Here is a 144,179-nt window from a genome sequence, read left to right as displayed (position 1 = left end):
GCAGCTTCATGTGTGACACCTTGTTAAAGGCCTTCTGAAAATCCAAGTACACAACATGAATCAATTTGTCTATCCTGTTTGCCATTTCTTCAAAGAATTCCAACGGATTTGTCAGGCAAGATTTCCCCTTGAGGAAACCATGTTGACTACGGCGTACTTTATCATGTGTCTCCAAGTACCCCAAAACCACGTCCTTAACAATCAGCTCCAACATTTTCCCAACTTCTGAGATCAGACTAACTGGCCTATAATTTCCTTTCTTCTGTCTCTCTCCCTTCTTGAAAAATGGAGTGACACTTGCACTTTTCCATTCTTCTGGAACTATTCCAGAATCCAGTGATTCTTGAAGATGTATATTTAAAGATCACTAATGCCTCCACAATCTCTTCAGCCGCCTCTTTCAGAACCCTGGAGTGTACCCTGTCTGGTCCAGGTGACTTACCTACCCTCAGACCTTGTAGTTTCCCAAGAACCTTATCCCTAGCAATGTTAACTTCACACACTTCATAATTCCTGACACCCGGAATTTCCACCGCACTGCTAGTGTCTTTCACAGTGAAGACTGATGCAAAATATTTAATCAGTTTGTCCACCATTTCCTTGTCCCACCATTACTACCTCCCCAGCATCATTTTCCAGCAGTTCAATATCCACTCTCGCCTCTCTTTTATACTTTATGTAGCTGAAGAAACTTTTGATATCCTCTTTAATATTATTGGCTAGCTTACTTGTGTGTTCCATCTTTACATTCTTCATGACTTTTCTAGTTGCCTTCTGTTGGGTTTTAAAAGCTTCCCAATCTTCTAACTTCTCACTAATTTTTGCTCCATTATATGCCCTCTCTTTGGCTTTTATATTGGCTTTGACTTTTCTTGTCATCTTTCCTTTACAATACTTATTCCTCTTTGGGATATATATATCCTGTGCCTTCCAAATTGCTTTCAGAAATTCCAACTATTGCTGCTCTGCCATCATCCCTGCCAGTGTTCTGGTCAACTCCTCTCTCAAGCTTCTGTAATTCCCTTTACTCCACTATAATACTGATACAACTGACTTTAGCATCTCCTACTCAAATTTTAGGGGTGAATTTGATTATCATTGCCTCACTTTCAGCACCATCTCTCTGGTTCCCATCCTCCTGCCAAATTAGTTTAAACCCACCCGAACAATCAGAGCCAACCTGCCCACAAGGATATTGGTCCCCCCTCAGGTTCATGTGTAACCTGTCTCTTTTGTACGGGTTGTACCTTCCCCAGAAGAGATCTCAATAATCCATACATCTGAACCCCTGCCCTCTGCACCAGTTCATCAGCCACACATTCACCTGCCAAATCATCCTATTCTTACCCTCACTAACATGTAGCACAGGCAGCAATCCAGTGACTGCTACCCTGGATGTCCTGTTTCTCAACTTTCCACTGAGCTCCCTAAATCTCCCTTTAGGACCTCCTTATCTTGTCTATCTATATCCTTGCTGCCAATATGTACCAAGAGTTTAGGCTGCTTACCCTCACCTTTGAGAATGTCACAGACCCGATCGGAGACATCCCTGATCCTGGCACCAGGGAGGCAACATACCATTTTGATTTATTTCAATGGATCTGTCCTAGATCCAGCACATAAGTGTCATTACAAAGAATGGCAAGGCAGTGCCTCTACTTTCTTAGAAGTTTGTAAAGATTTGGCATGCCATCTAAAACTTTGACGAACTTCTATAGTTGCACGGTGAAAAGTATACTGACTGGTTGCACCATGGCCTGGTATGGAAACACCAATACTCTTAAATGGAGAAGCCTTCAAAAGGTAGTACATACATCTCAGACCATCACAGGTAAAGCTCTCCCCACCACTGAGCACATCTACAAGGAATGTTGTCGCAGGAAAGCAGCATCTATCATCAAAGTCTGCCACCATCCAGGCCATTATCGCTTTTTGCTGCTGCCATCAAAGAGGTGATACAGGAGCCTCAGGTCAGATACTACAGCTACAGGAACATTTATTACCCTATAACTATCAGGCTCCTGAACCAGAGCGGATAATGTCACTCACCTCAACTCTGAACTGACTCCTCAGCCTATTGATTTATTTTCAAGTACTCTACAACTCATGTTCTCAGTATTACTTATTTACTTTTTTTATTATTTGCTTTATTTTTCTTCTTTTGCAATTAGTTATTTGTCTTTGTTTATGTATAGTTTTTCATAAATTCTATTGTATTTATTTTCCTGTAAACACCTGCAAATATAAATTTCAAGGTAGGATATATGGTGACATATATGTACTTTGATAACAAATTTACCTTTGACTTTTGGCCTCCCCCCCCCCGTGCATAAACACGCCACTCAGTATTACTCCATAAGTAGAGACCTATCGCATTATTACCCCTGAACCACAGTGGATGACTTCACTCACTCCAACACTGAACTGATTCTACAACCTACAGTCTCGCTTTCAAGGATTCCATAATTCATGGTCTCAATATTATTTGATACTTATTTATCTATTATTCTTATTTTGTTCTTCTTTTATATTTGCTCAACTTGTCTTTTGCACACTGGTTGTTTGTTGTCTTTGTTTGTGAGTAGTTCTTCATCAATTCTATTGTTTTCTTTGTATTGACTGTGAATGACTGCCAGAAAACAAATCTTCAGGCAGTATATGGTGATGTATATGTACTTTGAACTTTGACTTCCTGTGTATTTTCTCTTCTGTCTGGGACTCATTAACTTCTGCCAATCGTTTCTCCTTACATATTTGTAGAAGCTTTGACCAGAAGCTGCATTACTGTAGAGGGTTTCACTCAATTGGACCATACTACATCATCTGAGAGGTTTCTGCAGTAAAACACTCATCACAAGTCATCCAGATAATGTTCTGCATGAAATGTCCTCAATGCTTCACAGGAGAGAGGAAATAGTGAATCCTGTCAGAGAGTGCCCTGAGCACACTGCCAAAATCATATGGCAGAATGCCATATCATTAGAATTCACAAATAAGCATTAAGGTCTTACTTAGATAATGGTGAGAAAGCCACTCCCCATTTTCCACAACTCCCTATTATACACTGCCTTTAAGGTGGCACCAATGAGAGTGACACCATCATCCATCTCCTTCTGAAATGCACATTTGCAGAGGTCTGGAAAGGGATGCAAAGGTCTTTATTGTCCCAAACAGCTGCATAACACTAAAGGACAGTAAGACAAACACCAGCTGCTGCTGCTGAAAGATTATCAACTCAGTGAAAGATGCCTTTGGGTCTGGCTGAAACCTGCTGCCTTTGCATTGCAAGGAAATGCCCTTGACTGAATGTCACAGACCATCTCATTCCCAAATACAAGATATTGCACTGAGAAATATGTTGAAATGTGTGCAGCTGCCATAGAGGGGCCAAGCAGAATACTAACAGCTTGGGGTCCTCCCATCATTGTAAATTAAGGGGCTGAAATCCTTTTGTTGATTGTATTGAAATGCCTGTAAGGGAAATAATGTCCTATTAAATAGTGTCAAATTAACATTGCATGTAAGTAGAGAAAACATCCTAAATGCCTTGTGCTGGACATAAAAAATATGTTGCACTATGAATGATAAATATTTCATTTATTGTATTATACATCTATAAATGTTATGAGCAAAAATATATTTTTGAGAAAAAGCAGGTGCAAGAATGGAGCTAATTTGAAATTCAATGTACAGTATTTCTATTGAGCACTATCGTCCATCCTCTGAAGCAACTTAGTGTGATGTATCTTAGCGAAAGCACCGACAGAGATTGTCTGCTGCATTTCCTTCGTTCACAATCCTATTTCTTTCTCATACAGCTCTTAACCAATTTGTAGGGCACGAATTTTTTTGCCCAAAAGCCGCACTGTGATACTCCAATGGAGTTTCAAGGCATCTCTTATGATCCCAACATGCAAGGAATAAGATACAATAAAACAAAACTTCATATATATGCCACGATGTATACTTGTACAGTGGACTAACGATAAGCTGTACATAAGTATCAAATAATCTTCACGGGAAATAGATCTTCAGGATTCTTAGATACAATCCAAAAAGGTTACTTTAATAATTGACGGTTAGTTGTTTCCTTCATCTATATAATTTTATAGTTCGAGGTTTTCGAGATTCCGTCTTTAAATCTTTACAATGGTTCTGGGATCCGAAATCTCAGATTCAGAATCGATGTTGCTACCACTGAACCAAAAGGCTAATACACAACGGTGCCTTATTAACTCAACAATAAAGTCTACTCTTTGTTAAAGGAAGACAAGGAAAGCGCGCAGTTTTTCATCCCATACCTCCATTTTTATGTAACCTACACTAAAATCTCGCAGCGTTGTGGATTTAGAAACATTTTCAATTTAGCAAGTTTTGTTCTGCAGCAAATACAGACGTAAAATTACAATGATTTAGAGCGAGAATTTAATTGCAAATAGACGGCGAAGTGTCAGTTCTTTTTGACATTCTTTAAAAATGAGTCAGAATACGTGATAGGGGTGTGAAGTAAATTCTGCAACAACTGCGGGCTCGGTCAAATTGCTTTTCTCATAGCTCGCATTCTGCAGTTTCGCTCATCCACGCCCATAATGCAGATAACTGCAGAGAGGGATTTCATTATTTAATATGTTCATACATTAAATCTACCTGTGGCACTTAAGCTTATTTTCCCTTTCATCCTTCAGCAAAGAAGTGATTCTCTTAACTACCTGAATTAGTAACTGATTAGTATCTTTCCTCAAGTTTTCATCCCTGAATCAACATAAAGAGGTTATACAGGATTACAATTATGTTCGAAGAGCAGGACTATAATGGGAAATAAAAAAAGATTCTACTCTAAATCTCACCATTTGTTCAAACGATACGCAAAGGAAGTACTCGCCCCCTTTTCTAGCACATTCTGCAGCAGATTTTTTTTTCCGCGCGGCACCTCCTTAGCGGGATTCGAACCGTTAAAAGCTGACGTGTTTCAGAATAGGGACACTTACCCAATCAAACTTTAGCTTACATCATCTCCCGCCTCGCATCTTCCTCGTAGCTAATAGCAAGAAAGAATCGCGCGTGGGCCCGCCTCCTCGAATATAAAAGTGACATAGCCGCCGCTAGCTCTCTCATTCGGTTACTTATATCGACTCGTTACTGTCGAGCAAAGTAACAAGTCACTTTTTTTTTGTAGGTTCATCTTCATAGCTAATATAATTTGAAAAATATGGTAAGTATTGCTTAAAATCTACTTTAGTTAAGACTAGATTTGTAGTCATACTACTGAAGTAATAATATTTGATTATCCAAATTCGATTATCAACATTGCACTAAATTTGGGGTTGAAATTTACCTACCTTGTATAAAAATATGATTGTAGTATTAAGTTTTAGCTGAAATTGATTATTATAATTGTTAAAAAACCTCTTACGCCAGCTATTTCGTTTCTTAATTCTTAAGACAATAATCTTGCCAAAATGCAGATGTGTTCTTTGTTTGCAATTATATCCTCGTGTGAAGTCTCCTTGGCCTCCCGCGTGGTATTACCGTATGTAATACCATGCAGGTAGCAGACATTGTGATGCTGGTTGGGAGGGTAGGAACACTCCCTTTTGAAAGGAAGCTAAACCCCTCTGGAAGTGAGTTTTTCCCCCCCTCAAATCTGGGCGGGATTCGCCAGCCGTACGTGTTTAGAACGCGCCAGAAACCTTACCAACGTTTACTTGCCTGAGCAAAAGCGCGGGAGTGGGTGACTATGTCGTGTAAAACCCCTCTTCGTCTGAAGTACCAAGTAGTTAGGAGGATGATGGCTGGACGTGATCGGAATTGTTTTCCACAGTCCGAATCCCCCTTTTGAAATCATCCCGCGTGTATGATTGCTGTTTATCGCCGTGGCGTGGTTAAATTTTGCTCTACCCTGGCGGCACAGTTCTCAATCGGCTTCAGCCGCACTGTTTCGCTCAGCACTATGGTGACTGTTGCATTTCCACCTAGCAAGTGTTTGCAGGAATCTTTTTTCTAGTTAGAAAAGACTAGCGGCAAAGAGCCTGGGTGTAAAATGGCGGATACCTCTGGCATATTGTTGCCGCATTGCGCAAAGGACTCTGGGCAAGGCAGTCTTTTCAGACACGAGTGCGTCGTTGGGAGGCGCTGTTGAACTACACCTCCCACCGTCCTTTGTTTCGACGCGTTTATTCCTGCGAGCGCGTGCATCGCCTTGCCCGTTCGTTAGTAAGGATGCGCTTATCCCAGTTTAAAATCACAGGGCGAAGAATTAGTTTTGATTTTCGGAATATGCAGATACTTTGTTTTTATTTTGAATTAAATGTTTGAATTTTACATTTTCCAAATTGGGCTGCTGAAATTGCAGCAAACGATTGTTTCCAGTCATGCACCGCTTGCAGCAGCTTAAATTGTTTATTGTTTGCTTTCCGTTTTTGTCCACAGCGTGAGTGTATCAGTATCCACGTTGGCCAGGCTGGTGTCCAGATTGGCAATGCCTGCTGGGAGCTGTACTGCTTGGAACATGGCATCCAGCCTGATGGCCAAATGCCCAGTGACAAGACCATTGGAGGTGGAGATGATTCCTTCAACACATTCTTCAGTGAGACAGGAGCAGGAAAGCATGTTCCCCGAGCTGTGTTTGTAGACCTGGAACCAACTGTGATAGGTAGGTGCCGCTTGCTTATTCCATCATTCCTATTCATTTAATAATAATAATGCGTGACTGAGATTGAAAAAAACCTTGCTTCCTCTGCAGATGAGGTTCGTACTGGTACTTACCGCCAGCTCTTCCATCCTGAGCAACTCATTACTGGGAAGGAAGATGCAGCCAATAACTATGCCCGTGGCCATTACACAATTGGCAAGGAGATCATTGACCTGGTTCTGGACAGAATCCGCAAATTGGTAGGTATTTGTGCTGATGTCTGGAAATGTGCTTGTGCTGGAGTGTATTTGGATGCAGATGACTAAATGTGCCCTTGTCTTCCACAGGCTGACCAATGCACAGGTCTCCAGGGCTTCCTGGTCTTCCACAGCTTCGGTGGTGGCACTGGCTCTGGCTTTACATCCTTGCTGATGGAGCGCCTGTCAGTTGACTATGGCAAGAAATCCAAGCTTGAATTCTCCATCTACCCAGCTCCCCAAGTGTCTACAGCAGTAGTAGAGCCCTACAATTCCATCCTAACCACCCACACCACCCTGGAGCACTCAGATTGTGCTTTCATGGTTGACAATGAAGCCATCTATGACATCTGCCGCAGAAACCTTGACATTGAGCGACCCACTTACACCAATCTGAACCGCCTCATTAGCCAGATAGTGTCCTCCATCACTGCCTCCCTCCGCTTTGATGGTGCCCTGAATGTTGATCTGACAGAGTTCCAGACCAACTTGGTGCCATATCCCCGTATCCACTTCCCATTGGCCACCTATGCCCCAGTTATTTCTGCTGAGAAAGCCTACCATGAGCAGCTTTCAGTATCTGAGATCACCAATGCTTGCTTTGAGCCAGCTAACCAGATGGTCAAATGTGACCCTCGCCATGGCAAGTACATGGCCTGCTGCCTCCTTTATCGTGGTGATGTTGTGCCAAAAGATGTCAATGCAGCCATTGCTACTATCAAAACCAAACGTAGCATCCAGTTTGTGGATTGGTGTCCAACTGGTTTCAAGGTTGGCATCAACTACCAGCCTCCCACTGTGGTCCCTGGAGGTGACCTGGCTAAAGTACAGCGAGCCGTGTGCATGCTGAGCAACACCACAGCTATTGCTGAAGCCTGGGCTCGCCTGGACCACAAGTTTGATCTGATGTATGCCAAGCGTGCCTTTGTTCATTGGTATGTTGGTGAGGGTATGGAGGAAGGAGAATTCTCAGAAGCTCGTGAAGATATGGCTGCTCTGGAGAAGGATTATGAAGAAGTGGGTGTTGATTCAGTGGAAGGAGAAGGGGAAGAGGAAGGGGAAGAATATTAACTTCACATTACTGTCAATTCACAAAAGCATGTTCTTAAGCTCTGGGCTTGGTTCATTCCAGTGTTTGGCTATTGAGTGATGTTACACAACCAGGTTGTTAGAAATGGTGCCATCTTGGTACTATACTGTAGAATACAGTGCCTTAAAAGTATTCGACTCCCAATCCTTTATTCACATTGAGTTTTACCACCAAGGATTTTTATCAATTTTACTAAGAATTATTTATGAATTGCATTCCTTTCACAGAGCCCAGAAAATCATGAAGTGAAAAGCTACAAATTCAAAAATGTTAGCTGTTCAAAAGTAGTTATCTGATTTGCTCAGTACTTAGCTGAACCAGCTCACAGCCAGTAGTCTTTGGGTAAGTCTCCATTAGCTTTGCACAATGTGATGGGGCAAGATTTACCCCTTTGCAAAATTGCACAAGGTGTGCCAGCTTAGTTGAGAAGTGTCAGTAGTTAGCAATCTTGTTCTTGCTAGAGGGTTCAGGTCAGGACTGAGTGGGTTACTGAATGATGGATTTTCTTCATTTGATCTCAGAATCAGGTTTGTAAACTTGGCATCAGTTCCGTGTAATACATAGTATAGAAGAAATAAAATATGAATAAGTGAATCAATTAAAGTGTATGTATAATTAATAGATTAAAAATCATGCAAAACAAATATACATTTTAAAATAAGGTAGTGTTCATGGGTTCAATGTGCATATAGGAATCAGATGGTAGAGGGGAAGAAGCTGTTTCTGAATCACTGAGTGTGTGCCTTTATGCTCCTGTATCTCCTACCTGATGGTAACAGTGAGAAAGACATGCCCTGGGTGCTGGGGGTCCTTAATAATGGATATTGCCTTTCTGAGACATCGCTCCTTGAAGATGACCTGGGTACTTTGTAGGCTAGTGACCCAGATGGAGCAGACTAAACTTATGACCCTGTGCAATAGCCCTAGACTCGCATATCAGAATCCTTTATTATCACTAAGTATGAGGACATGTACGGGGAATTTGATGCCGGTTTCCCTGAGCGCTTTGTACAGAATTAAAAGCAGACGAAAACAATAGTGCAAATAATCATAAACTATATACAATGAGGTCCACCTCATTGAATGTACAGGTGGACTTGATTTATAATAGACTAAAATTCAAGTGTTCATAAGACTGATGGCATACAGAAAGAAACTGTTCTTGTACCTATTTGTCCTGGCCTACAGTGATCTAAAGCGCCTACCAGAAGGAAGGAGTTGGAACAGGTGATGTCCAGGGTGTGATGGGTCTACAATAATGCTGCTTGCTCGCTTCCTGACTCTAGATGCATACAAGTCCTGGATCGAGGGCAGCTTCACACCAATAATCCTTTCTGCAGCCCTGACGGTTCTTTGGAGTCTATTCCTGTCTTGTTTGGTAGCTGATCCAAACCAGACAGTGATGGACGAACAGAGAACAGACTGGATTATTCCTGAATAGAATTGAATCAGCAGCTCCTGAGGCAGGTGGTACTTACTGAGTTGATGTAGGAAGTACAACCTCTGCTGAGCAAGAGTGTCCATGTTGGGTGTCCACTTCAGGTCCTGGGAGATTATGACGCCCAGAAATCTGAAGGTCTCCACAGCAGACACAATACTGTTGAGTATAGTGAGTGGGGAGAGTATTGGAGGGCTCCTTCTGAAGTCCACTGTCATCTCCACAGTCTTGAGCGTATTTAGCTAACCGATGGATCCTGTGAGGGGCAGTCATTAGTGTAAAGGGAGAAGAGCAGTGGGGAGAGCACACTTCCCTGGGGGGCACTGGGTGCTGGAGATGATGCTCCCCAGGCTCACTTGCTGCACCCTGTCAGTCAGGAGGCTTGTGATCCACTGACAAATGGAGGGGGAGACAGTAAGCTGGGTGAGTTTGGAGTGGAGGATTTCTGGGATGATGGTGTTACACTGAGCTGAAGTCAACAAACAGGACCCTCACAGAAGTTCCTGGGTTGTCGGTGTTGTAGAATGTAATGTAGTACCATGTTGACAGCATCATCCACTGACCTATTTACCCGATAAGCAAACTGCAGGGGGGCCTATGATGTCCTTCAGGTGAGCCAACACTAGTCTTTCAAAGGACTTTATGACCACAGATGTCAAAGCAACAGGCCTGTAGTCATTTAGTCCCTTAATAGTAGGTTTCAGAATGCTCTCATGGTACATGTTATATAAGTTTTTGTCATACCAAATCTCCAGACTCCTAATGAAGTATAGTCGCTGTCTTGCCTTTATCATCAGGTGCCATGCCCCAGTTTGAGCTTAGACTGCCATGGCCCCCACTCTCCTGTTTTGGGTCAAGTGGATCTATTCATTTCCCAGTTCTCTGGCTGCTGTCTCCGTCATTGGTCTTTGCCTTCCTCTTGCTTCCTTCCCTTCAATCTTTCGTGCATTCTAACACTTTCCTAATCGCATGCCCAAAGAAGTTGCATTGCCTTTTCATGATATTGTACATTTTCTTTGTGCTTGCTCTGTTCATGACATCCTTGTTAGATATTCATTATCCATGATAGTCTATGCATCCTCAAACCACATCCCTGCTGCTTCAATTTGTTTGTTACTAGATATTTGTCAGTTACTAGATATTGTCCAACATGCTGAGCCATATAACATACATAACTGTATATAATATAACATAACTGGATAAATGTAACATTTCAGTACTGAGGCAGGTTGTCATGTCTAGTTTAGTGTTGGTTAGTATACTCTTCATTCTTGTAAAGGTCTCTTTTGCTATCCCTATTCTTTTGATACCTGCCATTTGATGTTACCCAGCTTCCCAAGTAGCAAAAGTTCTGTACTTGTCTTCCCTGTTTGTTCTCAGCTTGCAGATAGGATTCTCCTTTTGGATATCACCATACATAGTCTTTTTGCAATTGATACACCCATTCTTGCACTTCCTTCAACTATATCAATTAAGTTTTGTAGTTTGTCCTCTGTACTTACAATTAAGTGTCATCTGCATATCAAAATTGATGTTCTCACTGCCAACTTTGATTCCCAAGATGTCTTTTTTTGTAATATTGCTTCACTGTCACATTAAACAAATCAGGGGAGAAAACACACCCTTGTCTAATGCCTCTCAATTTTTTGTAAACTGACTTGCTTTTCCCTCTATTACAGCAGCAGTTTGTTCCCAGTACAGATTTCTGATTAGGTGAAGGTCTTTCAAATCTAGATCTAGTTTCCTGTAATTCAAATAACTTACTGTACTTTATCAAATGCTTGTATCTTTTTGCAATTGAATAGCACATTTTGATAAGTACCCTTAATATCAATATCAATATCAAGTTTTTTGTACCTTTGTCTTTCACAAAACCACATTGCCTTTATAGCTGTGTTGAAGTTAGGCCATCAGAAATCTTGACTCCCAGGAATTTGAAACTGCTCAGTTCCCCAATTTCTGAACCCTCTGAGAATTGGTATGTGTTCCTTTGTCTTACAAGTGCAAGGTGATTGGTCACCACTAGTTGGTATATTTTAGATTCTCCTAACAATGGTTGTATCATCAGCAAATTTTTTAGATGGTATTGGAGTTGTGCTGAGCGGCAGCCATGGATATGGAGAGTAGAACAGTGGGCATCCATGAGATCCACTGATGTTGATTGTCAGTGAGGGGATATCACCAATCCATACAGATTGTGGTCTTTCAGTTAAGAAAGCAGAGGATCCAATTGCAGAGGGAGGCTCAGGGGCCCAGGTTCTGTAACTTGTCTATCAGGATTGTAGGAATAATGGTGTTAACAGCATCCAGAAGTAGGTGGTTGAGAGTCATTGAGATTGCATCTGCCTTTTGTCCTATTGTGGCGATAAGGAAATTGCAGTGGGTCCAGGTCCTTCCTGAGGCAGGAGTTCGGTCTAGTCATGACCAACCTCAAAGCATGTGACTGCTACTGTCATTAAGGCAGCTCGCATTATTCTTGAGCACTGGTATAATTGTTGCTGCCTTGAGGGGAGGGGGACTATCGCCCATAGCAGTGATGTTGAAAATGACCTTGAATACTCCACCTGTTGGTTAGTATGAGGTAAGGCTCTTTAAAGAAGCTGTCCCCTTTCAGAAGGACAAAGACCCAAAGTACACTGCCAGATGAACTTCCTAGTTTAAGCTTGCTGGCAGGGGCAAACTGATTTGCTCAAATCCTATTTCAATTTTGATTTGGAAAATGACTAAAATGTGAAATAGTTGGGGGGGGGCTGAATACTTTCTCAAGGCACTGTATGTAATGATCTTTATGGTTGTCTTTGATCTGTGATCATGTTTGCTTGTGTCTATGCATAACCATGTCTGATGCAATAAAGGAGCTTAAAAGAACTACCCAATTGATGTCTTGCTGTGTTTCTCACTGATTTTTGCCTTATTGTAGTTTTGGGTAGAAGTGAGATCTCAAATTTACTCTAGGTATTATGCATCAGTGATGTATAACTAATTGAATTTGGGCTGGGTAGACAGGGCATCATTATTTTTTTACTTGAAAGTAAACCTTTTGCTCCTGGACTATGATCATTTATAGTCCAAACTGATTTTAATATTCCTACTCTTCACCCACCTGGCATGTTTTCAGATATTACTAAGTGCAATGGCTTGATTTATAATTGATTATTTAAACCATTTGAGGACAAACTGGAAGTTCACCCATAATATGAACACTATGCCTAGATTTAATTTGGCAGGGGGAGTGGAGAAAGAAATGAACTTGTCTGCTGTAGGGGGGTGGGAGGAAGAGAAAATAAGATACTTGAGGATTCATGCAATAATAGGCAATAGAAGAGGTTACACTGCAACTATACATCTAGAAACAGCTGTTGACACATTCTCACACTGTACAGTAGAAGCTACAGCACAGAAATGGGGCCCTTCAGCCCATCTAATCTGCCTTGTTCCCACCCTGCTGCACTTGAACCATAGACCTCCATACTATCAAAACTCACAGTAATGCAATGAGGTCATTGAAACATACAGAACTCATACAAGACTAATAGATGGTAAATCTTTAAAACTGAATTGTGGATGCCCTGTTGCTGAAGATCAAGAAAAAACCTTAATTTTGATGGAAACAGTGACATATTAGATATGATCTAACTGAAAGGTAGAGAACACAAGTGAGGTGCAAATGGTTGCCCACTAATTCTACTAAAGAATAAAAATTAAAATCAACTTTATTTTTCTCATGTACATCAAAATAGTGAACCTATGTATTTATGGACAATAAGTTTCCCTTTTAAAAATAATTTTTATATAAACATTGATCTACATTCCCATGGACTATGGGTATCCAGCATGAAATGGCAATTTTTATTCAAACTAATGAATGTAAAAAGGCAGCTGAATTTTTTAAATGTTACACAGGTAAATGATATTATTGCAGGTTCAGTTGTGATAATTCACATGCTGGATCTAGTTAACCTGCCGTTGATATCTTTGCAACAGTGTACCTTTCATATTGAACTTTGCAATCTAAATCATATTAATTAAATGAGCAAAAGAACATAAAGTTGGAATAAGAAAACTGCATTTGATGGGAACATGGTCATGAGATCAAGCTGCACTGGGTATTGCAAAAATGCTGAATAACTCTTATTGGGGATTTTTGTTAGAGAATTATGAACTTTGAGAGCACCCAAATCCATCATCAACGGTCCCAAACCCAGCTGCAAAAGGAGAAAGGTTGGGCATAAGACTAGCAACCCATCAGAACCCATGCCAACAGAAGCTCCAAAGACCTCATCCCTGGGAGAGGAAGGATCTTCAAAAATGGGCTATACCTAGGGACTCTGGTGAGCTGCTGTTGGTTGCCTATGCCCCAAGTAGGGGTGATGCTTTAAGAAAAGCGCACTTGGTAGAGTAATATTTTTTCCAGTTTTCTTCCTCCCTCTCAGGTGCTTTTGCCATTATTCAGATTTTCTACAAGCCCAGTGCAATCAGATCTCTTGACCAATCACTGAGCCTGACCCTTGGTTAAGTATCAAAAGGGAATTACGCTGTGAAAGGAATCAGTCAAATTTCATCCAGGTTTCACTCCATGGAGTAAATGCATGTCTACACTCTGCAGCTGGGATCACTGGATTAATGATCACCAACTTATTGTGTCCTCAGGAGCACTGCTACCCATTTTCAGATTTACTCATTTAGTATAAACTTGGTGATCATCAGTGATGAAACTATCAGTGAAATGTTGTGATAAGTATTTTTGTTTTTGCATTAGCAACACAATTTGATCCAAATAAACAAACCTAAGTCTAGCATTAAGTTAGTCCCCACAACTCTTTTTACTTAGTTTTACAATTCAGGTTCTTTACTTGTACAGGCACTGTACAGTATACAGCCATTTGCAGAATAAGCAGCAATCTGGTGGAGGAACTCAATATGTCAAGCAGAATTTGGAGGAAAAGGAACTTTTCAGTTTGAAACATTCATTTCCCCCCCCCCCCCCACCGCAACAGAAGCTGCCAGACCCACTAACTTTCTCCAGCTGATGGTTTGTTGCTCCACTTTCGACCATCTGCAGTGTCTAATGTCTGTACTTGTTTGATAAGTTATGACAACTAATTTAGCCAGTGTGGCTCAACACAAGTCTGTTCATTTCAGTCTGGTGATACAATTTTAAAGTGTTGCCTTAGTTCAGGTTGCAGTTCCACTGCCTTGTGGGGTTCTGCATTTCTGGCTGCCATGAGTCATGCCAGTTTCCTGCTGAGTTCCTAGTCTTAATTCAAGTACTTTTTAAATGCAATGAGTATTTCAAAATTCAGCAAACCTTCCTGGCCCTATGTAGCAAATCCCTCCGACCAAAAAAGTTGGGGGGGGTGAAGAGTCCTTGGCTTCCCTACAATTAGAATCCACCACCACTTCCCTCTCTGCTCAGCGAAGTTGGTGTTCCCATTCACCCAGTCTAAGCCTTATAATTTTGTACACTTCCATAAGTCAACCATTGGCCAATGTTCCAGAGAAAACAATGCCAGGCTACCCAATCTTTCCTCATAGCCATAATTCTTCAGCCCTGGCAAGTTCCTCATAAATCCCCCATGCACAGTAACACTAATGTGTTTAAAGTACAGGCATTTATGACAATCAAAACCCAAATTTAAGAAAATAATAAATCAATATTTTATGGTTTTATCAAACCTGTCCACAACATAAATTATTGATATTAAAAATACTTAAATGTCATATTTAAATTCAGGACCTCTTTTCTGGATCTTCTAAGCAACCTTGTGTGGTGGTCAAATGGTTGACATATCTTTGGTGAGGACTTTATTATAGCAATTACAGTGCCGATAAAAAGTATTCAACCACACCCCCTCCCAGAAGATTTTATGTTTTATTGTTTAACATCATTGAATCGTGGTGGATTTAATTTGTCTTTTTTGACACTGATCAACAGTCAAAGTGAAAACAGATGTCTATAAAGTGATCTAAATTAATTACAAATATAAAACACAAAATACTTGATTGCATAAGTATTTACCACACCCCCCCCCCCCTTTAAAATGACACACCAAAGTCATATAATTGGTTAAGTGGAGATCTGGTTTTGGAGACCTGGGTTCAGTCAATGTGTTTCGGTTGACTGTAGTAAAAATACACCTGTATCTGGAAGGTCCAACTGCTGACGGATCAGTATCCTGGCAAAAAATTACACCATGAAGATGAAAGAACGCTCCAAGCAACTCTGTGAAAAGGTTATTTAAAATAACAAGTCAGGAGATGGATATAAGAAATTTTCCAAGTCACTGAATATCCCTTGTGAGTACAGTTAAGTCAATCATCAAGAAACAGAAAGAATATGGCACAGCTGTAAATCTGCCCTGAGTAGGCCATCCTCAAAAACTGAGTGAGTGTGCAAGAAGGAGACTAGTGAGGGAGGCCACCAAGAGACCTATGACAACTCTGGAGGAGTTACAAGCTTCAGTGGCTGAGATGGGAGAGACTGCACATACAACAACTAACCCAGGTGCCTTGCCAGTTGCAGCTTTAATGGGAGAGTGTCAATAAGAAAGCTACTGTCGATAAAACCTCACATGAAATCTTGGCTCAAGATTGCCAGAAGGCATGTGAGAGACTTAAGTCAGCTGGAAGAAGGTTATATGGTCTGATGAAACCAAAGTTGAACTTTTTGGTCATCAGACTAAATGCTATGTTTGGCATAATCCAAGCACAGCACATCATCAAAAACACACCATCCCTACCGTGAAGCATGGTGGTGGCTGCATCATGCTGTGGGGATGCTTCACTGCAGCAGGCCCTGGAAGGCTTGTGAAGGTAGAGGGTAAAATGAATGCAGCAAAATAAAGTGAAATGTTGGAGGAAAACAATTAAAACATAGAAAACTATTCTATGTTCTATGTTCTAAAACCTGATGCAGTCTGCAAGAGAACTGCAACTTGGGAAAAGATTTGTTGTTCAGCAAGACAATGACCGCAAGCATAAAGGCAAAGCTACACAGGAATAGCTAAAGAACAACAAAGTTAATGTCCTGGAGTTGGCAAGTCAGAGTCCAGACCTCAATCCAGTTAAGAATTTGTGGCTGGTCTTGAAAAGGACTGTTCACTCATGATCCCCATGCAATTTGACAGAGCTTGAGCAGTTTTGTAAAGCAGGATGGGGAACATTGCAGTGTCCAGGTGTGCAAAGCTGATAGAACCATGGAACCATAGAACATTACAGCACAGAAACAGGCCTTTTGGCCCTTCTTGGCTGTGCCGAACCATTTTCTGCCTAGTCCCACTGACCTGCACCTGGACCATATCCCTCCAAACCCCTCTCATCCATGTACCTGTCCAAGTTTTTCTTAAATGTTAAAAGTGAGCCTGCATTTACAATTTCATCTGGCAGCTCATTCCACACTCCCACCACTCTCTGAGTGAAGAAGCCCCCCAATGTTCCCTTTAAACTTTTCCCTCTTCACCCTTAACCCATGTCCTCTGGTTTTTTCTCCCCTAGCCTCAGTGGAAAAAGTCTGCTTACATTCACTCTATCTATACCCATCATCATTTTATATACCTCTATCAAATCTCCCCTCATTCTTCTACGCTCCAGGGAATTAAAGTCCTAACCTATTCAACCTTTCTCTGTAACTCAGTTTCTCAAGTCCCGGCAACATCCTTGTAAACCTTCTCTGCACTCTTTCAACCTTATTAATATCCTTCCTGTAATTCGGTGACCACAACTGCACACAATACTCCAAATTCGGCCTCACCAATGCCTTATACGACCTCACCATTACATTTCAACTCTTATACTCAATACTTTGATTTATAAAGGCCAATGTACCAAAAGCTCTCTTTACTACCCTATCTACCTGTGACACCACTTTTAGGGAATTTTGTGTCTGTATTCCCAGATCCCTCTGTTCTACTGCACTCCTCAGTGCCCTACCATTTACCTTGTATGTTCTACCTTGGTTTGTCCTTCCAAAGTGCAATACCTCACACTTGTCTGTATTAAACTCTATCTGCCATTTTTCAGCCCATTTTACCAGCTGGTCCAAATCCCTCTGCAAGCTTTGAAAACCTTCCTCACTGTCCACTACACCTCCAATCTTTGTATCATCAGCAAATTTGCTGATCCAATTTACCACATTATCATCCAGATCATTGATATAGATGACAAATAACAATGGACCCAGCACTGATCCCTGTGGCACACCACTAGTCACAGGCCTCCACTCAGAGTAGCAATCCTCCACTACCACTCTCTGGCTTCTCCCATTGAGCCAATGTCTAATCCAATTTACTACCTCACCACGTATAGCTAGCGACTGAATCTTCCTAACTAACCTCCCATGCGGGACCTTGTCAAAGGCCTTACTGAAGTCCATATAGACAACATCCACTGCCTTCCCTTCATCCACTTTCCTGGTAACCTCCTCGAAAAACTCTAATAGATTTGTTAAGCATGATCTACCATGCACAAAGCCATGTTGACTCTCCCTGATAAGTTCGTCCATCTAAATACCTGAAGATCCTATCTCTTAGTACTCCTTCCAATAATTTACCTACTACCAATGTCAAATTTACTGGCCTATAATTTCCCGGATTACTTTTAGAGCCTTTTTTAAACAACGGAACATGAGCTATCCTCCAATCCTCCGGCACCTCACCCGTAGATACCGACATTTTAAATATATCTGCCAGGGCCCCTGCAATTTCAACACTAGTCTCCTTCAAGGTCTGTGGGAATACCCTGTCAGGTTCTGGGGGTTTATCTACTCTGATTTGCCTCAAGATAGCAAGCACCTCCTCCTCTTTCATCTATATAGGTTCCACGACCTCACGACTTGTTTGCCTTATTTCCATTGACTCCATGCCAGTTTCTTTAGTAAATACAGACGCAAAAAAAAACCTATTTAAGATATCCCCCATTTCTTTTGGTTCCATACATAGCCGACCACTCTGATCTTCAAGAGGACCAATTTTATCCCCTACTATATTTTTGCTCTTAACATACCTGTAGAAGCTCTTTGGATTATCCTTCACCTTGACCGCCAAAGCAATCTCGTGCCTTCTTTTAGCCCTCCTGATTTCCTTCTTAAGTATTTTTTTGCACTTTTAATACTCCTCAAGCACCTTATTTGCTGCCTGTTTCCTATACATGTCATAAATCTCTCTCTTCTTCTTTATAAGAGTTCCAATATCCCTCGAAAACCAAGGTTCCTTATTCTTATTCACTTTGCCTTTAGTCCTGACAGGAACATGCAAACTCTGCACTCTCAAAATTTCTCCTTTGAAGGCCTCCCACTTACCAATCACATCCTTGCCAGAGAACAACCTGTCCCAATCCATGCTTTTTAGATCCTTTCTCATTTCTTCAAATTTGGCCTTTTTCCAGTTTAGAACCTCAACCCAAGGACCAGATCTATCTTTATCCATGATCAAGTTGAAACTAATGGTGTTATGATCACTGGAACCAAAGTGTTCCCCTACATACACTTCCGTCACCTGTCCTAACTTGTTTCCTAATATAAGATCTAATAATGCATCCTCTCTAGTCAGTACCTCTATATATTGATTTAGAAAGCTTTCCTGAACACATTTTACAAACTCTAACCCATCTAGACCTTTAACAGTATGGGAGTCCCAATCAATATGTGGAAAATGAAAATCCCCTATTATCACAACTTTATGTTTCCTGCAGTTGTCTACTATTTCTCTACAGATTTGCTCCTCCAATTCTCACTGACTATTGGGTGGTCTATAATACAACCCCATTAATGTGGTTATACCTTTCATGTTTCTCAGCTCCACCCATATGGCGTCGGTAGACAAGCCCTCTAATCCGTTCTGCCTGAGCACTGTTGTAACATTTTCTCTGACTAGCAATGCCAACCACCCCCCCCCCCCCCCACCACCACCCTTCATCCCTCTGCCTCTGTCATGTCTGAAACATCAGAACCCTGGAACATTAAGCGGCCAGTCCTGCCCCTCCTGTAGCCGAGTTTCATTAATGGCTACCATGTCATAATTCCATGTGTCAATCCATGCCCTCAGCTCATCTGCCTTCCCCACCATACTCCTCACATTGAAATAGACACACCTCAGAAGATTATTACCACCACACACAAACCTTCTATTTGTGACTTTGCATGAGCTTTTAACATCATTTATTTTCACCTCCGCTCCACTATCTGCTCTGTCACTCTGGTTCCCATCCCCCTGTAAATCTAGTTTAAACCCTCCCCAATAGCACTAACAAACCTCCCTGCAAGGATATTGGTCCCCCGGTAGTTCAGGTGTAACCCGTCTCTCTTGTACAGGTCCCACCTGCCCCAGAAGAGGTCCCTATGATCCTGAAATCTGAAACCCTGCCCCCTAAACCAGTTCCCATGCCACGTGTTCATCCTCCAGAGCATCCTATTCTTACCCTCACTGGCTCGTGGCACAGGTAGCAATCCTGAGATTACCACCCTCGAGGTCCTGCTTTTTATCTTCCTACCAAGCTCTCTCTACTCACTCTTCAGGACCTCCTCACTCCTTCTTCCTACGTCATTGGTACCAATGTGTACCATGACATCTGGCTGATCACTCTCCCACTTCAGAATGCTGTGCATCCCTGACCCTGGCACCCAGGAGGCAACAAACCATCCTGGAGTTTCTGTCACGACCATAGAACCTCCTGTCTGTACCTCTAAATACTGAGTCCCCTATCACTACTGTGGATAGTGTAGAGGGCTATCCACACTCCAGCTCCTGCTCCAGTTCCCTAACGCGGTTTGTTAGGAGCTGCAGCTGTCGTTGTCAGGGACACCAGAGGTCTCCCTGACTTCCCACATCCTGCAAGAGGAGCATTCCAACATCCTGCCTGGCATTCTCTCTACTCTAAACAAACAAAACAAAACTTACCGGAACCTACCCTTGCCTCTGCCTGTTCATGCCGAAGCCTGTCGAGCCAAAGCCGTCCCACTCTGCTCCCTCTCACTCCACTGCCTGCTGTATATGATGGTCTTTTTTTAAACCTTTGGCGCTCTACATCACGTGCCTGCGCAGTCTAGCCTCTTTTCCCTGAGCAGTAAAAAAAGACTTCTCTCCGAGATGCCTTTACTCCTTCACTCTCAGCCTCTTGCTTCGATTTAAAACCTATCCACACAGACTTAAGGCTATAATTGCTGCCAAAGGTGCATCTACTAAATACTGACTTGAAGGGGTGAATACTTATGCAATCAATTATTTGTGTTTTATATTTGTAATAAATTTAGATCACTTTGTAGAGATCTGTTTTCACTTTAACACAAAAGAGTCTTTTTCAGTTGATCAGTGTCAAAAAAGCCAAATTAAATCCACTGTGATTCATTGTTGTAAAACAATAAAATGTGAAAACATTCAAGGAGGATGAATATTTTTATAGGCACTGTATGTCTATATTGTTGTTCGACTCTCCTATAATATAAATAATGCAGACAAGAGATTTTGCAGATGTTGGAAATCTTGAACAACACACAAATTACTGGAAGAACTCTGCAAGCCAGGCAGCATCTATGGAGGAAAATAAACAGTCAACATTTCAGGTTGAGACCCTTCAAGCAATTTATTTCCCTCCATAGATGCTGCCTAACTTGCTGAGTCCCTCCTCCAGCATTTTGCATGTGTTGATATTAATAATGTATGTAGTTTTAATTGATTCCAGTCACTGTGTTAAAAGGCTGTAAAGTTCTCCAAGGCCGTGGTAGGCATTAAACAACTGCAAGCCTTTCTTCACTTAGTCCAGTATGAGAAGCTGCAATAATAGTTACTTGCTACCTGTTTCTACAGATAGTCTAACACTGCTGAGGATTCCAGTATTTTTGTTGATACTTCTTTCACACCAAATGCCATTTGTCTTGATGTTTTAAAGTAAAAAAATAATGCTAGAAAAACTCATCAGGTCATGCAACTTCATGGAGAGAAACTTAGATTTGATGTTTCAGAACTGACTTTTCATCATAAAGAAACACAGCATAGAAACAGGCCCTTTGGTCCACTGAGTGCACTAACTATCAAGCAGCCATACATACTGATCCAGCATCAATCCCATTTTATTCTCTCCCATCAATTCCCCCCAGATTCCACTCCTCACCCACACACAAAGTCAAATTTATAGTGCCTTGGGCATGTCGAATAAAACTGGAAAACCCTGGGGGGGGGGGGGGGTGCACACTGCCACAGGAAGAACATGCAATCTCCACACAGACAGCACCCGGAGAACAGTGAAGATATCAGGACAGATCTAAGATGTCAACCCAAAACATTGACTTACACCTTTTGTTTTATTTAGAGATACAGCGCTAAGTAGGACCTTCAGGCCGTTTGAACCACACCACCCCAGCAACCCCCGACAAATCTGATTAACCCTAACCTCAGCACGGAACAATTTTCAATGATCAATTAACCTACCTGGTACATCTTTGGACTGTGGAAGGAAACCAGAGCACCATGCATTCCATGGGGAGGATGTACAGAGATCCTTACAGAGGATGCTAAATTGAACTCTGAACTCTGGAACACCCCGAGCTTTAATAATGTTGTGCTAATTTTCACCTCCACAGATGTTGCTTGACACAATGAGTTCTTCCAGCATTCTAGTTCTTTTTGTTCCAGACTACAGCACATAGTTTTTTTGTCTTCACACAGAACCTGGCAAAGATAGCAAGGCCAGTATTTATTTACCCTCCCTAATTTCTCCTTGAGAAGCTGATGGTAGCTGCCTTCTTGAACTGCGATAGATGGTACCCACTGCAGCCCCTTTCTAGCTCTCTTAAGTCCATTCTGAAGCTCCTTCATAGCTACCTTGTGACTTTTAAGAACCTTGTCTCATCATGAGACCACAAGACATAGGTAAAGAATTAGGCCATTTGGCCCATCAAGTCTGCTCCACCATTCAATCATGGCTGATCCTTTATTCCCCTTCCTCAGCCCCACCCCCTGGCCTTCTCCTCATAACCTTTGATGTCAAGTCCAATCAAGAACCTATCAATCTCTGCCTTAAATAAACCCAATGACCTGGTCTCCATGCTGCATGTGGTAGCATATTCCACAAATTCACCACCTTTTGGCTAAAGAAATTTCTCTGTATCTCTGTTTTAAATGAATGCCCCTCTATTCTGAGGCTGTGCCCTCTTGTCTTAGACTTCCCCCACCATGGGAAACATCTTTTCCACATCTACTCTGTCTAGGCCTTTCAACATTTGAAAGGTTTCAATGAGATTCCCCCTTATCTTTCTAAATTCCACTGAGTACAGACCCAGAGCTATCAAAAGTTTCTCATGTGATGACCCTTTCATTCCTGGAATCATCCTTGTGAACCTCCTCTGGATCCTCTCCAATGCCAGCACATCTTTTCTGAGATAAGGAGCCCAAAACTGTTCACAATACTCAAGGTGAGGCTTCACCAGAGCCTTATAAAGCCTCAGCATCACACCCCTGCTCTTGTATTCTAGACATCTTGAAATGAATGCTAACATGGCATTTGCCTTCCTCACCACTGACTCAACCTGCAAGTTAACTTTGAGGGTGTTCTGCACAAGGACTCCCAAGCCTCTTTGCATCTCACATTTTTGGACTTTCTCTCCGTTTAGAAAATAGTCTGCACATTTATTTCTTCTACCAAAGTGCATGACCATGCATTTTTCAGCATTGTATTTCATTTGCCACTTTCTTGCCCATTCTCCTAATCTGTCCAAGTCCTTCTGCAGCCTACCTGTTTCCTCAACACTACCTGCTCCTCCACCAATCTTTGTATCATCTGAAAACTTCGCAATAATCTAAATCATTGATATAGAGCATAAAAAGAAGTGGTCCCAACACCAACCCCTGCGGAACACCACTAGTCAGTGGCAACCAACCAGAAAAGGATCCTTTTATTCCCACTCACTGCCTCCTATCAATCAGCCAATGCTCCAATTATGTCAGTGACTTTCCTGAAATACCACGGGCTTTTAACTTGGTAAACAGCCTCATGTGCAGCTCCTTATCAAAGGCCTTCTGAAAGTCCAAATAAACAACATCCACTGCATCCCCTTTGTCCATCCTACTTGTAATCTCCTCAAAGAATTCCAACAGGTTCATCAGGCAAGATTTTCCCTTATGGAAACCATGCTGACTTTGTCCTATCTTGTACTGTGGCTCCAAGTATTCCATAACCTCATCCTTAACAATTGACTCTAACATCTTCCCAACCACTGAGGTCAGGCTAACTGGTCTATAATTTCCTTTCTGTTGCCTTCCTCCTTTCTTAAAGAGTGGAGTGACATTTGCAATTTTCCAGTCCTCTGGCACCATGCCAGAGTCCAATGATTTTTGAAAGATCATTACTAATGCCACCACAATCCCTACCGCTAACCCTTTCAGAACCCTAGTGTACAGTTCATCTGATCCAGGTGACTTATGTACCCTTAAGTCTTTCAGCTTTTTGAGCACCTTCTCCCTTATAATAGTAACTGTACTCACTTCTCTTCCCTCACACCCTTCAACATCTAGCACACTGCTAGTGTCTTCCACAGTGAAGGCTGATGTAAAATACTCATTTAGTTCATCTGCCATCAATTTGGCCCTATTATTATTTCTCTGGCCTCATTTTCTAGTAGTCCTATATCCACACTCATCTCTCTTTTATTTTTTAAATACTTGAAAAAGCTTTTACTATCCACTTTGATCTGGTTTACTAGCTTGCTTTCATATTTCATCTTTTCCTTTCTAATGATTCTTTTAGTTGCTCTCTGTAGGTTTTTAAAAGCTTCCCAATCCTCTGTTTTCCTACTAATTTTTGATTTGTTGCATGCCCTCTCTTTTGTTTTTACTTTAGCTTTGACTTCCCTTGTCTGCCTCGGTTGCACTATTTTGCCATTTGGGTATTTCTTTGTTTTTGGAATACATCTATCCTGCACCTTCCTCATTTTTCCCAGAAACTCACACCATTGCTGTTCCACTGACATCCCTGCCAGCATCTCCTTCCAATTTACTTTGGCCAACTCCTCTCTCATACCTCTGGAATTTGCTTTACTCCACTGAAATACTGCTACGTACGATTTTACTTTCTCCATATCAAGTTTCAAGTTGAACTCATTCACACTGTGATCACTGTCTCTGTATGGTTCTTTTATCTTAAGCTTCCTAGTCACCTCTGGTTTATTACATAACACCCAATCCAGTAGAGCTGATCCCCAGACTGTTCTAAAAAGCCATCTTGTAGGTATCCAACAAATTCACTCTCTTGTGATTCATTATCAACCTGATTTTCCCAATTGACATGCATGTTGAAATCTCCCATGACTATCATAACATTGACATGCCTTTTCTATTTCCTGTTGTCATCTGTAGTCCATATCCCAGCTACTGTTGGGAGGCCTATATGTAACTGCCATCCGTGTCCTTTTACCCTTGCAGTTTCTAAACTCAACCCACAAGGACTCAACATGTTCTGATCCTATGTCACCAGGGAGGAAACGTCCCATTCGGGTGTCCCATTCACATCCACAGGATCTCCTCTCTGTTCCCCTGACTATTGAGTCCTCTATTACTACCACTTCCCTTTCTTCCAGTTTCCCTTCTGCACTATGGACCTATGTTCAGTGCCAGTAACCTGGTCTCCATGGCATTCCCCTGGGAGGTCATCCCCCACCAAAGCATCCAAAATTGTATACTTACTTTTGAGGGAAATGGCCACGGGGTGTTCTGCGCTAAATGCCTATTTACATTTACATTTCCATTTCTCCTGACAGTCCCCCAGCTACTTGCCTCCTGCAACTTTGGGGTGACTACTTCCCTGTAACTCTGATCGATTATCTCCTCACTCTCCCGGACAAGCTGATCCTTTCTTCCTTCCTTTCATCCTTTTTTCCTTAAGTAGGCCTCTTGACTAGATGTTCCACATCTCTTGTTAACCATGGTTCCTTTACCCTACCATCCTTTCCCAGCCTCACTGGACAAACTTATCCAGAACCCTTGCAAGTGCTCCCTAAAACAACCTCCGCATTTCTCTGAGTACATCTGTTCCCAATTTATGCTCCCAAGTTCCTGCCTAATAACATCATAACTCCTCCTCCCCCAATTAAATACTTTCCTATACCGTCTGCTCCCATCTCTCTCTAAGGCTATGGTAAAAGTCCGGGAAGTGTGATCACTGTCTCTGAAATGCTCACCCACAGAGAGATCTGTTATCTGTCCAGGTTCATTGCCTAGCATCAGATCCAGTATGGCCTCTTTTCTATCCACATATTGTGATAAGAGTCCTTCCTGGACACCCCATCTAAACCTTCTGCAGTTTAAAGAGGTGCCAATCAATCTTATGAAAGCTAAAGTCAACCCAGCAACCCTGTTATTTTTGCACCTTTCCAAAATCTGCTTCCTGATCTGTTTCTCAGTGTCTCTATTGTCTTTGGGGCATCTATAGAATACTGTTGAAACCCCTTTTACTAGGCGTCTCTGGAAAATGTGGCTCGTTAGCCCCTCGCTGACAGCCACCGGATTTTGTGGCAAGGAACCCATCTTTCTCAGGCTTCATACTTTGATTCCACCAAATCCATGAGGTTGGGATGTCTCGCCCACCCAAACCCTAGTTTCTATGAACACTGTGTGACTTGCCTGTCAGCAAGAAATAACAGATGATTAATCAAAAGTATATTTAAGAATGTTAATTTAAGCAAACAGCTATTAAAGGATAGAAAAGACAAAAACAAAAAGGACCCTATATACTTAAACAGTCACATGTGCACAGTGGAGCTCAAATCTTGAACTTGTCTGTAACTCATGCGCAGGACCCTCGGTCTGTGTGAAAGCACACACCACCTTCCGAAGGTTGTTCAAAATCCATCTTAAACATATGGGCTCCCCCATGGGAGTACTGTTCTTTCCTCCTTGAAGCCATTCATCTGCACAAAGCACTTTGTGCAACAGGGATAGCGTCCTCCACCATCTTCCCTCCTGTTTCTTCCCGGCTTCCACCCACCAACCAAGACCTCTCCACCCCACATTCTCTAGAACTTTCTCCCAATTCTATCATGCTGGTTGACTGACGCCACATTCCTAAGTTGAACAACAAGCCTCTCATCTCAACTCAAACAAGCTGCAAGCAGAACAGACTGCTCTTACAGAACTGCTAAAATGAAATATCTATAGCATAGCAGTAAAAGTCTTAACCAGGGTGATTGCTCCCTTCCTGTCAGGTAAGAGTTAGTTGTGATTCCTCCTTGGTACATGCCAAAATAAAATGGAAGATCAAATTCAAAATGGTTGTCTGGAGATGTGAACAAGAGCACATGTCTGAGATGAGATAGTGAATGATGTTTTCCTCCTTACAGACCACTTGTCCCCATTTTCAAAAGTTGTGTCTGGGTTGAAGGTCATAAGTGATAAGGGGGTGTAGCTGATATTGCAGTTGTGCTAGTTTTAATAACCAGTTTTCTTGTGGCCTTGAACACATGCGGTGTCTCCATTGTTTGCAATTGCAAATGCAAATACTGAGCTGAATCAGAAAAGACCACAGACAAATTTTAAAATAATTTGTTACACACCCACACTGACTCAGTAGACAATCCCGCCACAAGTCCCTCCTGTTCTGCAGCTGTAATACTATCCCTGATTAGCTCCACCTCTTACCTCCCTCCTTGTCCCTTTTGAAACATCTAAAGCACAGAACATCCAGCAGCCATTCTTGCCCTTGTGACAGCCAAGTGTCCATAGTGACCACAACGTCATCATTCCATATAATGGCCCATGCATCTCCCTAGATCCTAACAGTTCTTGTATTGAAATAGACACACTTCAATACACCCCACTGATAGCAATTTTGCCCTCTCAACTGCATATTCTTCCTCAGTCTCTACATGCTAAATCTGCCTGTATACTAACTGCTTCATCCTCTGGACCGATCTCCTACTAAATTAGTTTAAACCCTCCCGAAGAGCTCTAGCAAACCTGCCTGCAAGGATTTTGGTCCCCCTCAAGTTCAGGTGTAACTTGTCCTTTTCGTACAGGTCATACCTACCCCAGAAGAGATACCAATGATACACAAATCTGAATCCCTGCCCCCTGCACCAGTTCCTCAGCCACACAATCATCTGCCAAATCCTATTCTTACCCTCACTGGCACGTGGCACAGGCAGCAATCCAGAGATTACTGCCCTTGAGGTTCTGCTTTTCAGTCTCCTACCTAAGTCTTTGGGACCTCCTCGCTTTTCCTACCCATGTCATTAGTACCAATACAGTGCCTATTAGAAGTACTCAACCCCCTTGGCAGTTTTCATGTTTTATTGTTTTACAACATTGAATCACAGTGGATTTAATTTGGTTTTTTTGACACTGATCAACAGAAAAAGACTCTTTCATGTCAAAGTGAAAACAGATCTCTACAAAGTGATCTAAATGAATTACAAATATAAAACACAAAATAATTGATTGCATAAGTATTCACCCCCCTTTAATATGATGCACCAAATCATCACTGGTGCAGCCAACTGGTTTTAGAAGTCACATAATTAGTAAAACAGAGATCACCGTGTGCAGTCAAGGTGTTTCAATTTGATTGTAGTAAAACTACACCTGTATCTGGAAGGTCCAACTGCTGGCTAATCAGTATCCTAGCAAAAACTACACCATGAAGACAAAAGAACATTCCCAGCAACTCCACGAAAAGATTATTGAAAAGTACAGGTCAGGAGATGCAGATAAGAAAATTTCCAAGTCACTGAATATCCCTTGGAGTACAGTTAAGTCAATCATCAAGAAATGGAAAGAATATGGCACAGCTGTAAATCTGCCCTGGGCAAGCTGTCCTCAAAAACTGAGTGACTGTGCAAGAAGGGTACGAGTGAGGGAGGTCACCAAGTGATCTATGACAACTCTGGAGGAGTTACAAGCTTCAGTGGCTGAGATGGGAGAGACCGCACAAACAACAACTGTTGCCCGGGGGCTTCACCAGTCGCAGCTTTATGGGAGAGTGGCAAAGAGAAAGCCACTGTTGGGGGAAAAAAAACTCACATGAAATCTCAGCTAGAGTTTGCCAGAAGGCATGTGGGAGACTCTGAAGTCAGTTGAAAGAAGGTTCTATGAAACCAAATTGAACCTTTTGGCCATCAGACTAAACGCTATGTTTGGCGTAGGCCGAACACTGCACATCATCAGAAACACACCTTCTCTACCGTGAAGCACGGTGGTGGTTGCATCATGTGAGTCAGAATCCAGAACTCAATCCAATTGAGAATTTGTGGCTGGACTTGAAAAGGGCTGTTCACTCACGAGCTCGAGCAACTTAGTAAAGAAAAATAGGGAAAAATTGCAGTGTCCAGATGTACAAAGCTGATAGAGACCTATCCACATAGACTCAAGGGTATAATTGTTTCCAAAGGTGCATCTATTTAATACTGATTTGAAGAGGGTGAGTAATTATGCCATCAATTATTTTGTTTAATAATGTAATCACTTTGTAGAGACTTATTTTCACTTTGACACAAAAGAGTCTTTTTCTGTTGATCAGTGTAAAAAAAGGCCAAATTAAATCCACTGTGATTCATTGTTGTAAACAGTAAAACATGAAAACTTCCAAGGGGGTGAATATTTTTTATAGGCACTTTGTACCACAACTTCTGGCTGCTCCCTTCCCCTTCAGATTGTTATTAACACAATCTGTTATGTCCTGACCCTGGCACCTGGGAGGCAAATACCATCTAAGTATCTTCATGTCTACAGAATCTCCTGTACGCTCTCCTAATTATTGAATCCCCTATCACCATTGAACTCCTTTTCTCCTCCCTTCTAACTTGTTGAGAGAGTTAGGTATCTGATTTTGTCAGACGTAGTAGGTCATTGCAAAGTCATTTAATCAATAACCACCTTTACCTTGGGAATTTCAGAAATCTGAATCAGTGAGCAAGCTCAAAGTGTTTTTGGGTAATTGGAGTCGTAGTCATACAACCCTAGAGCATAGAAACAGGCCTTTCAGCCCATCTAGCCCATGCCAAACTGTAATACTGCCTAGTTGCATTGACCCACATCTGGTCCATAACCCTCCATATTCCTCCTATCCATTTGCTTATCCAAAGTTCTCTTAGATGTAGAAATAAAACCCACATGGCACTTTGTTCTACTTGCACCGCCTTCTGAGTGAAGTCGTTCATCTTTGGATTACCCTTAACCATTTCAACTTTCACTCTTAACTCATGACCTCTAGTTCTAGTCTCACCCAACCTCAGTGGAAAAAGCCTGTTTGCATTCACCATATCTTTACCCCTCAATTTTGTATACTTCAGCGAAATCTCCCCTCATTCTCCTACATTCCAGGGAATAAAGTCAAGAAGGCACAGCAGTGTTTGGCTCCCTGCCCCAATTCTAGAGTACCATTGAGAGTGTCCTGTCTAGATCCATCACTGTGTGGTACAGAAGCTGCAAGGCATCAGACCACAAGACCCTACAGAGGATATTGAAAACCATTGAGAGGATCTCCCTCCCCTATATTTCTGACATTTACTGGGAATATTGGAGACAAAGGGCCCAAAGCATTGTTCAGGATTCCTACCATCCTTCCCACAATCTCTTGACCCACTACCATCAGGAAGGAGGTGCAGGAACATCAGGACTAGGACCCAGACTGGGTGACAGCTTCTTCCCTCAGGCTCTGAGACTAATGAATACTCTGCCACCACCAAGGTCTCATCACTAGGACAACGAGCTGCTTACTGTTTAGCTGTGCTGTGCATTACTTGCAGTTTGAATTTATTTTATAAACTTATTTGTGGTAATATTTTATGTGCTGTGTGATATTTGTATTGTGGGCACACCGTGGTCTGAAGGACTGTTGTTTCGTTTGGTTGGATATAGGTACAGTTAGATGACAATGAACTTTAACTTAAATAGTGCAAAAATAGAGCAAAATAGTGAGGTAGTGTTCATGAATCATTCAGAAATCTGATGGAGGTTAAGAAGCTGGTCCTATAATGCGGAGTTACCTCCTCGTGGTAGTAATAGGTCATTGAGGATCCCCACTAATTTACTGCCTCCACATTCAACACGTCATCCCTCCCCACTAATTTCCTGGCACTTATCCCTGCAAGTGATCTATGTGCTATATCTCCTCCCTCACCTCTGTTCAGGGACCCAAACAGTTTTTCCAGGTGAGGCAAACTTTACCTGCGAATCTACTGGGGTTGTCTATTGTGTCCAGTGCTCCCGATGCGGCCTCAGCTACACTGGTGAGACCCACCGTAAGATGGGAGACTGCTTTGTCAAGCACCTCCACTCCACTCCATCCACCAAAAGCAGAGCTTCCTGGTGGCCAAATATTTTAATTCCCATTCCCATTCTGACATGTCGGTCCATGGCCTCCTCTTTAACCAAGATGAGGCCTCCCTTGGGGTGGAGGAGCAACACCCTTGTATTCCATCTGGGTAGCCTCCAACTTGATGGCATGAATATTGACTTCTCCTTAAAGTGAATTTTTTTCCTTTCCTCCTCCCCTCTTCTATTCCTCCCTCTGATCTTTTACCTCTTCTCACCTGCCTACCACTTCCCCCTCTTTCTCTTTCTCCTGTGGTTGACTGTCCTTTCCTAACAGATTCCTTCTCCTTCAGCCCTTTACCTTTCTTATCCACCTGGCTTCACCTATCACTTTCTAGCTAGCCTCCTTCCCCTACGCGCCCCCCCCCCCCACCTTTTATATTCTGGTGTCTTCCCCTTTCCTTTCCAGTCTTGATGAAGGGTCTCGGCCTGAAACATCAACTGTTTATTCATTCCCATACATGCTGCCTGACCTGCTGAGTTCCTCCGACACTTTGTGCGCGTTGCTTGGATTTCCAGCATCTGCAGACTTTTTCAGTCTGCTGCTGAAGCTGTTAGTGGCACTGTTGCCGAACATTTGGTGATCTGCTAGGGCACAAACGAGCGTGCAAAAAGAGGATAAACAAAAAAGCTTCCCGTTAGGTATAGAACAGCTGCTGCGTTTAGACTCAGACACTGTCTGGACATCTGGGCTCAACACTGCCAACTGACGTCACTACCAACGAAAAAGCTCTTGAGCTCCCTCTTCAGGTTTTGTATTTACCAATACAGGTAGTCAAAGATAAAACCAGATCAGGGAGCGAGAATCAGACAGCAAGGAAGGCTATCAAAGCTTGCAGTGGGATCTGGACCAGTCGGAAAATTGGGCTGAAAAATGGCAGATGGAGTGTAATGCAGACAAGGGAGGTGTTGCACTTTTGGAGGACAAACCAAGGTAATACTTGCATAGTGAGGTATGCAGGAGAATAGAGGCTTCTGGGAAGAGATCCATAATTCCTTGGAAGTAATGTCACTGGTCAGTAGATGGGGTCGTGAAGCGAGCCTTTGGCATAATGGCTTTCATAAATCACAGTATTGAGTCTAGGAACTGGGATGTTATGTTGAAGTTGTATAAGATGTTGGTGAGGCTTAATTTGGAGTACTGTGTGCAGCTCTGGTCACCTACCGAGAGGAAAGATGTCAATAATGTGGAAAGAGCGTATAAAATATTTACAAGGATATTGCCAGGAATTGAGGACCTGTGTTATAAGGAAAGGTTGAATATGTTTTGGGTCCAGGTTAGATCGTCCATTCTGTGCACACCAAGGAACTCTGTGCTCTTCATTCTCTCTGCAGCAGAGCCATTGATGTGCAATCAAAAGTGGTCAACCTGTGCCTTCCTGAAGTCCACAATCATCTCTTATGTCTTGTCCACGTTGAGACTCAGATTGTTGTGCTCAGTCCATTTGATAAGCCGCGCCACCTCCTCTCTATATGCCAGCCCATCATTATTGCTGATGAGGACAACCACTGTTGCGAAATTGATGGTGTGGTTTGAGCTAGATCTGGCAGTGCAATCGTGAATCAGCAGTGGACTGAGCACACAACCCTGGGGAGGGGCACCAGCATGTTACTGCCAACTTGGACTGACTGGGACATTCATTTATTTATTTAAAAAATATTTCTCATTGTAACTTAGTAATCTTTTTATGTCTTGCACTGCAAAACAACAAATTTCATGACATGAGTCATTGATAATAAATTTGATTCTGATAAACCCCATTTGGATTCCCTGTCCCAATACATCATGGGTTGATGTTTAAATTTTGAATGATAGACTGTGAAACATGTCTTGTAATTTTCAAAAACAACATGCTAATTAAATACTTGCTGTTTTCTGAAAATAATAACAGAATCACTACTGATGCAAAGGGGCAATGTATTCATGGATTTGGTAAGGCGGATAGAGGGTTAGAGACATTTTAAATCTATGATCAGAATCGTAAATAACTTTCCAGTTGTGAAATATTACAATATTTAGCAAAACAGCATCCAAGATATAGTAATAACTGAATCTGATTACTTTTAGTGTAAATATTAAACTAGTGGAGATTAATTTTAAAAATACATTACCTAAGAGTTACTAGGACCAGAAACCCACATAGTAATAAAATAAAACACTAGAAATCTGAGCCCAGACAAATGTGAATGCAAAGGATAAATCCGATTTCCCCCACTGATTTGGTGAATTCTTCTACATTTTGATTTTGCTGCAGATTTAGTACTTAAGAGGCCTGGAGAATCGTGAAACAAAAGAGGAGAAACAGAAATCAACAAACATTAATGCAGTATAGAATCAGCCTCCAGGTTGCGCTCTGACCACACGGATATCCAATCCGTTGCTGATTGGTCCATTTGAATTTCAGCCCCTTCCTGCATTAAGTAATTCAGAGTTGCCTTTCAGAAGAAAATGTGTTCGTCCGACGTTCACTGCTCGTCTGTAATCTGATCATCAGATGCTTAAAACAACAAAAATGTGGTTTCCATAAAGAGAAAGCATTATTTTATTTTATTTTAAAACTAATTTAAGTATAAGCTCAGTTTTGTATTTGCTGAGGAGTGCGTCTTATATAAGCAGAGCAATTTCCACTAAATGTAAAAGTCTGGGGTGGGGGGGAAAGAGTTAGAATAAACAAGAGATTCTGCAGATGCTGGAAATCCAGAGCAGCACACACAAAATGCTGGAGGACCTCAGCAGGCCAGGCAGCATAGATAAAAATGAATAAACAGTCGACTTTTCTAGCCGAGGCCCTTCATTAGGACTGGAAAGATAGATAGATAGATACTTTATTCATCCCCATGGGGAAATTCAACTTTTTTCCAATGTCCCATACACTTGTTGTAGCAAAACTAATTACATACAATACTTAACTCAGTAAAAAATATGATATGCATCTAAATCACTATCTCAAAAAGCATTAATAATAGCTTTTAAAAAGTTCTTAAGTCCTGGCGGTAGAATTGTAAAGCCTAATGGCATTGGGGAGTATTGACCTCTTCATCCTGTCTGAGGAGCATTGTATCGATAGTAACCTGTCGCTGAAACTGCTTCTCTGTCTCTGGATGGTGCTATGTAGAGGATGTTCAGAGTTATCCATAATTGACCGTAGCCTACTCAGCGCCCTTCGCTCAGCTACCAATGTTAAACTCTCCAGTACTTTGCCCACGACAGAGCCCGCCTTCCTTACCAGCTTATTAAGACGTGAGGCGTCCCTCTTCTTAATGCTTCCTCCCCAACACGCCACCACAAAGAAGAGGGCGCTCTCCACAACTGACCTATAGAACATCTTCAGCATCTCACTACAGACATTGAATGACACCAACCTTCTTAGGAAGTACAGTCGACTCTGTGCCTTCCTGCACAAGGCATCTGTGTTGGCAGTCCAGTCTAGCTTCTCATCTAACTGTACTCCCAGATACTTGTAGGTCTTAACCTGCTCCACACATTCTCCATTAATGATCACTGGCTCCATATGAAGGAAGGGCAAAGATGGCAGAATAGCTTTCCCAGCCACCTGGCTTCACCTATCACCTTCTAGTTTACACTCCTTCCCTCTTCCCACCTTCTTATTCTGGCATTTCCCCCCTTCCTTTCCAGACCTGATGAAAGTTTTCAGCCTGAAATGTTAACGGTTTACAGTATTCATTTCCATAGATGCTCCCTGACCTGCTGAGTTCCTCCAGTGTATTGAGAGTGTTGGGGAAAAGAAAACAAACATTATTTCAGATTTTTAGTATCTGCAGTCTCTGCTTTCAGATTACTGAAAATGCTCAGTAAATTTGGGTAACATCTGTGGAGAGATATTTGATGAAGCTTCATCTAAATTTTAACTTTGAGAAAGATAGAACTGCAGGAGCAGGTAATCTGAAATGAAAATAAAATGGAACCAATAGGTTAGGCAACATCTGTGGAAAGGGAAACAGATTTAAAATTTCAGAATAGCACTTTCTGCTTGTCTTTTTATTATTCACTCTACACCTCCAACCCACATCAGGAGGGTCTGAGGGTCAAGGAAGCCTGCTCACTTATTTCTTGAACAGAAGCCTAACTGGCTCCCCTCTGCCAACACACGTGCCTGGCTGAACATCCTCAGATAAAAGAAAAGAATTTCTCCTTCAACTCCACTCACTTTCTGCTGATCAAAATTGTAGTTTTTGGCCCCAGCTATGCCCGTCTTTCTGTGCGATACATGGAACAGTATTTCTTCCTGTCCTAGTCAGGCCCACTCAACTCTTTTCCTGGTACAACGGCATTGGTATTGCTTCTTCTAGTCATGCAAAACTCAAAGATGCAGCCAATTTCCACCATGGTCTCACCTACATATGCATATTCTCTGACAGCACTCTTCTCTTCCTAAATCTTTCTATCTCCACTTCAGGGGACAGGTAATCCTTTTTAACACTCTGTCTCCATTCTCTCAGTTCCTCCATCCCTATCACATTTGCTCCAACAATGACTCATTCTGTATAGATGCCCCTGAATGTTTTTTCTTCTTTCCAAATCATGGCTTCTCCTCTACCAGAGTGATTAAATATACCATACTCAGTGTTTATAATGCCACCACCTCTACATTTGAGAAGCCAAATCTAGATTTATGGCAATAATTTTGCAGAGTACCTATATTTAATGTGTACAGACAAATCTGAGCTTCCCATTGCTGGCCACTTTTAATCCCCATCCATTCTGACCTGTCTGCAAGCTCCTGCACTGTTACAAAGTCCAACAGAAGCTTAAGGGACCTCATCTTCTGCCTGATCAGAATTCTTCAGCCATCTACAATTAATACTGAATTCTCCAGCTTCAAATTATATCAAAGCCATACATCAAACTAGATTTCTTTTCTTGAAAATTCAAGTTTATCATTATAGGCACATACTACCAGAATACAAGTACCATGAAAGTTAGCTTTTAGCAGCAGCAACAGAGTACATTACAAGCATTGTTGTCTTCGTCTATCCCATAACCTTGTCATTACCAACACTGCAGAGAGAAAAAAGACACTACGCGATCTTAACTACTACACTTAATCTCACCCCTTCCACCAGGTTCTTTCTACCGAAAACGAAACCTTTCTTATCCTGATATGAAGAGTCACAGACCGGGACTGTTAAATGCTTTTCTTTCCACAAACGCTGCCTGGCCTGCTCTGTTCCTGCTCTTAATATGATATTAACTTATTATGTAAATCATTCAAACCGTATATAATAATCTGTTCGAAAATTAGAACAGTACTGTGCTGGCAAGGCATTTCACGACAATACAATATTTATACTGTACTTCCCGCCGGGCTGCTTGACGCATAGTTTAAATGGAGGGTATCAACCAATCAAATACTGCAATGAAAGCAGTATTGTCTTTTCGCTATTTTCAACCAATAACATGCTGAAAAAAAGCTACAACCAATCAGATACCCTCTTCATTATTTAGTAAAGCTTATCACTTTTCCTCACCAGTCAGTTAACACTTGAAGCCACAGCAATCGGATTTGCGTTATATTAGCTAATCATAGATTGCGTTCATTATAGTTTTACTGTCTACCAATGATTCGTTGTGTGTAATGTTCTCTCGTGCTCCTTGTAGCCAATCGGGTATAGTGTTCCAATGCGATTTGCCCGGTGGAAGTAGGCGGGGTAATTGGCAGTAGTGTGAAGCTGAAGAACGGCCTTTTCATCTACCGAGTCTCCGGGTAGTTTGCGATGTCTCAGTCATGAAGGTTTGCGATGGAAGACGACGTTATAATTAGAACTCAACTCTTTCATAACCGAGTTCGTGAGTGTATTGTAAGTGTTTTTTTTAATTGATTGCTTTTCGTTTAGTTTTTGATCAAGATGAAAGAAAATTGCATGAATACAATTAATGTTCGAAAGGAACTTCAGCATGAGCATGGTATTGTTGATAGTTTATGTTCACAGAGACGTGAGGAAATTTGTGATTTTGATAACTGAAAACCCACGCGTGGCTTCACACGTGTTAAAAGTATACTTGGGTTTGATGACATTCTCATGTTTTCACATTTTGAGAGTTGACTGAAGCCAAGATCTTATATTGTTACTGATTCTACAGGGTGTGTTTTCTTTCAACGTTGATTTATTCATTGGTTGTACCCTTGTGTTAACAATTTGCTCTTATCTTCAGTGCTATGGACGCTTAATTTGAGAATTTAAAGAGATATAAATTTTGTCATGTTGCATTCTATATTTTAGTTGACTATATTCATAGATGGTGTTGGTTAAGCACAAGCTGCAAATTAATCAGAATCACAAAGAGAAAATCTGCAGATGCTAAAAATCCGAACAACGCACACAGAACGCTGGAGGAACTCAGCAGACCAGGCAGCATCTGTGGGGGAAAAGAAAGTACAGTTGATGTTTAGGGTCGACACCCGAAATCAGAATGACATAGCATGGTGGGAATCTTTACCACTCTGTTTGCATCACTCTTTTTCCACATCTGAGCTGTTTATTGCAGTGTTAAAATGTTTTTATTCTTCATCCTGCCTTTTTTTCCCCCTTTATACTGAATCTTTCATCACCTGCAAATCCCATTTTAACTTGGAGTGCTGAAACCCAAGGATCTCCAGTATATCCAAGTAATAGTGAAGGATCTTGGCCTGAAACATTAACTGTTTCATAAATGCTGCCTGACCTCTTTCTGACATTTTTGAATAGTGGTAGAGAAATTGAGTCAACAATTTGGATCAGTTTTCTTTCTCCATACTGCTTGACCTGCTGAGTATTTACAGCATTTTGTGTTTTTAACTTTCCAATGAATCCCTTCTCCAAATCTGTCACAGGTGAAGATAAAGAGTATGGTTTCTTAGACATAGTCATTATCAGTTAGAGCAGGAAAAACCCTTGAAGATGTACTAATTAAATTAGGAAAGGTAAGAATAAAACTCAAATAAGGTGGTAGTAACATAATTTCTCTTCTGTGGACCAGGGGGGGGGGGGGGCGGGAACCCCAAACAAGTGAGTACAAATGGGCATTGTGTTGTAATTGCAGTGATGCAAACTGAGACTTTGGTTATGTCTGTCAACACAGTGATTTGATGGAGATCTGAAATGCCTATAAATTGAATAGAATTGATTTAAACTGCACTGTTTAAGGATCTAGGATGAGGGAATATTTTGGAGAGTTAAATGTAAAAATATAACAGAGTAGGGAATGGTGTTCCTCCATTCCGTGAGCATTAAAACCACACTAGTAAATGCTGCTCACAAACAAGAGAAAATCTGCAGATAAAAAGATGATTTTTATTCCCAGTCCTGCTGAAGGGTTTCGGTCTGAAACATTGACTGTTTACTCTTTTTTCCATAGATGCTGCCTAGCCTGCTGAGTTCCTCCAGCATTTTGTGTGTGTGTTGCTTTAATAACTACTGTTTGTATTTATATTTCACATTTTTAATTGGGAAAATTGGCTTAAGTAAAGGGACTCAGGAGCAGGGAGGGAATTGGATTTTGAACAGTTCTGAAAAATGGATAAATACCAGAATAGATTGGCTTGGCTGAGTGATTTTTGCCCCACTGTCTATTGCACAGACATTACAAAATGAACTTGGTGCTGTAGGTGGATAGAATTTGAAAAGGGAATGTGTCTGAGAAGCCTTTTTTTTTTACTAAGTTCAGGAAAGGGGAAGTTTTCATAAGAGTTTTGGATGCCAGTGTATGGAAATAAGCAGTTCATCATTGGGAGCCCCCAAACTAAAGACAGTGATTAAAAGGAGTACAAGAAATCCATTAGCTTCTAATACTTGATAGAACGGGAGAAGTCAAAGGTGGTAGTTAGATATGAGGAGAAATATGTAGGCACCCTTACTATCTGGAGTGATCCCAGAATAATAGAAAGCTTGTGTTTTAGTTTTGCATTTTAATGTGAAAATGTTTCTTGCACTACATAGCTAGCTATAAAAAGTGCAATGAGTTATCTGTTTTTGAGAGAAATAGAAAATATTGTATTTTTTAAAAATATGGCCATGAGGTAAGTGAGCCATTGGTATTGGCACATCTACAATTCATCATTATGAATGTGATGTATGTAATATGTTTATATTATGTTTATATCCCTTGAGTGAGTTATACTTTCTTTAAGAATGCTTCTAAACTGATGTGATGTTAGGCCCTAGTAAATTGCCCAGTTTAAGTTTTGTGCTGATTTGTTTTCCGATTCAATTTTGGCATGGGCGTTTGCATTTTTGCGGCATTCTTTGGGGAAGTTGTGCAGTTTCCACACTGCATGCATTAGAATTATGGACAATTGTCATCTCTTTCACTACCTGTTTCCTCCATCCCCACCCAAACAAAATAACTCCTGGTATTTAAATGAACAAACTTTGGTTCTGTGTTAGTGGATCAGTGGGTAAATATCACGTATAGATTTGGGGAGTAATTGATGTTGAAAATATGGCTAAATTGGCCACTTTCTCCTCAGTTAAGTCATTTAATGATCTCATTACACACTGTAAAAATGTGGGTTTTGATTGAGGTAGAGTAAAACTAATCTTGACTTCATTAAAGGTTGAAAATCGGAAGGAAAAACTGAGCACATTAGGCTGTGAAGAAAGCAACAATTAATGTTTCATGTCAGTCAGTTGAACAGAATGGCCACTTAGCTTGGATGGCAGAGAACTGTTGAGATGCCAGGATATAACTCATCTTTTGCTTTGGAATGAGATAGCCAGCCCATAGATAAATATGAATCAATCTTAAGGTGTGGTAAAGTTTTACTTAAGGAGCACAAATGATGAAATAATTGAACCATAACTTGCATAGAGACCTTTGTGCAGTCATTTGTCAAATGTTTCTCTTGCAAAGTGGAGTCATAAAGTGTACCTTTAACCTGCCCTTACTGTCCAGTGTTAAGTACTGGAATTATCTGATTTGTTAAGCAATATACACTATTAATGATGAACATAGCAGTTATCATGGTGATTACAAATTGCCTTCAGTCTGATTTTGCAATAGTACTAAAATAATATTCTGTTGCAAGTTGATCAAAAGCTTGTAACACTCCATAATACAGTGTACTTTAGATTTTCAAAATCCATTAAGGATCCAAAGATGGGATACTCATTATCGTATCCTTGAACTCTTTGCCCTCTTTGTTGGTGAGGAGCAAAATAAGTAAGAATTCCTGTTGATCTCTGAAGTCACTGTCCACTGCAGGCTGATTATGAAAGTCTGATTTTACTTTTCTTGAGCACTGTTGTGGGAGGAAATGACCAGGTCGATGGAGAAAATCAATTCAAGGGATGTATCCAAATCTTTCTCTTCATTACAAATGGTCTTTTTTTAATGACAGCCTTCTCTAAGTTTTCTAAACGTCAGGCGCTTGCCATTGTTCAGTCCTTTCTTCCTTGCCAAAGGTTCAGGATAACTAAACTGCTTGCACCTCTGAGCCAATATCCTCTCTTCACATAAGCTTCCTGCTTCTGCCTCTCTGTTTGCTCCTCTCTCTGCTTGTTTGCTGTTGAACTCCTAGTCCAAGCAAAATTAACTTAGAAACACTTGGAAGGTTGGTGTAGGAGTATAGATAAATGTGTTGACACTGTTTCATCCTTCAGAGAAGATGTGTCTTCCTAAAAAGATCATTGTGGGGTGATAACCATGACAAGCTGTGGTTTACCAAGAAGTTATGGACTCTCAGATCTGCAAAGGACTCCTGATGAAGGGTCTGGGCCCGAAACGTCGACAGTGCTTCTCCCTATAGATGCTGCCTGGCCTGCTGCGTTCCACTAGCATTTTGTGTGTGTTGCTTGAATTTCCAGCATCTGCAGATTTCCTCCTGCTTCCATGCTTCTTGGTGTTCCTTCTGGATCTCTCGGAATGCGTGCCAAACCCTTTGGATCAGTGACGCTGTTGGAGTCCAAGCTTGCTGTTGCATAAATAACCTGTTTAAAAAGTGTCTGCAAATGATGTGTTTGCACCATCATTCCCTGTTCTGGGATATTGGATCTTTTACTTAGCTAAGAATTCCAATTAACTGTGTGAGTGTAGATGTGATATACTGTTCCTTTTTAAAAAGTATTCAACCCCCCCCCCCCGGGAATTTTTCATGTTTTATTGTTTTACAACATTGAAGCACAGTAGATTTAATTTGGCTTTTTTGACTCTGATCGACAGAAAAAGGCTTTCAAAAAAGGCTATCTACAAAGTGATCTAAATTAATTACAAATATAACACAGAAAATAATTGATTGTATAAATATTCACCCCCCCCCCCTTTAATATCACACACTAGATCATCACTGGTGCAGCCAATTGGGTTTAGAAGTCACATAATTAGTAAAACAGAGATCATCGTGTGCAGTCAAGGTGTTTCAATTGATTGTAGTAAAAATACATGTGTAACTGGAAGATCCAACTGCTAGTGGGTGACTGCAAGAAGGGTATTAATGAGGGAGGCCACCAAGAGATCTATGACAACTCTGGAGTAACGTTACAAGCTTCAGTGGCTGAGATGGGAGAGACTGCACATACAACAACTGTTGCCCAGGTGCTTCACCAGTCGCAGCTTTAAGGGAGAGTGGCAAAGAGAAAGCCACTGTTGGGGGGTGGGGGGGGGGAACTCACATGAAATCTTGGAGTTTGCCAGAAGTCATGTGGGAGACTCTGAAGTCAGCTGGAAGAAGGTTCTATGGTTCGATGAAATCAATATTGAGCTTTTTGGCCATCAGACTAAACACTGCACATCATCAAAAACACACCATCCCTACCGTGAAGCACGGTGGTGGCTGCATCATGCTGTGGGGATGCTTCACTGCAGCAGGTTCTGGAAGGCTTGTGAAGGTAGAGGGTAAAATGAATGCAGCAAAATACAGGAAATCCCCAAGTTATGAACGTCCAACATACAAACAACTTATGAATGGAGGAAGGAGAATGCCGTCCGCCATTTTAATTCTGATCACGACGCTGTCCGCCATTTTAAGTTGTTGTCGTTGACACTGTGTTGAGTATGTAACTTTGTATTTGGCTTAAATTTTTCTTAGCAAGATTCACCCTGACCCCCCCTCCCCTTTTTTTCCACTTGTCCCATTTAACCTATCTAGTGCGGGTGGACTTTAGGACCCGGCGGAGCTCGGGACCCGCCGCCCACGGCTGCTGCTGAATCCGCAGTGTTTCTGTTCCGTTTACGGAAAACGGTCATGATTGAAAATAAAGTGGAAATAATAAAGCAATCGGAAAGAGGCTTTATTCTTTTTCATTGGAAGAGCGTTAAGCTACAGTCGGTCAACGATCGGAACAATTTTAAAGGATAAAGTGAGAGTAGTGGAGCATGTGAAAGGCCCTGCCCTGATGAAAGCTACAATTATTACTAAGCATGCACCGATTTAATTATTGAAATACATATGTTTCTTAAGTGTTTTATATGCATAGAAAGGTAAAATATATACTAAGACAAACATTTGACTAACTGACGCTAAATAATACTGGATGTACTTGTTCCGACTTGCGTACAAATCTGACTTAAAGACAGACTCAGGAATGGAACTCGTTCGTAACCCGGGGACAACCTGTACAGTAGTGGTCGCCAACCTGTCGATCACAATCAACTGTTTCGATCTTTGAGACTTTCCCAGTAGATCCCGAAAAAAAAGAAAAATAAATACACAAATACTGTTGAGAGATTGTTTCCGGGTTGCGGGGTTTTAGTTCCGTTCTTTCGGCCCAGTGTGCATGCGTGTAGCTCCCCCGCCACGCAGTACACAGTGTACTTCAGTGGTCCCCAACCACCAGGCCGCGAGGAAACGATAGGAGTCAGCTGCACCTTTCCTCATTCCCTGTCACACCCACTGTACCTATGCGAGGTCATCAGTCGCCTAAATACAGTGACACCCTCGTGCCAGGGATCACTGGTTGGCCTTGGGCAGCTGGTGAGAAGTGCCATTGCTACCGGCCTGGAGCACGGACAGATGGGTGCCACCTCTAAACCTGTTTAACACACCGAACGTTCGTGGAGAATCTGGTGCTAAAATATTCGCAGACGACCTAATTCGGGCTCAGCGTTTCGTAAGTAGCAGAGCAGCTACCTTGCTGCGATCTACTGAAACAAACTTTTGTCGGCCGATAGATCCTACAGGGGAGGTGGGCACGTGCCCTGTCGCTCTCCTCGCTTGGTTGGTCGCTCTCTCCGGACTGTGACCGCCGCGGCCCCAGCACGGGGACCTCCGACCCTGACCGTGTCCTCTCACCTGATCCACGACCAGCCGCACCTGGCCAAGGTGTCTGGTGGCGGGCGGGAGGCTGGAGCTCGGACCCGGAGGCTGTCTAATGAGGCAATGAAGCTCTCAAAACTGTTTCGGTACCCTGAGTCCAAGCACCCAGCACTTAAAGACAAACGCATTGAGTTTTTTCAGGGGAAAAAACGTGAGCAAGCGGGACAGAAGCTAAGTGCCGAGAGCCACAAAAACTAAATTGTGGAAGACTGGACATAAGGAACCTGCTTCGAGTATTGCTGTATTCCTGTCGTGTTTAACACCCCACCCCCTGTCGGCCGGTCTGCAAGAATGTTGTCAATATTAAACCAGTCTGCGGTGCAAAAAAGGGTGGGTACCCCTGGTGTTTATACATTATTTCTACTTCTGGGTTGCGGGGTTTTACTTCCGGTCTTTTCTGCCCCGCAGTAGTGCATGCATGTGACTAATTGATCTGGGGTCGATCTTGCCTTTTACTAAGGCCGAGGTAGGGGATATTGGGCTTAAAAAGGTTGGTGACCACTACTGCACAGGGAAATCCTGGAGGAAAACCTGATACAGTCTGCAAGAGAACTGTGACTTGGGAGAAGATTTGTTTTCCAGTGAGACAATGACCCCAAGCATAAAGCCAAAGCTACACAGGAATGGTTTAAAAACAACAAAGTTAATGTCCTGGAGTGGCCAAGTCAGAGTCCAGACCTCAATCCAACTGAGAATTTGTGGCTGGACTTGAAAAGGGCTGTTCCCTCACGATCCCCATACAATCTGACAGAGCTTGAGCAGTTTTGTAAGAAGAATGGGGAAAAATTGCAGTGTCCAGATGTGTGAAGCTGATAGAGACCTATCCACACAGACTCAAGGCTGTAATTGCTGCCAAAGGTACATCTACTGAATTGAATTGAAGGGGGTGAGTAATTATTTTGTTTTTAATAATTGTAATAAATTTACACCAATTTGTAGAAATTTGTTTTCACTTTGACACGATAACCTACCACCCGGTCAATCTTTGGGATGTGAGAAGAAAGTAATCTAAGAGAAACCCTCGTGGTCTGAGAGCATACAAATTCTATGTGCAGCCCTGGACATCAGGATCAAACCTGGATTGCTTGAGCTACAAGGCAGTAGCACTACCTGCTATACCACTCACCATATCTAGTAAGACCACTTTCTGGGGCACCAAAGTGATGCTTCGATTTTCCACTGCCTATTCTGTTTTGACCTAGGAGACTGAAATTTGAAACTGCTGCAGACTATTGCTAACTTGGACATGACGTGACTTGCCTTTTTTGAATTTGCTTCTGACAGTGCAGGTGTTTGTTGTCTTGTATTCAATAATTCAACTTGCTGGAATTGTCCAGTTTTCTCTCGTTCCGTTCTTAAACCATGTTGAGATGCTTCTGGAAATTTTGACTAATTATGATGAAAACCTAAACTAGATTGTTTGAAAACATTGCACTGGAATTTGGTTGGTTTGGTTTAATGTAAACTGGACTCTGTTTGGAAACCATTCCAGTTGTAAATGAACATTTGGTAGGGGTGGATACAGTTGTTATAAATTATGTGTAACTTATTCAAGCTGTCAGAATCCCAAGAGGTAATAAATTGCATGCTGCTTATAGATCTAAGCTGGAGAACCTGAGCTGTCATTTAATCTTGTCAACTAAAGGGTTTCTCAGGGCATGAGTTTCTGTTTACTTGCACTGTTTATTTCTTTTTACTATGTTCCTGAAGTTGACCAGAATGTCACAAAAAAACTCTGTTTGCAAAAATTGTGTTGGTGCAAATAGTTCCTCACTCTTGTGCCTGTATAATGAATGCACTGTGTTAGCTGCAATCCTGTCCTCAAAGCTAATTGTGCCTAATTGCCAGTCTAAACTTTTCCAACAGAGCAGCACTAATAGGAATGCTTTTCGAAACTTTAAATGCTACTTTATAATTTTAGTAAAATTTGCGAGGTGACCTGTCATTATAATTAGGCACCAGTTTTATACAGCTCTTTAACGTTCAGTTTGTTAGTTTAAAGTTTGATTATCTATGGTTGGTGGAGTATTCACTGCTTAAAGTCCAATTGTATTTATGAAGCTGGATCAGTAACCATTCTCAAATATCAAGGTGTGTATGCTTTTTAAAATGTTCTCCAAAGAATAGAATAGAAGAATGCTCAAGACAATGAGATTGCACTGCTACTTCAGTCTGTACAAAATAGATATTTAAAATACATACAGTGCAGCTTAATTTTCAAAAATCCCCATATTTACAAAGTCATCAGTGTCTTTGATAGACCTTAATACTCAAAAGCCATTGGTAAGCCGGGGTGTGGCATTATCCAGCTGCACAACAGCCCTCGGGAAGAAGCTGTTTTTCAATCTTACTGTCTTGGCTAAGATGTTTCTGTATCTCCGACCATATGGCAGGAGATTGAACAGACGGTGTCTGGGATGGGATGGGTGTTTAATGATGTTACGAGCGCGCCATAGGAATTGAGAGTTGTAGATTATCTCCAGCTCCCAATGATGTGTTCAGATTGGGTTAAATCACCCATTAGAGTACTTTGTGATCTGTCTTGCTGCATCTGGAGTAGCACACTTTCATTCCATATGTCAGTTTGCTCTTCGCACATCAATAAAAGTTGACTAGCAATTTTTGGGACAGATTAACTCTCCTTAAGCAAAACAGGTAGTATAGTCACTGTTGTGACTTCCCTACTATCGAGGTTGTGTTGATGGACCAAGAGAGCTCCTTGGTGATGATCATCCCCAAAAACTTGAAACTAGAGACTTGAAAGTGCAACCTAACTGTGCTGGTTAATGTCATTTATTTTTTAACATTTGGTGATATGCAAATGAGGTTTTAGTGAAAACCAGTATAATTTTCAGCACAGATTTTGCTCAAAGTGAAAACCTTTTAATATAGTGAATCTAAGCAAAAGAAACGAACAAAATTTCAAACAATAGGGACAACCTACCGGGGAAAGCTGCAGCAATCAGATCTGTGGCTCAGAAGACAAGGGGGAAGAAGAGGGGTATGGTAGTGATAGCAGATTCAATAAAACCACAAGGCATAGGAGCAGAATTAGGCCATTTGGCCCATCGAGTCTGCTCCACTAGTCAATCATCTTTTTTGTTCCCCCCCCCAGCCCCACTCCTGGCCTTCTCCCTGTAACTGTTGATGCTGTGACCAATCAGAACTTGTCAATCTCTGCTTTAAATACAACCAACAACCTGGCCTCCACAGCTGCCTGTGGTAACAAATTCCACAAATTCATCCACCCGCTCGCTTCTCCGTGTCTCTATTTTAAATGGACACCCCTCCATCCTGAGGCTGTACCCTCTCGTCCTAGACTCCCCCACCATGGGAAACATCCTTTCCACATCTATTCTGTCTAGGCCTTTCAACATTTGAAAGGTTTCAATGAGATCTCCCCTCATCCTTCTAAATTCCACCAAATACAGGCCCAGAGCCATCAAACGTTCCTCGTATGATAACCCTTTTATTCCTGGAATCATCCTTGTGAACCTCCTCTGAACCATCTCCAATGCCAGCACATCTTTTCTTCAATGAGCCCAAAACTGTTCACAGTACTCAAGGTGAGATTTCACCAGTGCCTTATAAAGCCTCAGCATCGCATCCCTGCTCTTGTATTCTGGACCTCTTGAAATGAATGCTAACATTGCAGTTGCCTTCCTCACCACCGACTCAACCTACAAGTTAAACTTTGCATCTCAGATTTTTGGATTTTCTCCCCCTTTGAAAATTGTCTGCATATTTATTTCTATTACCAAAGTGCATGACCATGCATTTTCCAACATTATATTTCATTTGCCACTTTCTTGCCTATCCTCCTAATCTAAGCCCTTCTGCAGCCTACCTGTTTCCTCAACACTATCTGCCCCTCCACCAATCTTCATATCATCTGCAAACTTAGCAACAAAGCCATCTATTCCATCATCTAAATCATTTACATTCAGCATAAAAAGAAATGGTCCCAACACTGATCCCTGTAGTAAACTTCTTTGTCAAAGGCCTTCTGAAAGTCCAAATATACAACATCCACTACATCCCCTTTATCCTACTTGTAACCTCCTCGAATAATGCCAACAGGTTTGTCAGGCAAGATTTTCCCTTAAGGAAACCATGCTGACTTTGTCCTATCTTGTCCTGTTTCACCAAGAACTCCATAACCTCATCCTTAACAATTGACTCCAACATCTTCCCAACCACTGAGGTCAGGCTAACTGGTCTATAGTTTCATTTCTGCTGCCTCCCTCCTTTCTTAGAGTGACATTTGCAATTTTCCAGTCATCTGGCACCATGCCAGAGTCCAGTGATTTTTGAAAGATCATTACTAATGCCTCCACAATCTCTTTCAGAACCCTAGGGTGTAGTTCCTCTGGCCCGGGTGACTTAGGTCTTTCAGCTTTTTAAGCACCTTCTCCCTTATAATAGTAAACACACTCACTTCTCTTCCCTCACACCCTTCAACATCTAGCACACTGCTAGTGTCTTCCACAGTGAAGACTGATGTAAAATATTCATTTAGTTCATCTGCCATCTCCTTGGGTCCCATTATTATTTCCCCAGCCTCATTTTCTAGTGGTCCTGTATCCATTCTCATCTCTTTTGTATATTTGAAAAAGCTTTTTCTATCCACCTTGATATTGTTTGCTAGCTTGCTTTCAGATTTAATGTTTTCCCTCCTAATAATTCTTCTAGGTTTTCAAAAGCTTACCAATCCTCTATCTTCCTGCTAATTTTTCCTTTACCTTAAGCTCCCTAATTCCCTCCGGTTCATTACATAACACCCAGTCCAGTATAGCTGATCCCCTAGTCAGCTCAATGACAAACTGCTCTAAAAAGCAATCTCGTAGGCATTCAACAAATTCACTCTCTCGAGCTCCATTACCAACTTGATTTTCCTAATCTATCTGCATGTACCTTGTTACCCCTTTTGATTCTGCCTCCCTCACACACTGATACTCACTCTGCTGGCTGCAATTTTGTTGTATCAGTTGCCTGCCCTTCCTGACAGTCTGTCTGCACACTATCTTAGCTTTTTTACTATCCATCCTATCCTGAGTCCTTTACACCAGTTCCCATCACCCTGACAAATTAGTTTAAACCCTCCCCAAAAGCTCTAACAAACCTGCCCGCAAGAATATTGGCCCCCTCCTCGGGTTCAGGTGAACCTCTTCCCTTTTGTACAGATCATTACTCCCTCAGAAGAGATTCCAATGAATCAAGAATCTGAAGTCCTGCCCTTGCAGCAGCTTCTCAGCAATGCAATTATCTGCCAAATCATTCTATTTTTATCTTCACTGGAGCGTGGCACAGGTAGCAATCCAGAAATTACTATCCTGGAAGTCCTACTTCTCAGCTTTCTGCATAGCTCTCTAAATTCTCTCCGCAACCTTCTTGCTTTTCCTTTCTATATCATTGGTACCAATATATACCAAAACATCCCTGACCCTGGCACCTGGGAGGCAACACACCATCCAGGTGTCCCATTCATGTCCACAGAATCTCCTGTCTGTTCCTCTCACTATTGAATCCCTATCACTACCGCTCTTCTCTTCCCTCTCTTTCCCTTCTTCACCACAGACCCATGCTCAGTGCCAGTAACCTGCTCTCCATGGCATTCCCCTGGGATGTCATCCCCCCACTACAGTATCCAAAACGGTATACTTATTATTGAGAGGAATGGCGATAGGGGTACTCTGCGCTAACTGCCTTTTCACCGTCCCATTCCTTCTCTTGACAGTCACCCAGCTACCCACCTCCTGCAACTTTGGGGTGACTACTTCCCTGTAAGTCTGATCGATTATCTCCTCACTTTCCCGTACAAGCTGAAGGTCATCCAGCTGCTGCTCCACATCCCTAACACGGTCTTCAAGGAGCTGCAGCTGGATGACCTTCACACAGATGTTGTTCCCTGGGAGACTCCAACATGAAGAACACACAATGGCCATTTAAACTGCACTAAGTACCCCTGACACAGTAAGAAAAATGGGAAACCTAACAGAAATTTGCCCTGACAGCTTACCCAGAGCCGATGCCTCTTTCGAGCCGAAGCCGCCTTTGAGCCGAAGCCTGACACCCCCCACACTCACTCCCGACAATGGCCACTCCGCGTGTCCCTTCCGTACTTTTATTTACTCCTCTCTGCACTCCTCCAGCTGCCAATTGGGCTGCCGGAATGACACCGAACACCCTCAAAGCTCTCCTTTTAAATTGCTAGGGGAACAGATTGGTGATTCTGTGGATTTGAAAGAGACTCCCAAATGGTATGTTGCCTCCCAGGTGCCAGGGTCAGGGACATCTCAGATTGGGTCCACAGTATTCTAAAGGGGGAGGGAGTGCAGCCAGAAATTCATGTTTCAATGTTTGGATATGCTGTACATGTGACAAAAAGCTTATTAATTTTTTATCTTCGACCAGTGAGTCTTGCATAGTGATGGGCAAATTATTGGAGAGGATTCTTAGAGACAGGAGTTATAACCATTTAGAGAAGCATGGTCTGATTAGGGATAGTCAGTATGGCTTTGTGAGGGGCAGGTCATGCCTTACGAGCCCAATTGAATTCTTTTGAGACAGTGACAAAACACATTGATTAAGTCAGAGGATTGACATGGTATATATGGATTTTAGTAAGACGTTTGATAAGGTTCATCATGGTAGGCTCATCCAGAAAGTGAGGAGGCATGGGGTCCATGGGAACCTGGCTGTGTGGATACAGAATTGGCTTGGCCACAGAAGTCAGAGGGTGGTTGTAGATGGAGCATATTCTGCCTGGAGGTGCATGACTACTGATGTTCAGTTCAATTAATTTTATTTTCCATGAGGAACTTTGTGCAGTGGTAAGGACAACACCACAGAACTTAAGATACACAACACCACACTGCATATAATTAAACACAATATAGAATACTCACAATAGATAAGTACTAAAAATTAATGCATGTGATTTAAGATACAAATACACATAACTGTCAAATGTGCTATGTATAGTATAGATTCAAAACTGGGTGTTGAGGAGGGGAAGGGAGGAAGACACAAAACTGGATAAGGCTCTCCTGGTGCTGATGGGCAGGGACCTGTAGCGGTGTCCAGATGGCATGAGAGTGTAGTGTGTGTGAAGTGTATGTGTAATGTCCTCTACTGTCTGTGGGGCTTCTTTATTGTCCGTCTCTTATGGATGCTGCTGAGTGATTCTTGTTCCTGGCCAATGATTTTACTACTAATCTGTTTTTGGACCCCTGCTCTTTGTGATTTTTATAATTAACTTGGATGAGGATGTGGAAGGGTGGGTTTGCAAATGACATGAAGGTTGGTGGTGTTGTGAATAGCATAGAACTTTGTCGTAGGTTATAAGAGGACATTGATGGGATGCAGAACTGAGCTGAGAAGTGGCAGATGGAGTTCAGCTTGGTAAAGTGTGAAGTGATGCAAGGAGTACGAGGTTAATATCAGGACTCTTAGTAGTGTGGAGGAACAGGGGGATCTTGGGGTCCACATCCATAGATCCCTCAAAATTGCCACACAAGTAACTTATAGAGTTGTTAAGAAGGTGTATGGTGTGTTGGCCTTCATTAGTTCGGGGATTGAGTTCAAGAGCTGCAAGGTAATGTTGTAGCTCTATGAAACACTGGCGAGACCACACTTGGAAAACTGGGTTTAGTTCTGGTTGACTCGTTGTAGGAAGAATGTGGAAGCTTTAGAGAGGGTGCAGAGATTTACCAGAATGCTGCCTTGATTAGAGAGCATGTCTATTAGAGGGCTTTTCTATTCAGAGTGAAGGAGGATAAGAAGTGACTTGATAAAGGTGTATAAGATAAGAAGCATGGATAGAGTGGACAACCAAAGACTTTTTCCCAGGGTAGAAATGGCTAATACCAGACGGCACAGTTTTAAGGTGATTAGAGGGAAGTATAGGGGGTGATGTCAGGTGGGTTTTTTAAAACAGAGAGAGTGGTAAGTACGTGGAATGCACTACCAGGGATGATGGTAGAGGCAAATACATAGAGGGCATTTAAGAAACTCTTTGGTTGGCACATGGATGAAAGAAAAATGGAGGGCTATGTGGGAGGGAAGAATTAGATTGAGCTTGGAGAACATTAGGAGGTCAGCATAACACAGTGGGCTGAAAGGCCTGTACTGTGCTGTTCTATGTTCTAGAAGTATTAGATTGTGTTAGCTGTGGTTCACTTCAGTTTAGAAAAGATAGATCTTGTGCAATCTCTCTTTCAGCATTTTGCATTCCCTTTTGACCAGGATGATTCAAGCTATGTGTGGTAATCTACATTGCCCATTGTTAGCTAAAGCAGCAGGTTTCTCGCATCGCAGATGCTGCCTGATCTGCTGACTATCCCTAGCATTATATATAGCCTAAAATAAAAATGTAAAAGTGGAACAAAGTAGGTAAGAGTTAGTTATTAGTCTTTGCAGCTTTAGCGTAACCAGTATATTAGCTGTCCATATCGCCATCAGGAATTGTTTACTCAAATAGTTTATTCAAACTGTTTATCCTAAATAGTTGAAATTAGCATCTGTTAGCTTAAATGTTCTTGGACACTGTTCTTGAGCCACTAGTGGACCCATACAATCTTCCTTCAAGTATCAACTAAATAAACACAATGTTGTGGAGAAGTTTTAAAGACTGTTAATCCCAAAGCTTTGACTTTAATCAAGTGTGAGTATCCCATCTTGCTTTCCAGTTCCTGTTATTGATTTTTGTTTTCCCATTCTTGTTAAAATCAACCCCTGGGGTGCTCTAAGCCCAATACCAATTCCTTCATGGTTTCCTGGCTGAGATCAGTAGGCAGAATAAACAACTAATCTGACAAATCCCCTAGCTATAAGACCTGGCTCTGCTCTAATTTTTATTTTATACATTGGGAAAGCCTTTGTTCTTAGATCTTGCTTGCTTTGATGCTCCCCCGATAATGTAACATCAGTCAGAGAGGGGGGAAAATGACCAGTCTTGTATCCCTTCATTGTATTGTGTTTATACTGTACAAGAGTAAAGCCATTCAAATGGAACATATAGCACTGGTTAAAATTAATTTGAATTCAGAGCTACCACATTAAGAAATGTACATTTTGAGCACAGTCAGAGTAAAGATAGATTAATGACAATCCATCAGTTAAACTATCAAGATGAGGCTGTTAAGTCTGAATAATTAAACCTGGTTTGACTGGATGGATAAACGGGTTGGAGACAAGTCATGAACAAAGGCAGGATATCCTCGGAACAATAATGTTCACTTTAGACTGGCAGGTGCTGATCATGTACTGTGTATCTCCGCCCCTCTGACATTGAAACCTCTTGTAATGTTTTCTTCTGATTCTCAATTAGTCAAAAGTCATCAAAAACAGAGAAACAAGCCATATGTTGAAATCTGAAGTAAAAACAAAGTGCTCTGACTTCTGAGTGTTTCCTGCATTTTTGTTTGTTATTTCTAGATCACCAAACTAAAGATGGGAACATTTTCAAAAAAAATCTATATGATTCTTAGAAGATCCAATATGTTGGCTTCCTTTTTCTAAGGAACATTTTCATGAAAGGAAGATTTTTGAATATTTAACTGTTTTTCTTAAATATCAGGGTGACCCTGTGAGTTTTCTGTGAAGTTACAGCTAATTGTTTTTCAATGTCAAATCTTTCCTCCCCTCCCAAAGCATCTACCATGACCGTTACAAATGCTGCTTTCCTCCTCTCCAGACTATTTTGAGTTAAAGGCAATACATTGACCTTTCCATTGTGGATTCTGTTTCAGGTTAGCTGCCAGGTTTCCTGCTACTTGGAGCATGTAATTGATGGGATTATATTTACAATTACTGAAAAATTCATAATTAAACAGCTGCACTGAGGGCAAAATAACAGAAACAAATGCAAGTCAAAGTTCAAAGTAAACTTATCAAAGTACATATATGTCACCATATACAATCCTGAGATTCATTTTCTTGCAGGCATACTCAATAAATCCAAAAGCGAATAATAACCGTAACAGAATCAGTGAAAGATCACACTAACTTGGGTGTTCAACCCGAGTGCAAAAGATAACAAACTGCAAATACAAACAGAAATAAATAAGCAATAAATATCAAGAACATGAGATGAAGAGTCCTTGAATGTGAGTCCATAGGTTGTGGGAACATTTCAATGATGGGGTAAGTGAAGTTATCCTGTTTGGTTCAAGAACCTGATGGTTGAAGGTGGTGGTGTGGGTCCTGAGGCTCCTTTACCTTCCTCCTGATGGCAGCAGTAAGAAGAGAGTATGGCCTGGGTGGTGGGAGTCCCTGATAATGGATGCTGCTTTCCTGTGACAGCTTTTCATGTAGATGTGCTCAATGATGAGGAGGGCTTTACCTGTGATGGACTGGGGCATATCCACTACCTTTTGTAGGATTTTCCGTTCAATGGCATTGGTGTTTCCGTACCAGGCTGTGATGCAGCCAGTCAATATACGCTCCACCACACATCGGTAGAGGTTTATCAAAGTTTTAGATGTCATGCGGAATCTTTGCAACCTCCTAAGGAAGTAGAGGCACTGCTGAGCTTTCTTTGTAATTGCACTTGTGTGCTGGGCCCAGGACAGGGTCCTCTGAAATGATACCACTGAGGAATTTAAAGTTGCTGACCCTCTCCATCTTTGATACCACAATGAGGACTGGCTCATGGACCTCTGGTTTCCTCCTCCTGAAGTCAATAATCAGTTCCTTGGTCTTGCTGACACTGAGTGAGAGGTCGTTGTTATGGCACCACTCAGCCAGATTTTCAACCTCACAACTATATGCTGATCCCATCACCACCTTTGATTCAGCCTGCGGCAGTGGGTGTCATCAGCAAACTTGAATATGGCTTTGGAGCTGGCATAAGTTTAAAGCGAGTAAAGCAGGGGTCTAAGCTCACAGCCCTGTGGTGCACCCCTTCTGATGAAGATTATGGAGGAGACGTTGTTGCCAATCTGAACTGACGGGTCTGCAAGTGATTAAGTTAAAGATTCAATTGCACTAGTAAATATTGAGGCCAAGGTCTTGGAACTTATTGATTAGTTTTGAGGGGATGATGGTATTGAATGCAGAGCTGTAGTCAATGAAGATGTATGTCTACTGCATCCTGATGTATGCATCTTTACTGTCCAGATGTTCCAGGGTTGAGTGATGAGCCAATGAGATGGTGTCTTTTGTGGCCTTTTGCTCCAGTAGGCAAATTGGAGCGGATCCAAGTCACTTCTCGGGCAGGAGCTGATAGGTTTCATCACCAACCTCTCAAAGCACTTAATCACTGTAGATGTTAGTGCTACTGGACGATAGTCATTAAGGCAGATTACCATATTCTTCTTAGGCACTGGGATAATTGAATCCTGCTTGAAGGTGGTGGGTACCTCAGACTGCCGAAGTGAGAGGTTAAAGATCTCAGTGAACACTCCAGCCAGTTGATCAGTGTCTGGGCTAATGCTTTTCATGGGTTTAACTAGTAGTGGGTTCACTACTGGTTTACAGATTTGGAACTTTTAATAGAATCCACTGCTGCACATTTGGAGCTTAAGGTTACAGTAAAATGTGCTTCAACAACTGACAAGGGAAAGACTGTTCTTGGCTGAAGGGGCAAGATTTTTCCTCAAAGGAATTGTTTTTCTGGTGACTATGTTGAACAGGATGTAGCAACACAAGGATGTATCCTTTAGATCTGTGGCATGTCTATCCAGTGTGTGAAAATGTTCACTTGCCTTCCAACCGGAAAGACAGCAGCTGTTTTGCTTTTTTCTGGTCTCAGCTCTGGGACATTTTTTTTAAACAGTACTTGTAAATTTATAGGCTTTGAGGAGGAATTTCAGTTTGTTTAATTCCTTTTGTGACTTCAGGGCCTATCAAAGTGCTACAGAGCCAATTAATTACATGGCTGTCCTATTTAGGCATTACCTTGGGGTCGAGAATGATTTGCTTCTATTTCAGTTTTGTGGATCCAGTGTAGGAAATACAGTTGGGCTAGGGGTTGTCTGGGGCAGGTGGTCAGGTGGTTTGAGAGGTAGTAGACTCCTGGAGTTTAAGCAAAGCTGTTACATGCCCTTGAAACAGGTTTTGTTTTGCGGGACAAAGGCACAGCTCTCTCAACAGGAGATTCCCTGCCCTTCAAATCATGTGTTGGAGTCTTTTGCCCACTCAAATACCTTAAAGATTGGAACTCCTTAAAGAAATGATTTGTAAAGAAAGAGAACTTGCATGTTAGTAGTTACTTCCATTGATTCGTGACCCTGCTTTTGTGCCAAGTAACTACTTCTGAAAAGTGTTTCCTTTGGGGGGGGGGGGTGCTCAAAGACTTAAAATGTGAAAATTGTTGGCTCAATTTCCAAGGAAATAATGAGAATTTAGAGTAGTATTTTTCTTCCCCACTGTAACTCAGATGGTTAACTTGTTGACCAGAGAACTGTAGGAATTAACCAGTGTTCTTGTACTATTGGAGATCTGTCTGACTGTTTGGATATAGGTTACAAGATCCTGCCTAAGGTCCAATTGGATCTATTCTCTTCAAGGACAGATGATCCACTTGGACGAAACCTGTGATGTTACCTGGCAGAGAAGTCTCTGACCACCTTGTATTTTTGCATACTACATGTTCAGGTTGTACCTGTGAAGGGAAATTCTATTCCTGTTGTTACACAATGTTCCATTCAGTATGACCACATCTGCCAGGCAATGGTCAGTAAGGAACATCCTGTAGGAAAAAGACATGATGGACCCTGTAAAATGCTTTGATGAACAGTCTGTCAGAACCATTTGATAGAATGCCTCCTCACCAGAACTCACCAACAAGTATCAAGATTTTGTTTGGCTGTGAGCAACAGGTCCTCCCTCTTAGATCCTTCCTGTACTCACTCCAAGTGCATGCCCTCAGTGAATGTGGTGATGATGATGGCGTTGTCCATCTGCCAAGAAGGTCTGGAAAAGGATGCAAGGATCTTTGTCAAGTGCAAGTTTATCGTCATTCAACCGTATACATGTATATAGCTCAATGAAATAACGTTGATACAATAATATTAACAGATAAAAAATATACTGTCCATGTACAAGTTAACATAAAGTGTTTATACAACATGTACTGTAGTTAAAGAAACAACAGTATAATGCCACTGGTACTGTCATAAATGATGTGTGTTCAGAAGTCTCACAGCTTGGGAGAAAGAAGTTAAGGTTCATCTCAAGCAGCTGTGTAACGGAGGACTCTGATGTATGGGTTGTTTCCAGGGCCACACACTGTGATGGATCTAAAGTACTGATAGAAGATCATCAGTTCAGTGAAAGACACAGTTTGGTTTGCTCAAAACTTGTTGGTCGCCCAGTACATTGAGATGTCCATAAGGGAATGCTGCATCTCTCAGCACGTACTCTTGCTGACTAGCACAGTCTAGTCTGCAGGAGGATGTGCTGAGGGACGCACAAAAGCTCGGTGCAGCCAATGCAAAGGTTCTGTGGGGAAGAACCACAGTCTAGGGTTCTGCTGACACCAGACACTGAGGGCTGGGTCCTGTGTAACAACCTCTCAAATTTATTGCTGATGGAAGTTTTGGGACTGAAAAATTCCAGTTGATGTAAATATAAAATGTCTAGTAAACAATGGCATGAATATCCTGCATCTGTGAGGAGGGTGGTCTTGTGTTACAGAATAGTATTGAGTTGCTAAGATGGGTGGATAAATATGATCATGGAAAAAAGTGAATTGATGATTTTGGGAAGAAGCAAGACTAGGATGTATACAGTGAAAGGTGGTGCCTGAAGAAACTTTGAAGGTCTTGGTGTAAGAGTTCAAGGGTCACTAAGCACAGGTATAAAGAAAAGGATTATCCCCCTTTTGGTAGGGGGGGGGGGGAAGAGGAAGATCAGGTGAAAAACACAGAATAAAAGAACTATAAGACTGAAAAAAAAATCCATAGTCAAAGTCCATATCCATACCCAAAACACAGAAAGCCTCAGTAACATTATCTGGTACAGTGGCAGGCCATACAATCTTCTCTCTCCAGCAGCAGAGTGATTTCCACCCCCCCACCCCCACCCCAGCAATCAAAAGGCAGGAAGCTAGCACTCTCCTTCTGCTTTAGCCTCGATGTTTCAATCCCCTTGTCGTTTTAATAGGCAAGTGACAAAAGCTCTAATTGGCAAAATGGAGTAGAACATCGATTCACTTCTCCCCCCCCTCCCCCGAAGTTTTCTGAAGGAATTATGGGTCTTCATAATTGCAGATGGACTTGTTGCTGGAAATGGCATATGCACAATAGATCTGCACTTCTCTGGCCCTTGCCCTTGTCAACATGAAGGCTGATGACTGTTAGTAGAGAACAGACAGTCTATCTATACTATTGCACTCTAGTGTTTCAGTATCAGCCTGGAACATTGATCATATTCCAAAGATACTAAAGAACATATGACCAGGTTATACATAATATTAATTCTAAGCTTTTGAAATTGCTTCCTGATGAGTTACTTTCACTTGAATTCTCTTCTCAGATTCACAAGCAACATAAAAGATATTTAAATTGAGGAGTTAATTTGCCTGTGCCAAATTATGACAGTTTTCCTCAATGCATTCCATTGTTTATAAATCTCAGAATTTTGGTCTATAATTGAGTACAGATTCTTGTGGGAAGAAACCTCAAGTGGCTTTCTGTAAAAATCAACTTTTGGAAATGCAATGCTAGGTTAATGGAATTAATTTATTGAATTTGCAAGTGATTTCTTCTCCCAATATGGTGTAACTCATATACATGATAATGAATTCTGATTTGGTAATTAACATTTCAGCAATACTTTGGCTTCATCAGTGAGATCAATGTTCAACTTTCATACTACTTTGGAGAAGTCATTTAGTCAGCTCCTTTGAGAATTTCATGTAATCTCATTTACAATTTCCTGCACAAGATGCTGGTGGAACACAGCAGACCAGGCAGCATCTATAAGGAGAAGCACTGTCAACGTTTCGGGCCGAGACCCTTCGTCAGGACTAACTGAAAGGAAAGATAGTAAGAGATTTGAAAGTAGTGGGGGGGAGGGGAAAATACGAAATGATAGGAGAAGACTGGGGGGGGGTGGGATGAAGCTAAGAGCTGGAAAGATGATTGGCGAAAGTGATACAGAGCTGGAGAAGGGAAAGGATCATGGGACGGGAGGCCTTGGGAGAAAGAAAGGGGGAGGGGGGGAAGCACCAGAGGGAGATGGAGAACAGGCAAACAACTAAATATGTCAGGGATGGGGCAAGAAGGGGAGGAGGGGCATTAAAGGAAGTTAGAGAAGTCAATGTTCATGCCATCAGGTTGGAGGCTACCCAGCTGGTATATAAGGTGTTGTTCCTCCAACCTGAGTTTGGATTCATTTTGACAGTAGAGGAGGCCATGGATACTGTCAAAATGAATCCAAACTCAGGTTGGAGGAACAACACCTTGTATACCGGCTGGGTAGCCTCCAACCTGATGGCATGAACATTGACTTCTCTAACTTCCGTTAATGCCCCTCCTCCCCTTCTTACCCCATCCCTGACATATTTAGTTGTTTGCCTGTTCTCCATCTCTCTCTGGTGCTTCCCCCCTTTCCTTCTTTCTCCCGAGGCCTCCTGTCCCATGATCCTTTCCCTTCTCCAGCTCTGTATCACTTTCGCCAATCACCTTTCCAGCTCTTAGCTTCATCCCACCCCCTATCATTTCCTATCTCCTATCATTTCGTATTTTCCCCTCCCCCCACTACTTTCAAATCTCTTACTATCTTTCCTTTCAGTTAGTCCTGACGAAGGATCTCGGCCCGAAGCATCGACCGTGCTTCTTATAGATGCTGCCTGGCCTGCTGTGTTCAACCAGCATTTTGTATGTGTTGTTTGAATTTCCAGCATCTGCAGATTTCCTCGTGTTTACAATTTCCTGCATTGTTTCCATTGCCTAACACAATTTGTAGAGATGCACAAATTAATTTGTAGATTAAAGCCAGCATGTCATGTGTTAGTTTTAATTCTGCTCAGTAAGAGCTTTACTTCAGCATTGGAATACATGGTCAAATTCTAATGCATTACTTTGGCTTAGTTCAATATTTGTATAAACTATGAGGTGTCTTGCTATACTACATAGCATCATAATCATTCAGTATGTTGGAGAGAAAACTGAACCAATATGTGGTAGTTGAGCACCTTTTGCTCCATCTGCCACAACTGGGAGGATTTCCCAGTGGCCACCCATTTTAATTCTACTTCCCATTCCGACATGTCGGTTTGTGGCTGCCTCTGCAGTCAAGGTGGAACCACCCTCACATTGAAGAAGCAACACATCATATTTCATCTGGGTAGCCTCCAATCTGATGGTACAAACATTGATTTCTCAAACTTCCTGCAATTTCTTCCTCCTCGCCATTCTCTCTTTTTTCATTCCCTATTCTGGCTCCCCACTTACCCCTTCTCTAAACTCATCTGCTCATCTCCTCCCTCTGGTGCCCCTCCTCCTTCCTTTTCTCTCATGTCCTCTCCTTTCAGATTCCTGCTTCATACGTTTACCTCTATCACCTTTCCCCTCCCAGCTTCTTGATCACCTCTTCCCCCACCCACCTTAGCTGATCTCACCATTACTTCCCAACTTGTACTGCTTCTCCTCCTCCCCTGCCCCACCTTTTTATTCAGGCTTCTGCCCTCTTCATTTCCAATACTGATGACGGTTCGGAAAGGAAGGGGACAGATGCTGCCTGACCCGCTGAGTTCCTCTAGTATTTTGTGCAAGTTTGCACTGCCCAGCTTCTCTCCATGTGGTGTTGTGCCCTGAGGGCAGGTCGTAATTTAAACCTCACATGTAGGACTTTTGAGTGGCTTGTTAACAAGGAACAGCTGGGGGTGTTCTCTTTGTCTTTTTTTTTGCGTTTGAACACCTTCTAGGTACCTTTGCCTATTGATTGCTGCTGGATTTTAGCCTTCTGACACAATTACCATTTCCTTCTGCATCCTTGAGCCAAGGAGAAAATTTGCCAAAAGTATTGTCTTTGATCACATTATAGTACATAGAACATTACAATACAGGCGTTTCAGCTCACAATATTGTGCTGACCTTTTAACCTATTCTAAGAGCAATTTAATACTTCCCTCCTAACACAGCCCTCCATTTCCTGGTATGTTAAAGTTCTGAAGCAAATTGTTAGAAGCATGATTTTTAATCTATTCATATACGTATACTGTATTGATTTACATTATTATTATTATTTTATTTTGTGATTTTTTTTTTGTCCACCTTCTACATTATGTATTGCATTGAACTGCTGCTGCTAAGTTAACAAATTTCATGTCACATGCTGGTGATAACCAACCTGATTGTGATTCTGACTGGACTAAGTTTCAATATAGAGAAATAAACATAACAGCTGAAAGAAGAGTACCCAAAGTTTCAGGCCATTACTTTCTTTTTTCCTCAGTGCCTGCGGAAAGCTTTTAGAGTAACTTTTTGCGTTAGAGTGCAAGATCATGAAGTCCTGCTTTATGACAAAGCAATTAGAGAAGCAGTGCTTCAAGGCTAAGTACTTTCTTGTAGTTGGGCGAGCAACCTTTAGTGTTTAATAATTGTTTTCAATAGCCTTGGCAGACGCTGGAGAGTCGATCATTGTTCTGCACTTGTGAAATAAAGGCAGCAGCAAGTATAACACTGGCCTACTTGAAAAATGTTATGTTTTCATCCTCCTACCCTTTCTCTTTCATTTTCTTATTTTTTGTTTTCTCTTTCTCTTTCTCCTTCTTCCCCCCCCCCCCCACCACCCAGAAACACAATTCCATGTTGATTCCAGAACGCTACAACATGCCCAGATGGAGGTGAAGTTGGGCCTCATTGTAACCTATCAGGAGGCTGCATGCTGATAGGTCAGAGAGTGGGATGGCAGGTCATAGGAAGCTTGGCTGCCATATGCCATAATGCAGACACTCCACAAAGTGACCTCCCAGTCAGTGTTCAGTTTCTGCAATGCACAGGTGACTGCTCAGCAAACACTGAATCAGAAGCAGGTTTAATATCACTGGCATATGTCGTGAAATTTGGTGTTTTGCAGCAATATAACTCGGAGTCCTGCCATGTGCAGAAGTTCGCTGATGACACGGCCATAGTGGGGTGTGTCAGGAATGGACAGGAGGAGGAGTATAGGAAACTGATACAGGACTTTGTGATATGGTGCAACTCAAACTACCTGCGTCTCAATATCACCAAGACCAAGGAGATGGTGGTGGACTTTAGGAGATCTAGGCCTCATATGGAGCCAGTGATCATTAATGGAGAATGTGTGGAGCAGGTTAAGACCTACAAGTATCTGGGAGTGCAGTTAGACGAGAAGCTAGACTGGACTGCCAACACAGATGCCTTGTGCAGGAAGGCACAGAGTCGACTGTACTTCCTTAGAAGGTTGGCGTCATTCAATGTCTGTAGTGAGATGCTGAAGATGTTCTATAGGTCAGTTGTGGAGAGCGCCCTCTTCTTTGTGGTGGCGTGTTGGGGAGGAAGCATTAAGAAGAGGGACGCCTCAAGTCTTAATAAGCTGATAAGGAAGGCGGGCTCTGTCGTGGGCAAAGTACTGGAGAGTTTAACATCGGTAGCTGAGCGAAGGGCACTGAGTAGGCTACGGTCAATTATGGAAAACTCTGAACATCCTCTACATAGCACCATCCAGAGACAGAGAAGCAGTTTCAGCGACAGGTTACTATCGATGCAATGCTCCTCAGACAGGATGAAGAGGTCAATACTCCCCAATGCCATTAGGCTTTACAATTCAACCGCCAGGACTTAAGAACTTTTTAAAAGCTATTATTAATGCTTTTTGAGATAGTGATTTAGATGCATATCATATTTTTTACTGAGTTAAGTATTGTATGTAATTAGTTTTGATACAACAAGTGTATGGGACATTGGAAAAAAAAGTTGAATTTCCCCATGGGGATGAATAAAGTATCTATCTATCTATCTATCTATCTATCAGTACATTGTAATAAATAATAAGCTATAAATTACAATAAGAAATATATTATAACTTAAATTAAATAATAATATAAATAGAAAAAACATAGTGAGGTAGTGTTCATGGGTTCAATGTCCATTTAGAAATCGGATGGCAGAGGGGAAGGAGCTGTTCCTGAATCACTGAGTGCGTGCCTTCAGGCTCTTGTACCTCCTCCTTGATGGTAGCAATGAGAGCAGAGCATGAGCTGGATGACAGGATATGCCCTCTGTCCTGTCATTCAGAACAATTAATGATGGATGCTGCCTTTCTTGAGGCATCGCCTTTTGAAGGTGTTCTGGATGCTGGGGAGGCTAGTGCCCATGATGGAGCTGACTGAGTTCACAACTTCCCGCGCCTTTTCCAGTCCTGTGCAGTCCCCCCACCCCATACCAGCCGGTAATACAACCAGTTAGAATGCTCCGCGGTACATCTGTAGAAATTTGCAAGCGTCTTTGGTGACATACCAAGTCTCTTCAAACACCTAATGAAAAATAGCCACTGTCATGCCTTCTTTGTAATTGCATCAATATGTTGAACTCAGAGTAGATCTTCAAAGATGTTGACACCCAGGAACTTGAAACTGCTCACCCTTTCCACAACTGATCCCTGAATGCAGACTGGTGTGTGGTTCCCTTGATTTTCCAATTCCTAAGTCTTATTGCAAAGTTGTTGCACCCGGGATGCAATGTGTGAGATTAGAAGAAGTGCAGGTGAATTATTGCTGCACTCGTAAGGACTGTTTGGGTCCCTACACTGTAAGAAGGGAAGGGACAATTGCTGCATTTTCTGCAGCTGCATGGGAAGAAAGAGCTGTAAGAAGGGGAGTGGTTGGTGCAAACAAAAGTGGACCAGGAAGTCACAAAGGTTGAGTGCCAAATACTGAAAGGAGAGGAGAGGGAAAGGTGTGTCTGGTTGAATCTCATTTATAAATGACGCAGATTGTTGAGAAATGCAGAGACTAGTGATGCCATACCTTTGTTCTGCCCTAGAGGAGAGGTGGTGAGAGCAGAAGCACAGGTTGATGAGATGTGATCAAGGCTTTGTTAAGAATAGTAACGGAGGATTCCATGGTTTAGGAATAAGGATTTTTTAGAGGCAGCTATACGGATGGCTTATAAAGAAATCGCCAAAGACTGGTTGAATTTAACTAAGAATTTTTCTTCTGAAATCCCCAAGCCTCATTTGATGTTACATTTTTCTTACATGGAGCCCAGAGGAATTTCAGAACAGCAAAAAAAAAATCAAGACCTGTGTGTTTTTGGTCACATTGTTAACTGCTTTTAGATTTTATTGCAGGAACAGCTGTAGAGGATCTGATAGAATTGTCACTGTGTCAAGGCTGAATTCCTGGTAGACAAGTCGTGCAAGCATCCATTATCTGATCAGACAAAACACAACTGGCTTTTGCTTGTATGTACGTCTGATCTTGGATCGTATATCAGGCACATTAAATTTAAAGATTGCATATTTGATATTTCTTGGTCCTTGGATGTGCAACCTGGAAATTGCTCCTTCAATTTGTTTGTTGTGTGAAAGAACATATTTTACTTTTGGAAACGAGAGAAAATCTGCAGATGCTGGAAATCCAAGCAACACACACAAGGTGCTGGAGGAACTCAGCAGGCCAGGCAGCACATATGGAAAAGAGTAAACTGTCGATGTTTCAGGCCAATACGCTTCAGCAGGACTGGAGAAAAAAGGATGACAAGTCTGAGATAGAGGGTGGGGGAGGATAGAGAGAAACACAAAGTGATAGGTGAAACTGGAAGGGGTGAAGTAAAGAGTTGGGAAGTTGATTGGTGAAAGAGAAACCGGGTTGGAGAAGGGGGAATCTAACAGGAGAGGACAGGAGGCCATGGAAGAAAGGGGGGAGGGGGAGCCATTACTGGAAATTAAAGAAATTGATGTTCATGCCATTTCCGACACCTCCCTCTACTTTCTCAATCTCTCTGTCTCTATCTTTGGAGACAACTTTGCTACTAATATCTATTATAAACCCATGGACTCTCACAGCTACCTGGACTATACCTGTCACCCCCCCCCCCCCCATTATTTGTAAAAATGCCATCCCCTTCTCTCAATTTCTCCATCTCTGCTGCATCTGCTCTCAGGAAGAGGCTATTCATTCCAGAAAGAAGGAGATGTCCTCCTTCAAAGAAAGGGGCTTTCCTTCCTCCATCATCAACACTACCCTCAACCGCATCTCTTCCATTTTGTGCACATCTGCTCTCACCCCATCCTCCCGCCACCCTGCCAGGGATAGGATTCCTCTTGTGCTCGCTTACCTCCGCACCCAGCACATAATTCTCCGCAACTTCCGCCATCTCCAATGGGATCCGACCACCAAGCACATCTTTCCCTCCACTCCCCACCTCCCCACTTTCTGCTTTTCACAGGGATCGCTCCCTATGCGACTCCCTTGTCCATTCGTCCCTCTCCACTGATCTCCTTCCTGGCACTTGTCTTTGCAAGTGGAACAAGTGCTACACCTGCCCATACATCCCCTCCATCACTAGCATTCAGGGCCCCAAACAGTCTTTCCAGGTGAGGTGACACTTCATCTGTGAGTCTGTGGGGTCATAAACTGTGTCCGGTGCTCTCAGTGTGGCCTCCTGTATATCGGTCAGACCTGACATAGATTGGGAGACTTTCGCCGAGTACCAATGCTCCGTCTGCCAGAACAAATGGGATCTTAATTCCACTTCCCATTCCCATTCTGATATGTCTATCCATGGCCTCCTCTACTGTCACAATGAATCCACACTCAGGTTGGAGGAACAACACCTTGTATTCCGTCTGGGTAGCCTCCAACCTGATGGCATGAACATTGATTTCTCAAACTTCTGGTATGGCCCCCCCGTTTTTTTTCTTTCTTCCATGGCCTTCGGTCCTCTCCTATCAGATTTCCCCCTTCTCCATCCCTATATCTCCTTCCCAGCTCTTTAATTCATCCCTCCCCTCCCGGCTTCACCTATCACCTTATGTTTTTCTCTTTCCCCTCCCCACCTTTAATATCTACTCATCTTTTTTTTCTCCAGTCCTGCTGAGTTCCTCCAACATATTTAACTTTTGAGTTATTTTACTAGATGACTTTGCTTGGGGTCCTTTCCTAGGTAGCCCATAGTTGTAACATTATTGCTTAGTTAAATTCATGCAGCAAAAACTAAGTTTAAATTAGGGACAGCAAGCCCAAACAACCCATTTGCTTCTTGCACTCTGCTTCTCCTCCGATCACTCTTTCCTCTTGTTCCTGCTGGTAGATGTAACAGCCTGCATTTAGCTTGCAGCAGGAGGAGGGATCGGGCAGATTCGAACTTGCCTTACACAATCACCAACATTTTTCTTTATTTTACTGAGCAGATATTTCGTGCTGTGCAATTTTAATAGCTATACAAAAAGAACTAGTTTCAAGACTAGTTTATGTTTGCTTAAGCATTCATTAGGCTTTTTGCGTGTAAACCTGGCATTTTAATTGCCTGCATTTTGCTTTATTTCAAGAGATCATCCCAGTGATGTCTACTGTTTTGATTTAGAAGGCAATAAATGATTTGCACTCAAGCTTTTATATAATTGTAATATTCAAAATATACTTATTCTGTTTTCTGTGTTCTGTATTGTTGGTGAATTCAGTAAGTAGTCATTCGGATATATAAACACAAGAGATTCTGCAGATGCTGGAGATCCAGAGCAACACACACAAAATGCTGGAAGAACTCAGCAGGTCAGGCAGCGTCTGTGGAAGTGAATGAACAGTCGACGTTTCAAGCTGGAATCCTTCATCGGAACTGGAAAGAAAAGGGGCAGATGCCAGAATAAAAGGCTGGTGGGGTGGGGGTAGGAGAAGGAGGACTATCTAAAAGGTGATAGGTGAAGCCAGGTGGGTGGGAAAGATAAAAGGCCGGAGAAGAAAGAATCTGATAGAGGAGGGAGGACTATAGGAGAAAAGGAATGAGAAGGGTCACTGGGGGAAGTGAAGTAAAAGGTCAGAGTGGGTGATAGAAGAAGAGGGAAGGCGGACGGAGAAAAAACACCAGAAGGAGAAATCAATGTTCATGCCATCAGTTTGGAGGCTGCCCAGATGGAATATAAAGTGTTGCTCCTCATTGAGGCAAAAGAGGAGGGCATGGACCAACATGTCAGAATGGGAATGGGGAGTGGTATTAAAATAGTTGGCCACTGGAAAATTCCACTTTTTTCAGATGGAGTGGAGGTGTTCGACAAAGCAGCCCTCCAATTTACAACAGGTCTCACCAATGTAGAGGAGGCTATATCGGGAGCACCTGATACAATAAGCAACCCCAGCAGACATCACCATGGATGTCCAGTCCCTGTACATTTCTATCCCTCCATCAAATGTAGACGAAACACTATTTCAATCCTTTTGTGACATTGCATTCACTGGGTAGCAAATTATTCCCTTGAAATGGAAGATCTATCAGATTTGTCTTAGAAATGATTGGGTGAATGAAAGCTACCACATTGTGTTTTAGTTGGAAAGCACCTATCATGTTATAAGGGCATTCCCCACTCTGGGCTGTAGCGGATAGCATAACGCTATACAGCGCCAGGTATAAAATTGGGATTCAATTCCTGTAGCTGTCTGTAAGGAATTTGTATGTTCTCCCCATGTCTGTGGGGGTTTCTCCAGGTGCTCCGGTTTCCTTCCACAATCCAAAGGATGGGGTTAGTAAGTTGTGGGCACGCTATGTTAGAACCGGTAGTGCGATGACATATGCAGGCAACCCTGAGCATGTCATTGATGCAAACAACACATTTCACTGTATGTTTTGATGTACATGTGACAAATAACGCTACTGTTTAAAAAAATTTTTTAAGCAGTGGCCAATCAAAGATCTAAAGCATGAGAAGCCAGGGGTCGTGGTCCATGTAGATACCAATGACGTAGGGAGGAAGAGTGACTAGGTTCTGCAAAGTGAGTTCAGGAAATTGGGTGCTAAGTTAAAGGACAGGATCTCCGGGGTTGTGAGCTCAGGATTGTTACCCTTGCCACGTGCAAGCGAGGCAAGAAGATCATTCAGCTTAACACACAGCTAAGGAGTTGGTGTCAGAGGGAGGGCATCAGGTTTTTAGATCATTGGGCTTTCTTCCAGGGAAGGTGAGACCTGTTCAGAAGAGATGGTTTTCACCTGAACTGGAGAGGGACTAATATCCGAGTGGGAAGGTTTGCTAGTGCTGCATGTTGGGGCGGTTTAAGCTAGAGTTGCAGGGGGGTGGGAACCAGAGTGTCAGAACTGATAGTGGAGAAGTTGTGGAGACAGATGTTAAGACCTCAGACAAAGTCAGGAATCAAAAGGTTGAGCATGGTGTGACTAATGTCCTGAACTGTGTATATTTCAATGCAAGAAATATTCTAGGAATGGCAAATAAGCTCAGAGCGTGGATCAGCATGTGGAATTATGATAGTGTAGTCATTAGCGAGACTTGGCTGCAAGAGGGGCAGGACTAGCAATTCAATATTCCATGGTTCCATTGTTTTAGACGAGGAAGAGGGGAAAGGACCTTGGGTAGGAGGTAGAACCAAACAGTGCTCGGATGAGGTGTGACGTTACTAGTAAAGGAAAATGTCACGACAGTGCTCCGTCAGGACAGACAGGAGAACTCATCTAGTGAGGTGTTATTGGTGGAACTGAGGAATAAGAAATGTATGACCATGTTAATGGGGCATATTACAGACCACCCAGCAGTCCAAGGGGTTTAGAGGAACAAATTTGTAGAGAGATTGCAGGTTGTTGCAAGAAACACAAGGTTGTTATAGAAAACAAAAGAAAATCTGAGCAACACACACACACACACACAATGCTGGAGGGACTCAGCAGGCCAGGCAGCGTCTAGGAAAAGATGGCAAAGGATTTCAACCTGAAACATCGACTGTACACTTTTTTTCTAGGTGCTGCCTGGCTTGCTGAGTTGCTCCAGCATTGTGTGAGGTTGTGATAGTAGGTGATTTTAACTTTCCGCATATTGACTGGGAATCCCGTACTGTTAAATGTGTTCAGGAAAGTTCCGTTAATCACTATATAAAAGTCTCAATGAGAGAGTGTGCGATACTTGATCTGTTATAATTTGTTATATATCGGGAATAATAATTGCCAGAGCAAGTGACAGAATTTTGTGCAGGAGAACTCTCTGCATCTAGTGATCATAATGCCATTACTTTCAAAGTAACCATGGAAAAGGATAGGCCTGGTCCGTGGGTTGAGATTCTAAATTGGAGAATCGGTTTACAAGAGACTTCGAGACCCTGGTTAAGAAAAAAAAGGAGATGCATAACAGGTATAGGAACAAATGAGGTGCTTATGGAGTATAAGAAATGCAAGGGAACACTTAAGAAATTAGAAATTGTTCAGCATGAACTAGATGGACCAAAGGGCCCGTTTCTGTGCTGTACTTTTCTGTGACTCCATCTTATCTTCAAAGACCAATCTTAATGTGCAAGTCCTGATGTTGAAGCACTGTGGCAGTGGTTACTAAGGGTAGATGCTGTAGCCTCCCTTGCCGCTTCTCCAGATGATGTTGATAATAATGCCAGATTCTGGTGCTGTCCATCTGGTCTGCTCATGAAGGTTCCATTTTTGCCCCAGGTACCCACTGAGCAATGGAAGAATTGGGTTGTGGGTAGACTTCTATTTTGCCTATGTGAACAGTTTTTGTTACACTTTGAATGCTGAAATGGGAGTGGGCTGCTTAGCACTAATGCATCATCATCTATATTATGTCTGATCCATTAATATTTTTGTCATCTTTCTCCACAGATCTGTGCCCTGTTATTTATTACACTATACATATTCTCCTACCTAGTCATCAGCTGGTTTAAAAAGAATGCTGACTTCACAGCAGGTAACTCTTTAAAACAAAAATCTCTTATTGCAAGTGCAAAAATAATTATTCTGATTTTGTGGCCTGTGTATGAATAGCTGTTTCAGGCCAAGCTACTTTGGTGCATATATAATTGTATTGTTTGATTTTTTTTTCCCGTTTGTCTGTTGAATATGACTGTGACAGTTAGATTTGTGCAGCTCTTCACAGGTGATGTGAACTACATGAAGAAATCTGTGCAGGAGCGTTTTTAAAGTGGAAAAGCTGTTGCACTGGGACACTTCCACTCTCTCAACCTTAGAAGTCCTTGTACATTGGTACGAGTTGTCGTCACAACTGGGGTCTTCCTAGGTTGTAGTGGATGACCATGACTACTTCTGTGCCTTGTCATGTCCTTTGCTCCCCATGAAACATTGCAGAACCACCTTCCTGGCTGCTGGATCTCACTGTTGATCTCATCTTCCCAGTCTGCTGGAGCTGACTTCGCCTGTACTGTATATCAGTTAAGATAAATGATACAGTTAATGGTCTTGGGTAACATGTTTGTATCTGGTGGGCTAATGTGCACCTTTCAGTGCACTTGGTATCTTGTCACCTGAGTTACATCCTATTATTGTTTCTAAATTCTGGTAGTAGATGTAATGTGATGTCCATATTCTAGTAGTGCCATCTCCTTCAATTATGTACCAATTCTGTTGGTGTTGCATCCTTCCTTTTGACTGGTGACTATGATGTTGTGGGAAATAAAACAAGCTTCCTGTCTGTTACAAAACGGTATGGATAACAGTTTTGCAAAGCAATTATGCAACTGGTCTTCATCTCTTTTTTCAGTAGAGAAGTTCAACATGCTTAGCTCCCAGCTGAAGAATGGGCAGATGGGGTGAGCTGAAGATGTGCTGCCAGTGCTTGCATAACTATCTTTTAGCAAGAGTCAGTTTGTTCAGAGGGTGGGGCAGGAGGATGTTCGGCCAGGCAGAATTTTTGTCTGAGGCAGGATCGGAATGATCGAAGTTAACAAACAATAGCTCCGTTCAAAAGGGGTGAAAAGAAGAGTCCTTGTCTCTACCATCCTCTAACATGGTCACCTGTTCCTTCAGCCGCCAAGTGCAGGAATTCCATCCCTAAATCTCTGGTTCTCTCCTTTTGAGGCATTACTTTAAAGTCGAGCTCTCTTACTAAGGCTGATGAATGTAGGTTGTCACTCCACTGGGGGAGATCTGTACTGTTGTTGGTGAAACCTGTCTGCTCTCTTTTGGATGTTATGCTGATACCATGAGGTTATGCTAAAGAAGTGTGATAGACCTACCTCCCTCTGGGGTTCTGGCCACTGTTTATCCCTCACTCATTATAAAACCAATTATCTGGTTATGATCTCACTGTTTTCATTGGATATTATGTGTTTATTTCGGTTGTTATGTTTTCTGCGATACAATGGTGATTATACTTCAAAAACACTAGTTCAAGAGATGAATGAGCTTTATAAATGTGAATCTTCGCTTCCAGCCTTATTCACTACCTCCTTTGAATCTGTGTCTATTTTTAGTCTGAACACATTCCTGCGTAGTTGTTTGGGCACTTGCTTGAAAGGTGTATCGTAATTGCAACTTGTTCTAACATCTAATGACGTTTGAAAGGGTGGTGGCTATATCCTAATGGGTGACTTCTGTGTTTATCTGTGCAGTTTACAAATTGACTTCAAAAATGCCATTGTACTTGGACTCTCATAAAGCTACCAATCTCACTGTGAAGAGGAAGATGACCTTCACAAGCCATTTTAAGGAAATGCTGAAATGGAATGGAATGTGTTTTAAAGTGCAGCATCTGTATTTCATTCCAAGTGTTTCAATGTGTTTGAAATCTCTTCTATCTTGTAGCTTGATGTTTTAAAAGAAAAGGAATTTACCAATTTCAGCTGATAAAATTCAGAAATAAATCATGTATGATGTACATTAATCTGGTTTAGTCTACCCGGTCAACAAAATTTTAACTTAGTATTTTCTTCCAAAAGCTGCTGATAATCTGAACTCCATTAAGAAATTTATTAGAGATTAGCTTTATTTGTCACACGTACATTGAAACATCAAAACACATTGAAATGCGTCCTTGGGCCAATGACCAACACAGTGTGAGGATTGTGCTGGGGACAGACAGCAAGTGTTGCCGTGTTTTCGGCACCAACGTAGCACACTCACAACTCAGTAACCCTAACCATACGTCTTTGGAATGTGGGAGGAAACCAGAACTGCTGAGTTTTCAGCAAGATAACTGCTTGAGAAAGGATTGTTCAAAGAATTTAATTTGGGGGCAGTTGTTTGAGCAGCTCTTTCATCATTCTCAGTACACTGAAACATCCTGTTTTCTACCTCAGATTTAACTTAAAATATTTAAACAAAATTGAACCTATAGATGATCAAGAATGCAGGTCCTCTTGGCAGTCAAAATAGGAATTGGTATCCTCTAGCCTGGTCCAAACCCACTGAGTTCCACATCAGCAGACCCTTATCTCCCATAGTTTTTGCATTTTAAAAGTGTGACTTATTCCCTCCATTGACCTTTATTTGCTGCTTATTACTGTAAAATCTGCTCAGCTCTCCAAGGTGGAGAGCCTTGCCCTTGGGAGCACTTTTTTTCCATAGAGTTCTTTGAGATGTTGAGACTTGTTTTGATTTGCATTTCTATTATGGAGTTTGTTTAAGATATCCATCCAAAGGTTATTCTAGTTTGGCCTATCAGAACAAAAGTATGTACAAAAACACTATTTTCTGTTCAAACATGCATTTCACAGCATTTCTCCACATTTTCATTCATTACCCATTGAAAGAGTACTTTGATAATTTTCATCACACAGATAGCTGGGAGGTAAGCGAATGCGACATGGAATTTGACAAATAAACTTTCAGTGGAGAATTATCAGGATTCATTTTCTAGATTGGCTCCAGGAATGTGAAGACCTTTGCATAAAAGTGTTTTTATAAATGGCAGAAATTTGTGTTTACTCTCTGAAAAGCAGCATGCATATGCAAAGAGGGAGCTTTCTCTCGCTTTTTAAAAAAAAACCTCTTAAATGGCTTGGCTTCTATCTGTGCCATTTTTGTTCTGTTCCTCAGAAGTCTTTTTCTAAATAACTGGTAAGCCGCACATTTTTATTTACAGGATACCATTAAAATAATAAAACCTCCCTGGACCCATCTTCAGTGACATTAAACAAAATTTGGTGCTGAGCCATAAAAATGATATGAACAGGTGATTAAGAAGCTCAATCAAATAGGTAGGTTTTAGGGAGATTTGTAAGCCTCTTCACCCCTTTCCTCATTTTTAGGAAGAGGTTGTATGCAGGGATAGATGTTGAGGAGTTGCAGGTGAATCCAGAACCGAGGGAGGGTTGGGAAGTGAAGGCAGGGGTAGATGGACACTTGACAAGCAAGGAGGTGAGAAGTTAGTGAAAGCATGGAATTGTTGAATCAGCTGATATTGTATTGAATGGCAAAACAGAGTTGAGGGGCCAGGTGACCTACTCCGGCTGTTAGTTTGTATATTTGTATGAGGGCACAGTGGCAAATGGTGAAGTGATTAAATATGGATATAATCAGGTTGAGGAGCACAGATATCATTTGAGCATCGTACATTTGAAAGGGCTATAGAATGGGTGCGATGATAAGACCATAAGACATGGGAGCAGATTTAGGCCACTCAGCCCAATGTCTCTTCTCCACCATTCAATCATGAGTGACTTATTTTCTCTCTCAACCCCATCTTTCTGCTTTCTCCCCATAACCTTTGATGCCCTTACTAATTAAGTACCTTGTAACCTCCATTTTAAATATACCCAATGACATGGGCACCACGGGTGTCTGTGGAAATGAATTTCACTGATTCATGACCCTCTGGCTAAAGAAATTCCTCCTCATCTCTGTTTTAAAGGGATATCCTATTCTGAGGCTGTGCCCTCTGATCCTAGATTCCCCCATGATGCGAAACATCGTCTCCACGTCCACTTTATCTAAGCCTTTCAATATTCAGTAGGTTTTTAAGTTTTTCTAAACTCCAGTAAAGTCCAAGCCAGCAAACACTCCTCATATGTTAACCCTTTCATTCCTGGGATCAATCTCACCGATACTTGCACATACTTGGATATGGGGCCTAAACCTGCTCACAATACTTCAGAATGAACATTGAGACTCAGTTAATGGCACTGTCAGCAAACCTACAAACAAATCAACAAGGGAATAATGTTCATTCGTGCTAGGTATGAGTTGTTCGTGGGCAGTAGAAGTAACTGGTATGGATGATAGTTTCAGCAGGAAATAAGCTGCTGGAGGCGGGAGGGGGGTGACAGACAAAGGTGATGACTTTGATGTTCCCCTTATTTCAGCTCATTTGTGAGAGTGAGCTAGTACTTCATTAAGGAGATTTCCCCAGTACCGGCACTAAAGATCTGAAAAGGCAACAAATTCACTGGAAAATAAATATTGGATAGGTCTGTAATAATCTAAAATTCCCTGGATTCTGGAATAACGCCAACAGATGGGAAATGCAACTTCGATTACATCAGCTTTATTTGTCACCTGTATGTCGAAGCATACAGTGAAATACATTGTTTGCATCAAATCAAATAAGCAAGGATCGTTCTGCACCACCCACAGGTGTCGTCACACCTCCAGTGCTAACATAGTATGCCCACAACTCCCTAATCCTAACCCCTACGTCTTTGGGATGTGGGAGTAAACTGGAGCACCCGGAGGAAACCGATGTGGTCACAGAATGTACAAACTGCTCACAGACAACATCAAACCCAATCTCACAGCTGGTGCTGGAATGCAGTGCACTAACTGCTGCCCTGATTAAGAAAGATGGAGAGGCGATAATGTGGATTAACAGACCAGTTAGCCTGAAACCTGTTGATATTGTGACCTGCACATAGGGTGATCCAACAGAAATGGAGTCTGGTAATGGGAATAAAAAATAAAATTGTAGTGTTATACTCAGTTGACATAGGCCCATGAAGGAGAAAAAACGGGCCATGGGTGTGAGGAAAAAGAGAAAGAAAATAGAAAGAGTGCCCTCTGGACTTTCCAAAGGAATTTAATAGGGGGACAAACAAGGTTAAACATATAATTGAAGCTACAGGACTGCTAGTGAGATAGCATGGTAAAAGAATTGTTAAATATTTTTAAAAAAGGAATAAATTGGTATCTTTGTCTCAAGTGGCTGCTCTCTTATCATGGGGACAGAGAGCAAGAGAAATAGTTTTTATGTAGAAGGTTGCAAATATTTGGAATTTGATACCTTGTTCATTGAGTGTTTCCAAGGCTGAGACTGACTTCAGACCTATTAAAAGAATATCCAGTGATTATGAAAATTGGATGGGAAAATGGAGACCAAGCACAAATCAGTCAGGATTTTGCTGGAGCAGCTTTGCGAAGCTGTTTGTCTGGCTTCTGCTCACGTTTCTCAGTTTTGTCAGCAAGTGGTCACATTTGGAGAGGTGGTTGTGAGGTAATGCTGGCAGTCGTCAGCATACAAGTGGAAACTGATACTGTTTGTGGTTGATGTCACCCAGGGCCAGTGTGTCAGTGCAAAATAGGAAGGGGGTAAAGATAAATCCTTGGTGAACACTAGAAATGGAACAGCAAAAAGTAAAGCCATGGCTACAGCTAGGTAGATCCGAATGAGGCGAGTGCACTCTCAACCAACCACCCAACCATGGAGGAAAATGGTGTGATTCACTGTATGAAGTGCTGCAGATAAGTTGAAGTGTGAAGCCGTGTGTGCCTGTAGTTTGTTTTGTCTCTGCTTTCAGTGCTGATTTGCCAACTTCATCAGGTGCTCGAGTTGTTTTTACTCCCTGTGCTTTGGAAGATGAACCCAGTAGATTATTTTTCTGCAACTATTAATGGATTAGGCTTGTGGCCATCTTTCTGTGTGGGGAATCGAGATAAGTGATGGGGAGCTGTTCATAACTTCATTGGACATGGTGCAAGCTCTGTTGATTTTTGATAAAAGCTGTGCCCTTGGGTGGTGGATGGGGGAGAAAGAGATAAACCTCAATCGGCACTCACTGGCCTGTACATCTTCATTCAGCCCTGCTGTTGTCAGCAACTTTGAACTGTATACATTTTGAAGAGAAATATCAATTTAATCTTTGAGACTGTAATTATTCACCATTAATGCCTTAGCTTATCATACTGGTTAAATCTTGTGTTTAAACAGAATGCTCTGTGTTTTGTTTTGTAACCATGCAACCTGGGACAACCAGTACTAAAATTTAACAGAGTAAACTTCTGATTGACTGTAGGTGACTGGTATCATATTTATATTTGTAAGAGGTGGGGCAATTTTTACTTGTATCATTCCCCACCCTGTCTCTCCTAAAAATTAAAAAAAAATCACGCTCAATGAAACTCCAGTGCACTAGCCAATTGCCCTGTTATGACAGGGGTCACCAACCTTTTGTGCATCGCAGACCGGTTTAATATTGACAATATTCTTGTGGACCGGCCAACGGGGGTGGGGGGGGGGACCGTGTGGGTGTTAATCATGACCGGAATATAGGTGACAAGTCAACTATAAGTCACTTATAAGTGGCTAATACACTCAATTTTGTTTCTAAAAGGGTTTATCTAACGAATTTAATATTAAACACACAGCGCATCTTTCCCTGCATGAACATAGTGATCAGATAATTATAACTCACTTGTAAGTCAATAGCATTATAACATTTTAAGTAACGTTTGGACACACAGCGCATATTTTCCTCGTATGAACATATAAAATCATTGCAACACACCAGTGAGAGGACAAGGTAAGGGCCGGAGGTCCCCGTACCGGGGCCACAGCGGTCGCAGTCCGGAGAGAGTGAGCGAGGAGTGCGACAGTGTGTGCGCCCGCCCCCCTTGTAGGTAGGTAGGATCTATCGGCCGACAAAAGTTTGGCTCGAGGGATGACTTTCAGTAGATCGCAGCGAGGTAGCCGCTCTGTTACTTATGAAACCCTGAGCCCGAATTAGGTCGTCTGCGAATATTTTAGCACCGGGTTCCCCATGAACATTCGGTGTGCTAAAACGGTTTAGAGGCGGCGCGCATATGTCCACGCTCCGGGTCGGTAGCAACGGCACATCTCACCGGCCACGTGAGGCGGCCGGTTACCAGAGGCCAACCAGTGATCCCTGGCGCGAGGGTATCCCTGTGTTCAGGCGACTGATGACCTTGCGTGGGTAATGACCTCGCGTGCGTTCAAGTCCAACAGTGGGTGTGACAGGGAATGAGGAAAGGTGCAGCTGACTCATAATGTTTCATATCGCCAAATCATATCGTTTCCTCGCAGCCTAGTAGCACATGCTTTGCAGCCCGGTACTGGTCCACGGCCCAGTGGTTGGGGACCACTGTGTTAGGAGATTCCTGACTCTTTGTGGGAACCCAACTCCGTCCTGTCGTTCTTCAATTTGAATTCTGACACCCTTGTGGGAGACACTGCAGAAATTATCAGCAGCAACTTTGGTTCTGACAAAGGGACACGGACCTGAAATGTTAACTATTTCTCTCTCCACAGACATTTGCACCATTTTTTGTTTTCGTAACAAGCTTTTGGATATTTATTTCAGCCCACTTCCTTCCCACTTTCAAAGACTCTTTTACAACTAGTGTTCTCAGTATTATGTTTATTTGTACAGTTTGTTTTCTTTTGTACCTTGGTTGTTTGTCAGTCTTTGCTTATGTGTAGCTCTTTGTAAAATTCTATTGTACTTTTTTCCTGTTAAATGCGTGCAAGAAAATGAATTGCAAGGTAGTATAAGTTTACTTTGAACCCAACTCCACCTGCTTTTCTGACCAAGTTCTGATACCTCAGCCCCTTTCTGCACTTGTGACTGTTGCAAATTAATTCCACTCCAGAAATGGATCTAACGTGAGGTTTGGCTGATCTGTTCCGACTGGTGCAACTGGTCAAAGCTATTGTAGATTGCATCCTCCAGTCCCCAATCATACAAAGCTTCAGCATGCAAAGATAATGTATAATAATGGATTGTCCATGCCAAGATTAAAGCCAACAGCTGGAAAGGCTATTTTTATGTTCTCATTTCAAATCTCGTTTCAGCTATTGTAAGATTTCATACAGCACCTGATGGCATGTGTATGGCACATTACTTAACAGGATCTTGCGTTGTCGGTCAGCTAATGATGTCAGTGTGACTTAACCTCTTCCTGTGCCTTGCCAATATCCTGAACGTAGTGCTCGCCTATTAATGAGCTGAAGTATTGGGACACGTTCTATACAATACTTACATGGTATATTCATGCCATATAACTACAAATGAAATGTTCTGCTGTTCAACTTTGTGTAAATAGTCCTTTGGAGATTGTAGAATGTATCTCTATATCAGACAGTAACTTGTGTACATTAAACTAACAAACAATTTGCTTTAAATATGGGAAGGGAATCCGCTGCGATCCTGATACTTATCCAAAGAAGGACCTGTTACTGCACTTTGGTAGAAGAAATGAAAGGGTCGACTATTCTCTAAATGGAGAGAAAACACAAAAATCCGAGGTGCAAGGGGACTTGGGAGTCCTTGTGCAGGATTCCCTAAAGGTTAATTTGCAGGTTGAGCCTGTGGTGAGGAAGGCAAATGTGATGTTGGCATTCATTTCAAAAGGACTAGAATATAAAAGCAAGGATGTAATGTTGAGACTTTATAAAGCACTTGGAGTACTGTGAGCAATTTTGGACCCGTTATCTTAGAAAGGATGTGCTGAAACTGGAGATGGTTCAAAGGAGGTTCACGAGAATGATTCCAGTATTGAATGGCTTGTTATATGAAGTGCATTTGATGGCTCTGGGCTTGTATTAACTAGAATTCAGAAGAATGAGGGGTGGCCTAATTGAAACCTATTGAAAAGTGAAAGGTCTTGTTAGAGTGGATGTACAGAGGATGTTTCCTATGGTGGGAAAGTCTAGGAGCAGAGGACACTGCCTCAGAATTGAGGAGTGTCCTTTTAGAAAGAGATGAGGAGGAATTTCTTTAGCCAGAGAGTGGTGAATCTGTGGAATTCTTTGCCACAGGCAGCTGTGGAGGTCAAGTCTTTATGTATACAGTATATGAGGCAGGGGTTGATAGATTGTCGATTGATCAGGGCATGAAGGGATACAGGGAGAAGGCAGGAGATTGGGGCTGAGAGGAAAAATGGATCAGCCATGATGAAATGGCAGAGCAGATTCAATGGACCAAATTCCCTAATTCAGATCCTTTGTCTTATGGTCTTAAGGGAGATGTTACTTCAGGCTTGAATAGTGGAATAAATTTTAGGAACATTTTAAAGATTTTTTAAAAATGTATTCCAGGTCTTAGATGGAAGAATCAGCATTATGTTTATCAAATAGTCAAGATGAAGAGTGTTGGAATGTAGAAGAGGCCAGAGTTCTTCAGTCACCTTCTACCTCTTTCTCCCCACCCCACCCCACAATGGAATGAACCTTGAAATCCTCTTAATTTGCAAACTCCTCTGCAGCCCAATTCAGGCGAGACTTCAAGTAGCATTACCGGTATTTTGTATTGAGAATGCTGTTCTCAAACCAATCCTTCTTTTTGGACTCTGACTTGATACTACATTTCCTCATTTTATACTGCCCCTCTTTCAAATTTGATTAGTTTTCTTTGGGTTAGGAGCATGATTAAGGCATATCAGAAATGAGAACCAGTGATCTAGGCAAAGTGGAGAAGAATGTCTGTCCTAAATGTGCAGACTTCTGCCTGAATCCTCAGTTCCAGTAGAGGATTCTTGCTCCAAATGTGAGCCCCAGTTTTTTCCCCTTCATTCCATTCTCCCATTTCCCCTCTACATCCAAATGCATCTGCATGCAAGCATACAGCTGACCAGGTTGGAGTACAGTGGTACAAGGTTTTGCTCTTTAAGGAATAAACTATGAAGGAAGAAATAAATGCCTTTCTTCACTTATTTACATGGCTATGAACATTTGAGAAAAGGCTGAGGAGATTAATATGGTGCCAGGTGACATTCTGAATGAGCTGGATTGGTGTCTGCTGCAAAAGATTGTGACAGATTTAGAGATTTGATTGAGCTGCACTTCTTTCAAAGAAGGGAGATAGTGTCCCTTAAACAGAGGAATAATCATGTCTAGGCTTTAAATAATGAACTTTCAGCATTATTCTGCATGTCACTGCTGAAGGGTCCCGGTCCGAAATGTCGACTGTACTCTTCTTCCACAGATGCTGCCTGGCTTGCTGAGTTCCTCCAGCATTTTGTGTGTGTTGCTTTAGCATCAGGTGATCTTTTCCTACTTCAACCTTCATTCTTAAAAGGAAAGAAATATTTGATTTACTTTGTGACATGTGCAAAGTCTGGTTCAAAGTCCTTGATTTTTGGTATTAAAACTTTATCTGCTTCATCAAAACTTTGATCAAGTGACAGTGCAATCTGAAGCAATCTTTAATCTGATCTAATTTTACAAAGTATGATGCAATGTGTTCCCTTTTGATGCAAGAACAGCATTTGGAATGAAGTATGAATTTAAAATCTCATAATATAAATGTATCTTCTCTTTCTAGATAATGAAGAAGATGCAACAGTCAATCGCATCGCGTAAGTGTAATCAAATGGAACTCTCCCACTTTTCACTTTTGTCATTAGGATCTTGCTTGCCGTTGTTAATCTGGCATTAGGTTTGAATAAAGGAGAAGTTCTGGGATCATCTTCAAACCACAGTCTGCAGAAATGACTCAGCATGGTAACTTGGAGCCAGTCAATTGGTTGAGGTCCAAAATCCTGTTGGACTTTGGTATCTATTAGTGAATTTGGAATATCACTGACACCTCAGCCCTGCCCTTTGTACAGCCACGTATTTAACTGTGAACAAACTAATTTGTAAACTAATCCTATTATCTGGATCAACATGTCAGTGCGTGGTCTCCTCTACCACTGCAATGAGGCCACACTCAGGTTGGAAGAGCAACACCTTATATTCAGTATGCATAGCCTCCAACCTGATGGCACGAACTTCGATTTCTCTAACTTCTGGTAATTAGTTCACCATTCCTGTTTCCCTCTCTCACCTTGTCTCCCATCACCTCCCCCTTCCCTTTCGTCCATGGTCTTTTACCCTCTCTTATCAGACTCCCCTTTCTTCAGCCCTTTCACCAATCAACTTGCCTGCTCTTTACTTCATCCCTCCCCCTCCCAGTTTCACGTACCACCTACTACCTTGTATGTCTTCCTCCACCCCCACACCTTATTACTCTGACTTTGCACCTTTCTTATTCCAGTCCTGCTGAAGGGTCTTGCTCTGAAACGTCGATTGTTTCCATAGATGCTGCCTGGCCTGCTGAGTTCCTCCAGCATTTGTGTGTATTGCTCAGATTTCCAGCATCTGCAGATTTTCTCTTCTTTGTGCCATTATCTGGATAAGTTTATTTTTGTTCTGTGACTACTTGTGCCGCCTCCTTCCCCATGGGAGTATAATCTGTGTGCATTGAGATGAGTAATTACGATCAGCCATGATCATTTTGAATGAAGGAATAGGTTTGAGAGGCCAGGTAGACTACTCCCACTATTTTATGTTCTTGTATAATTCAGCAGTAGTAATCGAGGAAAAGATTACAAACCCCACAACGGCACTTTCATTGCTTTAACAAGATCTGGGGATGACTGTTCAACATTTGTTGCCCTTGAAAAGGTGGTAGTGTGCTAGCTGCTGTCTTGAGCCACTGTAGTCTTTCTGCTGAATGTGCATGCACACTACCATTGGGTAGGGATTTCCAGCATCGATTCACTGGACTGACAATGAAGGAATAGTGAGAGGGTTCCAGCTCAGGAGGTGGTAGTGTTTCTCAACACCTGCTGCCCTTGTAGTTGTTGATGGCAGAGATCATGAGTTTGGGCGATGCTGTTGCAGTAGCCTGGTGTTAACTGCAGTGCACTTTGAAGATAGTAGCAAGGACAATGAATGTTTAAAGTAGTGATAAACACAAGAGAATCTGTAGATGCTGGAAGTCTTGAGCGACCCACACAAAATGCTGGAGGAAATCAAGTCATGCAGCATCTGCTGTTGAATTAAGATGGTGAATACCAATCAAGCACATTGCCTTATTCTGGAAGGTGTCAAGTTTTGTGTTGTTGGAGCTATACTTATCCAGGCGTTCAAGCACTCTCCTGACTTGAGAGTTAAATAATTTATTGAGAGTTTTAATCAGCCTCGTGATTTTTCATTAAAACTCAATGATTTCTTGAGGAGGAAAATCCACTGTCCCCGTTTGACACAAGTGTGCTTGAATGCATGTTGCTGTGCTGTTCTTTTGTTAATTGGTCGAGATGCCACCACCATCTTCCCAATTTGGGGTAGGCAATGTATGTTGCTGGCAAAGCCAGCCCCGTTTCCTAAGGATGAGTAAAACTTATCCAGAGCCACACAGAAAAATGTTGGATTGCAATTGATGAGTTATTCCTTTTGTACTTCTGTGTTTTAACTGGGGATGGCTTTCTTGCCTATAAGAAACAATATTTTGGCTCAAAACTGCTCTACTTGGGATGCAAGAACTGCTGAAGACACAATAAAACCTACAAACGCTGCTGATACAGAACATTAACAGCAAATTAAAGTACCTTTGTCATCTTCTGAAAACCCCAAGTGAATTATGGTTGCAGTGTAACTGTGCTTGGATTTAGATTTAACTTATCGAGGTACAGTGCAGAACAGGCCCTTCGAGCCGTACCACCCAAGCAACCCCTAATTTAACCCTTGCCTATATTGTGCTCTCGTCCCTGGAACAGGATAATGAACAGCCTGATCAGCATGTTGATGTATTTGTGCAAAGCCCTAGAGGTGCAATTAAATTTCTCAGTGGTGTGGAGCATTTGAGTCATGTCCATCGAGTGCTGTTATTTGTATAATTTTGTGATTGGTGAATGCTCATTTAGTTGGTTACCACTTGCTTTATAAATAGGTGTTGTGCACAAATCCACTGGGTCATCCTAGGTTCTGCTTAAGGAAATACCAGAGCAACGGCCTTAGTGAATCTGCTTTGTTGGTGAGCTTGGTGTAGTCACATGAGCCACATCTGCCGCTGAGAAAACCCTGTGGGGCTTGATGACTTGGTAAACACATCGTCAAGGGATCCCCTTTCATCGGGAAAGGAATTAAATTTATTTAGATCTTTTGTATTAGCTTTTGCTCAAGGTAATTACTGAGACTCTGAAGTCCTTTCACCATTTGCCATCTCTGTGCACCACTTCAACACAGAGTGACACTGCAATTTTTTCAATCCACTGGCCTTTTTTTGGGGGGGGGGGTGAAATTACAGGGCCAGAGTAATATAAAATGAAACTTGCACCACCTAAAATTGAGTTAGTACATGGCTGTGTAGTTCTGCTTAAGGCTTAAAAATGTTACTGCAGTGTTCCAAGGATTATTGCTGGCCTGAAATGCTTAGGAGTCACTTTTAACCTAGTTGGCAAGCAGAGTCTGCAAAAATACTAAAGCAGCTATGTTTCCCTGGGAAGGTGCCTCCTGAATATCTGCTGAGTGCAAACACATAACTAGCGTGTTTTAGCCTCTTTGGCAGGTTCAGGACTTTTTTTAATGGGGTCCTTCTGGATTCACTTTGCTATATACACTCAGTGGCCACTTTATTAGGTACTTCCTGTATGTTGGTGGTCTTCTGCTGCCCATCCAGTTCAAGGTCCCACACGTTGTGCATTCAGAGATCCCTTCTGCACACCACTGTTATAATGCGTGGTTATTTGAGTTCCTGTCACCCTCCTGTCAGCTTGAACCAGTCTGGACATTCTCCTCTGACTTTGTCATTAACAAAGCATTTTTGCCCTCAGAACTGCTGCTCACTGGATTTTTTTTTTGGTTTTCACATCATTCTTTTGGAAGTCTAGACCAGGGTTTCCCAACCTGGGGTCCACAGACCCCTTGCTTAATGGCATTGGCCCATGGCATAAAAAAAGCTGGGAACCCCTGGTAGAAACAGTTGTGCATGAAAACCCCAGGAGATCAGCGATTTCTGAAATCTCAAACCACCCCGTCTGGCACCAACAATCATTCCATGGCCAAAGTCACTTAGATCACATTTCTTCCCCATTCTGATGTTTGGTCTGAACAACAACTGAACCTCTTGACCATGTCTGCTTGCTTTTGTGTATTGAGTTGGTGTCACATAATTGGCTGATAAGATATTTGCATTAACGTACAGGTGTACCTTATAAAGCAGCCACTGAGTGTAAGTGTAGCCAACACCAAGGACACGAAGGATGTGCACAGCAATGACCCAGTTAATCAATGGCACCTTTAGAGAAGGAAGTGAACTCTGTTTCTCAAACCTTGGTCCCTTCTGCCTGTACGTTTAATGTAAGATGTTTATTCTTTGTGTTGTAAAGTAGACAACTTCAAAGAGCTTGACTAACAATATTTTGTTTGAACAGGCTTTGGATGTGTACGTTCACTCTTGCGGTATCTGCTGGCGCTGTCTTTCTCCTTCCATTTTCAATCATTAGCAATGAGATTCTGCTGTCATTTCCTGAAAACTATTACATTCAATGGTTGAATGGTTCACTTCTTCATGGTGAGTATTCATTGGATTTGCTCCTAGATAATGTATAGAGCAATGCAGAACGGACGTCGGCCCTTCGGCCCAGCAAGTCCCCACAGCGCCCATCCAGCTTGTCCCAATTTCCTGCGTTCGACACATGACTTTTTAAACCCCCTCTCCATGTACCAATCCAAGTGCTTCATAACTGGTACAGTTGTACTTTTGCCTCAACTACATCCTCTGGCAGCTTGTTCCATAGACTCACCACCATCTGAAAAATTTGCCCCTCAAGTCCCCCTTTTAAATCTTTCCCCTCTATGCTCCGTAGTTTTGGACTGCCCTACCCTGGGGAAACTTCTGTTACTGTTCATCTTATCAATGGCTCTCATAATTTAAAATATCTCTGTAAAGGATGTTCTCCTATACTCTGAGGGATAAAGACCTAGCCTGGCCAACTAGCTCCCCATATATCTGGCCCTTTAGACCTAGTAGCATCCTTGTGAATGTGCATTCTTTCTAGTTTAATCCCGAAAACAAGGTGACCAAAACTGTACACAGTATTCCAAATGCAGCCTCACCAACAACTTGTACAACTGCAACATAATGTCCCAACTCCTATACTCAGTGAAATCCAGCATGCTGAACACCATCCTGTCTACTTGTGACGCCACTTCCAATTAACTTTACCCTTGTACACTTAGGTTCCTCTTTTTGATTATAGAATTCAGAGAGACTTAGTTCATTTAGGGAAGTGTACTGAAGTCTTCAAAAGGCAAGATCAAAAGGGAAGTTTTCTAACTTAATAAATTACATTATTTTGCCCTCAAATCACAGCCACGGTGTTCTTAAAATAAAAGAATACTGCACACAGTCTAAATAGAATGTCCCCTTATACAAAGGTAGAGTAAAACAGCTGACAAGATTTTTTAAATGTTCATTTCCTGACCTCTAGCTGAAGCAGCAATTGTGTCAGTTAATGGGGAAATGGAACCATGGTTTCTACTGTAAGTCACTATCCTGCCAGTCAGTTTTGAGTGGGATTTGGTCACTTGCATGAGCGTGTGGGTCTCCTAGAAGATGTGTCACCTGGGACATGACAGAAACTTTGCAATGGTTGGGCCCTTTGGGACAGGGTATGATACAACACATAAAATTGCTACTGAAGGGCAACAGAAGATGTAGAGAGGAATAATCACTATTAATTTGCTGGCCATAGGAACTCAAAAGCACAATCTGCTGCTCACTGACTATTATAGCTCACTTAATTTAATGTCTACGTATAATTGATCTGAACTACAACTTAGATTGTTATTCAGTTAATAATTTTTAACACTTGAAAATGAAGACCTACTTTATCCTTCACTTCGCCTTCAGTTAATGCTGCCATCTAGTGTTAAATTGGGGTAATGCAAAGTAAGTTTGCAGGTTTGAAGAAAATGGCCATTTGATCATACCAGCTGCCCCACAAATCTAGACTGAGATATTTTTCCTTTGGTAATTGAACTCTCTGTCTCTTCTTATTCAGTGCCACTTTGTCATCCACTTTTTGTTTTTGGAGTGTCGGCAATTGCCAACTCCAGGACTGACAATGGTGCACGTAAATACTAATCTCTTCAACACTAACACAAACGGCCCAGGTGAGAGAGAGTGCATTTACTTGTGTGATCTTTGTCTAGATAAAAGGAGTTGCCTGAATATCCAAGAAAGTATTCACCTGTTTAAACTTTTTGCTATCCAGATTTGCAGTGTACTGTAAGGATTAATGTTTTGGCTCAGATGACTGTCAGTGGATGAAACCTGGTATTTGTTCCAAATTGTATATTTTTTTAAAAGTTTCATTTCTAATGGCTTCCAAAATAGAAGCATCCTACTATAGTGGATTATGATTGAATAATCTATTCAAATTGTTTTGCTTTCCCAGTTAGCTTATAAATAAGGTTTTTTTGGTTATTTTGGATAACTAAGCTTCAGTGATGCCAGTTTGAAAAGCCACATTGTGCAGTAGGGATATTTCAAATTCAGTGATTCTGACAGGTAATTCTACAGAGATTGTAAGGGTCCTTCGTCTCTTCTCTCTGCAGGCCTGTGGAACCTTGTTTTCCTCTTCTCCAACATCTCTCTGGTGTTTCTGATGCCTTTTGCATACTTCTTCACTGAATCAGAAGGATTTGTTGGCTCAAAGCAGGTAAGAAAGGATGCAATTATGTTGTAGACACCTGGAATTTCAGCAGTAAATGCCTGTAAGTATTACTGATCAAAATAAAATACCTTAAAATAGCTGTTATTTCAGTTAGAATGGTGTGTGTTACTTTTGGCAGGAAAACAGTTGTGATTGTTGCATAAAAGGTGTAAATTTACAATGAATGAGGACATAAGTTCTACTTCCTTCCACCTTTAGCTGAGGTGCTCTTGTGGGAGGACAGAATTTGCATTGCTTAACAAAGAGCAAGAGTCATTTTTTCATGGGCAGAATGAGTTCAGAGACAGCAGAAGAGGTGAGAGAAGCGTAAGAAAGAGTTTTGGATGAGGGTGGGGGTGGACTCTGGACTAATGAGAGGTTGACTTGATGAGCTGAAGAAAACTGGAGATCAAAGAAAACTGGGTTCATTGAGCCACTTGTTGCAAGTGAGAGTGGAAAGATGGGGGAAAGGTGATAGCATTTGGTCAGACAGAAAAGGAACAGGAAGTTACCTTTGACCCTGGGTTTGTCAGTAATTTTGACAGAGGAGGATGACACCAAAAGTTATTTTGTGTTCCAGTCAGATTCAGTGATGAGTAGCTTGACCATTTGTGTTTGATAGCATCTTGTTAGGCTTTGCATTTGCTGGTTTGTTTTTAAATATATTCAAAGTTCAGAGTAAGTATTATAGAAGTACATACAGTATGTGTATGTCACCACACACTAACCCGAAATTCATTTTTGAGGGCATTCATAGTAGATACAAAGAAACAATCAAATCAATGAAAAACAGACAAACAACCAATGTGCAAAAGTAGCACAAATACATTTTTTTAAAAAAGAAAAGTAATAAGTATTGAGAATGTTAGTTGTAGAGTCCTTGAAAGTGAGTTAGAAGTGGTTGTGGGATCAGTTCAATGTTGGGGAGTGAAATTATTCGCCGTGGTCCAGGATACTGATGGTTGAGAGGTAATAACTGTTTCTCAACCTGGTAATGTGTGATCTGAGGCTCGCGTCCCACCTCCTTGATGGCAGTCTTGAGAAGAAAGCGTGGTCTGGATGGTGGGAGTCCTTGCTGAATGTTGCTTTCTTGTGCCAGTTTTCCACGTAGATGTGCTCAGTGATGGGAAGTGCTTTACCTGTACTGGACTGGGCTGTATCTACTATTTTTTTTTTTTGTAGGCTTTTCCATTCGAGGGCATTAGTTGCATTGCAGCCTGGTATGGAAACACTAGTCAGTATACTCTCTACCACATGTCTATAGAAGTTTGTCAAATTTCAGATGATGCGCTAACTCTCTAAGAAAGTAGAGCTGCCACCATGTCTTCTTGCATGCTGGACCCATGATTGAAAAGCTGGCTAAGTGGTACCATAATAACAACCTCTTCCTCAATGTCAGCAAGACCAAAGAGCTGATTATTTACTTCAGAAGCAGGAAACCAGAGGCTGTTAAGCCTCATTAGAGAACCAAAGGTGGAGAGTGTCAGAAACTTTAAACTCCTCGGTGTTATTATTTTAGAGACCCTGTCCGGGCCCAGCACATAAGTGCAATTGTGAAGAAAGCACAACAGCACCTCTACTTCCTTAGGAGTTTGTATAGATTCGGCATGACATCTAACACTTTGACAAACTTCTATAGATGTGTGGTGGAGAGTTTATTAACTGGTTGCATCACAGCCTGGTATGGAAATACCAGTGCCCTTAAAATTGAAAATCCGACAAAAAGTAGTGGATACGGCCTAATCCATTCATGGTAAAGCCCTCCCCACCAGTGAGCACATCGCCATTAAATGCTGTCATAGAAAAGTAGCATCTATCATCAGGGACCCCACCATCCAGGTCATGCTGCCTGACCTGCTGAGTTCCTCCTGCATTTTGTTTGTGTTGCTTCTAATTGATAAATGTTTTTGTTTTAAACAGGGCGTAATGGCTCGAGTATATGAAACGTCTGTCGTCCTCTTTCTGCTGACTTTACTGGTTCTAGGGATTATCTGGGTGGCATTTGCAATTACCAATGATGATGCAGCTAGTAGAGAATCTCTGTATAGTGAGTACCTTGTGGAAAGTTGAGGAGACATGGCAGCAAGAAATGATGTTTATTTTAATCCTTCAATCCCAGTCCCTTGATTTGGAAGGCAACATCGTGCCTCCCAAACCTGCATTACTTCAGGATGGAGATTCACCCATCCTTGTGACTTGGCACATTCAGGCTACGTCCACACTAGACCAGATAATTTTGAAAACACCGGTTTCGCGTAAAAACTATAGGCGTCCACACTATGCGTTTTTAAAAATATCTCTGTCCACATTGAAACGGAGATTTCGGCGAATCTCCTCCTCCTCCTGCGCATGTGCAGGACACATCTATCGAAAATAAGCGACATGTTTGGTGTCGGATCTCGCCGTAAAAGTGCGCGTTTGTGTAGTTACAGACTAGAAAAACTTAAAACGACAGACAGCTGTTGGCTCTCGCGCAGGAGAACTTGAAAGTTTAAAAAAAAACAAATGCTGGAGCGTACGGAGGCAACCGACAGGGAGTTCATGGACAGTATGACCCGGCTGACGATGAACATTGAAAAACTGACTAACTCTGTTGCATTAATAAAGCACCTTGTTAAATGTATAAAACATGTCTGCATCAGTGTTATCTTGTACTTCCATACAATGTTACATTAGGCTGTTACACATCTATTGTCAGAGAAGTACTTGCATAAATAGGTAAACCACCTTCATACGAGCAAGGACAGAAAACAGGGCAAAGTGAGTATACTTATTTATTCAGTAAGTTATGGGTCAAAGTATTTGGTGAGCACATTTCTAACTCTTCTGGCGTCAGTCTCGTTGCCGTCTGTTCTGAAATTGTTAGGTTGTGTTCAAGAAAACAATGAAATGGCACGCTGCCGTCTGACAGCGTTTCCAGATTTCTCCGGTTACCCCATCCACACTGATCCGCCCGAACAGTGTTTTCAAAAATACACACTTTGGAGTGCGTTTCTGAAAAGCTCCAGTTTCGGGGGACGAAAACACCGTTTTAGTGTGGATGGAGGGTAAAAACGAAGAGAAAAAGCTTCGGTTACAGATTTATCCGGTGTAGTGTGGACGTAGCCTCAGTTATTACAGCCGTTGAGTTTAACAGCTGAGTGTCGACACCCTGTTTGCTGCTGTTCTGTTCTTTGTTAAACTGTATTCTAATGTGCATTTTCTTTCACCAACAGATCTGTGGTATTATTACCTGCCCTATCTATACTCTTTCATCTCTCTATTTGGAGTCCTGCTTTTTCTCTGTAAGTAACTCCACAAATATTTATAGCCAGTGTTGCCTCTGATTTGTATATCTCATGATGGCTAATTGTATTTAGAAACAACTCTTCGACATTACTTATTTAATTTTTTGGATCTGACCAGTGACGCCTTCACATTTATTTGCTGCCAGGATAGAGCTTTAGTTGAACAGACAAACCACACAACTGGAGCAGGACTTTCCAAACAGTTTGACTTCCCTTGCATGTTGGCACAAAGTTCTCTTGTTTTATGCAGCCAGTTTTTGTTTGTTGGGCTTAATTGTTTCTGAAAATTCTACAGCATTTCAACATTTTAATTGCTGCTATTGTTTTAAGTAGAAATGTTGTCAAGAATGTTATTTTTAAATTGATTAAAAACTACAGTGTTGATTTGAGCAATTAACCCTGTCTTCTCAGTCCTACTTGAACATCTATAATGAATTATAGTAAAAAGAAATAATGGGCACCACGGTGATGTAGTGGTTAGCGTGATGCTATTACAGTTTAGGGCGTTCTGGAGTTCAGAGTTCAATTCCAGCACCATCTGTAAGCTGTCTATACATCCTCCCTGTGGAATGTGTGGGATTCTTTGGGTGCTCCGGTTTCCTCCCACAGTCCAAAGACATACTGGTCTTGGTTAATTGGTCATTGAAAATTGTCCTGTGATTAAACTAAGGTTAATTGGGTTTGCTGGGATGGTGTGGTTCGAAGGACTGGAAGGTCTACTCTGTGCTGTATCGCTAAATGAATAAAACATTTTTAAAAACCATGGAATAATGCAGACAAATTTTAGCTATCACAGCCAGTGCAGTAGATCACATTTCTTATAAAATGGAGAGTGAAACATAAAAGGAAAGCATTCACAGAGATCACGCACCTTGTCCACACTTGCCTGATCTCCACATCCCATAGCGTCATTGAACACTACAGCACAGAAACAGGCCTTTTGCCCTATTAGTCCATGCTGAACTATTAATCTGCCTACTCCCACCAACCTGCACCCGGGCCATAGCCCTCCATACCCCTGCAATCCGTGTACTTATCCAAATCTCTCTTCAATGTTGAAATGGACCCGCATCCACCACTTCCACTGGAAGCTCATTCTGCACTCGTACCACTCTGAGTGAAGAAGTTTCCCCTTAAACATTTCACCTAACCCATGACCTCTAGTTCTATCCTCAATCAACCTCAGTGGAAAAAGCCTGCTTGCATTTACCCTGGCTATACCCTCATAACTTTGTATATCTCTATCAAATCTCCCCTCAATCTTCCATATTCTAAGGAATAAAGTCCTAACCTATTCAATCTTTCCTAATAACTTAGGTCTTCCAGACCTGGCAACATCCTTGTAAATTTTCTTTGCCCTCTTTCAATCTTATTTACATCTTTCCTGTAGGAAGGAGACCAAAACTCAACACAGTACTCCAAATTAGACCTCACCGTCTTGTACGACTTCAACATAACATCCCATCTCCTATACTCAATGCATTAAAGGCCAATGTGCCAAAAGTTTTCTTTACGACTCTCTCTACCTGTGATGCCACTTTAATTGAATTGTGGATCGATATTCCCAGATCCCTCTGTTCTACTGCATTCCTCAGTGAAAACCACTCACCATGTAATCCCTATTGAGGTTTGTCCTCCCAAAGTGTAGCACCTCTCCTTGTGCCTTGCGCAGCTGATTCCTTATCCCTGTCCCTGCCCTAAGCTGTTGGAAGTCAAACTTGAGCAAATAGTCAAGCAGCTCTCCAGTCAGCCTCTCCTTTTATTTTATTATAGACCATAAGACAAAAGCAGAATTGAGCCATTTTGCTCCACCATTCTATTATGGCTGATTTGTTTTTTTTCTCTTGACCTTATTCTCCTGCCTTCTTGCCATAATCTTTAACACCCTTATCAATCAAGAGCATACCAACCTCCGCTGTAAATATACCCAATGACTTGGCTCCACAGCCATCTATAGCAATGAATTGCACAGATTCACCACCCTCTGGCTAAAGAAATTCCTCCTCCGTTTCCGTTCTAGAGAGATGTCCTTGTATTCTGAGGCTGTGCACTGAGGTCCTCGACTCCCTCATATTGGACACATCCTTTCCACTCTCTAGGTGGCCCCCGTTTTTTGAACATTCGCTTTACAACGGCTCGCTGTTACAAAAAACCTACCCGTTTTCACTAACCAAAGAGGATTTTCGCTTTTACGAAAAGAAAGACGCCCGTTTTATGCATGTGTTACCCCCAGAAATACTACCATGACCGTGAAGCCTTGTGCGGGCAGTTGTGTGTGCATGCGTGTATGTGCGCTTGCGTGTACGAGCGGATTTTTTTTCTCTCTCTCCAAATCGATTTCAGCTCGCTGTCTTCCAGATTTTTGATAAGTGAAACCACACCGTACATAAAATATTTCTACTTTATATAGGCTGTATATTTATCACATCATTCCTGCATTTACTATATGTTCGTGTTATTTTAGGTTTTATGTGTTAATTTGGTATGATTTGGGAGGTTATTTTTCGGGTCTGGGAACGCTCAAAAATATTTCCCATATAAATTAATGGTAATTGCTTCTTCGCTTTGCGACATTTCGGCTTACAAACGGTTTCATAGGAACGCTCTACCTTCGGATATCGGGGGAAACCTGTATCTCAGCCTTTCAATATTCAGTGTATTTCATTCTTCAAAATTCCAGTGAGTACAAACCCAGAGCCATCAAACTCTCCTCATATATTAACCCTATCACTCCTGGTATTATTCTTGTCAACCTCCTTTGGAACCTCCCCAATGTCAGTGTATCTTTTCTTAGATAAGGAGCCCCATACTGCTCACAATACTCCAAGTGTGGTCTGACCAATGCTTTATAAAGCCTCAGCATTTCATACTTGCTTTTATATTCTAGTCCTCTCAAAATGAATGCTAGCATTGAATTTGCCTGCCTTACCACTGACTCAAACTGCAAGATAAATGTAAGGGAATCCTGCATGAGGACTCCCAAGTCTTTTTGCATCTCTGATTTTTGGATTTTCCTCCCGTTTAGAAAATAGTCTACACTTTTACTCCTTGTACCAAAGTCCATGATCATACACTTTCCTACACTATATCCAACCTGCCACTTCTTTGTCCATTCTCCAAGTCCTTCTGCAGACTCTCTGCTTCCTCAACACTACCTGCCCCTCTGCCTATCTGTGTATCATCTGCAAATTTGACCACAAAGCCATTAATTACATCATCCAAATCATTAACGTAGAACGTAAAAAGAATCGGTCCCAACACAGACCCCTGTGAAACACCACTATTCACTGGCAGCCAACCAGAAAAGGCATTCTTTGGCTGCTGCCAGTCTGCTGATCTTCTGTCAATATAACAAAATATTGCACATCTCAATTAAGTTACCTCTCGCTCCTCTAAATTTGTGGGCACAGGTCACAAATTGCAAAGGTCTTTGATTTGCAAAATTGTCTTGTCTTTCCAGCATGCACTCCTTTTGGTTTGTCCCGAATGTTCACCGTCACTGGGCAGCTGCTTGTGAAACCCAGGGTGAGTAACTCCGAACACCTTTGGTCCTGCTCAACCTACTGCTTCTTACAGGTGGGGATCTCTGAATGCGAGCGGCCATCTGGCATCCCTTTTGAGCAGCGTTTGCAGGCTGACTGATGTCTTGGTGAGCGTACATTGCAGGAGGGTCACCTGGCTGATAATTGGGAAGAAAGATGATGTCAATTTTCAATGCAAGGAAATGTGATGCAAACTCTTTATGTTTGAGTGCCCTTGTGTTATAAACCAAGATGTAAAATGTCCTGTGGTTCCTTTTAGAAGATAAATGGGAAAGTTATCAATATTTCTGCAGCACCATTTAATTTGGTTGGGGGTGGGGAGGGGGAAGGAGTCGAATCAATTATCTCCTTGTTTGGGCTCTCACTCTATGCAAAACTGTGGATTATAGCGATGAATATGCTTCAAAAACACTGAGTGCCTTGAAATTCTCTCTTTCTGCCATTGGTCAATGAGTAGAAAGTTTTTGAAATGCAAGATTTCACAGCGAGTTTAAACTTGCTTCCACCAGCAGAGATAAATAAAATATAAAGAAAGACATTTTGAAGGCTGTTGAAAGAAGTCAGCAAGTCCATGCAGAAAAAAGTGTTCTAAAGATGGCATTGTTTATAAGGGAAGTCCTTCTCCAATGCAAAGTAACATCAGAAGATTGGTGCAGTAGCTTTTAATAAGAGAGAGGTGGTCACTGTGGTGAGAAGTGTATGTCAATTATAAACACTTCATTAGAACTTTGGAGAGAGTTCTCTCCCTCTCCTCCGCCCCCCCCCCCCCCCCCCACTTGCCTCGCCTACTCTTTTATTTTTGAAGTGAGGTATTCACCCCCTTCAAGTCAGTGTTTAGTGCATGCACCTTTGGCCTCCCCCTCTCCCTGTTTCTCTACCTTCTCCGCCAGCCCCCAAAGAGCCTTTTTCTGTGGTGTAGCGCGCTCTGACTCTGTTAAAGGTGCTCTATAAATCACGTCGTTGAAGGTAGAGGGGATATTTCATTCATCTTGTTCTTGTACTTTCAGACTTTAGAAGATCTTGATGAACAGCTCAACTGTACAATATTTGAAGAGGCAGCTCTGGCACACAAGTTAAATGGTTTGGAAAACTGCTTTTTACACAGCCATCAATGGTGAAATAAGCTTAGCTGGATTTAACATCCCTTTCTTTGTGTTAAATACTAATAATAAGTATTGCATTCGCAAACAACAAATTTATTTTTCTTAAATTTGGCTTCTATTGTGTTGTACAGCTTTATATCCCAAATCGCTACATTGGCAAGCTTGATCTGCAATTAAATGACCATTTTACCTGTTGTTTCTTTAAATCAACATGGTTACTAATGCATAGATTTTGTTATGGTTGCAGGCAACTTATCAACCTGCTGGGTGTTTTTCAATGTGGAGTCACTCAAACGCCAGTTTCTGGCTATACATGCTAGGAGGCTTAAACTAGGTAAGAGAAAAAGTCTCTCTGTCTCTTTGTCCCCAACCCCCTCCGCCTGCCCCCTTACCCCCCCCCCACTCTCTCTCTCTCTCTTGCTCTTTTTTTTTTCTCTCTCTCTCCAAATTAAACAACATATCTATTCCTATAGAGATGAGAAGAAGAACGTCAGCCTGGCAGAGAAATCTGGGTTATTTGTTGGCAATGTTGCTGCTTCTGATATTAACTGTAAGTGAATAATGGATTATAAATTTTTTTGGGGGAGGGGGAAGAAATTCTACCCTCTTGCCTGCCCAAACATAAAAAGTGAAAATTTTGGCCCTCAACTATTTTGTATGTTATGGATCAATTCATGTACCGGTCAATGATGCAAGGTACACACAGACACCTCATTCCAGTCCACTTCATCTCAAAATGCACCTTGTTCACGTAGGAAATGCAGTGCACCCAATCCTTTCTTATTTGCTCATACAGAGTTGCTGATTGCATAGAATATTTGTTTACAAAGTGTACTGCAAGCTGTTTTTTAAGTGCTTTGCCAACTGAATGCAGGCAATCGCTGAACAAATTTACCAAGTGCACAGCAGTGCACTTTTTAGTCTGACCTTGTTGCTGTTCAAGGTTTTGTTTTGAGTCAAACTCCTGAATTTTAAAAACATTGCAAGTTCACTGTATATCTGGTATGATTAGAAATATTAAGTGTTTCTCTGCAAAACCACTTTGGATCTTATCAAGGTTGAATTGTCTATTGCAATATCCTAATTTTTTGATATGCCCACTCTGATCTTTTACAATTAACAAAAAAATAGTGGCAAGGTGATCACTTGCAGGATTTTCCAGAATTTGGGAACTGTTGATATCTGGAATTCTTTACTGAATGTCTGACAGCAGAACACTGTGCCCTTGATTCCAAAGAGAGCTTGGTGAAAGTGTAAGTTTAAATCCATTCAGTGCAGAGTTTTGGTGAAGTTTGCTTTGTACCAACATACTTCCTATAAGCTGGCCTTTTGTAGTTCTGTGCTCTCAGTGGCTTTGAGATTACACAAGTTCAAAGCAAATTTGCTACATTGAGGTCGGTTTTGTGCCAGTTTTTTTTTGTTATAATTTTAAGCTGTTGGTTTTTTTCTTGTCGCAAGGTTCCCCTCAGCACTATTTCACTCGAGCTGAGTGTCTGCAGTTAAACCAGGGCAGGACTTGAACAGTAAATGGTTAGACCCTGGGGAGTGCTGTAGAACCGAGGGTCCAAGGCACACAAGTACGTAGTTCCCTTAAAGTGGTGACAGGCAGGCAGGTGATGAGGATAGCCTTTGAACTGAATACAAGCATGTAAGGTTCTTAGAACAGGAGCTGGGATGTCACGAACAAAATGTTGTTGAAACCGCACTTAGAGTATTGTGCGTAGGTCTGGTCACCCCACTATAGGAAGCTAGAAAAGTGCAGAAAAGGTTCACGAGGATGTTACTGGGACTGGAGGGCTAGAGTTATAAGGAGAGACTGTTTTCCCTGGAGAGGTAATTTTCATAGAGATTTATAAAATCATCAGAGGCATAGATAAAGTGGTTCATCACAGCATTTTCCTCAGGGTAGGGAGAGTCTAAAACTACAGGGTGTAGATTTAAGGTGAGAGGGGAAAGGTTAAAAAGGATATGAAGAACAACATTTTCTACACAGAGGGTGGTGGGAAAATGGAAATGGTTGAAGCAGATACAATAATATTTAAAATACATTGGGACTTGGGACAAATGCAGGCAAATTGGGCTAGCTCATGTAGGCCTGAAGGGCTGTTTCTGTGCTGTATATAACTATGATTCTGACCGTAAGCATGAAATGATCACTATTAATGATGCTGGTAGCTTAGCGTCTGGCTGGCTGTCATTTGTATGGCCGTAGGAGATGGGTGAAATAATGATCGGTTGTTAGTTCTAAAATAAACTTTTTATTGTGTGGTAGTTGATTGATGGTGCTGAATCCGGAAAGTTCAACTTCACATTAAAGGGCTCATTGAGAGGAGCTATTTGTTGACTTTTGGCACAAACTTGTTTGGCTCTGTTGGAACTAGCAATTGTGCATTACTCAACCTATAAATAAAAGTTACTTCATTATTTAGGAATTGGTGTACTCAGTCAAATCAAATTCGGTCTTTGCACTGTTCATACTAACTCTGGGGAACAAAAAGGCATCAAGTCGTTCCAATTGAGCTGCATCACTACCAAATGTAGCATAAGACTTTCTCTGTCCCTGGCAGAACTACTGTTATACAACTTCGTGAACCTTCTATTTACCACTCCAATTTGAGGGTAGTGTTATGTTTGGTTGCAAAGAGTATTAGCAGTTTTAAGTTGCTACTTGATGCTAAACCAGGAAGCAATGCAAATTTCACTTTAGGATTGAGTGTGATGTATGCCTAGCTGGTGGAGATTGGAGTACACTCTTCTTAAATCATATGTTTATCACTGGTGTTTCAGGGAATCTCCGTCCTGGTGGTGGGGTTCCACATCCTTCAATTACTAATTGATGAAACAGCCATGCCCAAAGGAATGCAGGTAAAGAACTTGAATATGTACTTTGCTGTAAATCTGGAGTAAGAACAAAATGATGGATACTCAGCAGGTCAGGCAGCATCTGTTGAGGGGAAAAAAACAGTTGATGTTTCAGGTCCAGGACCTTTCATCTGAGCTGTTCTTCTGATACTGCTTAACCTGAGCACTTTTAGCTTTGGCTTAATTCACTGTGTGTCATATTTGCATGCATGTTTAGGAAAAGTCATCTAAGTAGCGCACACATTTTGCATCGCTTTGCTTTTTTTCTTTAAGAAAGCCCACCTTTGTTGAGAAAAGTCAGTAGGATGGGTTTAATTTGGCAAGGGCAGCCTGGTAGCATAGCAGTTAGTGCAATGCTTTACAGTGCTAGCAATAGGGGTTTAATTCCTCCCACTGTCTGTAAGGAGTTTATACATTCTCCCTATGTCCACATTGCTTTGGTTTCCTCCCCCATTCCAAAGCTGTACGGGTTAGGGTTAATAAGTTGTGGGCATGTTATGTTAGCACTGGAAGCATAGCAACACTTGTGGGCTGCCCCCAGACATCCTCAGACTGTGTTGGTTGTTGACACAAACAAAGCATTTCACGGTATGCTTGGATATACGTGTGATAAATAAAGCTAATCTAATCTAATCTGTTATGGATAAATGAGGGTAAATTGCAGATTGCTGATCATACAATGTAAGATCTGGGGCTGAATGGTCATCTCCTGGTCCTATGATCCACCCGTGCTTTAGTAAAGAGTAGAAGGTTAAGTTACCCAACTCCTTTAAAATCTATTCCTATTTTGTCTAGCCATTGTACTGTGATTATGGTTAGAATCACTAGAGTACGACGGCTTTATATTGTCTAAAAATCATCAAAGTCAGAGCTAAACAAAGCCCAAATATGAGGGCAGTTTTGCATCAAGGTCTGTGGATGGTTTGACTACATGGAGTACAATTGAATTCTCAAAGCTAGAGCTCATTTAGTTTGGGTGAGCAAGCTTTGAGCTGTTTAGTCCCGTGTGTCGGGAAACCTGTAGAACAGAACCTGATCTAATTTGATTTACAAAACTCATTTTAATCCCTTGCTAAACTGGTGCTTCCAACGATGTGAGAAGCAAACCCTCCTTTCATTCTGTACACAGTGGAACTGCAAAATGCATTGATGTAATCACAAGCAAATTTAAAATAGTTTGTCTACCTCTTAGCCTCTGAGACCTGTCTAGTCTCCACAGAGTTTTAGTGACCAGCAGGGGATCTCCAGGATCGGAAACAAGAACAAAATCCTGAATGGAAATTGCAGATCTGCCAAGTGATGACTTCCACCTCCCCTGTGATTCTGAGTGTGAATCTTGTCCCTCTAGCTGAATATGGATGAGGGGTGGCTGGGGTTTAGAAGAATGAAGGGGGATCTCGTTGAAACCTACTGAATATTGAAAGGCTGAAATAGAGTGGATCTGGAGAAGATGTTTCCAAAAGTTTAGGACTAAAGGGCGCAGCCTCAGAATAGAAAGGCATCGCTTTGGAACAGAGATGAGGAATTTCTTTTGCCAGAGGATAGTGAATCTGTGGAATTCATTGCCACAGACAGCTGTGGAGGCCAAATCATTGACAACCTTACTAATCTAGAACCTATAAATCTCTGCTTTACGGGGAGAATAGGATTGAGAAGGAAAATAAATCAGCCATGATCGAACGGTGGATCAGACTGGACAGGACTTTCTATTGTGTGCAATATCTAGGTTGTACTATGGAGGAAAATGGAAGCTTAATATTTGTAGGTCATATTGATGGTATGCTGATGGACTTCCGTGCTGAATTAACACAGGCACAGGGGTACTGACCAATATCCAGTATCATGTCCTTAACATGTGAGGTTGAGCAGCATTTGTGGATGCTTTCTCCCTCAATTCTCCCAAATGTACCGGTAGTTGAAACCAATTTTTGTTATGTGACTGCAGACCTAGCTTGAAGCTGTTGGTGTCTTGAACGCTGAGTGGCTCTGTTATGAAGTCTGACTGCAGTGTGCAGTGTTACTAAGTGTTTTTTCTATTCCAGGATCCTCCTCTGGGAAAAGTCTCTCTCTCTATGTTTGGTTCATTTGGAGCGGCTATGGAAGTTGTTCTCATTTTGTATCCTTTCCAAACAAAAAACGTGCATTTCCATAGTGTAGTTTGCAACCTTGGGACATCCCAAAGCACTTCTGAGCCAAATGAAGTACTTTTTAAGTGTAGTCACTGCTGTAATGTGGGAAACGAGCCAATCTACTTATGAGCAATATTGGAGGAATAAATTTCAAAGTCAAAGAAAATTTATTATCAAAATAAGTGTATACCACCATATACTACCCTGAGATTAATTTTTGTAGGCATTTACAGGATATTAAAGAAATGCAATAGAATTTATGAAAAATATAGATAAATTCTGACAAACAACCAATGTGCAAAAGAAGATAAATAGTGCATTTTTTTAAAAAAAATACTGAGAACATGAATTGTATGAGCCCTTAAAAGTGAGCTCTTGATTTTTGGCTCTGAAGAACTAACCTGTTCTTTCTGAGGATAGTGTCATATGATCTTTTGTATCCTGAGTAGGCAGATTGGACCTAGAGTTGATATTTCATTTGAAAGATGGCATCTCTGAAAGTGTGGCTCTCCCTTGGTAGTACAATGGAGTGTTGGACATTTATACTCGCATATTTGGAACAAGACTTGAACCCTCCACCTTTCTCATCTGGATGAGAACACAACACCCTGAACCCTAGTACTATAGATGGTAGTAAGAAAGAGAATGATGCTCTGGAGTTGATTTTTGTCTGTCACTTGAGTATTTTTGTACCTTAACTTCACTGCAGTTACCTATGGGTGGCATCAGTCGTTGGGTTTTATCGTTCACCACTTTTCATCAAACTTACCCCCAGAAAGCAGGACACCACCATGACCAAGGTAGGCATTGACGTATGTATACCTGTTTATAATAATGCATTTGTGTCCAGACTTTTGGGTTTGAGTTGTAACAGAACAACACAATTAATAGCACATCACTGTACAAGCTCTGTTTTAGGCAAGAGACTAAAGGGTTGATAAACCCTTCTGAATCTCCCATCAGATTCTGTCTGTTTAAATACTATAAATACTCAATCTGACAAAAACCTGTATATTAGTGACTGTGAAGAATGTTTAATTTGTTTGCTAATGTGCAAACTACGCCTGAATACTATTTTATCACAGAGCCTCATTTAGCTATCAACTGCGCTGGATCCACCAGCAACTTAGCAGCACAGTCCTACCATCATTAACATTTGACTTCATCCATGGTTTCATGTGTATGTTGCAAAAGGGAACAGGAAAAGACTTCCATGGTGTAAGTTGCAATCAGTGCCGCTCTCCCCATAAGTTGACTCCTAGGAAAGGTAGAAAATCAAAAAAAGTTGGTCTTGGGAAAGGGAGGCTATGGTCTGCCATGCTCCCGAAGGTGATCAAGCTTTTTCTGGCAACACTGGCCCACAGCTAGTCCGTTTTCATAAGCTTGCATTGACTTTGCATTCACTTAAACTCTGGAATAAAATGATGGCACATAAAGCCTGTGAAAAGATCTGTCATGTTACATCCAATCTCAGTATTCTTGTTGCAACATGTACTCTTGTGTTTGATCCCCTTCCTAAACTGTGGATGTGGATGATCCCAATTTCTCTTCCTGGAGTTAAAAGCTTCATATATCTCTATTCATGCTGATAATAAAGGGCTGTTATATCATAATAATACTCTCATAGCTCCATTCTGAACCTCCTTCTAAAGCCTGGATGCCCTGTCCTACATCAGGGGACCAAAACTGGATAGTATTCTAGATTGTGCCTGGTAAAGCTAGATTAATTGTTCTACAGTCCTTATTGTTTAGTGCAGATAAGGCCCCACTCTGAACCTCTTTCAAGCTATATTATGAGGAGACCAAATATGGTCTCAGTGTTCCGGATATGACCTGATTAAAAGTGATTTAAAGGATTCCATTATCTTTATTGTAATACATAAAGCTGTTGATAAATCTTTTTCACCTAGATAATTGGGAACTGTGTATCACTACTTGTTCTGAGCTCGGCTCTGCCGGTATTCTCCCGTACACTCGGTAAGTGTTTGTGCATACTTCCACAGACTATAGTTTGTGCTTAACTTCCAGTCCATATTTTTGGATCTCATAAACCATCTCAGTCTGAATTTAAAACACTTGTTAGGCTCAACAAATGTTTGTCTTAGTTTATTGACTTGGTTGTTGGGACATTCCAATTGACCTCAACATGCTCAGATAAGGGAGGGAAACAAATCAACCTAAACTCTGTTTTTTATCTTGACCATTGTGCACACTTTTTTTTGTCTGTAATTATGAAAGTGAACACTGTATACAAATGGGAAAGAACATGCCTGTGTACCACTTCATTACAGAGCACCACTGCTAATTCACGAGTTAAAGCGCAGTCATTATGTATCCAAGCTTAGAGTCAGTTTGATGCCCAACAAACAGTAAGAGGTAAATGACCACTAACCTCTGGGTTGCAGGAGGAATGTTGTTTGCAGCACCTGAAACCCCTTTGATCCTCTCCAAGTGGATCCTTGTAAAAGCAAACAAGGCCTCCATTTGATGTCTTATTTGAAGGCATGTGGGACAGTACCCTCACAACCACACTGCTCCTTTCTTGTACATACTTGCTTTTAAGGGTTAGTTGTGATGAATGGTCATGGCTGAGACACTGTCAAGGCAGCACTGGCATAGCAAAGCCCTGGCCTTTTGAAAGGAATGGAGCAAAACATTGAAATAATATTATTAACATCTCTGTACATGCCCATAACCAACTTTTGCCAATCCTGAATGGAATCTTATGTTTAGTGGAAGAGAAATGACCCCTCATTACTTCAGAAGTAGTGAAACTGCTGTGCATTGTTTTGGAATATCCCAAAAGGGATGTGAGTACTGTAATAGAACTGAAAGTCTTTCCTTTCATAAAAGTTTTACAACACAGAAAGAGGCCAATTGCCTTATCCCTATTTATATTGAGATTTGTTTTGTAATGAGGAATAGCAACCCCAATGTAAAATGGTACAAAAGTGGTAGTTTTCAGATTCTGCAGAACATGTTAAGTTGTGAAGTGTTATTTTTGACGTGCCAACTGGAGATTTCTGAACCAAAATTGGAAAAGAGTGACCTCTCTGAATCATTACAAGCTTTTGCCATCTTGGAATATGTTTGAGTTGTCTCAGCCAGCCAGCAGGTGGCACCAAACTCCATGAATTTAATCAGGACTTGTTTCCCTGGTTTCAGTTATTAAAACTTACATCTGTAAAATTTGCTTTCTTCTCATAATAAGCACAAATATTGGAAGATTAGCCAAGCCTGATTTTAAATAAAACCTGCACTACAATGCAAATGCTCAATGTTTGCAACTTTTTCATGCTTGTTGGGGCAGATATACTATATAAGAGTCTTACATTATTTGCTAAGAACGAAAGCAAGGTCAGTTTTCGCTTTGCTGTTGAAAGGCTGAAGTGGAATTGTTATTCAAAGGCTAAACCTTTTTAATTTTAAACCTTCCTTCCCTACATCTCAACTTCTGCTTTTCTGAAGCCATTCTCTCCTTTGAGAAGTGGTCACATGTTCCAGGTGCCCCGTCCATTAGAAACTTATCCACATGCCTTGAGTGTCAAATGGCTACACAACAGTACATGTGCAAGGATGGGTAGCGCTCGGGTGTAGAATGCTTTGCCTTTTGTTTTCTTCTACCTCTGTTTTCATGCTGACTTCATCTAGTTGTGGTATTACTACATCTGTAGCTGGGATTGTATATTCGAGCCCAAACTAGGGGTTGAATCCTGCTTCCCAAATTCATGGTCAGGTGCCCAACTTACCAGTTGCCCATGAGATGGCTCTTTCATTAACTGATGAAATGGAAATTTTATTTTTATAATTTATTTTTATTTCCTCCTTTACATTTCTGCATTTGATCCACTCTTAGACATCATTAATAATGGTATATTTTGCCACAGTCAAGCACTGGAACACTGTATCTCCCAAATATTTCAGCTGTAATCCTTCCCCATGGTCAATTCCACCGCAATTATCAACAACACATTTATTTTATCTTCATGGTGATTCGATTTGATGTGTATTTCTGTAACTTCCTATGTTATTTCAGTAGCACCAGCAACTTCCTTTCCTTGTCAACTTGAAGTTCCTGCTCTAGCAGCTCCAAGCCTCAGTCCAACCAAGGTTGGAAATGGATTGTGTTCAATTTATTCTCAAGGTTCTGCTCTGTGAATGTTCTAATAGAACTGAACTATACACTTCAAATTGTTTCAATCTATTAGTTCGATTTATCTTGGAATAGATTAAATGGTCAGCACAACATTGTGGGTTGAAGGGCCTGTATTGCTCTATGTTTCCTTTGGAAAAATCAATGAGCCTGTACTATCATTTGTTGGTTGATCTATAAGCTACTTCACATTTAACTTGCCTTTTCCCTTTAATGGCTTTTTAGTTTTACAAAGATTTATCGATCTCAGATTTAAAATTAACAATTGACATTTATTTGAGACTGCCAAATTTCTACTACTGCCATATCTGCACCTGTTTTTTTTTGAATACCTGGGATGGTATTTTTTTTTTAATGTGTCTCCTTATTTTCAGCACGAGTTTCTGTTTTGAAAGAGGTCTGCATTGCTCCTAACCACCCTCCTTGTATAACTGGAAAAGCTTTTCACTAATTTCAGTCCCTTGCAAATTTCCTTTTTGTCCTTGTAGGTTTCGGTCTGTTACATTACACTTTTTCTTTGTTATCTCTCCCAGTCACCAGAATCGGTGTTTTTTATATGCTCTTTCATGCTTTCTCCTTTCAATGTTCTATTTTCTCTTTTCTGTTTAATTATCTATTATCTGGCAATAAGGCTCTCCTCCCCAAGGGAGGGATGGGAATAATCAAGTTCGCTGCCTCATGAAATTTTATTTTAAATGTGCCCCACTGATCACCTGTCATTTTACCAGTGAACAGTATCTGTGGAAAGCCTGTCTCATCATGTGGAAGTTGGCCCCTTCAGATCTAGAATCCTAACAGCTGTTTCACATTACTCATTTAAACAATTAATTATACACATGATTGGTATTGTTAGGCTTTATTTCATTAGCTTCAACTATGTGTGTGGGTGCTGTGATCATGTTTGAGTTTGTCCATGCTCCTTCTGATCAAACCGGGTCATCCATGTCATGACTTGCATTTGATTGGCCTTGCTGCTTATGACACTATCAATACCTCAGTCAAAGAATGCATCCTGAATGGAGAATTAGTACTAACTTTTTTTTTTGAACACTCTCAAACATTATGAGCAACACACACAAAACGCTAGAGGAACCTGCTTGTCAGGCAGCGTCTATGGAAGTGAATAAACAATTGATGTTTCAGGCCAAAAAGAGCTATCTCGTTTGCCTTGTTTCTGACCTAGTGTTCCTGGGGTGGGGTTCTTTATTGAAAGGTTTTTGTGCTACAGGTGGTCAATAATACTTTGTCCCCTGATGATCTGCTCTTGTTAAGTGACCTGAAGGTTGCACGGTAGCATTGCTTTACAGCAGCCAGCTGTAAAACGAGGGTTCAGTTCCCACCACTGACTGTAAGGAGTTTTTAAGTCCACTTGAGTTTCCTCCAACAGTCCAAATACATACTGGTTAGGGTTAGTAAGTTGTGTTTTGATGTACACATGACTAAGTTAATCAATTAATCATCAGGAAGCTTTTCTGAATCAACTTGCAGGTGCTAAATTGAGTTTTGAATTGCGGCTGTATTTATCAGGGTTTTTTTGTTGTTGTTTTCTTTAGGAATCACCAACTTTGACTTGTTGGGATACTTTGGCAGGTTTAACTGGCTGGGAAATTTTTACATCGTCTTTCTCTACAACATGCTTTTTGCAGGCCTTACTGCCTTGTGCCTGTTCAAAAAGTTCACCAAAACAATACATGCAGAACTTCTCCTTGCATTTGGTAAGTACCAGCTGTACAAATATAATGGTGTATGAGGTACCAGTAAATCATATTCAGACAGGCATTTTTTGTGTTTTTAGTTATTGAAACAGTAAATAGGATTAAATGATCTCCCATTCTGTTGTGTGTCCCAATAGGATTGATCTATTTTTAGAGATGGGTTGAAGACTGAAAATTATTGGGGGAAGTGACAAAAATGATACATTTTAGGTTATTGTGGCTTCTAAGGTTTTGAAAGATGTGGATATCCATCTACTCACAGATGGCAACAGAATCCTAATTCTACACAGCAATCAAAGCTACAATGTTCTGGTACATTCACCATCCATGACACATCAAACATCTCTTGTTGCTGAGTAATGGGTTGAGATTAGTTTGAATGTTTTAAAGGCAAGCCTATCATGCAGTGTTGCTTCCAGAAGTGTTTACCTTGGGAGCCGTGTGTCATTTGCATTAAAGTACAGATTTAGCAGATGTATAGCACGCTATGTAACAGATCTGACCTATTCCTGATTTGTGACGTTTTTTTGGCTCCTGGGCTACTTTTCCTTTTTGATTGACAAAAGCTGCCTTTATTCCAACATTTAACCGTACTCTTGCCCTCACAATGGTCATTACTTGTGGCCAGCTTCCTTGTCTCAAAAGTCAAAGTTCAAAGTGAACTTGTCATCTGAGTAATATACAGTGCTTATAAAAAAGTATTCACTCCTCTTGGAAGATTTTGTTTCATTGTTTTACAACATTGAATCACAGTGGATTTAATTTGGCTTTTTTTGACACTGATCAACAGAAAAAGACCTGTTCATGTCAAAGTGAAAACAGATCTCTACAATGTGATCTAAATTAATTACAAAAATGAAACACAAAATAATTGATTGTTGTTTAAAGGGCCTCCTTGGGCCAGCTCAAGACTTGTAACATTCTTCCCGTGTTTTGGGACAATTATAACATGGTGATGTGATGAGCTATAAGCACTATATGACCACACCCCAGCAAGGCTTGGCACCACACTGCTCTCCTGTCTCATCCTGTCCAAGAGTCCTGATGAAGGGTCTTCGCCTGTAACATTGACTCTGTATTCCCCTCTATAGATGCTGCCTGACATGCTGAATTCGTCCAGCATCTTGTGGGTGTGTTGCTCAAGTTTTCCAGTGTCCTCAGAATCTTTTGTATTTAGTGTGATCTGACTCCAGTTCAAATAAATAGTTGAGAATTAGAAGAAATTATTGCACATCTGTGTTTTAGTGGAAGTGGAACATCTATGGAACTTTGGTCTTGTTCAATGCCAAATGGGCCAAAGTCTCAGTTTTTGGTATCACTTGGAAATCTCTAGGAACTGTCATTTACTTGATGAACATTTAATGTTCCCTCTCCATATATTTTACTGTTTTTGACACATTGATCCAGTCCCCAGTTACAGATTTTGGAGTGACCCCCTCCCTGTATTATTGGCAAGGTTACCATTGGAAGCGGATATAGCCATGCCAACAGTTTTCTTGGTCTCTGAAAGAACTTTCATTTACTTAAAGACCAGTTTTTCTATTAAGTCCTCATGCTGTTACTGAAAAAAGGGATCTGCATAACCTGGATTACATACCTTCGTTTGTGGTGTTCTGGCTTGCTTAAAAATAAATCAACAGGGGTTAAAACTATGGCCATGTGGTCAGTCACATGTGACGTTTGTCCTGAAATACAATCCCAGTATGGTCCCTCTGGGTTAATCCACTATGTAAAGGGTTCTCCTCTGGGAGCCATTTCTAATCTCTCATTGTCAACAAATTGAATACAATGGCTGCCCAAGCTTATTCCGAGTGGTGAAGATAAGGGGGGGAATCGAGAGCCTCACCCACACCACGCGATTAGGAGTCTGTACCCACCTACTGAAAGGAGTTGATATTGGCACGTAAGCACTGTTTCATAAAGCAATTCTGTATTGTGAGGGGGGAGGGGATTATACTTCAAAAGCAAGTAACAATATAACTAATTGTATTATATTTTTAAGTTTATCAAGATAATTTGCACAGATTGTTGAACCAGTTTAGTTAACCACAGTTGTTTGAGGTATTTGAATGTTTTTGTACTGGCTTTCTAAGATGCCAGTTGACAGTTTTCTTTCATTAAATAAGCTTTTTTTTGAACCTAAAGCATTTCACCTGAGCGAACATGACACAGCTTGATGCTAACTTCTGTTTGATGATATAAGTGAGATGGAGTTGCAAACTTAGCCAGCTCTGTTGTGGGCACTAGCCTCCCCAGCATTCAGGACATCTTCAAAAGGCGATGCCTCAAAAAGGCGACACCATCATTAAATACCCACTTCACCCAAGGCATGCCCTCTTCTCATTACTACTGCCAGAGAGGAGGTACAGGAGCCTGAAAACACACAGCCTCTTCCCCTCTGCCATTAGATTTCGGAGTGGACAATGAACACTTCTGCACTATTTTTGCTCTCTTTGTGCTCTACTTATTTAATTTAAATGTTTTAATATATTTATTGTAATTTATATTTTTATGTATTGCTGACACAAAACATCAAATTTCATGACATATGTCAGTGATACTAAATCTGATTCTGATTAAGGAAGCAGGATTTAGAAGGCACTTTGAAGGAAAACAAAGTTTTAGAGAGAAGAATATCCACACATTTGTCTTCTGACAGGCCTACATTCATTGCCAGTGAGAGCATGTATGTGATTTGTTCACATGCAAGCCTATCGGGTTGAATGCAAGTTGATGTCAAATGATGTGTTCATTTGATGTAATTTGTACAAAATTATGCCATGTGTAGCAAAAGCTGTAAGAATGCTAAAGCAGGGTTTAACTTTTGACTGGTTGAGGTTTACAGTGACTTAAAAAGGGCCCAACGCTATTCTTATGAAAGCTTTGACGTGTGCATTAGCATTACAATCACCTGTCTTCCTGACATTCATCTGCCTGGTGTTTTTTCTCCCCTCTTTGCATTTCTCTACCACTCCCACAGCCATACACATCATCTTCTTCCTGAACCCCACCCACCATCAAAGCAGTCCTCTCTCTGACTCCTTGTATGATCTCCTTTCCGAACCACACCAATCCATTTAACCCTCTTCTTTGACTTGCTTACTTTCACCACAATATAGGAGAGATTGCAGAGAGTGTCTAACCTACTGTGCCTAATACCGTGTCCAGACGCAGTAGGCATCCCCTTCAGCAAGCTCTTCCAAACTTCTCCATGGGCGTAGTTAATTATATTTGTTTATTTTTATTTTTATTTTTATTTTTATTTTTACATTGGTTTGTTGGTTGGCAGTTTTGAATTCTTAATATTTTGGAATGTCATACACTCTTATAGCTTGAAAGCTGGCTAAGCCACTCTACGACTAAGGTTAAACAAAAGAGATTCAGCAGATGCTGGAAATAATTGAGCAACACACACAAAATGCTGGAGGAATTCAGCAAATTAGGCAAAATAAACAGCTGAGACCCTTAAACAGTTGAGTGTATGTACCTGTGGCTATTCCCCTCAATAATTAAGTATATAACTTTAGGTACTATTGAGGGGAATGACCTACAGGAGCAGCCACAGTGATCGGGTCTCTGGCACTGAGTCTGGTGTTGTGACTCAGAAGAGCGGAGGGGTGAAGAGGACTGTGGTAGTGATAGAAAATTCCATAGTCAGAGGAACAGAGCTGAGATTCTGTGAACGTGATAGAGACATGCGGATGGTGTGTTGCCTCCCAGGTGCCAGGGTCAGGGATGTCTTGGATCGGGTCTGTGGCATTCTTCAAAAGTGAGGATGAGCAGCCAGAAGTCATTGTGCATATTAGCATCAATGACATAGGCAGACAAGGTGAGGAGGTTCTGAGGAGAAATTTTAGGGAGCTCGGTGGAAAGTTGAGAAACAGAACCTCCAGAGTAGCAGTCACTGGATTGCTGTCTCTGTCATGTACCAGTGAGGGTAAGAATAGATAATTTGATGTAGGGAGCAGGGATTCAGATTTATGGGTGATTGGGATCTCTTCTGCACAAAAGGGATGGGTTACAAATACAAATACTTTATTGTCACCAAACAATTGATACTAGAGCGTACAATCATCACAGCGATATTTGTTTCTGCGCTTCGCGCTCCATGAAATACAAATCGAAGTAAATATAATAAAAAATTTAAATTATAAATCATAATTAGAAAATAGAAAAGGGAAGTGCAAGTCAGGTCCGGATATTTGGAAGATACGGCCCAGATCCGGGTCAGGACCTGTTCAGCAGTCTTATCACAGTTGGAAAGAAGCTGTTCCCAAATCTGGCCGTACGTATCTTCAAGCTCCTGAACCTTCTCCTGGAGGGAAGTGGGACAAAAAGTGTGTTGGCTGGGTGGATTATCCTGGCAGCACTGCTCCGACAGCGTGTGGTGTAAAGTGAGTCCAAGGATGGAAGATTGGTTTGTGTGATGTGCTGGGCTAGGTTCACGATCTTCTGCAGCTTCTTCCGGTCTTGGACAGGACAACTTCCATACCAGGTTGTGATGCACCCTAGAAGAATGCTTTCTACGGTGCATCTATAAAAATTAGTGAGGGTTTTAGGGGACAGGCCAAATTTCTTCAGCTTTCTCAGGAAGTAAAGGCGCTGGTGGGCCTTCTTGGCAGTGGACTCTGCTTGGTTAGACCAAGTCAGGTCATTTGTGATATTCACCCTGAACCCAAAGGGGGGGGGGGGGGGGCTCCAATATACTTGTGGGCAGGTTTGCGAGAGTTGTTTGGTAGGGTTTGAACTAATTTGGCAGGGGGTTGGGAATCAGAATGATAGGGCTAAGGATGATGTAGTTGGTTTACAACAGAGATAATGTGTAGTGAGACTCCTAGCAAGGAGAGGCTGTTGATAGAGCAAAGTTGCAGTCAACAGGATGAGTTGCAGTGTGAAAGGTGGGTAAAATCGAAAAGGGAGAATGCAGGACTGCAAGTGTTATATCTGAATGCACGCAGTTTTCAAAACAAGGTAGATGAACTTGTAGCACAGTAACAGATTGGCATATATGACGATGTGGGCATCACTGAATCATGGCTGAAAGAAGATTATAGCTGGGAGCTGAACATCCAAGGATGCACCTTGTATCAAAAGGGGGTCACTTGGCTCTGTTGGTTTAAAGAAAAATCAAATCATTAGAAAGAGGTGACATAGGATAGGAAGCTGTTGAATCGTTGTGGGTAGAGCTAAGGAACATGGATAAAAGAGCCCTTATGGGAGTAATTTACAGACCCTTAACAGTAGTGAGGATGTGGTCTACAAACTACAATGGGAGATAGAAAATGCATGCCAAAAGGGCAATGTTATGATAGTCATTTTTCAATCTTTTTATTGATTTTCAAATAAAGAATCTACAAATCAGAGGAGGAGTTTAGCAAACAGATAATATAAAAGACATATAAACAGCAATAATAAAAACAAAGTAGTCAAAATCAAATAGGTAAAATATTAACGCTGTTATATATACAACGGTCAAAAAAAACTACAACTCCTCATAGCAATCGTAAAAAAAGATTGGAAATTTTATTTGATAAAGGAAAAAAAAACCACTAACTAAACTGAAACAAAAAAAAAGCGAAAGAAAAAAGAAAGACTGGGCAGTCCAATTGAGGATAAAAAAATTTAAAAAAGAGAGAGAAAAGAAAAATTCTTCCAGTCATCTTCGAACCTTCACAGATAAGGATTTTCCCCAAAGAGAATAAAGAAAAATAAATAAGTTAATTAATTGATTAAATCTTGTGAAAATATTGAATAAAGGGTCGCCAGACTAGTTCAAAATTAAAGGATACATCAAATGTCTGGCTTCTAATTTTCTCCAAGCTTAGACATGACATAATGGAGGAGAGCCAATAGAAAACAGTAGGCAAATTAGATTCTTTCCAGTGTAGCAAAATAGCTCTCCTAGCCAGTAAAGTTGAAAAAGCTATCACATGTTGAGCGGAAGCAGACACTTTGCTTGCTTCCTCTGGAATAATCCCAAAAATTGCTGTAAGTGGATTAGGTTGAACATCCACATCTATAACTTTAGATAATATTCCAAACACATCCTTCCAAAAATTGTTTAAACTTACACATGACCAAAACATATGAGTTAGAGTAGCCACTTCTGCGTTCCATCTGTCACAAATAGGGCTTATATTAGAAAAAATATGTGCCAATTTATCTTTGGACATATGGGCCCTGTGTACTATCTTAAACTGAATTAAGATATGGTGTGCGCAGATAGATGAATTATTGACTAAATAATAAATTTTACTCCATTGATTATCTGAGAGTGAATGTTGAAGTTCTACTTCCCAGATGCGTTGAACCCTATCATTAGTCGACATGCGAGCATTCATTAACTGTTTATAAGTGATAGGTATTAATCGTTTTTGAAAAGGTTTAAACTGAAAAATAGCATAAGCCAAATTTAAAGAGCAGGCCGAGGGGTAATTTGGTAAAAAAAAACACCGAGTTATGATAGACATGGGACATTTCAATATGCAGATAGATTGGGAAAATCAGGTTGGTGCTGGATTCCAGGAGAGGGAGTTTCTAGAACACCTACAGGATGGCTTTGTAGAGCAGCTCATGATTGAGCCACCAGAGGATCAGTTATTCTGAATTGGGTGTTCTGCAATGAACCAGAATTGATTCGAGAGCTTAAGGTAAAAGAACCCTTGGGGGCAAGTGATCACAATATGATCCAATTCACCCTGAAATGTGAGAAGGAGAAGCTAAAGTCAGAGGTATCAGTGTTACAGTGGAATAAAGGGAATTACAGAGGCATGAGAGAGGAGTTGGCCAGAATTGATTGGAAAAGAACACTGGCAGGGATGATGGCACAGCAGCAATGGCTGGAATTTCTGGAAGAAATTTGGAAGGCACAGGATATATACATCCCAAAGAGGCATAAGTATTCTAAAGACAAGATGATACAACTATGGCTAACAAGTAAAGTTAAAGCCAGCATAAAAGCCAAAGAGAGGAAATATAATAGAGCAAAAATTAGTGGGAAGTTAGAGGATTGGGAAGCTTTTAAAAACCAACAGAAAGCAACTAAGAAAGTAATTAAGAAAGTAAAGGTGGAATATGAAAATAAGCTAGCCAATAATGTTAAAGAGGATACCAAAAGTTACTTTAGATACTTTAAGTGTAAAAGAGAGGAAAGAGTAGATATCGGACTGTTGGAAAACAATGCTGGAGAGGTAGTAATGGGGGGCAATGAAATGGTGGATGAGCTGAATAAGTATTTTGCATCAGTCTTCACTGTGCAAGACACTGGCTGTATGCTGGAAGTTCCTGGTGTCAAGGGTCATGAAGTGTGTGAGGTTGCCAATGCTGGGGAGAAGGTTCATGGGGAAACTGAAAGATCTGAAGGTCGATAAGTCACCTGGACCAGATGGTGTACACCCCAGGGTTCTGAAAGAGGTGGCTGAAGAGATTGTGGAGCCATTAGTAATGATCTTTCAAGAATCACTAGATTCTGAAATGGCTCAGGAAGACTGGAAAATTGCAAACATCTCTCCACTCTTCAAGAAGGGAGAGAGAGGCAGAAGAAAGGAAACTGTAGGCCAGTTAGTCTGACCTCAGTGGTTGGAAAGATGCTGGAGTTGATTGTTAAAGATGTGGTTTCAGGATACTTGGAGGCACATGATAAAATAGGCCATAGTCAGCATGGTTTCCTCAAGAGAAAATCTTTCCTGACAAATCTGTTGGAATTCTTTTGAAGAAATAACAAGCAGGGTAGACAAGGGAGATGAGTTGATGTTGTGTACTTGGATTTTCAGAAGGCCTTTGACAAGGTGCCACACATGAGGCAGCTTAACAAGCTACAATCCAATGGTATTACAGGAAAGATACTAGCATGGATAAAGCAGTGGCAAAGTGTGGGAATGAAGGAAGCCTTTTCTGGTTGGCTGATGGTGATTTGCGTTCTAAGGGTTCTGTGTTGGGACCGCTTTTTACGTGATCTGCCAATGACTTGGATGATGGAATTGATGGCTTTGTTGCAAAGTTTATAGACAATATGAAGATAGGTGGGGGGGGGGGGGGGGCAGGTAGATCTCAGGAAGCAGAGAGACCACAGAAGGATTTAGACAGATTAGGAGAATGGGCAAAGAAGTAGCAGATGGAATACAGTGTCAGAAAGTGTATGGTCTTGCACTTTGGTAGAAGAAATAAAAAGGTAGAGTATTTTCTAAATGGAGAGAAAATTCAAAAATCTGAGCACAAAAAAACTGAAGAGTCTTTCTGCAGGAATCTCTACAGGTTAATTTGCAGGTTGAGTCGGTGGTGAAGAAGGCAAATGCAATGTTAGCATTCATTTCGAGAGGACTAGAATATAAAAGCAAGGATGTAATGTTGAGACTTTATGAAGTACTGTGAGGCCTCACTTGGAGTATTGTGAGCAGTTTTGAGCTGCTTATCTTAGAAAGGATGTACTGACACTGGAGAGGGTTCAAAGGAGGTTCACGAAAATCAATCCACGATTGAACTGCTTGTCAGATGATGAGTGTTTGATGGTGCTGGGCCTGTATTCTCTCTAAGCACTGAGCAGATTTGGAGAGGTTGAGATTGGCTTCTCCAGCAGTGAAATCTAGGCCCAGAATGATTCATTGCAGCAGGGCCCGGGTCCTAGTTCAAGGTTCGGACAATTTAAACATCAGCCTAGATTGTCTGGGGGCTTCTCTCCCTGTGATGCTAAAGCTGTGAGACTGTCCCTGGTTGCTGTGCTTCACGTCTGTGAACCTTTCAGCAACTTGTCCCGTTAATATGATGAACTGAATACCGAGGCTTTGGGCCTCCTTCAGGCTGCTCCGGGGATTTGAATGCTGTTGCCGTTGCTCGCTTCCATTGTTTGCATGATTCGTTTCGATTTTTCTTCTGTCTTTCTCTGTGGGCACTGAGGAGTTGGTCTTATTTTTTTTAATTGGGTTCTTTCGGGTTCCTTGCAAATCTTAAGGTTGTGTAATTTATACATTATTTGATAATAAATGCACTTAGAATCTTGAGTCTTTGTACTCACTAGAATTCAGAAGAATAAAGGGTGACCTCAGTGAAACCTATCAAATGTTGAAAGGCCTTGTTAGAGTGGATGTTGAGAGGATGTTTCCTATGATGGGAGAGTCTAAGACCAGAGGACACAGCTTCAGAATAGAGGGGCGTCCTTTTAGAACGGAGATGAGGAAGAATTTCTTTGTCCAGAGAATGGTGAACCTGTGGAAATCTTTGCCACAGGCAGCTGTGGAGGACGAGTCTTTTTGGATATTTAAGGCAGAGGTTGATAGATTCTTGATTGGACTGGGCATGAACAGATACGGGGAGAAGGTAGGAGATTGGGGCTGAGAGGAAAATTGGATCAGCCATGATGAAATGGCGGAACAGACACAATGGGCCAAATGGCCTAATTCTGCTCCTACATCTTATGGTCTAAATCAGGACTAAGTTCATTTAGGTGTTTTGTGGGCTTCCTTTGCGCTCATGGTATTTTACAGCTTGCTGCCATGGTGCAGGGTCATTCCTATTCAGGATCAGAGCAGTTTCTGAAATCATGCTCAACAGTAGCAGATTTACAAACAAAAGTCATTCTTGTCGCCAAGGCTCAAGAGAAAATTTGGGTAATTTGGCACTGACAGGGAGTTATCCCTTTCCCATATTTGGTACACTGCATCTTCACAATATATTGAAGCCCCTTAATTTCTTTGCAATCCCCATTGTACACCTTAACACAATTGTGTCAATCTTTAAGCATTCACCAGCTGTTACTGCTTCTCTAAACTGAAAAATGGGTGCTGGTGCTTTTGTTTTTCGACTTAATCTCCCCTCTGCTCCCCCACCACCACCCGCCCTCCAGCCCTGCTCCTATTCTGAACACTCAACAGTGAGCTATTGGTCACTTCAACCAACTATTTCAACTTTAATTATCTGTGAATTAATTTTTTTTATAAATTAAATTTAATTGATTATTTTTGTTTAGTTATTTCACAAATACTTAATCATCCATTTGACATGTGCCTTTGATTTTTACTTCCATTTTTAATTTTTTCTTTATCTGAATAATTTATTTGACCAGGAGCCAAGTTTCACAATAACTTGCGTCTTTGACCAACTGGAGTAATTCCAAAATATGAAAAGATTATTGACTCAAATCCTGTGTTCGAAAATAATTAACTTCTATTCCTGGATGTAAAGATTACCAAAAAAACTCAGACAGGCCTGACCAGGCCTGGGCACACAGTGGGGAGTTCCTTTATCACAATGTAGTCTGACTTTTTTTTTAAAAAGTCTTTAAGTTATTTATAATTATGTTTGATAAGATTACTTTCAAATAGACCTGTCAACTCTTCTAACTCTGACTTATCTCCGATCAAGGAGGTAAGTTGTGTGCACTGATTAACAGGAAAAGCAAATTTGATTCTGCCATTTCATCATGGATCTCAAACTCTTGAGACTGAGTAGTTGGGTAACACAGGTTAGTTATGAAAATAATTAATTGCAACCTCCTTGTGGAATTTTGCAGAGGTGGCTATGCGTAAACCTCGTTGTTAAAGTTAATATTGTGCCAGTCACGTCTGTAGGTGAGGAATCCATGGGTTGGGTTGGCTTTCCCTTCAGGCGGTTGGATTCTGAAACCACTTACGCAGAGGAGTCTCAAATTAAAATCTAAAGCTACAGTTTCAATTGATTAACTACACAGAGAAAATAGGCATTCTGTGGTTTGTCATTCAGTGGCGTTTCACCTGGTCTTGAATTTATGAATGTTGTGGTGCTAACTCTTTCTCAAATATTCTTTCTTTCAGGTTTGGATAGACACCCCCCTTCCAATCACACGAGCCAGCATCTCTGTCAAGGTGGATCCAACTAACAGCAAGAGACTTTCGTAGCGTTGCTGATGGGTCGTGGCAGATGAAACCTAAAAGGACTGAACCGTTTTGAACCTATACTGTGAAAGCTGCTATTGGTTGATCTTTGAAGCATCAAGGCTCCTGTCTCAGGGCAAGGCAGCGTCAACTTTAACCTTAGGATCTTTCTGATCCTTGGGGCAGCCCAGTCAGAAACCTTTCCCACTACAGCAAACAAACTTTGTTTACATCAATTGGAGCTGGAATCTCTTTTGCTGTTGTGAGGTATACCTCATCAAGTAATTGCAAGATAATCCAATGTGGCTAATACTTCAAGTGATTAAATGTTTACACTCAATACTCTTGTGCACTATTTTTAATGTATATTTAGCATATTTTATTTGTGTATTTTTGCATTGTTGGATTTTTTTAGTTTGTATTGAAAAAAGATCATTCCGTTTTTGTTATTAATTTACACTTGGACTGTCAAAATGCAGAGATTTGAACAAATTGCATTCTGATGACAGTGGATTAGAGAACAGAAAAATTACGCTCAGGATAAAACTGAAGCTTGTGTATAGTGGCTGAAGCTTAAGAGTTTTGACCATGTTAATCATTACAAGATGCTACTTGTGGAGAACCCTTTAGGATTTGTTCAATTCAGAACCATAGAATGGAGGCAGTAGAGGGTGTCTGCTGATAAAGTAACCCAGGCAGTTAACCTTGGAGTTAGGATGGTTGAGTGTGATTTTCTCTGAAGCTTCTAGAACATTGTAAGTAGTTATTGAGCTTGTTGTGATTTGTAAAGGGAAATGAACATTTTTTTATTGAGTAACAAACTTGTGCAAAGTTATGGGAGTTTAATCCACACTGGTTACTGGCAAAAACAAAACAGTTGCTTTGTTAATGGAGGTGTTGAGGTGACTGATGAAATGATGTCTCTTGTTCCATTGGTCTTTATATTCTTCAGTTTTCATTCTGTTAATTAAGTATCAGAAGCTATAAATGTGCGGTGGTGCACATATATTTAGGCTGCTTTGTGCCTCCCTAGTCAACCAAATTTTGTTGGATTGAATTATTGCATTTTATACCAACCAGCTTAGAGGCAGCATTATATCAGTTACCTGCCAGCAGTTAAGGGGCTTGGCAAGGCAGATCAATGTTGCATAAATATGTGATCCATCAACAAATTATTATCACTTTGAATGTCAAAAAATGAGGATGATAATGTTTCATGGGCTTTTTGGGCAACTGGATTTTGGAGATTAGTGTGGTGACTTCCATGCTTTAATAATTTATATATATATAATTATGTTATATAAGTTGATGTGATCATTAACTCGTTTGTAAAGTTACTAGCTCCCTGTGTTTATTGATAATGTATTTTCTCTCTACTGTGACCTCTTGCATCACAACCAACTGGAGGCTCCTCTGCACTCCGTGTAGGCGGGCTAGGTCTCCTGTCTCTGTTCTTCCTGACAGTGATCAACTTTGGCATGATGGCATCAGAATTTGAAATTGGTTACTCATTTCTTGCAATATGGTGGGGGGAAATTTCAGCCCTCTAGAAAGTGATTAATTATCCACTTGATTGGCACCACTATAGAAGTTCAGAAAAATGAAACTTAAACCATAAAACATTTGACAAACTAATTCTCCAATTGCAGCCTTACACTCCTCTTTGTCCCCCTGAGTACTGGACATAAATCTGCTTTCCTGTTCCTTAATATTCAGACATCAGGAAAATATTTTCAAGCTGTTATTATTTTAAATTGTGCTATATTATCCATTTCTGCAGTTAAAATCATGGTCCACTGAGTAAAGATGTCAACAAACTGTAGGGTAGCATTTGAAGTTTAATTTGGATAGACATTTTAAGATATGTAAACCAGTTATATAGGGAGTAACATATTTTGTGGAAACTGTCAATATTGGTGTTAAAATTTAATGACTGAATCTGAGGTTACTAATGGACCTCATTAAAGCAGGACAGAAACCTGTACAAAGCTAAGCAGTTGACATGCTGGCAAAATCAATGTGATTTACTCGACCTTCTAGCAGTACCTACGTGAAGGAAGGTTTTGAATTTGGAAAAGAAGGTGGAAGCCTGGATAGCAAGAGTTTTATTAATGATTGAGTGAAGTCCTGTCCTTGCTAAACTTCTGTGTAATCTCCTTGCAAAAGGTATTGGAAATTGTAGTTTGCAATAATCTAATTATGTAACTTCAAAGTACAAGAAAGTTAAGCTGTCTTGCTAGGTGAATGCCTTATTTGAAGGTATTTGTGAAGATACAAATGTGAAATTATAATAGAATGTTCCTCGTTAAAATCTGGGTTTTGGTTAGAAATTACATTTCCTTTTGCCAGTTAGGACCACTTGGGTACAAGCTCCACACCCACCCAACATTCAACAGAAAGTTTTGACAAAGCACATATGTCATTAATGTGTATGTGTCTTTCCCATTTTTGGAACAGTAAAATCTTAATTTTTTATTGGATTCTCAATCAAGAGTCTCAACTAAGTAGTTTTAGCATCAAAACTCTTGGTTGAATTTTATTTACAAAGGTTTGCTCTGCTGAAACGGAATTGAGGAATTGGTGGTCCTGTAGGATTGTATTTCAAGTCTGTACTCACTGATAATGATTGTATATGATAAGCTAATTATCTCTTTGAGCTAAGCACAAATTTATTTCACACATAAGACATGGGACACCTGAGCAGACTGTGATCTGGCCACGGTCCTGAACTGTCATTAAGAGATGATCATATTTTAAGAAACATATTCCAATATATTTGATAGGTCCAAAATAAAATGAGAACAAGCCCATTTGCAATTTCCTTAATTGTCTCTTTTAATGGAGCAAATGGACCTTGCAGAGACTGACAACCTTTCTAATGTTTATATAATGCTGACTTAAAATATGAATGCATGTAACCCACTTCTCCTCTACTTTTGTTGGAGTGTTTTCATGAGATGGTATTTTGTTTACAGGCCAGGTGAGAGGTTTTCATTGTTGCTGTTTCTTCCTGCGTGAACATGTTTGCAGTGTTGCCAAAGAGATTGGTTCTTGCCAATATAATGAACCTTCTTCAGCTGTTAAGAATATTAATTTAAACTTTTTTTAAATTTAAGTGTTTTCAATATTACCATTTTAACAAAAAAGTTTTTGATGCACTGGTAGATGTTGACTGAGAAGGATACAACAGAACCTTTTTGGTTGTAATGTAGCAGCAATATGAGTGTCATCTTTGTTCCCGTCCCTGCATGTTAAATGGTTCTTGATGGTCGCGAGCATCGCAGTCAAATTTTTGTATGATGGGTTGAACTATTGAAAACTGTGGTTCATTCTTTTCAGATTAGTCTATAAGCTGGATCTGGTTGAGTGGCCTGTATTAACATAACTTGTTCAGTTACATATTTAATGTAACTATGGTTCAGCTGGCTCTTGGACACATTACAGATAAAGGTTACTCATTTGCATTTTTGATTTAGTCCTGTGTTAGTACTTGCTTGCTGGCCTTGCACATAAAGGTTGCTTGGATGAGGTACCGAGGATAGTTGGTGCCCATTGAATTATATCCCATTCTGACTCAATGCCTTCAGCAGAACGACCTCACTTCAGTGTGCATCAATTTTTGCCCCTCTGCCAGGTTTGACATTCCAATTGTAGTGTTTGGATTTATTTAAGTTGGTCTATCTGGCAGAAATTCCCAGTAATGAAGTATATTTTTAGTTATGGTTTTCTGGTTTAAGATGGTGCTGGTGAACACAGCGACGACTTGCTGGCAGCAAACACAACCGTTAACTACTTTATTACTCACATTTTTTATCGAAAATGATCACTGCAATCAATAGCCTGCAACTTCTCTTTCGGAGTTGAGCTTTCGACTGCCTGTACAACCTGACATTCTTGTAGTGTGAACTGAAGTCTCTAAGGCCTCTGCAGGATGGTTGCAGCATGGTGTGTATGGGCTGAATGGAGGCAGCGGCATCCAGGCCTAAGAATGAGGAACAGCTCATTGTTCGGCCGATTTAAGCGGTGGGCCAGATTGGAAAGGTTGGGCCTGGCCCAAATTGAGTTGGCGTGGCCCAGGCCTGAGAGCGCATCAAAGTGGCAAGGCCCGGGTCTGAGAGGTCTGGCCAATTTAAGTGCTGGGCCAGATTGGAAAGGTCAGGGTGTCGGGACTGGAAGCAAGGGACAGGCCAGTGTTCAGCTCGCTGCTCTGCCAGGTTTACTCTCTGTACTGAACTGAGGCTGTGACCTGCAACTAACGGGCTTTTGGACTGGCTTCATGGCTGTGGACTCACTTTCATGAACTTCAGTTCCGAATGTTATTTGCTTACTTTTATTGTTTGCACAATTTTTTTTCTGCACTTTGGGTGCTTGACAGTCTTTTTTTAGTGGGTTCTGTTGGGTTTCTTTGATTTGCAGCTGTCTGTAAGGAGACAAATCTCAAGGTTGTATAGATACTTCGATAATAAATGTACTTTGAACTTGAACTTTAGACTTATGGAAGCCCAGCATTCCAATATCTCAGCAGCCAGTCTCTGAAAGTAGTTTTATCTTGGAGTGAAAGTCTGTGATGTGTAATCATCACCCCGATGAAAAATGTGTCATTTTGTTCAATAGATATGGGTTGTGTGATTTGAAATTGAAATGCAAGCCCATGTTGTATTTTTCCATGCAATCTGTTAAATAAAATGTAAATAAAGTTTTTAATCAAAATCCATTTGTGTTTCCACTTGTTGGATTGGGTGTACTTGCTGTGGAATTCTATTGCACCTTTTGTGCCTCAGACCTTAATCTGTGGCAGTTCTGGGTTTCTTCATTTTTATTTTAATTGTGACAATTCTTGTATGTGAGCTCGGGCTCCTTGTGAGTGTTTGCATCTGCCCATTGAGTTAAGTGAATGCAGAACAAGGACAAAGAACAGTATTTATTTTGACTGCAGGTTTTACCAGAAAATAGTAGCACTACATTTTTCTGTCAGGCTAGGTGCTTTACTCTCCACATTAATGTATACTTTCAGAAACTGACTTGAAACCAATTTAGTTTTTAAAAAAAATTAAATTGAAAAGGTAGCTGTCAATTAAAGATTTGATCAAATCGAATAATAGTTTTTGCTCCTTAAATTTCCTTTGCTTTTAATTTCAAACTAATTGCTGCATCAGTCATTATTTTATGTTGGAGTTTATTGCATTCAGAATAAAATGATATACATTGAAGTCTTTACCTTCTCCCAACCCAATTAAATATTCACAAGAACCCCTGAAGCAATACCAGTGAGGACTGAGCTAGTGTTTCATGTGAAATTGAATGTGCTGCTATTCCTGTTTTGTGAGCCCTCACAATATTGGTTGATAATTTAGGACTGTGCAATAAAAGCCTTGTCACCTTTAACTATGAAAGGAAGATGGAATATTGAGTAAATATAGTTCTTCTGTATGAGTGTGTTTGAAGGTTCTTGTGTCTAGATGAAACGTAAGTAGTGCACTGGTGAATAAGCTAATTCTGGTGGCTCAGAGTCCTGGAGAGATGTAACACGGGGAGAGGCTTTCCTGCACACTGAGTCCACACCAATCATCAACTACCCATTTGTACTAATCCTACATGAACCCCAATTTATTCTCCCTGCATTCTGATCAATATCTGCCCTCACCCCCCCAACTCCACTAGATTCTACCTGTACACTGAATTTACAGCGGCCAATTAGCCCACCAACCTGCATGTCTTTGGGATGTGAGAGGAAATCTGGGTGCCCAAGGGAGGCCCACACAGTCATAGGAAGAATGAGGCAATTCCACACAGCACCAGAGGTTAGGATTGAGCCAGGTCACTGGTGTTGTCTACCATCTGTACCATCGTGTTGTCCCACTGTGTGGTCTTCCCTAATAATGGTTTAACTATTTCAGCTCCATTGCATTGAATGTGGAACTCAGAAGCTTGAACAAAATTAGACTACAGAGCATATTCAAATTTGCAAAAGCATTTCCTGCTTCTGGTCACTTGCTTGAGATTCAATGCCAGTCAAGTAAGCAGTTAATATTAGTTGGCCAACCTACTGGTGGAATTCCTATTCTTCGGTCATAGGATAGACCCATTGTGGAATGAATCCACCTTAATCCTGTTGGACTTACTTCCTGCCTCCCTGTGACCCAGATGTAAAACCCCAACCAGGTGGTACTGGACTTCTAGTCAACTCGAGCTTGTACAGCTTGCTTTATCACCAGAGAATTGGGTGATGTATTAATGACTGAATATCACTGGCATCAAATGCATGCCAGGATGTAATTCCTGAGCATTGTCCAAGTTAGAAAGGTAAATTTCCCAGAGCAATGAGCTTCTCCACAATCTTTATCCCTTTTTCAGTCGAGGCGACCTCCAATGATCTGCTGTTCATTCACTCGATTTGGGGTCTTACAACAGGCATTACTTTCAGGACACGAGAGAGAGGTGAAAAGCTTTTATGAGTGGTGGGAACTTGAAGGATGTTTGCAGCAATTTTAGATCATAAGACCATAAGGCAGACGTAGGAGCAGGGTTAGTCTATTTGGCCCATTGAGTCTGCTCCACCATTCTATCATAGCTGATTTACTTTCTCTCTCAACCTTATATTTTTGCCTTCTCTCCCTCACCTTTTAACATCATTACTGGTCAAGAACCTATCAACTCCTGCTTTAAATACTTCCAGTGACTTGGCCTCCACACCCCACCTGTGGCAATGAATTCCACAGATTCACTACCCTGTGGCTAAAGACCTCCACATACTTTGCCTTCTGCCCATCAGCCAATCTTCATGTATCTTTCCTACAATATCACAGCCTCTTAATTTGTCTATTAGCTTCATGTGTGGCACCTTGTCAAAGGCCTTTTTGCAAATCCATCTATCCTGCCTCTTATCCTCAGAGGGAGCACAAACTGAATCTGGAATTGAATGTTTTGGACCAAGAGAAGAGAGGGATGAGATGGGAGAATCTTACTTATTACATGTTTGGGCTGAAACCTTTGGAATGTTTCTGCTTTTTTCCTTGTACATTTTAATCCATTCTGCCAGACACTACCACTGATTTTGTGTTTGTATATTTTTATTGTTAGGCGAGTGGAGCTACATCATCAAGAAACTTTGAAGTTTTCAAACAGCTTTAAAATAGCTGTACTGCAAATTTGGCCCAAATTAACTTCATCTCATTAGATATTTTTTATTTCCATTTGGTGATGCGATTGGTAAAGTTTTTTTTCTTTTAGTTCCTGAATGGCTGTCATCAAGTGGCACTTTACACTGGGAGGATTGTAGGAAGAAAGCCTTCCTATTTGATTTAGCTGTTCTATTAAGTACAATTGTGTTTGTCATGAGTGATTATTCTTTTTTTTTTGGGAAAGGAAATATAATTTCAAATGTTGCCTCTGCTGCATTTTGCAGATAATGCTGAGAAAATGACACTGCTTGGTATTTGGATCTTGAATTTATTTTTCTTTTTAATGACTCTGTTCTTCCTGTCTACTGATTGCTACAACTTTTACACGGGAGCTCCTTGCTGAGGAGAGATGGGCTAAAGCTATAGTTCATAATTTGTTTTTATTCATTCTTTCTCCTGTGCTAATGAAATGGAATTGGATATTCAATGGGAAATTACTATGTACAGTAATCACGGTCTGGAACAGGAGTGACTGTCTTTACTGAGATGTTCTTGCCAGACTAAACTATAGATCCCAATATTTAGATTAAGGGATCAATGTCCTTTTATTCTTGGAATTTCTCCTTCACTCCCACTGCATCCCTCCTGCTGTATTCAGACTAGGGGATGTCTGCAGGACTGGCCACTCTCCTCTATGCTTGCTGCCTTGCCCTGACAATAACCTTTTATGTTATTGAGATACAGCATGGAACAGCCCCTTACGGACCTTCGAGCCATGCTGCCCAGCAACCCGTGAATTAACACTAGCCTAATCACAGGACACTTTACAACGAACAATTAACCTACAAACTGATATGCCTTTGGACTGTGGGAGGGAAAAACCCCACATGGTCACAGGGAGAATGTACAAACTCCTTACAGGCAGTGGCAGGAATTGAACCCGGGTTGCCTGTGCTGCAAAGCGCTGTGCTAACCACGATGCCTGTTTAGTGAAAATGCATGCATGCATTGACAGGCGGGCCAAAGACAGTCCAGATTGAACCCTTGTAGCCAGTAGAGAGGGGTGAAATTAATTTTGCTGATCTAGACTGAGCTGAAAGACGTGTGATGCCACCCAGCCTCTCCTGTCTTCACCACTGAGTGTACTGTGTACTGTAACCTGACCAGAGTTCTGCATCATCCACATTCTGTCCATGTTACAGCTGGAGATGCACGTAATGGTCTTCCATGCTTTGGCCGTGGGATAGGATGGAGTTGGTATTGATGGAGAATTGCACAAAGCTTGTGGGAAAGTCTAAGCATTTGAATTTCTTCTGTACTTTCCTATATACACTCACAGCTTGCCTCAGCCTTTGTGTCTGTGATTTGGGGAGGGGAACTATAAATAAATGGAATGCAGTTTCCTTCTATTTTTTACCCCTTATTCTTAGGAATCTTTTGTTGCAGTTAAGGTAGAAGCCATTTGGCCCATCAGGGTCATTCCAATTCCAAGCAGAGCAATCCTATCTTGTATGCAGTGTAGCCCTGTAACTTGTTCTCTCTTCCTTTTGATGAACTCCCCCATTTTAAAGCATTGCTGAAACCTAGCCAGAATCACATCAAGCATTAGTAGAACTGCAAATACCAGGAGCTGGCGTTCTGAGCAAAGGCAAGTCAAAAGCCACTGTCTGCATTCACAGTAATCATTCTCTGAAATGGACTACCCCCTGCTGCTTCTCCATAGGCTGTGCTGTTGGCAACCAACTTCACTACAATTCAGTCAAATCATAAACTGACAAACTTCATGAATCTGTGAAATATCCCGTAGATTTTGCATCGCTATAAGATCTAAGCGAGTATTTAATGCCACGCAAAGCACAATTGCTGATTCAACTATCTTGCCCTACAAGAGCTAATTTTATGTATATTTTAATTAGTTCAATGTATGGGATTTCATATTTAGACGGTTTCTATCCTGTTGTTATTACCTCTTGTGTGCTAAAAAGGAACCTGCACCACGCTTTCGCTGTAATGCAATGCTAGATTCTGTATTCTGTTTTGTTTTTACTGCTTTAATGTACTTGTGTCTGTCTGGATGGTGCACAGAAGTTTTTCATTACATTTCAGTACGTGTGACAATCGTATACCAATACAACAGCATGTTACTGAACCTACAAGGGAACGTGCTATCTTGGATATGGTCCTGTGCAATGCGACAGGTAAAATTAGCAATCTCAAAGTACACTGCAGATGCTGTGATCAAATCAAGACGTACAAACAAGCTGGATGAACTCAGCAGGTCGGACAGCATCCGTTGACTGCTCCTTTCAACGGATGCTGCCCGACCTGCTGAGTTCATCCAGCTTGTTTTTCTCATACAAATGGAGGGTGCCAGTACAGTATGCCAAACAAGGAAGACTACAACAGGATGAAGGAGGAGTTGGATAGGGTAGACTGGGAACACGAGCTATATGGTGGGATGGTTGAGGAACAGTGGAATTCTTTCAGAGAGATTTTTCACGGTGCTCAACAAAAGTATATTCCAGTTAAAAACAAAGACAGTAAGGGTGGGGAGAGCCAGCCTTGGGTAACTAAAGGAAGGCATCAAACTAAAAGCTCATGCATACGAAGTCACCAAGAGTAGTGGGAAACTGCAACAAAGAACCACTAAGTGAGCTATAAAGAAAGGGGGGGCTCGATTATGAAAATAAACTAGCACAAAATATAAAAATGAATAGTAAAAGTTTTTATAATTATATAAAGCGGAAAAGGGTGGCTAAAGTGAACATAGGTCCCTTGGAGAACGAGAAGGGAATTGATATGGGGTAATGAGGAAATGGCCAAGGCTTTGAATGACTATTCTGTGTCGATATTCACGGTGGAGGACACATCTAACAAGCCAGAGAGAGACGTTATGGATGTGATGGGAGGTGAGGACCTCGATACAATAGCTATCACTAAAGAGGTAGTGCTGAGCAAACTTGTGGGCCTGAAGATAGGCAAATCCCCTGGTTCTGATGGAATGCATCCCAGGGTACTGAAAGAAATGACAGAAGTTATAGTAGAGGCTTTGGTGATGATTCACCAAAATTCTCTGGACTCTGGGCAGGTCCCAGCGGATTGGAAGACGGTAAATGTCATGCCACTGTTCAAACAAAAGATGTAGTCTAAAAGCAGGTAACTATAGGCCAGTTAGTTTAACATCTGTAGTTGGGGAAAATGCTTGAAGCTATCATTAAAGAAGAAATAGCAAGGCATCTGGAAAAAATGGATCCATCAGGCAGACACAGCATGGATTCAGCAAAGGCAGGTCCTGTTTGACAAACTTTCTGGAGTTCTTTGAGGATATAATGAGCACGTTTAGAGGAGAACAAATGGACATTATTTATTTGGATTTCCAGAAGGCGTTCAATAAGGTGCCACATTAAAGAGTTAGCCATAAGATAAGGATGCATGGAGTTGGGGGTGATGTATTAGCATGGATAGAGGATTGGCTAACTAATAGAAAGCAGAGATTTGGGATACATGGGTGTTACTCTGGTTGTCAATCAGTGGTGAGTGGTGTGTCACAGGTGTCAGTGCTGGGCCGCAACTATTCACAATGTACATTAACATGCTGGAAGAGGGGACCCAAGTGTAGTGTATCTAAATTTGCTGATAACTCTAAATTGAGTGGAAAGTAAATTGTGCAGAGGGTACAGAGTCTACAGAGAGATTTAGATAGGTTGAGTGAGTGGGCAAGAGTCTGGCAGATGGAGTACAATGTTGGTAAATGCGAGGTCATCCACTTTAGAAAGGAAAGGAAAATGAAAGATCAGATTATCATTTAAATGGTAAAAAAATGCAGCATGCTGCTGTGCAGAGGGACCTGGGAGTGCCGTGTATGAATCACAAAAGGTTGGTTTGCAGGTGCAGCAGGCTATCAAGAAGGCAAATGAGATGTTGGCCTTCATTGCTGGAGGGATTGAATTTAAGAGCAGGGAGATTATGCTGCAACTGTAGAGGGTACTGGTGAAGCCACACCTGGAGGACTGCGTGCAGTACTGGTCTCCTTACTTGAGGAAGGGCATACTGGCTTTGGAGGTGGTGCAGAGGAGGTTCACCAGGTTGATTCCAGAGATGAGGGGGTTAGACTATGAGGAGAGATTGAGTTGTTTAGAACTGTACTCGCTGGAATTCAGAAGAATGAGAGGAGATCTTATAGAGACGTATAAATTTATGAAAAGGATAGATAAGATAGAGGCAGGAAAGTTGTCTCCATTGGTAGGTGAGACTAGAACTAGGGGACATGGCCTCAAAATTTTGGGGGAATAGATTTAGGACTAAGATGAGGAGGAACTGCTTTTCCCAGAGAGTGGTGAATCTCTGGAGTTCTCTGCTCAATGAAGCAGTGGAGGTTACTTCAGTAAATATATTTAAGACAAGGTTGGATAGATTTTTGCAAACTAGGGGAATTAAAGGGTTATGAGGAAAAGGCAGGTATATGGAGATGAGTCCATGGGCAGATCAGCCACAATCTTATCTTGAATGATGGAGCAGGCTTGATGCTCCAATTTCTTATGTTCCTATGTGAAAGGTACAATATTTATTTTGCACTAAAATTTGAAAAGGCTATATAGATATGCTATTTGTTGTCTGTGAGTTTTTAATGTTTAGTTACCTGACTAGATAGTGTCTGATCTGCTGGGTGCTGGAAATCTTGTTGAAGTGAACTGATGCAAACATCAGAGAAGAGAAGGTTCTTGCTTGAGATGCAATGTCAGTTAAATAAGCTGACAATAATTGTTAACCAAGCTGTGGAATTTCTGTTGGTTAATTATATGATGGGCCCACTGTTTTTTTAGACCCACCTTAATCCTGTTAGACCTCCTTCCTGCCTTCCCGTGAGCCAAGTGTAAATCCCCAACCAGGTGGTATGGGACTTTTATTAGTCAACTTGATTTTGTTACCAGATAATTGAGTGAGGTATTAATGTCTGACTGAATGTTATTGGCATCAAATGTATGCCAAGATATAATTCCTGAGCATTGTCGACATCACAACAGCAGTTTGGGGAGATTCCTTTGAAGACAGTGCCAAGAGCTGTCAATTCATTGAGAATGTAAATTTTTGGTCCACGTCTTATCAAAAAATCTTTCTGCCTGTCAAGTTTTTTTGGTTATTACTGCTCTTTTATTATTTCATCCAGTATCATTTGCCAAGTCTCCTTTCTCCTACTGCCTGTTTCCTCGCTCCCTCCCTCTCTCAGCTGCAGAAGGGGAATCTACAACTGTATGGATTCTGTGCATGGATACGAGTTTGCTTTCAACACCTTCATGCATCTGAGATGCAATGTGCCCACACCCAAGCTTTCAAGCCAAAAGGTGGGCTCAGTGCAGGTACTTGCCATTGTCTAATAAAACCATCTCTATTGGCTTACCCCAAATCTGACCAGGACATTGTTTATTGATCTCAGTGTAGCATTTCTTCAGCATCTTTTCATCCCCATCTGCTTTACATTCACTTGTAAGCTGTAGTTCCTTGTTCTCCTCTTGCAACACAGGAGGAGGCCATTTGGCCTAACAAGTCCCTCCCAGTTGAGCGATATGGTCAACAGGCAAGAAACAGCACATCCTGATGCTTTCCCTAGCATTTTGGGTGGATTTTAACCAGGCCAGCTTGAAAAAAAGTCTCTATGATTGAAAAGTTCCAAAACGTAGGCTTCTGTACCTCCATTTGCAACTGGACCTCAATTCCTAACCAGAAGACCAGTCTGTTCAGTAAGACGAAAGAGCTGATTGTGGAATTCAGGAAGGGTAAGACGAAGGAACACATGCCAATCCTCATAGAGGGATCAGAAGTGGAGAAGGTGAGCAGTTGCAAATTCCTGGGTGTCAATATCTCCAAGGATCTAGCCTGGTCCTAACATAACAATGTAGCTATAAAAGAAAGGCAAGACTGCAGCTGTATTTCATTAGGAGTTTGAAGAGATTTGGTATCTCACCAAAAACACTTGCAAATTTCTACAGAGATACCGTAGAGAGCATCCTAACTGGCTGCATCACCATCTGATATGGGGTGGGGGGGGCACCGCACAGGATCGAAATAAGCAGCAGAGAGTTCGGCTCCATCATGGGCACCACAATCCATAGTATCCAGGACATCTTCAAGCATCGGTGCCTCAGAAAGGCAGCGTCCATCATTAAGGACCCCCACCACCCAGGACATGCCCTTTTCTCACTGTTACCATCAGGTAGGAGGTACAGAAGTCTGAAGGCACACACTCAGCGATTCAGGAACAGCTTCTTCCCCTTGCTTCTTACAGCAATCCTTTTCTCTATTATGTATTCCATTGCACCGCTTATACAAAGTTAGCAAATTTCATGACGTATGCCAGTGAGATTAGTTCTGATTCTGATTCTCTTAATTCCCGGTACCCCTGCAGTTTATTCTTTCAATGAGCATCTACTTGCCGTTTTGATTCTCCTGCTGGTTGCCTTCACAAGGGATCACTTGCAGCCTTGGACCCACTGCAATCACAGGGAGAAGGTGCAATACCTGAGTTCACGATCAAATCGGGGTCCTCACAATCATTGTGCCTCCCTGTTGCAAGCAATCGATACACAGCAAGCTGTATCACAAATATTGGTGATAAAGGTTGGCCAGGGACCCTTGGAGGACTCGTGTCTTTGGATGGCACGAGGGAAAGTTTGATTGGCGGGGTCTGCTCATGACAGCTGTAGAAAGATCCAGACTAGGGAGTGCAGGTGCGTTCAGCCTTGGGCTAGGAGAAGATGAGGCTTGATGTTGCCCAGCCTGTCAGTTCAATAGCTTCAGCTGAAGGAGCTCCACTTGTACAGACTGTCTACTACTCACAGAATAACACACCAGTGCAAATCAACACTTCTAAGGAAACTGCAAGAAAACAAAATGTGGAAACAAGCAAGATGTCATATTAAAAAAAACCTCAAAGTGTGTTTTGCAGCATTGTAATCACACTAATTATTACTCTTATGATTGGAGGTAATGGAATGAGTTTGTGTAGTGGCAGCTGTAAAGGAAATATACTCCACTTGTTTGAGAACAATACAAATTTTGAGTGCTGAGTGTCCTGCTGGCTAATTTTAGTCTTGAGCAGATTAAGTTGCTTTGTCTGTCTTGGTAATTTTAGCAGAGGCGGGAAATCGAGAGTACATCTTTCTGTCAAATCTGCCTCAGTTGTTCAGATTGGGTCATAACAAACTTTTATTTTGCCTAATGAGCCTCTTCCGATTGGCCTGTGCGTATGTTGATGTTTTGGGCACAAGTCCTTGTCTGAGGAAACTGTAAAAATATGAATTCAAAGGAGGGTTTGTACTCTCTCCGGAGACGTGTGGCGGAATCAGACTGGTGAATTGCATGCCAGTTCGTACATCTATCAGCCGTGCTAAGGGATGAGATCATTCACACCACCAAGTGATGTTAAAGCAATGAAATGGGGTGACACTGACTTTAAATGATCTCCTGTACTTTTAAAATACATCCTGTACTTTTTTTTGACATTGAGCTTAACAGTGTTGATGTGCAGAGTGATCTTGGGGTCCAATTCTTTTGCTCCTTGGATGTGGCTACACAGGTTAATAGCATGGTAAAGAACGTGTGTGGCATGATTGCTTAGTCAAGGAATTGGGATCAAGAGTCCTGAAGTTACTTTGCAGCTTTATAAAATTCTAGTTAGGCCACATCTGGGGTACCTATGGAAAAACAAGATAATGTGCTTAAATGATGACTGCCCAGTAACTGAGACTTTGAGAGGCTGGTCAACTCCAGCCTGCCAGACAACCTCAACCCACTGGAATTTGCCTCCAACCAAAACAGGTCTCCCTGGCCCTACACTCATCTCTGGAGCACCTCAAGAGTAAAGGCACCTACATGAGACTATCATTTATTGACTACAGCTCTGCCTTCAGTGCTATAATTCCAAGCAATCTCATCACCAAACTCCAAGATCTTTGAAGTCAACACTCCCCTATGGATCTTCAACTTCCTGATCAGCACGCTGTAATCAGTAAGGAAAGGCAGGAACACCTCTGCTTTGATTACTCTGAGCACCAGTGCTCCACAAGGCTGTGTTCTCAGCCCCCAACTCTACTCCCTGCATCCAAGACAAGCTTGGTACATGTGACAATAATAAACCAGTTCTAATCTTGCATTCATTTCTGGTCACTCCACTATGGGAAGGATGTCGAGGCTCTGGAGAGGGAGCTGAAGGGGTTTACCAGGACGCTGCCTGGTTTAGAGGGCACGTGCTATAAGGGGAGGATGGACAAACTTGGTTTTATTTTCTTTGGAGTGACAGAGTGTTAGTGGAGATCTGGTTGAGAAGCCTCTGATTTAAGATAATGAGAAGCATAAATAGCCAGTATCTTTCTCCCAGGGTCAAAATGTCATACTAGGGGCATGCATTTAGGTGAGAAAAGGAAAGTTCAAAGGAGATGTGTTGGGCAAGTTTTTGTACACAGAATGGAGGGTGTCTGGAATCTGCTGCCAAGCTTGGTGGGGGATGCAAATCCAGTGTGAGCCTTTAATTGGCACATGAATGTGCAGGAAAAGAAAGGATATGGACATTATGTGGGCAGAATGCATTAGTTTAGTTGGGAATTTTGATTACTAGTTTAATTAGTCTTGCACAACATGGTGGGGGGGGTGAAAGGCCTGTTCCTGTGCTGTACTGTTCTCTGTTTTAGCTCCAATTAACTTGCCTCTCAAGTAACTCATTTGCATTCCTAAATAACATTATTCTTTTGAGTTGAATTTGGGGCAACTTAAACTATTCCCCAAGCTTTGAAGACTCCTCGCATCAGTATCTAGTTATGGCAATAAGATCCAGTCTCTTGTTTGGAAATCTACATAAATCAAGGTATTGTTCATGTTTGGTGATGAAACATTTTCTATGTTAGAATGTTAAAATCAAGGTCTGTCAGTCAGATGTGAACCAAGTTGGTCATAATCCAATGCTGATCATAAAATAGAACTTGCAAGTGCTGGAAATCTGAAATAAAACCCAGAACCTGCAGAATATTTCCTGCAGTTTAGGCAGCATCTGTGGAGAGAGAAACAGCTAATGCTTCAGGTTGGAGGCATTTTTTTGTCAGAACTGTGAAAGGGAAGACTCAAGTTAAATTTCAGTTGCAAAGAAGGTTTGGGGAGGGGCATCAGAATCGGCTTTATCATCACTGACATATGACACAAAAATTGTTGTTTTGCAGCTGCAGTATAGTGCACGACAAATACTGCATTATTTATTTATTTTTGTAACTTTGAGTAAAAGACAAATAATAAAGTGCTTAGTTCTGGTCACCTCACTACAGGAAGGATGTGGAAGCCATAGAAAGGGTGCAGAGGAGATTTACAAGGATGTTGCCTGGATTGGGGAGCATGCCTTATGAGAATTGGTTGAGTGAACTCGGCCTTTTCTCCTTGGAGCGAAGGAGGATGAGAGGTGACCTGATAGAGGTGTACAAGATGATGAGAGGCATTGATCGTGTGGATAGTCGGAGGCTTTTCCCCAGGGCTGAAGTGGTTGCCCCGAGAGGACACAGGTTTAAGGTGCTGGAGAGTAGGTACAGAGGAGATGTCAGAGTGGTGAGTGTGTGGAATGGGCTGCCGGCAACAGTGGTGGAGGTGGATATGATAGGGTCTTTTAAGAGACTTTTGGACAGGTACACGGAGCTTAGTAAAATAGAGGGCTATGGGTAAGCCTAGTAATTTCTAAGGTAGGGACATGTTCGGCACAACTTTGTGGGCTGAAGGGCCTGTATTGTGCTGTAGGTTTTCTATGTTTCTAATAAAGTCATGTTCATGGATTGTTCCAAGATCTGGTGATGAAGAAGAAGCTGTTCTTAAAATGTTGAATGTGGATCTTCAGAATCCTGTACCTTTGCCCTGAAGGTGGTACGTCCTGGATGCTGACTGTCCTTCAAGATGGATGCCGCCACCTTGAAGTTGGCCTCAATGATGGATAGGAGAAAGGAAATGTCTGATGCGGTGAAACCAAGTTAATGGGGCAGTTGGAGGGTGTTTATGTTGCTAATAGCAGAAGTGTAATGCATGCTTAGCCCCTGCTCGACTAGGCTAATAGAATGTTGGGCTATATAATGCGCTCACTGGAGTTTAAGTCTAGAGACATTCTCCTTATGCTATATAATTAGCTTGTGAGGCCACTCCTTGAGTACTGTGTACAGTTTTGGTCTCCATATTGTCTGAGGGATGTGAAGGCACGGGAGAGAGTTCAGAGAAAGGCGACTGGACTCATTCTGGGTCTGCAGAGTATGAACTATGAAGAAAGATTGAAAGAATTTAATCTTTTTAGTCTAAGTAAAATGAGAGGAGACATGATAGAAGTGTTGAAGATCATGAAGGGTGGGTGCCAGCTGCTACTTCAGAATAAATCCATCATCGAGGACACAGGGCCACAGGTGGAGACTGGTTAAAGGGAGATTTCAGACTAACATTAGGAGGCATTTCTTTACACAGTGAGTTGTGGGCACATGGAACAAACTACCTAGTTGTGTAGTTGAGAGGAGTACCTGAGAGACTTTCAAATCTAAACTCAATAGTTATTTCAAAGGATAGGAATTTGAGCAACACACACAAAATGCTGAAGGAACTCAGCAGGCCAGGCAGCATCTGTGGGGAGAAAAGTACAGTTGATGTTTCAGGCCGAGATCCTTCAATCCTTCGGCAGGACTGAAAAGTCGATAGTACTTTTTCCCCACAGATGCTGCCTGGCCTGCTGAGGTAGGTGTAGGGGTGTGTGTGTGTGTGTGTGTGTGTGTGTGTGTGTGTGTGTGTGTGTGTGTGTGTGTGTGTGTGTGTGTGTGTGTGTGTGTGTGTGTGTGTGTGTGTGTGTGTGTGTGTGTGTGTGTGTGTGTGTGTGTGTGTGTGTGTGTGTGTGTGTGTGTGTGTGTGTGTGTGTGTGTGTGTGTTGGATTTCCGGCATCTGCAGATTTCCTCATGTTTGTAATAGGAAAAATGTTCCAATGTATTCACTTTACATTTATGACTAAATGGCTAAGCACAGCTCCAATGCCATGTTCAAGTTCACTGACAACACCACTGTCGTAGGCTGAATCACGGGTGGTGATGAGTCAGCGTATAGGAGGAAGACTGAGAATCAGAATCAGGTTTAATATCACCAGTATATGTCATGAAGTTTGACTTTATGGCAGCAGTACAATGCAATATATGATAATATAGTAAAAAATGGAATTATAATGAGTATATATAGGTATGTTAAATAGTTAAATTAAGATGAGTAGTGCAAAAACAGAAATTAAACTTTAAAAAAAAAGTGAGGCGGTGTCCAAGGGTTCAATGTCCATTTAGGAATCCGATGACAGAGGGGAAGAAGCTGTTCCTGAATCACTGAGTGTGTGCCTTCAGGCTTCTGTATCTCCTACCTGATGGTAACAGTGAGAAAAGGGCATGCCCTGGGTGCTGGGGGTCCTTAATAATGCACGCTGCCTTTCTGAGACACCACTCCCTGAAAATGTCCTGGGTACTTTGTAGGCTAGTGCCCAAGATGGAGCTGACTAGATTTACAACCTTCTGCAGCTTCTTTCGGTCCTGTGCAGTAGCCCCTCCATACCAGACAGTGATACAGCCTGTCAGAATGCTCTCCATGGTACATCTATAGAAGCTTTTGAGTGTATTTGTTGACATGCCAAATCTCAAACTCCTGATGAAATATAGTTGCATTAATATGGTGGGACCAGGTTAGATCCTCAGAGATCTTGACACCCAGGAACTTGAAACTGCTCACTCTCTCCACTTCTGATCCCTCTGAGGATTGGTATGTGTTCCTTTGTCTTCCCCTTCCTGAAGTTCACAATCAGCTCTTTCATCTTACTGACGTTGAGTGCCAGGTCGTTGCTGTGACACCACTCCACTAGTTGGCATATCTCCCTCCTGTACACCCTGGTTGAGTAGCACTCAATGTCAGCAAGACCAAGTGGCTGATTATTGATTTCAGGAGAAGGAAACCGAAGGTCTATGAGCCAGTCCTCATTGAAAGATCGGGGGCGAAGAGGGCCAGCAATGTTAAATTTCTCAGTATTATCATTTCAGGGGACTTATTCTGGGCCCAGGAAGTAAGTGCAATTCTAACAAAAGTGTGACAGCACCTATACTTCCTTAGGAGTTTGCGAAGATGTCATGCCGAATCTAAAACTTTGATATACTTTACAGATGTGTGGTGGAGAGTATATTGACTGACTGCATCACAGCCTGGTATGGAAACTCCAATGCCCTTGAATAGAAAATCCTACAAAAGGTAGTGGATATGACCCAGTCCATCATGGGTAAGGCCCTCCCCATCATTGAGAAACGCCTACATGAAACGCTGTCGTAGGAAGACGGTATCCATCATCGGGACCCCCGCCACCAAGGACATGCTCTCTTCTCACTGCTGCTATCAGGAAGGTGGTACAGGAGCTTTCTAACTGACACCACCAGGTTCCGAGACATTCATCACCTCTCAATCATCAGGCTTGAACCAAAGGGGATAACTTCACTCAGCCTCACTTTGTCCCATCATTGAAATGTTCCCACAACCTATGGACTCACTTTCAAGGACTTTTCATCTCATGCTCTTTATTTCTTATTTATTATTACTGTTCCTTTCTTGTTGTATTGGCACAGTTTGTTGTCTTTTACACACTGGTTGAACGTCCAGATTGTGTGGTCTTTCACTGATTTTGTTATGGTTATTATTCTATTTTGGAATTATTGAGTGTGCCTGCAAGAAAGTGAATCTCAGGGTTGTATATGGTGACATATATGTACTTCAATAATAAATTTACTTTGAACTTTATTTTGGTCTGTTTCAGCAATATTTGCAAGGCAGAGCCTCAGGATGTTACTGTCAGCCATGATAGCTTAGTGCTATAACGCTGTTATTGCTCAGGGTATCAGAGTTCGGAGTTCCATTCGGCATCCTCTGTAAGGAGTCTCTGCACCTAATTGGATTCTTCCAGCTGCCAATGTTTGCTCCTTCTACCCAAGTGAGTGACTTGGAGAACATTACTCTAGCACAGAACCAAGAACTGTGCTAGAATGAGGTTGTAGAGAGCTTCATTAGCAATCAACGGTGCAACAATATGGTTTGCACTGAATGTGTAGTATTGAGGGTTGTGGCTGTTGTTCAGCTGGCTCTAACTGCAATGTTGCTGCCTCCTGTCACTTAACCTGCACTATTCAGCAGCTGACCCAAGAGAACTGATGATTACCATCGGTTGCCGATGTCCGTGCGTGCACAGTGCAGTCACTCCTTTGTCCCAGCTACAGTAATGACTGGAGGTGCAATGCTGATGTTAGGTAAAGTTTGCCTCTAAATTATCTAGCATTAATGTGTCCACTGGATGGATGGAAAGGGAATCATAAGGTTGTTTTTCTTTAAACTCTGCGCTCCTTGCCCTGAACTACTTGGCTTAAAACAGAGTGTAGAACACTACATCTCAGCGCAGGCTCTTCGGCCCACAATGTTGTGCCAACCTTTTAACCTCAATCTAACCCTTCCCTGCTACATAGCCCTCCATTTTATGTCATCCATGTAGCAATCTAAGAGTTTCTGAAATGACTCTAATGTATCTGCCTCTATCACCACCCCTGGCAGTGCATTCCACACTCTCTCAAAAAACACAAACAAACACTTATCGCTGACATTTCCACTATACTTCAATCTTCTTAAAATTATGTCCTCTTTCAGCTCCGGGAAAAAGTCTCTGGCTGCCTACTCTATCTATTCCTTTTATCATCTTGTACACCTCTATCAAGTCACCTCTCATTCTCCTTTGCTCCAGAGAGAAAAGTCCTAAATTACCGTTGGTTCAAATTATTCCATCCGTTTTGGCTGCTGTACAGAAAAGGTTTCTGTCAAAATCACTTCTGAGACTCTGTGGCAAAAATAATCTTTCCTTCCATGGGAACACCATCCCTAATCTATCCCTCCGTGGGAACACTGTCCCTCTACTTACCCTATTTAAACTAGTCATGGTTTTGTCCATCATTATCAAACTTTCCCTCTACCTGCTTCACTCCGTTGAAAACAATCTCAGCTTCTCCCATCTAATCCTTAAACCGAACCCCCTCAAACCATTGCAGTATTTCTCCTCTCCACCCTCTCTGGAATCTTCCTAAAGTGCAGTAACCTGAACCAGAAGCAATATTCCATATTAGTAACCCAGCGGTGTTCCATGCCTCCTCTTTATGACCTCTGTCTTCCTGCTCCTGACCACGTCCATTGGCTCCTCCTACAAGTGCACATAATCATTAGACATTGAAATTGTTTAATGTGAGTTGACAGTTCCTTCGTCAAACTATCTGTCAACACTTGTGATCCTGAAATATAGTTGGCTGAGTAAAGTGCCGGGTAGTTGAGAGAGTGTGGCTTCACGGGCAGCCAACACGTAGGCAAGGTGAGGAAATGTTGGTGTCTGGTGTCTGGTCAGCTTGTACACCTGGAAGGGTGAGCACTCCAAGGAAGGGAGTAAGCTTTATCTCAGGAGGAAGCAGCTCTCTGGTGGAGGTATCTGCTGTCAAGAGAGGTGACTCCTTCACCACTGAGTAGGTGAAAGCTGCCATTCTCTCTGGCCTTGCCCTCTCTGACCCTGTGATCTCCTCACCGCTTTGAGATAGCACTATCACTCCAATTTTGGCCCCTTGCTCAGCCTCAAAGTTAATTGTTTCACCATTGGTGTTGGTGTCTCTGCATTCAGCTACCACAGCCTGAAAGCTCTGGAACTCCTAAACTCTTAAACCTCTCTGTGTCTTGATTCTTCCTTCTTTAATGTGGTCCTTAATCAGTTGTGTTAATATATCCTGAATAAATGGAAATTTTAAAAAACTGCAAATGCTGGGTCCGAAATAAGAACAGGAAAAATTTGGAAACATACAACAGGTCTGGCAGCCTCTATAGAGAGGGAAATTGAGTCAATATTTCAGGTCCTAGGAATTCTTTGCTCAATCTGAAATGCTAACTCTTGTTTCTTTCCATGGATGCTACTTGATCTGCTGACTTTTTAAGTATCTTCTGTTTTTATTTATTTTATTCTTTTGTGACTCAATGACAAGGCTTCCCTGAGCCCTGTGACCTTCTGTTACCTCAATACAAGCTATAAATTTGAGGATTGTGAATTGGTCAGAATAACAATGTTGGTATTCGATAGGCGAGGGTGAAGCAAATTTGTTTTTCCCTTTTGTCTCTAGGATACGGATGAATGTAGCTTCTAGCTTTGTGGGTGTGAGTTGTCCTAAGATCTCGCTGTTGATAAGATCCATGCAAAGTAAAGTTGCAGTTTATTCTTTAAGCTGGTTTTGTGCCAGTACAGCACAATATGTCTCGGGGTTCAAAGAGGATACAGATCTTTGATCTTCCCTCTTGCTCCGAGCAACAATGATCTCGAACGAGGTGACCAAGCTGTTACACTAGCCCTTCCACTGCGTGCCAACAAAAAATGACATAATAGTCCATAACAATGTAAGTGCTCTCAGCTTTGGAGCAGAGTTAGTGGGATCATGCCAGATGCCAACAGAAATGCGATAGTCTTGTTACAATAGTGGGATTTGTGAAATGCCAGTGTCTTGACCCTATCCACCCTGTGTATATTGCACTTTCAGTATTCTACCACATGGTACCAGCTGGGCCTGACCCTGGCTCAGCAGTGCATTTGAAGAGGGCAAGTCCACAGCTGTGTGGCATAAATGAAGCAGAAAGCCCCAGGGAGCCACATAAACATGTTAATGATCTCCTTTTTGCACATGAACTAGTACCATGTGGCCCCAATGGCCTCCAGCTCAGTCGGCTTGAGTGTAAGATACAATCGGTAGTTAGCCAGGGGAAGCAGGGGATTGCTCCTTCAGGTAATGGGAAGCTGTCAACAGATCTAGCAGGAGCCAAAATGGTTAACAAACTGCAAGACTTTGGCTCATCTTCGCTGACGTGCCAGCTGAACTTTGACAATGTTGGATGAGGAAATGAGTTGTCGGTGAGACCTGGAAAATGATCTAGAGGAAGTGATTAGCTGCTCATCTTGTTGTGGCACCGGCAATTATCAGAGTAAAGTCAACTCCAGCATGAGGTAAACAGAAGTGATTCAGATGAGTGGACATTATGGCTGATGACCTTAAAATATCTAATATCCACTCCCACATCCAGCCAAGGAAGAAGTGGTCTGGTAATGAAGGGCTAACTCTCCTTATGTTGTAGTTACAGATTTGATGTCCCAGAAGCTTTGACTATGTATCTGCCTGGTGTGTGTGCTTAACTTTATCAATCTGTGTGAGAAGTGGCTGTTTTGTTTCTGGAGTGTTCAGCAGTGACCTTGAATGTTTGTGGGTGGGTGCTGATCTCCAGATTAAAGCAAGCCTTGGGAGACAAGCCCACAGACTTTGCTTGATTGTATTGTCTATTGAAATATTGTGACCGATTTAGCATATCAAATGTTAAAAGCATGTCCTTTTTGCACCTTGTGAGCGAGACAGAAAAAGACATTGGGAATTAAGAAATTAACAATCCCTTCAGTCTAAATAGCTGGAGGGTTGCTGAATCAACTGGGAAGGAAATTATTTTAATATCAATATTGCTAGGGCTGTGACTCTTCACCTCATTGACAAATAAGCCTTCCTCAGCAGCGTGTCCCTCACTACTCCAGCCTGCCATGTCCATTCTCTCGAGCTGACATCCTCATAAGCCTTTAGAGGAAGCCTGCTAATTCAGTATCGGTTAGCATCCCAGCCACTCTTGAGAGGAGATGGACTGAAACTGCCTTGAGCTCTTTTCACATGAAGGTCTTGCAAGCGGCAAGGATTGTAAATCCCTCTGTCTGGGCTGGATTTGAACTGAATTAAAAGGTCAATGTGCCAATCCTCTTTTTATTTTAATAAAATCAAAGCCCCCCAAGTACAACATATTTAAAATTCTTTCCCACTGTGAACTGTATCGACTCTACAGAACAAGGAACAGGAGTAGGGCAGTGGGGAGTTTCATGGTAACATCAAGGTCTCATGGCGATGTTGTATTGAAGTAGCATCCCTTGGGGTTCCAGCAATTGACCCCAACGTTTTCTCCGATTTCCCCTTCTCCGAACACTGCCGCTACATCCTGTTGGGGCCCATTGGCAGCCAGTAATGGTGTTGGTGGGCCGTCAGTTTTGCAGCTGCACTTCACACCAGGTCTGACGTCCACAGCTACACTTCTGCCAGGAATGGTGGCTCTGTTCACAAGCTGAAACTCTGCCTGATCTTTTTTCTCTCTCTTTCCTCCTCATGACGCCCCTCGCTGTCCTCTCCAGCTGGTATCTGGAGACCGAGTGTTTTCAATGCGCTCTGCCAGGAACAGTGAGGTGGCTTCTAACCAGAGTTTCCTATTGGTCGGGGAAATGCCTGAGCATTGCATAAGTGTACGAAGTGCTGGAAGCAGGACACGGCAACAGAGAAGCCAGCTTTCCTGGTGCTGGCCTCTCGTGGTGACGGTGCGGTGCAGGACTCAAGCATGCAGTCTTTTATATAGCAAAAGCTGCAGAAGCTTGGAGCAGCTAACGCAAGGACCACAGTCTAGGCCCCTTCTACTGCTGCACGCGGAGGGGCTGTTGGGCGAGGAAGACCCTCAAACATTGAAATGATGTACCACTCCAGGGGGCACACAAGTGGCAATAGTGCTCTAGCTTTACACATATTGACCTTGAATATAAAAAGTTTAGCACTGTTTATTCTTTTGTATATATGTTTTACTATGAATAAAGTTTGTTCTTGAAACTAAAATAAAGCAAGCTACACCCAGTAAAAGCAGGGTCATTCCTCCAGAGTGTAGATGAATGATATGTATTAAAATAAACTTGCACTCACAGCAGTGACCCAGTCGTTTCCATTCTGTCTGTGGTCTGGTCACTATTATTTGCAAATATTAAATTAGTCAATGGTCTCATCCAGTTATGTGGTCAATAAGCCATCGAGCTGGTTGGGAAAGCCATCGGCTGCTGCAGGGACCAGGACCCACGGGTCTGCAGGGACTAGTTCAAGTTTAGCGATGCGAATGCCACGTCTAGCCTTGTGGTCAGCCACTCCCTATCCAGTGATCTCTGCCGCAAAAGCTGTACCTCGGAACATCTGTCGAGATTGAGGAAGTCTGCCGCCCTTTGGTGCCAAGCAGCTGATCGCACTAAATAGTCACAGCATAGATGAGTTGGGCCGAAGGACCTGCTTCTGTCCTGTATGATGCTCTCTGTCCCTGGGGAATGGATGAGATGCTTCAAGAGAGGGCAGTGGGGTGGGTGTAGCTTGAGGAGAATTATTTCTTTGTCCTCCTCCTTAAAAATAAGAGTTAGGGAGGCTGAAAACACTCGTGTGATAAATGTGGAGAGCCAGCAACTGGCCCATGCCCAGGCACAAAGCTGCACGTGCAGCTCTCTCTGTGTAAGGTCCGAGTTGAAGCTGCCTCACCCACGCAATGAGGTGACAGCGCCTGTCTCTCGTGCAAGGCTGTCAGCCGGTTTGAAACTGTCTTAGGAGCCAAGTCCTATTCACATCCTGCCGTTTCCTGTCATAGTAGCTCAGGACTGTGATTCAGAGCCTTTCTCTTAATGTGCTGGGCCTCCACCCCCCCCCCCCCCCCCAATCCACCCTCTGCCCCCACCCCTCCCTCCCCACACAAGTTGGACTCAAACATACTTGCATTGCCGGGACAAGATGCTGTCATGAAGTTTGCTGATTTATTGAATGTCAGCGGAAAGAAACTCTCCAATCACTTCTGTGTGGGGGAAGCCACTACCTGCAAGATATGGACAGAGAACCACACCCTGGGGACCTTGCAAACACAGCTAACCCCCTGTCAGGGATCAGAGCAAAGGCGATGCGGTAAGCGGGAGCTCAATACGCCGCTCCCTTGCAATGATCTTTAACGTTTTGTTTTGGAGAAGTAAATGTAAGCTAGATACAGAGATTGCATTTCCTGCCTTCCTTTTCCTTCCTTAATGAACACACACTTGAGAAAATAAATTGAACTGTTTTATTGGCCTTTTATTCTGCTCTAATTTAACCCCTTTGTGGACAAGGCAACCTACTTAGTTTCCATAAATGAGGAAATAAAATGCACTGTAGCAGCTCAAAGATGGGGATTGGAGGGGACATCATGTGACTCTCCAAAATGTTGCTATGTTTTTAAAATATTTATTCAAGCAATGTGGACTTCACGGTCTGTGGCACCATTTCATTGCCCGTTCCAAGGTGCCCTTGAGAGCGTGGTGCCTCCTTGAACATCCGTAGTCAGTGAGGTGGGAGTAGATCCCGCCAGATTTTCAGGGAGGGTGTTCTGGGTTTTTGACCCAGTGACAGAGAAGAACGTGCTCTAACTTCAATGGCATTGGAGACTCTGCTGGTGGCCAGGTCTGTGTGAGAAAATGGATGTAGGTAGCTTGCACATTTGGAGTATTTGTTCTAATCTGGTCATGTGTGTGTGTGTTCATGCTCATGGACAGTGGGATCCAAGCTTCGTATCTGATCTCTTCCTGAACTCTATATCAAACTTAACCGGAGATGGGATGTGGCACTGATACACAGGATGGTGTGTTAGAGTGTTAATCCTTTGGATGTGCTCGCTGTGGGCTTTGTCTTTACACCCTGCATAAGGCAACCAGGCATGTTCATTTAGAAAGCTGTGACCCCCCCCCCCCCCCTGGGGTGCCACTGGCTCATTAAGCACATTTATTTTAATCTGCTCAAATATTCCACACCCGGCATTTCCATCTTGACTCCAATAAGACTGCAAGTGGAGCTTGGCAGTCAAAGCAAAGTTTCATGTCACTTGGGTGTTTTCTATTTTTAGCTCCAGTCTCCCAAAACAGGAGTCTTCTCCTCCTGCACAACTCCTGTTATTCCATGCTCCATTCTGCAGCTTATACAGTGAGGCTGTGTAATTATCAGATATAATTACTAAGGCTCTATCAATTTTCTCCACTAACAAAGGTCTCACTAGATGGTAAAAAGACCAAAGTCCATCCAATTCACCTCCTGTGGTCACACGGTCTAACATTTAATTGAGCTGTTGACTAATCATTGCAATCTGTCTCTCTCCGTTCATCTACAACTAAAGCAGACATGACAAAGGCAAACCCCCAGAGATGGATACCTCAGGGAATCACAGATCCAAGTCACCTGTCTTTTCAAACCTTTGCCTTTATCATGTCACAGATTAAGCTAATCACAGACTGTGTCGCGGGAAATTATTTCAGAAAGAGATCTACCCAGTTTGCAGTTGTATAAATTCCCAACACAACCTGTGTCTACTCTCTCCCTGGGGTGGCCTGACCTGGAGACTGGCCATTTGTTCAATGTGCTGGCAAAAGCAAAATATTGCAGAAGCACGAAGTCAACAGAAAATGCTGAAAATATTGAGCTGGCCAGCCAGTGGTTTCAGAAAGAGAAACGGTGGATTTTTTTCCAGATTGTGTTGTCTGGTTAGATTAGTTTTTGAACTTTTCAAGCACAGTCCCTGCCCTCACATTAGGCAGAAAATGTTTTTGGGTAGACTGATGGGACTGAATGCTGATAAATCCCCAGGGCCTGATGGTCTGCATCCCAGGGTACTTAAGGAGGTGTCTCTAGAAATCGTGGACACATTGGTAATCATTTTCCAATGTTCTATAGATTCAGGAACAGTTCCTGCTGATTGGAGGGTGGCTAATGTTGTCCCACTTTTCAAGAAAGGAGGGAGAGAGAAAACAGGGAATTATAGACCAGTTAGCCTGACATCAGTGGTGGGGAAGATGCTGGAGTCAATTATAAAAGATGAAATAGCGGCACATTTGGATCGCAGTAACAGGATCGGTCCGAGTCAGCATGGATTTACAAAGGGGAAATCATGCTTGGCTAATCTTCTGGAATTTTTTGAGGATGTAACTATGAAAATGGACAAGGGAGAGCCAGTGGATGTAGTGTACCTGGACTTCCAGAAAGCTTTTGATAAGATCCCACATAGGAGATTAGTGGGCAAAATTAGAGCACATGGTATTGGGGGTAGGGTACTGACATGGATAGAAAATTGGTTGGCAGACGGAAACAAGGAGTAGGCATTAACGGGTCCCTTTCAGAATGGCAGGCTGTGACCAGTGGGGTACCGCAAGGTTCGGTGCTGGGACCGCAGCTGTTTACAATATACATTAATGATTTAGATGAAGGGATTAAAAGTAACATTAGCAAATTTGCTGATGACACAAAGCTGGGTGGCAGTGTGAAATGTGAGGAAGATGTTATGAGAATGCAGGGTGACTTGGACAGGTTGGGTGAGTGGGCAGATGCAGTTTAATGTGGATAAATGTGAGGTTATCCACTTTGGTGGCAAGAACAGGAAGGCAGATTACTATCTGAATGGTGTCCAGTTAGGAAAAGGGGAAGTACAACGAGATCTAGGTGTCCTTGTTCATCAGTCACTGAAAGTAAGCGTGCAGATACAGCAGGGAGTACAGCATAGGTTCATGAGGTTAATTCCCGGGATGGCGGGACTGTCATATGTTGAAAGATTGGAGCAGCTGGGCTTGTATACACTGGAATTTAAAAGGATGAGAGGGGACCTGATTGAAACATATAAGATTATTAAGGGATTGGACACGCTGGAGGCAGGAAGCATGTTCCCGCTGATGGGTGAGTCCAGAACCAGAGGCCACAGTTTAAGAATAAGGGGTAGGCCATTTAAAATGGAGCTGAGGAAAAACTTTTTCACCCAGAGAGTTGTGGATCTGTGGAATGCTCTGCCTCAGAAGGCAGTGGAGGCCAATTCTCTGGATGCTTTCAAGAAAGAGTTAGATAGAGCCCTTAAAGATAGTGGAGTCAAGGGATATAGGGAGAAGTCAGGAACAAGGTACTGATTGTGGATGATCAGGCATGATCACATTGAATGGTGGTGCTGGCTCAAAGGACCGAATGGCCTACTCCTGCACCTATTGTCTATTG

At 41.7% G+C, this 144,179-nt stretch overlaps 2 protein-coding genes across 2 annotated transcripts; both read left to right on the top strand.

Moving 5' to 3' along the window:
• Positions 1-5,082: 5,082 nt before the first annotated feature.
• Positions 5,083-12,284, top strand: LOC140741151 (tubulin alpha chain). The gene is made up of 4 exons (XM_073070980.1): positions 5,083-5,212; positions 6,430-6,652; positions 6,743-6,891; positions 6,979-12,284. The coding sequence occupies exons 1-4, from the start codon at positions 5,210-5,212 to the stop codon at positions 7,957-7,959; spliced, it is 1,356 nt and encodes a 451-aa protein (XP_072927081.1). The 5' UTR covers positions 5,083-5,209; the 3' UTR covers positions 7,960-12,284.
• Positions 12,285-36,215: 23,931 nt separating this feature from the next.
• On the top strand, positions 36,216-119,829 carry lmbr1l (limb development membrane protein 1-like). The gene is made up of 17 exons (XM_073070979.1): positions 36,216-36,526; positions 68,700-68,784; positions 79,325-79,358; positions 83,199-83,338; positions 85,387-85,490; positions 87,405-87,531; positions 88,700-88,768; positions 92,232-92,296; positions 93,321-93,393; positions 93,664-93,750; positions 93,890-93,966; positions 96,204-96,281; positions 98,321-98,394; positions 99,117-99,207; positions 100,318-100,384; positions 104,114-104,275; positions 115,060-119,829. Exons 1-17 carry the CDS (start codon positions 36,467-36,469, stop codon positions 115,122-115,124), a joined length of 1,458 nt encoding a protein of 485 aa, XP_072927080.1. The 5' UTR covers positions 36,216-36,466; the 3' UTR covers positions 115,125-119,829.
• The last annotated feature ends 24,350 nt before the right edge of the window (positions 119,830-144,179 follow it).

This window comes from Hemitrygon akajei, chromosome 18 (genome assembly GCF_048418815.1).
Source record: "Hemitrygon akajei chromosome 18, sHemAka1.3, whole genome shotgun sequence".
NCBI classification, from domain to species: domain Eukaryota; kingdom Metazoa; phylum Chordata; class Chondrichthyes; order Myliobatiformes; family Dasyatidae; genus Hemitrygon; species Hemitrygon akajei.
This window is presented reverse-complemented; position numbering and strand designations above follow the sequence as displayed.

Bases quoted from the DNA above. Each gene is read 5' to 3' on its own strand.
- LOC140741151 (XM_073070980.1), top strand. The intron at 6,653-6,742 runs GTAGGTGCCGCT...CTTCCTCTGCAG, and splicing joins CCTGGAACCAACTGTGATAG to ATGAGGTTCGTACTGGTACT. The intron at 6,892-6,978 runs GTAGGTATTTGT...TGTCTTCCACAG, and splicing joins TGGACAGAATCCGCAAATTG to GCTGACCAATGCACAGGTCT.
- lmbr1l (XM_073070979.1), top strand. From the start codon at position 36,467: ATGGAAGACGACGTTATAATTAGAACTCAACTCTTTCATAACCGAGTT. The intron at 93,967-96,203 runs GTAAGTGAATAA...CTGGTGTTTCAG, and splicing joins TGCTGCTTCTGATATTAACT to GGAATCTCCGTCCTGGTGGT. The intron at 100,385-104,113 runs GTAAGTGTTTGT...TGTTTTCTTTAG, and splicing joins GGTATTCTCCCGTACACTCG to GAATCACCAACTTTGACTTG.